Genomic DNA, 144,179 nt, shown 5'->3' with positions numbered 1-144,179 from the left:
AACTTACAATTCTAGATCTAAATATTCATAGAATTCTTCATTGGTTACAGTGAATGGCATTTCCTGGCTCTTTTGCTCACTTGCTCTCTAACACACACATGCAAGAATACTTTAAAAAAAATAAATCTAAAACTTCATTGATGAAACATACGTTATTATATGTCTAAAAGCATAAGTACTGCTTTTGATAATTTTTTCTTTTTTTTTTTTTCAGCTTCTTTTTGAGTGATTAATTTGGATGGCTTGAATGTGAAGATAGCTATAAAAATGGCACCCATAAGTCTTCTTAAAACTCCTAAAAATCTTTGAAGCTTTTTTCTTTGTCTGGTGTATCAAAACGCAGCATGACCTGAATCAGACTTTTAGTCTGATTACTCATGTGGGTTTCCAACACTAATGTTGCTAAAACCTTTAGACCTCATCATGTTACAGTGTAGTCTCCTTACACACTTTGTTCAGATCTAGATGTAAGAAAAAACCTTTCAAAGAATAAAACATCCCATCATTTGTAGCTGTGTCAAGCGGTCATGTTGTTAAAACTTTTTCTTTTCTCATCAAGCCATGACAAGTGTTGTGCCTTTGTTAAAAGGGAATTGAGACCCAGAATGAAGCCAGAACTGCCATCAGAGATCTGATGTTTTAAACTGAACCTGTCACGAATCGTAACTGTGGCTAAATGAAATCACTCTCATCCTTTCCTGCTTATGAAGCGCTCCACTTACCTAGCAAAATACTTAACCATGCTCAACAGGTTTTTTCAGCCATTTGTCTTTCCACTCAAAAGACACAGTCATCTTGTTATTGCAGTAAACTTTCTTCTGAAATCAACCAAAATTCTAAAAAGAAAGTAGTTTAATCTTAATAAATCCAGATAAAGCAGAGTATCCCCACTTCCAACCCAGCCTTAACTCAGCTTTTGGAAATTACCCTATGAATAATGGCATAGAAGTGCCCTGGAAAAAAGCAAGTAAAGTCAATAGATTTTTCAAGAAGAACTTTACCGTACTGTAAATTCCACTGAACTGAAAAAAAAATAGTAATAGCTATTGTGTCACACCAAACTTCTTAATCTAACTGTTATGTGTTTGACTAGCTCAGTAAGTTCATCTAATATTAGATTTACTGATATTCACTCTGCAACTAATAGTGCTCACACAACTCATTATTAGAAAAACTGAAATAATTATCATGTGAAATGATTGCATAAATATGTTCATGCTTTTCCAGCTTTTTAACATAAAAAGTGTATTTAAGTGCTGGATACACTGGCCATGCTCTGGAAAGACAATGAGGTTAGAGATCATGCATATATTTGTCAATAAATAATAAAGCAAGCTATTAACCTCTTTTGTAGGAGTCAGTTTTTCTGCTGTAATATCATCTGTGCATTTTTATTAGTGCAGTAATCATGTTATTGGCACTAGATTAAAAATGCTATATGCCTCATTCTACTAATTATTTTTAATTATAATTGACTAAATAAATATGAAGTTAAATGTAACAGTTTGTATAACCATAGCACTAAACATCTGGATTAAATAACTAACATTGCAAGTACGAAATTTTAAGCTTCTGATAAATAAGAAATAATTTACACATCTAATTAATACATAATGAGTATCACATACTACATGTGCTGTAGTACCTTCTAATTTTTTTGTATACACATAATTCACATTGTCCAATGTAAGTAGACTGTAGCTTGAAATAATTATGTTCAAGAGGCTGTAAGATTAGTCTTTTCATCACTGTGTTATTTTTGTCAAGAGCCCAGAAATTGAAAGTGAGCAGTAGTGAAATTGTTCAGAATGACTCATGACAGTGTGAAAGTAAATTATATTCTCTCCATCTATAGAAATGGGGGTAGTGATATTTACAGTGCCTGTTATTGTTTACAAAGTGTTTTGGAGACGAAAGGTGCTGTCTGTCTCACGCTGACTCCTTCTGCTATGCCATAAAAGTGTTTTACATTTTCTTTTTGTGGAGCAGTATGTCCCACACAGACAAAGCTTTGAGTGTCAAAGAAGTGCTCTGCCGATACAGCCCTTGATATTATTATTAGGTTAATAAATGTGTGATGCTGCTGTTACAAATGAGAACACAATCTCTGGCAACAATACCACCCTGAGTGTCACCACATACATATTTTTCCCTAGTATGAATATTACCTTCCTGTGTGATTTATTCTGTTGCTGTGCTTTTGTTTAAATTTTTAAGAAGCATCAAAATAAGGGTGCATAAAATCAGTCTCAAGAACATATAATGATTGTAAATCTGATGTCTTTCGGCTCCAGAAACAGAAGTCTCCAAAACTACTTTAAGTGAAAAACTTTCTGTAATTGTATGTAAAAGCTGTCTCTTACCCTGTCTGTGGAAAAGCCACCAGAAGGCTATGTAGCATTTCCAAGCACATATCCTTAATTGCAACACATTACACAGTGTAAGACACAGTTGCAGTACTGGCAGTAGCTGCACCATCCTCTCAGAAATTATGTAGGCTGCCTCTTTGTCCCAACAGATGGTATTTTTATGACCCACAGTTCCTATGTTCAGGAAGCCTAGATGAGAAAATAGAAACCAAGCAAAATTTGGAATATAATTCTCAATCGAAGGATTCCAAAAGACTGTAATCAAAGTTTTTCAATCTTAATATTAGCCTTAACATTAAGAATTACAGAACTATCTAACTGTCCTGGTTTTCAGAGATATCCTTTAATAGTAGTTGCCCTTAAAGTCCAGCTACATCTGGAAATCCTGCCAGTTTACGGAGATGTCTTAGTAAGTATTAGAGAACACAGGCAAACGAACTTGAAGGGAAAAAGCGTTGTGTGTTACTGCAAAACAAGAGCCTGTAGAAAAGCCTGAAAAAGTACATCACTTCCTGCTGCTCACTTTTTGTAAGGCTGGGTTCCAGCAAGTGTTTTCAGCATCCCACATCAATTCCATATAGTATGGTCATTTTAAGTGTATGAACAACAGATCATATCAGATTGTTTCACCTTCACAAGTATGGATTTAATCAATCAAGAATACCAAAATTTCCTGCCTGCCTTCATTTTTTACTTGTCCCAACCTATATGCTTAATCACATTTCATTTTTAACCAATGCTTTGAAAATGAGATACATGCTTCAAAATTATTCTTTTTTCTAATATTCAAAGATAAGCAACTGAGCTGAGCTGTGATAAACAGAAAAAGACTTAAAAGTAGCACGAGCTCCACATCTGTTAATTCATTCTCAGTGTATGAATATGCCGGTTCATGCTGTGCAACATTTGATAAATGCCTTCCCCTAGACATACAAATACAGATGCACGATCCTACCCTCAGTTCTGCTCTTTGTACTGCTGTAAATCTACCATAGCTCCTCAATCGGCAATGCCTTTGGGTTTGTATCAGTACAATTAAAGGACAAATATGGCCACCCTAACTGAATATTTGATATGGTCCTCCAAAACTTCACTCAGAAAACAAAACTGTGGACAGCTTCTATCCCTTGATCAGCTTGTGATAAATAGAACAAAGCGAACAAATAATTTCCCAAGTGCAAGGACTCCTAAAGAAACTGTCATTCTCATTAATCCCAAAGTACTTTTTGAGTAAACAAGTGTTTACATTTAAAAGCCACAGTGTGATTTCAAAGAATTCTTTCTATCCCACTCATTGCTCATGGTTAGAGGCAACTGGAAGCCACTTTCTCACTCTATTGATGATTAATGAGTGGCATTTTGGTCTTTTAAACATAACATTCTTTAGTCCAATGTAGAAAGGCAGTAGAAATTAGTGGCTTAATAACTTAGATTTTCAGAGCAGAGAATAATTAAAACAGCAAAAGGCAAAGGAGAAGGCACACAACAAGCCTTATTTAAACAAATCCCCCACTGAGAGCTAGGAGAGTTTGGGACCACAAGCAGTAAGTAAAATCAATTAATTTTGGTCTAACTTGAGTAAAGTTATTGATTTTATATAAGGATTTGATCCACCATGCTTGTTAGTTGCCAGTATGAAAAATGAATCTCATTTGACAGGAGAGCATTGAATGTGGAGATTGCAAGACTGAGTTGAAAAAGTAAGGGGTGAAAGACACTCTGTATTCATACATTCAGAATTGTTTGGGGAGGGGGTGTCTTTCATTCTTTCTTTTTTTAAAAAATATGAAACCATGAATAACCATACAAAGTTTAGCTTTCTTGCCCAGCACTGTACCTCCTTTCATGCTGTCAGCACAAAAATGATGACCTACCCATGTGTTTGAATAGATGTCTTCATAAGCTATTCAAAGAATAATGAATAATACCATTCAAATAGCTACTTCCATATACTACAACCAAACTGGAAAAAATGCTCAAAAGATGTGCCCAAGAAAAAGAGACAATTAAGAAAAATACAAGTTAAAACCAGCAAAATGTGAAGCGAACTATACACTAAGGTGGAGCTTCAGGGATGATATCACTTCTAGCTGGCTCTGGAAAATGACAGTCCTCTCTAACCTTTGATTTTGCAGTTATTGAAAGTAGATTTCAGATCAACACCTGGAATTTCAGTTCCCAAAGATCAAGAGAGCTTAGGAGCCATATCACACAGATCTAGGTTTGGATTTTCTGTACATCTCATACTTGTCCTTCAGTAGCTCTGGATGATGTAGATTTCAAAGCAACGTCAGCAACAATATGTTGCCTTACAGGAACAATCAGTGATGAAGACCTTTGCATTTCTGCTTCAGGATTCTGGAAAGGTATCCTCATTCTTTGCTGGCTTGCATTGTGGTCATCCGAATTTCACCTGTGCGGAGCATTTTGCAAGTGTCTGTATATGCAAAGCACTGATGGCACATACCACTTGTAACTAGGTATTAAAAACAAGTCAGGGAGTGGGAGGATGTCTTATAAAGTTTCAGACACTGTGTTATAGACTTTTCCACAGTAGTTCATTAGTTTTTATTTGATCCAAGTCAATTATTTGCTCTGTGCTGCTATTGTATTAATTTTCAAGTTTTTTTCAGGGCAGGCAAAGTCTTTCTGTCCTATCACCCAAAGTGTCGATGAATGATTGGATATTACCACCTTGCAAATATCAGTGATAGCTGATGGTCTCAGAGAAATTACTACAGGGCAGATATTCTTATCATAAACATGCTCCCACAGCAATTAAATTTCAGTGACAACTGAAAACAACAGAGACTAGTTTTTCCTCTCAACCCCAACAGCAATCTCTGCTTTCCAATGCCAAGACAGGGTAACAGGCCACCACCCAGGATCTCATGTACAAAGCAACTGTACTGTACCAATGTGAAGCAAAAATACCTCCCACTTCAAGAAAAAAATGCAGACCCAAGGCACAGGCAAAGCAGGCAGATGCCGTGGGCAGGACACTGCTGAGGAGGATGAGCTGGGTATGGCTCACTGCTCATGATAGCTATTTCAGAGCCCTGAAAAATCAGTTTGCTTTGCTGCTGCCACCCAGGAGAGGCTGAAAGGTGAACACCGATGCTTGGTGCTCCGACCCCCATAAAAACTTCAAACCCTGTGCTCTGCCATTGCCATCCCTCTTGTCGCAACTAAAACAGCAAGGTGGTTTCCCCAGGATTTCTCCCTTAGTTCCTCATTCATCTCTGTCCCCTTTCTTCTGTTCCTCCAGTTCCTCTGGCAGGAGTAACCTAGTGTCGGTCAAAACCTGAACTGCCTTTTTAGACCAGCATATTAAATTTTGTCACCACTGCTGAACATTGCTGTGCTACCTCTGAGAAAACATCAGCGCAGAGCCATGACTTACTCCTGTGCAACACAGCACTGAATCCTGCCCTGACCTTAAAGTATATTCTAAACCTCCTGTCTTCAAGCAGATTAGCTGGGTTTGAGCATACAGTTAATTGCTGTCTTGAAGTAGGCTAGATTAAACCTCTAGGTCTGTCAAAACAGAAATATTTTAAAGAGCACATGAAAAAATAATCCAAAAGAGGGACAGTCAGTGAAATTCCATCAGCCAGATTTTTTTTTTTCCTTCTGTGTGTAGAAAGTGAACTGGGTCATTCAGCATTCAGTTACTTTTTTTCTTACACGCTTTACCACACACAGCGATTACTACTCTAGATTTAGATCACAGTCACAGGAGGTTTAGTAATTTAATATTTTAAAATTAAAGTGGCACTTCAAATTAAGGGGGCACAAATACTATTTGAATATGGTAAATACTGATCATATAATTACATGGTAATTAATTTTCATGTGGTATCCGTGTGATTATGAGATGAATATATGACTTTTCTGTCTTCTAAACAGCACTGCAGCTTACTAGTTAATTACTTTTAGATCTGCTTAGTGTAATTACACTGTAATCCACAAAAGTCTGTACAGATTCTGTCATTACTTCATGTTTACTAATAACAGCACCAAACTGCTTTAGGTCAGATCTTGTCCTTTCCTCTTCAGCATCCTGACACCTTGGCAAAGGTGTATTTCTTTTATAGAGGAAAAGGAGTTCAGGAATTTATGAGGCTTTCTCAGGGGCTTCACATCTTATATACAATATACAATGTACTCCGCTTCTACTGGGATTTCTTGCTCTGCTATGTAATGAGATCTCTAAGCTCATTGTCAGAATTTGAATTTTCTAATTTTAGATGTAGGACAAAGAGAGGGGCTGAATAGTTTTGCATCCATCCAAATACATTTTTTGTCAGAGTTGCTTATATTTAAATAGAACAATACTTAACATCCTCTGTGCTTCCTCCAGGCTTCACATATCACCAGTTCATGAAACTATCTCAGTGACTCAGACAAGTTGAAGAAAAAGAATCCAAATCTCATCAGGCAACATCTCCATATCCAAGAGAAAGATCCTCCCTCCCCTGCAGCTGGAAAAGGAGTGAGGGAAGGGCAAGAATGTGCATTTGGTTGTTCTCTGTTCTCGCTGGCATTCAAAATTAGCAGGCTGCTGTTCCAGTATGAGACATGACAATGATGGGCATTATCCCACATATGATATAAATGGAGAAAAGACATAATAAAACTATAGTAGCTGTATATAACACTTGTGCCCTGTGGTTTGAATAGTTGCTTAGGGCTCAGTCTGTGTGTATTGTTCTTACTGTGCAAATGCAACTTTTTTCAGGGTGAGAGAAAATGCTGCAAGGCATTTACATTTGTATTTGTTTACTGGATGCTCTACTTCACACTCATGCTCAGATATGTAACATAAGCTCCTCTCCGTTACCTACATCTTATCTAGGTCATTATGTGTTACCATGTTTTGGTAATATTGCTTAAACATGATATGAAAAAAATGGGCTAAAAGAAAGCATAACTAACCCCTTTATGTCCAAATCAATGGGAAAAATATTTCTTTATAAAATCAAAGGGGTGGGATTTAGGAGGTTCTAGATCAAAATTTTGAGGTCTATGAGTTACCCTTCCTGACGAAAGCAAATGCCAAGGGAACCGACTTCCAACAAGCAATGTGAGAGAAATTATTTCCTCTAGAGTCACGATTCATAAATCATCTTCAAGGCAAATCATCATGACTTGTCTGTGATGGCAGTTTCAGCATCATAAACCATACATCATTCTAAAACAAATGGCAGCTTGCAATGTCCTTGTTAATGGCACACTAATACTAGATTTTTTCCTCAGATAATGAATTTTCAACATATCCAAACTTATGGCATCAGACTTCAGCAAATCCTTGTTATTATGTTTCACTCACTAAAGTCAACAGTGTTTTAAAAAGCCTTTTAAAATGTTAATTTATGCACTGGAAGTAAGACATGATTCACCATCTGTCACAGAAGGTCACTGGCTATATTTGGATCCATTAATAAATTCATAGGTTGCAAATGAGTAGAGGTGAGGCACCCCCTGCAGTAGAAGAAGCTGGCCCAAATCTTTGCCTTGTTTCTGGGCCAAACTCATAAAGTTCATTCTGACTCAGATAAATTACATAGGGATGAAAAAGATAAGTTAGTCACTCTGCCTGCAAAACAACCAACCCGGATGGATCACTGTCGGATTGCAGGTCTGGAAGAGATATGCCAAGTAAGCAGGACGACACCTGACCTTCACTTGTGAAGTTCAGCATGAACTTCAGGAGACCCACAGACTTTAAAAACCCTCTGAGGGCCATTGTGTGTGTCTCTTCACTTTTTAAGTTTGAAGTCTAAGCTAAAAGGTTCAAAGGTGGCAGCAGTTCCGAACTTTAGCAAGGAATAGACACCACTTGCATCTCTCCCTGCCGTTACCTAACTGCATCGTTGTTAAGTATTTCTGCTTCCTTCTGTGGTTTCTAATTGGCCTGCCTGTTGGAGATATTTACACCGAAGAGAACTGCTTTTCAGCCTAGCATTGTCTGGGCAGCAAAAGATGTCTCAGAGATTGCATTAGTATGATTTAAGCATCAGTTTTCTGGATGCTTTCCTATGGTATTTCTGAAGTTCGAATAATAGAGGTAATCTGGAGATAAGAGAAACTAGAGAATCTGCTCAAAGCCTTATCTGTTCTCCTCCATGAGGAAATTGCCAGAGATAAAACTCTGTTGGGAGAAAGCCGAAGAGGGATTTTGGGTGGTCTACTTTAGCATTTTAGTTTAGATCAGGAATGTATTTTTGAAGCAAATCTCCAGATTATCCCCACTTACCATACTCCGGTTCACAATGCAAAGCAGACTCAAAATACAGGAACAGAACTTCTTTCAGACGACATTAAACTGGGAGATGAGCTCCATAAGGTGCAGGGCGTGCTCTAGCCGCTAAAGCACGGTCAGTCCACACAACCAGACTACACCTAGTCTGCTGTGAAATCCCCTGATACATAAAGAGTTTGGACATTGGGTTCTGGGCACCGGCATTACAGATCTGATCCTAATAGGCTGCACAGTCTCCTAACACGAACCCAGGCCCTGTGTTGTAGGTAACTTGCTTCTGGGTTGGACCCCTCCGCTGTATGTTGTGTCACCAGTCCTGACTCTGGCCCCATCTCCTTCTGTTCCTGACGGGACTTCCTGGCCGGACCCTGGACCTGGTTCACTGCTTGCCATGTCGGGGGCTCTCGACGGACCCTGTTACCAGCGCCCAGCCCTCCCCCAGGGTGCTCGGACCCCGTGAGATGGAGCCCCATGGGTGAGGACGCTGCCTGGGCTGGTGTCACCCTCAGCTCCCTGTTCTTTACAGAGCAGCTGTCCCTCATTGCACCCTGACACTGACAAGACGAAACAGAAGTTTATGTTTGCATTCCTTCTTTTTATATAAACATTTACTTTGGGTTTATTCATTGTGTGTCAGAAACAGGGCCTTCTAAGTTTAAAGACACAAGCTGACATCAGTCTGAGATGGACTCAACACACTTAACAGAGCACAAAAGCACAAAAGAGGATTTAGATATATTTCAAATGATGTTTTTTTCCCCTCTTGGAAAAGAAAATTCACAATTTGCTGCAAGAAGGAATAGATCCTCAGCTTCATAGTAGTCCATTATTTTGGAGGAATTGTGCTCCAAAGCCAAGCAGCCTGAGAGCTGGAGTCCATCAGGTAAGTAAACTGGCAAGAACTCCATCAAATTTCCAGCTGAAGGCTATCTGTCAAGGGCTCATTAGATCTATCCCACAATTTCATTAGAACTTCAATAGAAAGAACTATTTTTCAGAAGCATTTAGATTTCACCAAACCAGCACATCATATCAAAAAATTTCCATCTGATCCTTAACTCAAATTGGCTCTTTTTTCAGCTGTTTGCCACAAGTACAAGAGGCCAAAATCACTAAACCCATAACCTGGCAATAAAGCATAGTTTCTGGGTCAGAATTGGAAAGAAGAGAGACTGAATTAAATGTCAGGGAGGTATGATCTTATTGTCCAAGGGAAAAAGAAAGAAAGAAAACAGACAGAGAGGGAGTGAGACAGTCTCCCAATAGTGCTCATGATTCCATATGAAGAACAATGTGTGCTAACCTTGTCTGGAAACTGTTAAGTGCATCTTTCTATTTTATATTAAACTATCACATTATGAAGCTTTAAAAATTTGACCTTTCTGTCCCTGGAGTTACACATAGGCATCCGTCTAAACATCTGGAAAGCTGTTTTCAAGAAAACTTAGACACAACTCAGAAGAAGGCATATAACTTGAGATGAATATACTAGGGATAAGGATTCATCTCACTGTTCTACTTCCTCTGATCATGAACGGCAAATCAAATTTGGTTCTTCAGTGCTAAATTCACATGGTTGGACATACCTCAAAAAATAAGGTTCTTTAGTTCATACCATGCTTGACACTATAGTGAGAATATCACTAGGATATCTTAATAAATATGTACCTGAAAACTGTACCAAACTTAGTGTTATTAGCAATGAAAAATTCAGTAGAAGGACAAACTGAAAATTTGCAAAACATCAAACACTTTAGCTTAAAAGAGAATGAGCCAACATATTCTTTGTTGCTGTTAATCATCATTTTGCCTCATCAATCTTTAATGGCAATCTGTCATTGGCAATATTTAGCATAAAAAAACATACCACACACTTGTATGTAAGTCTGACTGTGCACATGCATATATCAGCATGTGTGGGCAGGTATCTCTTACCCCCAAACACACACACAGACAGGCACAGGTAATCTGAAGTGGTTTGAGAAGACTGTAAATAGAGAAAGTGGCATTTTCCCTTTCTTCCCAGGAAAGAAAGAGTGGGAGAGATCCAGCCTCAGAAAAGTCTCTCTCACTATGCTTTGTCTTTCTGTGAAAGTATACCAAAGAATGAAGGAAATTATACTTTCATCCACTTCTCATTTGCCTTTTTCTCACAGCATGCTTTCCAACCTGGACTAGCCCATCCTCATATTTCTCCTTTTTAGGCAGGTACTATCAGTTCCTTCCTGTCAAAGCTCTCATTATAATCATCATGTTGCCGTTAGGATTATTCCAGTACTAATGATCAGTCTCTAAGAGCGGGTTTTTCCTTCGCGCCAAGATTCATCCATTTTCCAGCTTTATTTTCAGAGGAAAAGAGGCTTATGTGATCTTGCTTCTTTGTGCTGATCTATGTATCTATCCTTGAAAGTATTTGAACTCAGAGGACATTTTCAGCCAGAACTGACAAAGAGGGAAAAGCTCAAAGATACTCACTTCTGACATGCTTGGGGGTGGAGCTGAGGACAAGTCAAACAGAGGAGACATCTCCCATTTGTGTCTCCACTGCAGTGAAGTTCACCGCTTATTAGACGTCAAAACAAAGAAACAAATCCATAGGAAATCATGACTCTGTTCTCATGAGGGAAGCTTCTGTCACCAGCAAAAGAGAACTAATTTTCTTCACTGTGGAGCAGGGGCTGTGACAATTTAGCACTGAGTATATAACAAAAGAGGTATGAGAGATTATAGCCTTTCTCTTCATGGTAATAAAACCTTTGTTTATGTTTGCCACCCTCTGCAAGAGGAATCTCAGAGCATGAATTCTGCAAAAACCAAGGACCCTACAGTAAATTTTAAGTCCGGCCTGCTTTAGACTAGGCAGGATTTTGTTTTATGAAGATACAGAAGATACAAAATAAAGAAGGGGCTGGAAGATATGCATGTGAGTTCACCACTTATTCCTTTGAGAGCTAACATTTCCTGGCTAGTACTAATCAAACAATGCAAAAAAACCATATTTTTTTTGAATGCCCTGGTTTCGTCTGGGATAGAGTTGTCTTCCTAGTAGCTGGTACAGTGTCATGTTTTGGATTTAGTATCAGAAGAATGTTGATAACACACTGATGTTTTCAGTTGTTGCCAAGTAGTGTTTACACGAAGTCAAGGATTTTTCAGCTGCTCATGCCCAGCCAGCAAGAAGGCTGGAGGGGCACAAGAATTTGCGAAGGGACACAGCCAGGGCAGCTGACCCAAACTGGCCAAAGGGGTATTCCACACCATGGGACGTCATGCCCAGTATATAAACTGGGGGGAGTTGGCTGGGAGGGGCAGATCACTGCTCAGGAACTAACTGGGCATTGGTCAGCGAGTGGTGAGCAATTGCATTGTGCATCACTTGTTTTGTGTATTCCAATTCTTTTATTGTTACTATTGTCATTTTATTATTGTTATTATTACCATTATTAGTTTCTTCCTTTCTGTCCTATTAAACCGTTCTTATCTCAACTCACGAGTTTTACTTTTTTTTCAATTCTCTTCCCCATCCCACTGGGTGGGGGTGGAGTGAGCGAGCAGCTGCGTGGTGCTTAGCTGCTGGCTGGGGTTAAACCATGACAGTGGGTAATATATTTTTGAAAATAGCAATAAAATTGTATATTGCATTGCATTATAGTTCATTTTTATATATATGCAAGAAATGGCTTAGCTATGGAGTGTATAGGTCCTGCGAGAGAACTATGGGCTGGAAAAGCCTTGATAGAAAGGCAGGGAGAGGTCAGAGGCAGCTGAAGAAAAATGAGACTTGGTTCATTCCCCATACCAGCATGCAATGACAGTTTGTAAGAAGGGCTATGACTGGCTTTACACCATGTGTCAACTTCCCTGCCTGCTCAGTCGTTATTGGTGTCAAAATCTTATTGTTCAGACCGACAGACAACTGAACATGACTTTAAAGGGTTAGGGCGTTGTATTCAAGTGCAGTTCCAGCTGATTTAAATCAGGGAGTTGCAGCACCCCTGATTCCCCAACCTGTTGTCTCCCCTACACTTACACTGGCATTCATGAAACCAAGGAGACAGATCAGTGAGCTGATCCAACTCAGCCCATGTTTATATAGGTATATATTGGGGGCCAAACCAGCTGTACAGTCAGTTTTCCACACAGCTTCCCAAGCACCAGTAGCAGCAGAGGGGAGCATGGGAACTACATGACTGTGGGCAGAAGATGGGACCCTGGCATCCCTACTATGGCCAGTTTAAATTCTGGTGGAAGTACTTCCTGAGAGCATGTTCCAACACAGCTAAATGCAACAGAGGAAAAGAATATACAACATGCATGGGCAATATTAGGTACACAAGCAATTATGCTAAGGAGTGTTCCATCCACTGATCATGCTTAGAGAATAATTATTTTCCATCACAGATTTTTTTTCAAGGGTGTCTTATTCTTGTCCTGTCATTGACATAGTCATGCTCCTGGTTGTACAACTGAGGTCTTTCCCTAAGAAAACCCTGCTAATAGTTCCTTTGTGCTCTATCTGCATAGTCACAAGGTCTGGATAAAAGAGTGGTACTCTTTGATTGCCAGTCACACTCAGAGGTACAATAAAAAAGATTTTTCTTATATTTAAATGGAACCTCCTGTGTTTCAGTTTGTGCCCATTACCTCTGGTCCTGTCACTGAGCACCACTGAGAGGAGTCTGGCTTTACCTTCTGTCATGACCCAACCAGCACGCTACCCTGGGTAGTGCAAGTTGTGGAAAGCTCAAAATGCCCTCGGAGTAGATTAAGGCGAAACGGTGCCAAACGACCAATCAAATTGTTTATTGAACACAAACATAAACAAAACCGAAACAATTGTGCGATAACTCAAAAAATTGCTGTCTGCCAAGTGAGTCACAAAATTAAAGGGAAAGGGGAGGGGAGAAGTTTACCCAATTTTACCAAAATGATTCAACATGAAACTTAAACTCCATGGATGAAATATTCAGATGACTAACAACATCAAACAATGTACACAAATCGAGATAAATGCAGCGAGAAAGATAAAGAGCAAAATAAGGTGCTGGTCGCAAAAAGAAAAGGAAGAGCAAGGTAGGGGAAAGAGAGACAAAGACAGAGACAGAGGCAAAATGTATCACCACCCTAGTATCCAGTGATGTTCTGTTGGTCCTGTTGATTGCTGGTGTCCTGCTCTTCTCGGCTGGGTGGTGGGGGGTCTCCCTGCATGTTGACCTGGTGATGGAGGTCTCCCTACTTCTCTTCCCAGTGGTGCCCTTTTATGCAGTCCAAGTCCCCAAAATCTCTGTCCAGTTCTAACTTGAGTAGTCAAGGTAACGGAGACCCACGCGACAATCATGGGGTGTCTCCAGTCCAACACGCATGTCTCCGCGACTACCCGCTGAACCTTTGTTGCGCCTGTGCCGTTGAGATTGTGACAGACTGCACCAGGCTGTGGGTATTGTTGTTGGAGTACAGGTAGACTGCAGGGCTCTGCTCTGTCCTTGTGGTTTCCTTTACACCAAGAAATGTTTATACAGTCTCATGGTTTCCTCAGTACCAAGAAATGTTTAAGACAAATGTGTGACACCTGTCCCTTACACCTTCTTACACTGTCCCATCAGGTATTTATACACATTGATCAGATCCCCCAGAGCCTTCCCTTCCTCAGCCTGAACAACCTCAGCTCTTTCAGCCTGTCCCCATTGGAAAGATGCTTCAATCTCTTAATCATCTTCATGGCCCTTTGCTGGACACTCTCCTGTCTGTCCCTTTACTGGGGAGTCCACACCTGGACCCAGCACTCCAGATGTGTTTCACCAGGGCTGAGTAGAGGGGAAGGGCTGTCTCCCTCGAGCTGCTGGCAACGCAGGGGCTGTTGGCCCTCTTTGCTGCAAGGGCACATTGCAGTCTCATGTTCAAGCTGTTGTGCACCAGGACCCCAAGGTCCTCTGCAGAGCTGCTTTCCAGCTGGTCAGCCTCCAGCATGTACTGGGGCGTGGGGTTATTCCTCCCCAGGTGCAGGACTTCGTATTTCCTGTCAAAGCATTAGCATGTAAAAGAATATTAGAAATGAAAATCACTCATAAGGCTGCAATATGTATCTCAGAATATTAAGTACTTGAGAGGGCAGATGCTGTCTGACCATGTGCAGATAATTTTCATACTGTTAAATAAGTACAGAGTTAAGTCTCTTTATGTGTCAGGACTTCTCACCTCTTACAGAAAATGCCAAGAAGGAGAAGAAATCAGAACAAACTAGTAAAATATTGCCTGTCCAGTCTGAGCTCTATTGCTCCCTTAATGTAAACCTGAAGGGGGGGGGGAGAAAAAAAAAAGAGAAAGAAAAATAATACTGTGTGACAAAACCCCAGTTTACTTACACAGGTGAAAAATGTGAGAATAGATGCAAATTTAAAAAAAAAATCAGATTCTATTTTTAACAGAGCTAAATGAAAAGATTATTAAATAATTTTCTTGTTGCACTTTCCCAGAGTAAAAGGTAGAACAGAACCAAAGACATGATTCACTGAAATGGTGAGTGCTCTCAGCCCCCACTAAAATGAGCTTCTTACTAGATGGAGTCCCAACTGTTTTACATAAAATACCAGAGAGGGAAGCCTAACACACCTTGCTTTCCATATGGGAAGGCACAGACAGGAGACTGGAAGAACATGATATACAGGAATTCATGTGGTGGTTGTTTGTTGGGTGGTTTTTTGGTTTTTTGGTTGTTTTGTTTGGTTTTTTTTTTTTCCAAAATGAGTGTATGCACTCACACTCCTTATGGATATCTGCAGGCTGTTGTGGTTTTTTTGGAGGGGGGCTTTAATTTCAACTCTGTTTCCATCTGTGGTGCTTCATTTAGGAATGATATATCCACAGCTCGGTGTCATAGAGATGTGTAGTGTGCAAAGACAATACACAAGATAATATAGATGGGGTAAAACACCTTGAAGACTTTTCAATTTTATGTTGATGCTTTTATGATGAGCCTTAGGAACTCAACTCTCGGCACTTGAGACCGCAGCTGCTGAGCAACTGTCATCCTCTCGGGCAGCTGGTGTGAAAGGTCTCAGGTTTAATCAGCCTTTAAAATGACAGGCATGAGAAAGTTGTCCATAACCATGGGGACCCCTTGCAGTGTGGTGCTCTTGCTATGAAGACCCACTCCTCCTTCCCTCCCTCCTGCCCCCAGTAATACTCAGCCACTGACCAGGACATGCTGCAAAACGCTTCCTGCCTTGCTCCTCAGCCTTAACTAGGATAACTTTATACAGCAAATTTCTAAGTGCTGTCCCAGAAGCCCGAGCAAAACTTTTCCAGCTCCTTCCATGTCACGAGCAACCTGAAGCCAGAACAGGTAGGTCTGAGCATGGTGTTTTCCCGTGGCTCTATTCCCTGTCCTTGGATGAGCCAACATGTACTGAAAACGCGAATTTTGGTAAAAATTTTTCTTGCAGTTAATTCCTACCTCCTTCTCCCATGTAGATCCTTTGGTGTCTTTAATAAAGTTAATCTTTGGCTTCACCCTTCCCTTTAGTGGAGAACTACTCTGGTTCACTTTCTTCTTACCTTTCTATTTCATTATAATTATAGGAAACAAGTACCTTTCAGACCTTTATCTGTCTGTCAAATTTAGTTACAATTGGCCACAAAGGTTACAGGTTTTTTTCTGGGGGAGGCCAAGAGCAGCTGACAAGTAAGCATTTTCTGTACTGAATCTGGATAGAAACATCTAAAAGTACATAATACTCTCAGGAACTCTAAAGCTTTACATACGCTAGATGATGGAATTAACTAATTTATTTTTTTTAAATAACATTAGGAAAAAATCCAAATGCTCCGATTTCCATATGAAAATACAATTTCTTTTATTTGATGCCTGAAACTTCTGAGTGAAGCCACAATGGCAGGTTCATTTTAAAGGGTTGTCTTTCCCTTTCTTAACCCAAACCATAGAAAGCTACTGCTGTTAGAAACCTTTATCCTTTTAACTTAAGGCCTGATCCAGCAGTCAAAACTGCAAATTGCAGTCCAGTTACAAATACAGAACTGCAGACTGCACAAGTGTTGAGCTTTTTAATCTCTGCAGTGTCACATTCTAGTTCATGTTACTATTCATTAAACAGGAGCTGTTAATGTTATTTGTTGACAGCAAGAGTTATCACTATTTGACAGTCATTATCCTGCAGCAAGGCTCTTCAGACCTTTTTGGAACCTTTTTCTGTGATTATGCTGTACTAAATTTTTTCTGTTTGCAGTAGCTCATTTATCATTTCAGTTGGGAATTACCACAGAAGCCCAATTTCCCACTAAGAGTTACTGGTTAGGAAGCAAAAGGGAAGTAGTAGTTTTGAATTAAGTTTGGTCCGTCATATCTTTCAAACAGGAAAAAAAATTACATTCTCCATCTAGACTGGTAGTTTCCCTTAACAGTGTTGCAAATGTTGCTGTGTTACTTTCACTGACCAAAGATTTTTTTGTAAAGGGAAGAAGGAAAGGAAGAAAGGCATGACTCCTGATGCCTGCAAAATTCATCACTTAAGTAGTAGTAGGAAGACAATGAAAAAAAAAAAGATTTAGTGGGATGAGGGAGAAGGAGGGAATAAGATGATCTAAGGGAGTCTGTGAGTCAGGTTGCCCTTTCAGTAGGATTTTGTAGCCCTTGGAGTATCACATTATACTGCAAAAATAATATAAGCAAAAGTTTGAATTTCTAATCCTTTGGAAAAGCATCTTCTCATTCCAAATCAATGTCAAAATATTGAGTTCTTTTCTCATCAAAAAGTTCAGAAAAACTCTGATTCAGAAATAGCTAAATATTGTGTTATGAGTCAGTTTGACATTAAATTGGATTATCTGCCATCCCACATGGTCTCACAGGAGCTGTATCATCACCAGCTCATAATCTACTTCATAAGCAGTGCTCAGTGTCAGGACTTCATCTTTCACAATGCACTGACACTTAAGAATCTTCACATGTTTCAATCAAAAGGCTACTATATGGCATCATGCGAGTTATAATCCATCTGGGGAACATAGATTACCGACTGTCTAGAGGCAGGACTCTAAGCACCTAATCTACAGATGTTATGAAATTTCAGTGACAGGAGGAGATCCAGGTTAATGCTGAACTGAAGCTAACATTTCAGATTTTCTAAAAAGGAATGTTTAAGTATTCCTAATGGATTTTCTTTTTAATCACCAACATAAAAACATGGTTTTACAGAAAATTTATGCTGTGTAGAAGTTGGTCTCCTCTACCTAAAAGAAACAAAACAAAAATTTCCTGGCCATCTCTTGGTGTGATGCACATTGATGATTTTAGACTATGCAGGAAAATGGAGATAGTTATAAAGAATGAAAGAACTTGTTCCCTTTGATTCTGGCAGGGAATAATCACGCAGAGTCTCTACATGAGGCAGTGCCTCAGAAAGGCAGGGTGGGCATTAACAGCTGGACTGTTAAAGTCAGATGGTAGGATGTAAGGCAACATGTCTGGTGTATTCTGATGCTTGATAACTGTAACTGGAATGATCTATTTCAGGCTAGATTACTAACTGATTTAAAGTAGCTAATTCATCTGAGCAATCAATTTATCTGAGCTATACAGAATCACATCAGCAAAGAACTATTACATATCAAAGCATAATAAAATTGAAGGCATGTTGAGAACCAAGGTCACTGAGGTGTTGTATTATGCTTTATTCCCACTTAAAAAGGCAAAGAAAGATAATCTTCTAATCAGTCCAATATGAAAATTGGAGATGAGAGGTCTTTTTATTGTCTTTGATACATTTCCTATGCATTTGCTTTTTCAACACCAGAGTTCTTTCTCAAAAATGAGATGATTCCTGGAAAACTTTCAGCAATGTTCTAATTATAAAAAAAATATATTTTAGAGGATATTTTTCTTGCTTATGTTTTGGTTTTTTTTTTTGCTTTTGTTTTGGAAAATGTAGAGGAGAATGTGAAAGAGTCATGTCTCTCTCATTACACTGTGTTCTGTTCTTAGCAGTTCCATCCTCTATTGCATCATGTTTCCTATCTGATGTAATAAAGTAACTCATCATTTCCTAATCATGCCCCTTGCCTTTGCTGTTATGAAAAGGTTGGAACAAGATGCAGGTAAGAAAGAATTAAAGAATAAGAATACATTTAAAATCACTTGGCATGGCTAGAAGGAAAATAGGTCTTGTCAAACAAATAAGATTTCATTTGGCTGAGATTACAGGTTTGATTGATGAAGATAACTGCAGAGGTATAATTGAATAATTAAGTATTGATGTCTAAAATTCTGGTTGAAAAATTAGCTGTCTGTATGATCATTGAATTAAGAATCATGCAACTGACAAACCCCCAAAAGTCAGTAGAGATCATCACTTTGTGCTTCTACTGGAACAGACTAGAAAAGGCTTTCCCCTCTCTGATAACTGCGGTGTGAAAAGCAGTAGTATTTTGTGGTAGAAACTGTTACAAAATTAGATGCAACTTCTCACCAGAGAGGACTTTGTCCCTCTCACCCAGTGAATATTTAGCTATGTATATAAAGCAAAGAAGAGGTATTGAGATTCTTCTAAGAATGACTACAGTATGGTAAGAGATTTCATTTGGGATGTGGGCAATCTGAGTTGAAATCCAATCCTTAGCATGAATCAAGAAAAAGAGAAATCTGCACTTGGACTTTCCAAATTCCTAAGAAAGAGGTTAATTTCTCAATATTCTGGAAGGGAATTCTGTTATCTTTAGTTTTCATTACACATTCCTGAATCTGAAAAATCTCTCTGTAAAATTCACATCAAAACCAGCACAATCTATGAAGGACTATTAATTCCAACATATTGATATAATCCAGTGAAAAAGACCTTTAAAAATACTGGCCTTGGCCTATTTTCTATGAAAATTCTGCAGGGTCTGACAATATGCCTGACACTAATCGGTATATTCTCCAGTGGTAAGGAAATAACATAAACCCACTGCTGATAAAATCATATCAAATGATGCAAAGATAAGTAGAACACTAAATAATGATGAAGAAACACCATTGCACTTTGTAAAGTGCTCAGTAAACTGAGTCCATTCAGGCAGGATACGTTACACTAAAATATGTAGGAGGTGCAATACATATAGTACAGAAGGGAGGACTATTTTGTGGACACAGCAGCTGTGAATAGGGCTCAGGATTCCCACTGTCTGAGTCAACTCCTGCAGTAGAGGGTGGATGCAGACCCTGTTCAGATGGCAGGTGACTATTTCAGGCTGTATGTGTGTTTCTGAAGGATACTGATTACTGAAGATCTCTCAAATCTAACAGAAAAAGCCAGTCACATTCATATTGGAAAAAAGTCTTACATTTGTAACAATCTAAACACCAGGGAAATGGTGAATTCACCTTCCCTCACTCTCTTTGAGTGAAGACTTGATGTCTTCAAGAGAAATAATGTTCCAGTCCAACAATTTCCAAAGTTTTCTTAGGTACATTGCTTCTGTGTTCATGATCTCATCTTGGATTGCAATCCTGTAGCCTGATGTCATGTTTTAACACCAGCTGGTAACTAAGCACCACACAGCCACTCACTCACTCCCCCCCAGTGGGATGGGGGAGAGAATCGGGAAAAAAAAGTGAAACTCGTGGGTTGAGATAAAGACAGTTTAATAAAACAGAAAGGAAGAAACTAATAATGGTAATAAGAACAATAATAAAATGACAATAATAATAATAAAATAATTGGAATACTCAAAACAAGTGATGCACAATGCAATTGCTCACCACTCATCAACCAATGCCCAGTTAGTACCCGAGCAGCAATCCGCCTCCCAGGCCAACTCCCCCCAGTTTATATACTGGGCATGACATCACATGGTATGGAATACCCCTTTGGCCAGTTTGGGTCAGCTGCCCTGGCTGTGTCTCCTCCCAACTCCTTGTGCCCCTCCAGCCTTCTTGCTGGCTGGGCATCAGAAGTTGAAAAATCCTTGACTTCATATAAACACTACCTAGCAACAACTGAAAACATCAGTGTGTTATCAACATTGTTCTGATACTAAATCCAAAACATAGCACTGTACCAGCTACTAGAAAGAAAATTAACTCTACCCCAGCTGAAACCAGGACATCTGGGAACCACTGACATAGCTAAAAACAAGTTATTAGCCTTCAACATTTCCAGCAAAATGAAATGTATTAGTTTGTAAAATACAGAAGGTTTGATGAGGTTCAGTTCTTTGAAGTGTATCAGACATTTCAAGTACATCATGTGCTTCAGCAGTCACTTCAAATGACAAATGTAGCACCTCAAGCTGCTCCACAGGATACGTACTTTCCCATTACTGATATGTGTAATTCTGCCATACTCCATCATCGGTGTCAACTACATTATGGATCAGTCTTATGACAAAGCAAAAAATCACTCCAAACAACATGTAGTTCCACAGGCTCCAGCACTGAGGAAGCCTGGCTTCCCACAAACTTTTAACCTACACCATAGACTTTCATATGTTAAAAAAATGCTAATTTTCCAGCTGGAAATTCAATTTCCTTCCCACAGGGATTGTTCAGTGGCTCCACTGGGTGAGCTCCCAGAGGTGCTTTTGCCTAGGTATTACATATACAAAGTACTTTTCCTTCACTTATCCACCTGTTTTCATGAAACTGGAGAGCTAACCTGCAGTCTAGTCAAGCAAATTCAAGCCTGTCATTTGCACCTCAGTTTTAGGTACCTAGTGATGCTGTTTAAGTGCTTTAGCACAATAATCACTGAATGGAAAGAAGTAGGTGTTTCTGAAGGCTTTTAGAAGCACCTGTTGTCCAACTACCTTTCATGCCTAAACTATGGTAATCAGGATCTCTCCTCAGAGATCTCTAAAGGCACCTACTCCTCTGCCTTAACTCCACAGGGAATTTAGCCAGCTGCTTTAAGAGCACTTCTTTGCGAGGAGTGAAAGGATAAACATATTATCAGTTTTCAGTTGAGGAGACTTGACTCTGAATGTTAATCGTCATCAACTGTATAAAAAATTACTAGAGAAGAGCAGAACTCCAAAGGGCATATTAGCACACAAACATGCATGTATTGTATGATCCCAAGTCTTTTTTCCATAGAAAGCATATTGAACATAAAATGTTTGATTTTTAATTTCTCTTTTATTTTTCTCTCTAAAAATAAAGGTTCAGCATATTTTAAGGATGCTGACATGCAAATTTTCTGAACAAACTTCTATTGTAAGGAAATTTGAATAAAAAGGTTTCCCCACATCTAGCAACATTTTTTTTTTATTATATGAGATTCTTATTGATATCTTTATTTGTACAGAGAACAGTGCTTTATAAATATCAACACCACTTCATCACATTTTTCTAAGCTAACATTACCACTTACCATTATTGCTGAGATGATGTTACAGCTGGCTGAACTATCCAGCAAGAATCTAACTGATCACCGGACTGGTCTTAAATACGTCAGTAGAAATGCTGGCAGCAAAGTCTGTGCACTGAGAACATACAGATCTGCTAGATATGCACTTCTGTCCATTATAAAGCTTCACATTTTCAGTTGGTGTACATAGAGAATTTTTTATCCTTGGGCTACCTGCAGTTTAGGATTTGACTTGGATTTGTTACTTGTGTGATAGCCCAAAGGATACTCCTTTTTCTTCCTGAATTTTCTGTTGCTCTTTCCAGCATGATAGCCTATAAGGGTTGTTTTCTCCATTATTCTATCTTTGTCTTATTTCTTGTCTTCTTTTAGCTTCATACACTTGTTCCAAACTGATGGCTATTTTACTTCAGTGCTCTCCCTGAAATTCAGTAGGAGACATCTTTATAGAGATAAAGCTGCTCCTCTCATAAATCTCCCTAGTAAAGTGGATTCACACAATCCACAAAAGATTCAGCCTTTGATTAGGGATTCCTTTCTCTAAAAATCATATAGGAACGGAAAAATTCTTAACCGTGCAAAATTTTGGAATGTCTTTTGATCTGCAGTTTTTTTCTCAGAACTCACCAGATTTCTCTATCCTGTGTTCAGACACCATTTCTAACAATGCTGTCCCATTTATTTGCTTTCTTTTTTCTCTCATCAAAATATTTAAAAGGTATTATCTACATTTTTTAAAAGCCTTATCACAGGGAGCTCTGTATACAGACTTAGCTCTTGCATCCATTGCTTTTATGCATAGATATTTGGTGGTTCAGCCTGCAGCTGTTCGATTTTTTTCTCAGGACTCTAGTGTTCAGCTGTTAATCACAGTCTCTTCCTTAGCATGAATATCACAAAACTGAATATTGCTACTGTTTTTCTTGCATCACATGTTTAGTAATGTATAAGATTTTTTTTTCTGATGGCCCATTGTCTCTTTATTAACACCTAAAGAAATACTGCAACTGTAGCCAGCAATCTAGCCACACATTGGCTTCTCAGTCTCCCTTTCAACAGCTTGCTTCTGCAAGCTGGATGGTTTCTTTCTCTAAGAATTTTCCAGAATTTTTAATTAACACACAGTTTACTAGAGGGTAAACAAGCAAGCAGCAGTGTTGCCAATGTTCAGTAGCTTTGGTTCTCCTTATGGACCAATAATTTAGTAATCCCCTGCACATTACCAGTACGACTTCCCCTCTGTAGTAGCAGCTGAATAGCAGCTGATATAGGAAAATTTTCACTGAACCTTCCTGGAAATGCCACAAACTCATTTGGAACTGTGAATCTCCAAAATAAGACATCCATGAAATTTATGATGTTAGGGTCTACCACAAATCAGTCTCTCAATATCATTTAGTGGATCTACAATTTCTCTTGCTATCTCTGCACTTGGGACACAGATAATATGGACTGATTCATAAAACAACTCTAAATTGCAAAACTAGCAGAAGACATGAGAATACAATGATTTATGATTACAGCAAACACTTGTGAGTTTGTTATGTGTAAAGTAATTAATTATTGTATGCGTGTTTGAAACTGCCAACACTTTGAACCTTTACTATTTGTAGTGTTAATGAATAATTGCAAAGTACCTCAAGGCACTATAAATAAGTGCAAAGCGTCTTCCGTACTTTCTCAGTCCCTGTCTCAAACTGACAAAACAAAGCATATCTCAGATACCTGGAGAAAATAAACAGTAAGCACAAATGATTAGTAGTATAAACCCACAATAGTACCAGAGGTGAGTGGAAGAAGGTAAAATGCTAGGAATTGTCCAGGAACAGTGTTGTTTTTTTCAAAGGTAGGATCTAATTTGAGCTCATAAAATTGTACTCACGGTTAGGAGGAATGTGGAGCTCCCATCGGCAAAAGATGTTTCACTGAATGCAACAAGCAGTCATATGTGCAAATTGCTGCTTCAGCATATCAGTACCCTTTCTCAAGCTGATGCCACCCATTTGGGTGTACAGCTGTGAGACAGCAATACACATCTTTAAATTGTTCACCAAACTTTGAAAACAGTAATGCAGCAAGTCAGATCTTCACTGGGATAAGCCACTGATGGTCCTTCTCTGAGATCCTGATTTCAAACTAGTGGCTGGAAGCCCTGAAATTCTTTCATGTCCAGAAGTTAAAAAATATTGGGCTTCTTTTCCATACCTCAACTTTACACACTTCCCTGTATGAAGATGGGCAGAGAAGACAGAGTGGCAAGGCCTTGCCCTATCTCTTTTCTTTCTGTCTTTGTTCTCTTTAGGTTTGCTCAACAATGATATTTTTTGTTCTGTAAGTGAAACCACAACAATGACCTTTGTTCAACAAGGACCACCAAACTTATTAGCACTGGTGACAGAAACAGAGCCTGAGATAAAGGTTTTAGAAAAAAATCAAGATGTATTGTTTGTTCTGTTTCTCTTCACTCTATTTTTTATCATAAAATTGTCACATCATATGTCTTTCCTTAAAAATATTGCTTTTTGCCTCCAGCAACCCACAAATCACAAACATAGATTGCTAATGATGTTTCTGTCTTCCTTTCTTCCCCTCAGAAGTAAACTTTTTGTCTCATATTCTCTCTCCAAGAGAAATGGTCTTTTAACAAGTGTGGTATGTATTTATACTGAGATAGTCTTATCCTACCACACACCTCTCCCATGACTGATTTTCCACTTTGTTGACTTTGTTTTTTATGTCTTTTAGGACTTCTGAAAGCTTACGGTAGGTATTACGACTTTTGCATGAGCACAGATTCTGGTGGCATGAATTACATTCAAATCCTCCTGCCCAGCATTTTCTGTTCCCAGCTGGTAGGTCCTCAGAGATGAGTGGCTAATAGGAAGCACTGTACAATGAGACTGAAGTGGAATTCAGGTTGTCAGAACCTGCATCTTTATCCTTACAAACCTGAAGTCTCAAGGAGACTCTTTCTTCTGCCTGAACTGAGAGGGCTTTGTACTGAAATATAATAGGTAGCACCCTTCAGATCTAGAGTTAGCTTTCAATGTGTTAGTAACCTTTATTAAATTATATGCCTTTCCAGGTTTCTCAAGGCAGATTAGCAAGGAGTACTAGACAGTTGGCTGTCTTCTCTAATGTCAGTAATTCATCAAAGGCCAGTTCCATTACCACCACACACACCTGTGTGGAGCATGCTGAACCCTTACGATCAAGCAGATATTTTGCATGCATTCATTTAGGAATGTAAAGTATAAATGTGGTGCAAGCAAGGCAGGAGTATGAATTTTTATTTACTGGTCTTGTGCTCCTGATAAGAATTGCTCCAACTTATGCAAAGAAGATCAGGAATCCAGCCATATTTTTGGTTATCAAATTATCTGTAGTAGTCGGACAAGTAATTTTCTGTGAGGGCTCTCAGCAAACCAGCTTCTTTTACAACATACAGGTTTTAAAGGATATTTGACTGACTGCAGCTGTTAAAGTCATTGAATTGGATTGAATTTGCAGCTCAGGAAGCTTGCAGCACTACTGACTGAGAGAAGGCACGAAGAAGGAACAGTAGTAATTTTTTTCTTTAGTCATACACTACTGGATAGCAGAAACAGGACTCCAGCCATCTGGTCCTTTGTTTTGGCCACTATGTGCATTCTTACTGTGAGCTACCTCTATACTTGGGCATCCTTTCAGCTTCTTAAAGGTTTCAACATATGAACAGTGATAAAGCTATTCTGGTATGAACTGGTTTAGTATGGGTACTGACTACCACATGAATGTTCTGGGCAGGATTTACAAAGAAAAAGAAACAAGGGACAAATCTTCACAGAAGAGTGCCACTTCTATCAGCTGGACACAGTGGGTGGCTGAATACATTTTTAATAGAAAGCAGGTGACCTGTTGTTGGGATTTTACTTTTCACTCCTTGGCCGGTGAAACAGAAGAAAGTAAACAAAAGAGTTTCAATTAATGAGAGGACATAGCATAAACAAACACTTGTGGTAAAATTAATGAAATTAGTGGGATCTGCAAGACTTTTCACATATACTGGAAATTCCTAATTTCTTGCAAATATTTAACACACAAAGCCACACCTAACATTTTATTCTTTGAAGTATTTGTGACTTTCTTTTTAGAGGAGCAGAAGCCCTATACCATGTCCCATTAGAGGAATTTCAGCATGTACATTCATCATTTCTGGGTAGAAGTCTGTTGTAATTCTTCTGAAATCCAATCCTCACCACTACCACTCTAGCTTAACCACAGAATCACAGAATGTCTGAGGCTGGAAGGGACCTCCAGAGGTCATCTTGTCCAATCCCCCTGCTCAAGCAGGGCTGCCTAGAACAGGTTGCTCAGGATCATGTTCACACGGCTTCTGAATATCTCTAAGGATGAAGACTCCACAACCTCTCTGGGCAACCTGTGACAGTGCTTGGTCATCCTCACAGTGAAAAAGTGTTTCCTGATGTTCAGGGGGAACCTCCTGTGTTTCAGTTTGTGCCTGTTGCCTCTGGTCCTGTCACTGGGCACCACTGAAAAGAGCCTGGCTCTGTCCTCTATGCATCCTCTCTTCAGGTATTTCTACACATTGATAAGACGGTCCCTGAGCCTTCTCAGCTCCAGGTTGAACAGTCCCTGCTCTCTCAGGCTTTCGTCATATGAGAGATGCTCCAGTCCCATAATCATCTTTGTAGCCCGTCACTGGACTTTCTCCAGTATGTCCATGTCTTTCTTCTAATGGGAAGCCCAGAACTTGATGCAGTACTCCAGATGTGGCCCCACTAGTGCTGAGTAGAAAGGAAGGATGACCTTCCTCGACCTGCTGGCAATACTCTGCCTACTGCAGCACAGGATGTCATTAGCCTTCTTTCATGCCCATATTGAATAATACAAGGGAATAAAGTCCTTGTGTTTTCTCCATGGAATACAAAGTGTTAGGTACTTAAATCTTCTTATAAAAAAGGAAGCATTAAGGAAAAACAGCTCATCAGTGGTCGTTACAAGTGAATTAATCTTCTTTATTACCATCCATAAATATTGCTAATGCATTCGTGTTTCACACATTGAACTCAGAGATGAGAAAATATAAATCATTAATACATCCAGTATTTTCCAGCCACCTCATAACACAAAAGCTAGATGTATCTGTACAGTACCTTGTAAAAATTGTGAGACCCTCCATATCCTACAGAGCTGAGACCTATGTAAGGTCTCTCAACTTGCAGCAGGCAGCTGGTTGTAGGAGGACCTCTCAGTAAATTCAGTTCCCAAAGGACAGATTCTTCAGTGTTCATAAGCCTTCTGGCATCAAAAGCAGGCCAGTTTGCTCCTCCATATGTGGTATGAACCTGAGAAGTATTCCCAGGTATGGTACCACACAGGTGTGAAGAGTACAACTGTACTGTGTTTAAGGGGGACACAAGTCTCAATCCTCTAGCAATGCCATACAGCTATCCATTTTTTACTTTCATCTGACATCTCACTCTGCTTCTGCCTCTTTGATTTTCTTCCTATTCCCTTCCATACCTTTCCAAAACACATCCTAATGGAGAATTCCCCTCTCCCTGAGAATTGTCAGCTACTCCTTTTCAGTGCCCTTTTGTTGGCTTTGTGCAGCTGATGAATGAGACAGATGCAGCAATCAAAGATCTGGCTCTCCATTTTGGCTATAAGCAACATACCAAAGGTCTAGAATTTATAAGAAATGAAACTTAACTAGGAACTCCTGCATGTATTTCATATATATCCATAGTAACAGGGCTCACAGCAGACTTTTTCACTTGGTCAGCCACCCTGACAGTTGTTGCTATGGATGTTTTGATGGTTTCTTTCTGACTACTTGGCAATTAAAAGGTTTCTACAAAACTGATTTCTTTGACAGTATATAATTTCCCTGAGGTAAATTTCACATTTGACTACATGCTATTCTGGCATTCCTCTAAGTAACGCAGTAATTATTACAAATACACACATACACAAGCACAAACCAAATAGCAGAAGATGCTTATTTCAGTCAGGATGTTTCCAGCACATAGTTAATGAAAACATTCCACATGCAGATAATAACCAAAAGTGAATATGGGCAGTCTAGTTCAATGTAATTGTGACCCATCTTCACTGTCTTTATGGCAACAAGGCATCATACAGCCTTGCAGCAGGTCAGAAGCCAAACCATGCCTCTAAAGATGAAAAAAAAAAAAAAAAAGAAAGAAATTGCTTATAGCATCTGATATAATTTCCACATTATTATATACCATAATGGGACATTTTGCAGCTTTTCATTCCAGCACAGGAATTAAACTGGGGAATGCTAGTACTAAGTGATGTGTTGCAGATTTGGAGCCCTTAGAGATCAAAAACAGCTTATATGGCTTTTGGATAAAATGAGTAACTCCAAAGCTGCAGAATACTATCATGAAAGGGTTGGTACACTAACAGATTAATTCAAATTTGACTTTACAGGACAGATACCTTTTATTAGTTCAAATCTCACCTGATTTTATTCACCTCTTTCTATGTATCCAATTAAAATAATATGAGCAATTAATATTAATCAGATAAAAGATTTGAATTATTCAATCAAATAAATCTTCCACGTTTTTCCTCCTTCTAATAAGTTATTTATATTGTAGGTGTTCCAGCTGAAGAGCACAAGAATCATTTTGCATTCAACCTTTGTCTCACTTAAATGTCAGGAAAAAATGCATTTTTAATAATAAATAAAAAACGATTACCTTTCACAGATATACGAAAAACAACAATCAGTCATTCATGTTATTATGCAAATCAGATTATTTCCTCCCCATTTATATTTTAATCATCCAGGAATAACTACAAACATATAGCATAATGGATACTCTGGACACAGAAGACATTTTAGTACTGCAAAACCCAGCAATTCCATCATCACTTGCAGTCATAAACTAATAATGAAGATAATAAATTCATGATTGCTAACTTCCACTGTTGGTTTCCGTTATTGTACTCATCTTACTGTCTTCCAGATACACATTTGCAACCAGGTATGGAAGCAGGAGCACATGTAAAACTCTTGGTGATGAAACTGAAATGTACTCTATACTGTTCACAACCCATGTTGGAAGACTGACTTAGAGGTGTGCTGCTGATTTCAGCAGACGGATATGGAAAAGTTTCATTTATAATTGGAAATGAGAAAGAATATGGGGGAAAAAAAGTTAAACTGAAATTGCTTTGATGAGTCATTCAAATTGGGTAGCGTAAAAATGGTTATCGTGTGGCTTAACAGATCCTAAACATGAGTGAAAGGTAATGGCCTACTGACTGGCTTTGGAGATCAGTTAGTGCTGGTTTCAGTTAGGTCTTCAGGGATGATCAGATAGATAGAGTGAACAGGACGGTAATTTGAAAACAGTCTTGTTGAACGGAGCTGTGAAAAGCAATGAGTTAGCTGACATGACACAAAAAGACCTAGAGAGATTAGAAATCTGTGCCAAAACGAGCAAAATGAGTTTCCTCTTCAGAAAAAAAATGCAACCTAATATACTGGGGGAAATCCAATTAAAAACAGATACAAAAATACTCAGTCTGGGGGAGAGGTGTGGGTAAGATTAATGATACAGAAGTCCCAAGGGTGAAAGCTGAAAGTGAATGAGACGGGGTTAGCAATGTTATATGGCTGCAAAACAGATCTATACAATTTAGGATTGTATTCACAAATGCAGCACATTATGGAACAACAAGGCACGGGATTTTGATAGCACATGGTGTACTCCATGCTCACCTCCCAGGTCTTTCCTAAAAGTTGACAGAGTTCACAGAAAAGCAAAAGCATTTGAAATTAAATTAAAGATTTAGAGAGCATAAGGTATGTTGCTGTGGAAACAGAAAACTGTGAGGACCTTTGACGGGTGTGGGTTTAAAGGGCTGCGGTGGCCATTCTTTCATATTAAAGGAGAGGCAACTTAACCTAGGAGAATTATGTGCAGAACTTAACACCATTAGGAGACAGTGCTACCATGTGCTCATGCAAGGTCCTTTTTTAGGACAGTTCTCCAGAGAGTTTTAGTAACAGAAGTAATTCATGAACTCTTCCTGTGAAATAAATCAACAAGTAACAAAAAAGACATTATCGTTGCTCAAATGTATGTGTCACGTGTACATCATACAGACATACAGTACATACTTTCTGTTGACAAGAGATATGAATTAACACCAAAGACTTGCGACAAAAATTCTCTACACGCACTCTTTGCAAATATAGCCCTTGAAGGGGAAGTATATTTTTAATAGATACAGAGGTTTCATTGGACATCTATTATCTGAAACCATTTAAGATTTCGAGCCATCTTATGTGTGAACGGTAATTCTACAAATAAGACCTAATTAATATTTCAGGCCATGAGAAATGAATAGCACAGTATATATTACTATATGAACATAATTAGTGCAATAATAATTCTCCATATTATGCTAGAAATTAAGGATCTACATCAATTTTGATTACTAAGACTTTTGTATTAACAGAAGTTGCAGAATATAGGTAATTCAAATGTATAAAGTTATACTGATCTTTGGGAAAAGTTGAGGATCAAAATGGGATGTAGAGAAGGCTGAAATCCTCTTTTGCCATATTATTTAAAATTACTCACAATCTGTGTAAAAAGCAAGTTTTCCTGAGTGCAACCCTTGTTAATCAAAAGCAGCTTAAGATTTTATCTCCAGATACTGCATGAAATTCATCATGTAAATCTTTGATGTCAAGTGAATGAATGTGCCACAGTGATATGGAACTTTCATTAAAATCTTGAAACATTTTATAAGGGGAAACAATATACAGTTGTAGTTTGCTTCCCTGAACAATGATTCCATACACAGCAAGTTTTCATTGACATCTATTCTGTGATGAAATCACAACTAATATTAAAAGTATCACAGCAAAAGTTCTCTCGGTGAAAGCTTCAGATTGTCCTACTTGTTTCTCAAGTGCTTGATCCAGCTTATAAATAAAGGAAACCTTTGAGACAATAAAGGACACAGATATGTGTGTTTTCTGTTAAGTTAGATTTGATTTTCATTTAAGAATCCTTAAATAAGATGATTCGGAAATGTAACATGGAGGAAAGTTACATACCATTCCCAGTTTCCAATGACTAAAGTCCAGGCTTCTTTTGTACTCCTTGAACTAGCTTTCTTCAGATAAATATTAAAATATTTTTCTGTATTTTCATGTACCTGCTAGCAAGGAAAAATCAACTCTGTCTCATCATAGTTGAGAAACTGCACACAGTATATGGTATTTGCAAGGACCTACATAATTCAGAAGAACCACCTGCTTGCTCAAAATAATCACCCCTGCCAGGAAGCTAACACCACCTGGGAGGAATAACATGCATGAAAATATGCAGACATCTGAACAAGTTATGCAAGCTTAGGCATGGGTGAAATGACAACTAATTCACCATTTAGAAGTCACCTCACTGTTGCTGAAATGCTGACTTCCCTATGACTATGGCAGTTGACTACTGCACTTCCAGATAGGAATATTATATTTTGAGGGAATCTGAAGGGATAGGGAAGAGATGGGGAAGGGGGGCAGCAAAAGGGAAAATATTCTTTGTTTAATTAGCCATATTCTCTTAAAAGTTTTGAACAAAACTCCCGCTGGCACTACTGAAGACCCAAACACAGATAAAACCACCCTTCCTTCAGTAAACTTTTAACAGAATTTTATTCCTGCCACTGACTTTATCTAAGGGTTAAAAGGAAAGCTTCTTCAAATATGCCATCTAGCACTGCCAACAGCCACAGTCCAACCCATAACTCTCTTCTAAGCTTCAAAATAGTCAAGCCATTTAAACAAAATATGACATTCTAGTTAGCTGTGCAGCAAAAGAATAAAAATAAAATGCAAATACTATCAATGAGGTGCCTAACCAGAGAAAAGTGCTTTGTAGAACATTATTTCTATGCAATTCAGACAGAAAAAAAATATTTGTGAGGTTCTTTACTCCATCAAAAATTCATGCCCTCAAGTCAAATTGAAAATATCATAGATTCAAATTTATGGATACTTAATTTTGTTCTGTACTGACAGCCCTACAGGTCTGGACTTTCCTACAGATGTGAACGTGACTTGCTGGGAGTTAAATGAAAAGTGCTATTAACCAATAATTTAGCAATGGAAAACCACTCATAAGCAGAAAACAAAAGAAGCAAAAAGAAAAGGACAGGTTTTTTATTGTAAGAAAAAATATTTTGCATACTTCTCTACCTGTATATCAAGGCAGCAAGTTGTGTTAGTATTACCGAAAAACCAGCATCACTTTCCACATCTCTAAGCTGGTCCTCATAACTGAGCACTGCGGCATGCTGGCCTTACAGCTGACTGATTTAAGGACCTGGCTGGTGCTGTTGAGGGCTCCCAAAAATCCCACATGCATCATCATCTTTGTACAGAGTGCAGCCCATAGTGGAATTTAACAACAGTTTTTCCCTAGGGGCAAAGATGCCAAACAGAAATCTATGCTTCTCCCTCAAACATTTCTTTATAAGTTGGTTTTATTAATGGCATACAATGCTGTCATAGTGCAACAGAAGTAACATTTAAAATGGAAGCAACATGTTAAAATAATACCTAGAGATACAACTGTAGGATGATAGGGCTCGAGAAAGAAATTATGAACACATAGAATTCATACCTACGAAAACTGCACACTGGGACAGAGCATGCACACTGGGACAGAGCGCACACACTGGCTAGCTGGTAGGGTAGGTTAACAAATAGGTACACATAAAAGAAAAATACAAAATACAGAGCTCCAGTGCAAGGGGTCTGGAAAGGGCCTGACAAAGAAAAGTGTGATCTGCAAAAAGATGTCTGTACAAAGGTTAAATTTCCTTGCCACAAGCTCCCTCTATTCTTAGGGTTATGGTTGGAGTTGAGACAAAGAGAAAACTCAAGGCTACATTGGCAAGAAAAAGATCCTACAATGCGAAGTAAGAGCTGAGGCTGAATGGACAGAACGGTCCTCAGATGAATATAGGACCTGTGATGGGACTGGTGTCTCTGTGCATAAAAGTAAGGAAAGAGAGAAAGGGAAGCCCCAGAGGTACAGCTTTAAGGGCTCTAGAAAAGGTCCAGCAAACTAAAAAGGACAGGTTGATGCAAGAATTCTGGTATGGAAATAGCTGAGTCTTGGATGGGAGTGGAAATGGTGGCAAAAAGGTCAGAACATTGTAAGGGTAATACTTGTGAGAAAGCTGATACCACCTCGAAGTGCAATGGTTAGGGGTTAGGTCTAAGAAGAGACCTTATCACTCTCTACAGCTACCTGAAAGGAGGCTGTGGTGAGGTGGGTGGTCTTTTCTGTCAGGTGGCTGGTGATAGGACAAGAGGAAATGGCCTCAAGTTGTGGCAGGGGAGGTTTAGATTGGACCTTAGGAAAAATTTCTTTACTGAAAGGGTTGTCAGGCATTGGAACAGGCTTCCCAGGGAAGTGGTGGAGTCACCATCCCTGGAGGTATTCAGAAAGCGTGTAGACAAGGCACTTCAGGACACAGTTTAGTGGGCATGGTTGACGGTTGGACTTGATGATCTTAAAGGTCTCTTCTAACCTAAATGATCCTATAAGAAAGAGGGAAAACCTAGAGATCTGGTTGGAATAGGGCTACAAAATAAAGCCAAAATAAAGTTGGGGGGGAGTGGCAAAGGGTGAGTAAAAGAAGTTGTAAATTCCCTGAAAATTTTCTCAGCTCGGCCTTGTCTGGGAATATGGATATAAAGTACAGCATGTGCCTAGGTTAGGATTTGGATTAGGATTCCCTTAGGGTTAGGGGAAAGAGAAAGCCTAGAGCTCCAGTTGGACTGGGGCTGCAAACAGGCTGAAAAAAGTGAGGGGAAAGCTGTAAAAAGAATTGTCCACTAAGAACTCATTCATCTGGGCCAGGGCACTGGATCTTGGACAAAGGCTCAACTGAGGCCAGGACCAGTGTCAGGGTTTAGGGTATTGGTTAGGAAAGGAACAACACCTACAGCTGCGCTTAGAGAGAGGCTGCAGAGGGGTTGACAAAACAAGGCTGCCGAAAGACTTGTCCCCTCAGCACTTCCTCATCCCTGCTGTGGCACTGGGCATTGAGCTAGGGTTCAGCAAGGACTAGTCCTGTTATATTTTCTCTCCTCTGTCCAGCTGAGGAGGGGGAGTGATAGAATGGCTTTGGTGGGCACCTGGCATCCAGCCAGGGTCAGCCCACCACAGTCCTACAGGTGGAGCTGGAGTGGGGCTGCAAAGGGGCTGCCCAGGGATGCATAGGTTGCAGAAGGAATTCTCTCCTCACACCTTGTTGATGTGGGTCATGGGGCCAAGGCCTAGGGTTAGGGTTAAGGTTTGTGCTAGAAAAGAGACAAAGCCTTGAGCTGCACTTGCAGTGGGTCTGCAGGTGTATGCTGCATAAAAAATTCTCCCTAGAGAACTTGTTCATCTGGGTCATGGCACCGGGTCTTGACATAAGGTTCATCTTAACTTGGGTGGTTTAGTTTTACAGTTTGTCTCTTTCCTAGCCCTAATCCTAGTATCAGCTGAGCTTTTGCCGAAGATCCCCCAGTTGAAAATATTTTCTGGGACAACTCTTTTGCCAGCCCACACTTTCCTCTGGCAGCCCCTCTGCACCAGTCCAACTGCAGCACTAGGCTTTCTCTCTTTCCTAACCATAATCCTAAAGTTTAATCTTGACCTTGGCCTTGCCTGGATCCTATCCCAACACACCAAGCGAGGGTTCAGGTGAACAGATTCCCAGAGGACAATTCTGTTTGCAGCCTACACCTTCCTCGGGCAGCGCCTTTGCAGCTGCACACCAACTGCATCTCTCTCCCTTTCTGAACCCTTGGCCTTGGCCTTTGTCTTGGCTGAGCCCCACCCTGAGAACCAGCGCCATGGCCCAGCTGAAAAAGTTTTCCAGGGGACGAGTCTTTCTGCAGCCTACATCTTTCTTGTGGCAGTCCCTTTGCAGCTGCACTCCAACTAGATTTCTGTGGTTAATTTTTCTTGAACCCTAAGAATCCCAAGTGATAGGCTGACCACCCTGACCCTGGTTCCTGCTCCTATCAGAGGCTCTACATTCCTGAGAGGAAAATTCAAGTATCAGCTGTTCCTTTTCTTAGAGGATTTTCCAGACTCCTAAACACAGTTATCCCACAGTTTCTCTTTTTCTCTTAAATGTAATTTTATTCCTAAATACAATCCCAACTATAAAATAAGCCTAGACACTGCCCTCCTTCATCTTACCTAGAAAAGGGTTTACTTAAGGGGGAAATCTAGCCTACAGAATTTTTTTTCAGACAGCCCTTCTCTTGCACCACTCAAGCTGTAGCTCTAGGCTCTTTCAATCATTAGAGAGCTGTTAAAGGAACTGAGTGGTGCAAAAATAATTGTTTCCTTAGGAATTTTTCATTTTTACTGGCATGTTTTTTCTAAGGTTCATTTTAGGGTTTGGGTTAAGGTTATTTTTGACTGAAAGTCCACAGCAAAGTTTGACTGCATCTGGACAGCAGCTGACAAAGAAACCCATGGAACAAAGGGAACCCAGAGATGAAGTTGTAGTGGGGCCACAATGTATCCTCCACTGTTAAGTAAGAGCTGGTGCTACAACTGGAGAATTGCATCGTATTTATCTGTCGTGGTTTAACCCCAGACAGCAACTAAGCACCATGCAGCCGCTCACTCACTCCCCCCCACACCCAGTGGGATGGTGGAGAAAATCAGGAAAAGAGGTAAAACTTGTGGGTTGAGATAAGAACGGTTTAATAGAACAGAAAAGAAGAAACTAATAATGATAATGATAACACTAATAAAATGACAACAGTAATAATAAAAGGATTGGAATATACAAACGATGCACAGTGCAATTGCTCACCACCTGCCGATCGATGTCCAGTTAGTCCCCGAGCAGCGATCCCCTGCCCCCACTCCCCCCCAGTTTATACACTAGATGTGACGTCCCATGGTATGGAATACCCCGTTGGCCAGTTTGGGTCAGCTGCCCTGGCTGTGTCCCCTCCCAACTTCTTGTGCTCCTCCAGCCTTCGTGCTGGCTGGGCATGAGAAGCTGAAAAATCCTTGGCTTTAGACTAAACACTACTTAGCAACAACTGGAAACATCAGTGTGTTATCAACATTCTTCTCATACCTAGCTCAAAAACAGCACTATACCACCTACTAGGAAGACAATTAACTCTATCCCAGTTGAAACCAGGACATTATCTAAGCATATTCCTGAATGGAGACAGTTTCCTCTCCTATGGCCCAGGCTAGGCTTAGGGTACACAGTTAAGGTTAGGTTTGTTGAGGAAAAGAAGCCCAGAGCTTCAAGGGGATGAGGTCTGGAAAGGGACTGCCCAAGGGAACTGGGAGTTCCAAAAAAGAATTCTTTTGGCCGATTTTAAGTATGGATAAAGTCCATCTGGCCTTTTGTGACAGTCAGCTGAGGTGTAGGATTTGGTGTTAGGGCTTTGGTTACTGTTGTGAGAAAGAGAAATCCTAGAATGAAACTTTGCAGGCATCTTTTAAAGTTAACTAAAGACTAATGTGAAAATTCTTTCCTTAGGAATATTGATTCTTTTTGGTTGGAGTGTTAGCCCTGTCCTATAGATCAAACTAGAGTTATTGCCTAAGGCTAGGGCTGAGAGAAAGAAATTTCAGAATGGCACTTGCAGGGGAACTGGGAATGGACTGCCAAAAGAAACTGAAATTCTCCCGTGAGGAACTTTTTGTCATGACTGGGCTGGCATGCTTTTTTCTGAGGCTCACCTTGCATTAGGATTTGTGTTGAAAGAAACATAATAATTTGTTTGAACACGTAAGATGTTTCCATGCATACATTTTTACTAGCCTTAAATAACTTGCAGAGTAATGATGCATTCATGTGCTTGGATACTACCATCACTAAGGATTCCTTGTGCTAACCACAAACTCACAGAGTAGGCATATATTCACTTAGGCTAAGTGCAAAAAGTGTGGAAGAGAAAGTTAAAAGGTGCTTTGTGAAGGAATGGACATTTTTTTTCCATTTTCCAACACAGAGCAGCAAATACTTTCATCTTGTTAGTATTATTTTGAGAATGAAAAACCTACATGTTCTTGGGTTTTATGATACTGTTATCTTGATCCTCTGTTGCATTATATGCATGCTCACACACACACACAAGTCTCCTCCAGAATTTTCTGTTGAGATCTGTAACAATTAAAAGGCCTTAGAACCACCACTGGTGGTTAGAAGCAACTGAATGTGTTTTCAGTGACTTTCAAGGAAATAAAAAAATTCTATATAATTATTCTACGTAATTATTTAATTGTATAATTTCACTTATGCTCATCATCACAGTATCTATGTGTTTATGTGTGCTATATGCTACTGCAAAGCATCAAACCAACAGCTTTAGGACTGTAAATCTAGCACACACGACATAGCTTATATTTGAGAGAACATAAATATAACTTTTTTGTTGCTTCTGGCTGCATGGGTAATCTTCCATAAACAAATTGCGGATGACTGAGCAATGTTAGCCTGAGCGTGTCTATTTAGGAGGTCTTTTGTAATAAAAACCTCCTTTCTCAGGGAGAGGCTTACGCCTTAGGCTCTCCTCAGTAAGAACCAGAATCTAATTTTCATAACTTGAGGGAACTCAGATTCTGTTTTTTAGTTTAGTTCATTAAGAGCAACAGAGACCCACATCCAAATATGACCAAACAGGTTAGTGCATTCATACTAGGACTTGATTGAGACCCATCTCACCTTCTTGTCTAGGTATAAGCAAATCACTGTAAGCAAAATAAGGAACGTCTCCGAAAGGCTTTGACATAAATAAGGATGGTTATGGCAGTAATGGTTATGGGAATAATCCTAACAGTATTACACTGACAGGTCATATTTGGTTTGCTTCTTTGGACTAACCTCTTCCCATGAAGCTGACCCAGTTTATGCCTGTGTTGCTTACTGCTTCCTTGAGCGTAGCATCCATTTATCAAGTCAGAATTCAGACCGCTGTTTTGCATTCTGCATCAGGCACCACTTGAAACCCTCTTCCACCTTCTGCCTGACAATCTTTAAAGCTTGAAAGCAATATTTTGAGTAAAGTGTATGAGCTCATTTCTTCCCAAGAAATGACTGTTGTTAACCTCCCCATTTAACCTCTTTTCATTATTATTTAAGTATATATGTGTGTATACAAAATATTTAACATCCTTATATTCAATACTGTGTATATTCATATGAAAGCATAATGTATATGTGCTGTGCTCCATGTACAAAATAAATCCTATAAAATTGTACAGTATCACTGGGTATCACTAATGATTACAATGAAGATATTACAGAATAAGAAAACGTGATACTTCGGCATTCAGCTAGGTGATATTGAAAAGTTCCTCAGGTTGTTTGCTTATTGCCTAGAGCATAAGACTGAGGCAAATGTAGGTATGTGGTATATTTTGTTGTTCTTCCTGCATAGAAACCTGAGGATTCTAGTCTGTAAATCTATGCACACCCAGCCATGTGCTAATCACAGAAGCAAGAGTATCACAATGGAAAGTCTAAACAGATGTTAACAGCTGGAAAAAAGTATCCATGCCATTTTCAAATCCTTGCCTGTTTGGTGTTAATGAGAAGCAGAGATATCTCCTGAGACAAATGAAATTTTTAAGGACAAGTATGAATTTTAGCAGATGCTATATTTCATATTTTATAGGTTACAGAGAGTAACTTTCTATTTACATAGATGTGGAGGTAGGTGAGCATGAGTGTTGGCTGAGGGTAATCAAAGTTTAATAGATTTTGCTTACATATCAAGCTTACTCCCTTCTCAGTGCCCTTTCTGGAACATCAAGCAAATAAATTTAATCATCTATTTTATTTTATGTGGCTGTATGTGTGTGTGTACATGTGTGGATAAGGGTTCAGACTGGTGCCTATCTACACATTGTTTCCTTTTTTTTTCCCTGAGTGCTGGTAGTGCCATGTAGTATTGTAACATCGGATTGCTACAGAAAAAACTATTTTGGGGCTGTGCTCATTGCACCCAGGGATCCAATTGTCCAGGTCTAAGGCAGTATCTCTAGAAATGCTCTAAAGAAGTGATTTAATCACTATGCAGTATGACTGGAAACAGCTCAAAAGAGGTTTACCCAGGTAGCAAGAATGGTCATGTTTATACTGTATCAGGGTATGGGCTTGTCCTAATTAGAGCTGTAGTTGCTGGATTAAAAGAGATGCTGTTACACTCAACTCTTGTTATGGGCAAAAGGGAACATTCCATATAAATGAAGATAAGAATGTATTTTTATTCCAATTAAAGTTTTAGTAGTCTAACAGTCTGAATTAGATAATTAATTGTCATGGCCCTCAGTGCATCAACAGGTTTTAATTGCTTTGACCTCTACCCATGCCCATTGATCCAGGAACTGCAGTTAAGCTCCTTGCCTGAATTATGCTGTAGGTATGTTTGTGCTCAGTTCTGTTCCTGGCCTGTTTTGGCTTGTTGCTTTGTGTATCTCAGACCATCACTAGACTGAAAATGGGTCTTCTAATTGTCACCATCCCTACACTTCTCAGGTCTATGCCTCTGTCAGACTAGATGCTGCCCCTCTTTGCACTGTTGTTCCTGGCTTGTTTTCTCTTGTGGAGCAGCCCCACTTTTGTTATTTCCTGACTGTACTACATCAATCTTTTTCATAATAGACCTATAATTATTTTAGACAAAACAAATTTCTAGTATCTAACCCTTGTCTCTGCTGTTATGCTTACCCTTCCAGTGTTACCCCAGATCCTAGAGGAGAGGACTGAGTGAGTGACTGGATTAGTGCTCAGCTGCTGGCTGAGGTTGACCCACCACAGGCAGAAAGGGAAGGTCACATACCCCAAGCACAATACATTGCTACTGTTCTAGTTTCACCATGTGTCTTTAAAAATCTTTCTGGCATTGTTTGTAAGCTGCTGATACCTGAGTACACTTTTCACTAGTCAGACCTGGTTCTACATCAGATTAGCTAGACACTTGGTGAGAGCTAAGAAGAAATGGAGACTTTCTTCCCATCCCAGAAAAACCTTTGCATACTGGGAGGAAAGAATGAGCATGGAATGAGATCCCTGTTTCTGTAGTGCTGATCAGCTTAATCCTTTACATATTCCCTAAAGCTCTTTCTTCAAGGTGATCAATATCCACCTGCCCAATCTGACATCAGGACATGCCTGTGGCTTATATCATGCAAAAATAGTCCACAGACATTCTTTAACCCTCCTTCACTTCCAGTACACTTAAACAGGGACAGCTAGAAAAGCCACTGAGTATTAGTTTTTGTGGTGGAAAAGACTTGTATAGATATGCCTCCAGCCTTTTATAACCCTGACAATGCATCGTCTGTTACAGCATAAGCAGCTGCTGAAGAGCCCAGGCACAGAGATGCACCTTACCTTCTATGACAGCAGTAAAAATGAACATTTTCTACCCAAGCGTTGTCTGTTCTGTTTCAGACTAAGATGGCTGAGCGCCCTGTGGTACTCTAGCTCATCTGTGCCTCAAGCTACAGTAAAAAACAGGAGTCTGCTCTGAACCATCATGAAAGCTCTGTTAACATGCCGATATGAACTCTTTCAACACTAGTACATTAAGTACATTACTAGGTTTTATAGGATGAAAATAAAGAGTAAGAAGAGAAAAAAATAAGTGTTTTTAAGGAAGACTAGTCTCCAATGGTTATCGACTGAGACATGTTTGAAATCAGTAGTTTAGCACAAACATCTAATATTCACTCACAGATGCTGCCACCTAGAGTCCAACTTTATGACACTATGAAAACAAGGATACTAGAATAATTTTCAAGCAAAATTATTGTAATTGTGTGGTTATTTTAAGAAGTAGAGGAAGATGGAGGTGTTGGTATTTTGGTTGGTGGCAGGAAAAGGTGAAAGAGCAGACAAGCAAGCAGCAGGTAATCTTAAAGTTGAATTTTGGAAGTGTCTTCCTTACAAAATCTGTAATGGACAAACTCAGATCTTACACTGAAATGTGGAACGGTGGAACTTAGCATGGGAAAGCAAGTCAGAGCTGCTATTCCGTACATTTATCAGGATACTTAAAAACCATATTTATTTCCAGTTCGACTTCCAGGTCTGCAAAACAATGGTCAGCAGACTAAGAGATGTTCTAGTTGAGCAGCCTTGCCTTCAATTTTGATGAAAAAGCCTGTCAGTTTTCAAGAAAGTCTTACAGAAAGTATATTTAAGCTTCTCTCTCTCCACGAGTAGAATATTGCAGAAGACAAAATATCCCCATGAGGCAGCCTAACTGGAAATCCAAGGCAGCCTGGAAAAAGAGCTATCCTGCTATGCTTTAGACATTGCAAACAGCAGCAACCCAGTTTCTCAGCTAACCTGAAGGAGCTGGTGGCATTAGCTACAAGATGCCTAATTCAGTGCCTGGACTCTCACATTGTGTGTAATTTGTTTAGAAATGAGCTATGAACTTGGATCTCAATTCGCACAACAGGATATAGTTTGATTAAATGTGTCTGGATGCATTTGTAATGGGATTATAGATTTCAACTAGGAGTAAGCAACAATCATTACAAGGTAATACCTTTTCATGCATGTTTTAACGAGCTGAATTGGGGCAAGAAACAGGAATATGATGGAAAAGTATCCCATTTCTTTCTCCCCTCCACAACATTGTTACTGCTTCTTCACACTCAAATATTGTTTTTTTCCAACTTAACATTACCGTTCTTTCCTTTCTCTTTGCTGGTCTGTTGTCAAAGTGGCAGCTTCCAGTTCCACTGAGCTCTGAATGTGGCCATGCTCCCAGTAACAGGCTGATCTGTAACTCTTCTGCCTGCTAGTGAATGACGGTAAATAGATCTTTACTATATTCAATTGATGAGCCAGAAGGGTTAAGTCAATTGTCTCCATGCTGTTGGTAGGGATACTGCTTGACTGAACTAGCCACCACTCCCTTACTTTGGCTTGTGTCTATGCTGCATCATGGAGAACAGGCTTGAGAAGACAGTGTCTGCTCACTGAGCCCCACAATCCTCACAGCTAGTGGTAGCCAAAGAAGAGCCAGCTCCCAGTATTTCCTGCTCAATAGGTGATTAAGGCTCACTTACACCTACTCTGTCAGACTGTACCTAAAAGACTTATTTTGCAGAACCATGCACACTAGGATTCTCTGTTCTCCAGGCAGATCTAGATCTTGGACTGGTTTGGCCCCCTAGTGTAAAATTGAGGGTTTACAGCATCGGTTGTTGTCAACTCTCTTCTAACCTCTGTTGCCTGCAGTAGAGAGAGACTCTTGTCGCAGAGACATGTGTCAAAGTACAACTTGCAACCATGCAGCTAAATTTTCTTTCCACCAAACAGGATGGCTTCATGTCCAGGAAGTCTGAGAAGCTGTTACCTGACATGAGCAAAAATCATGCTAGAAAGAGTGTTAACAGTGCTGGACTTTGCTTGGATCTGTGCCCTGGTCTTCAGCAGTTTTGTGTCCTCAGAGAGCAGGACCATAAGACAGTGGTGAAAGTAGGTATGCAACTGTTTCCGAATAGGATGGTGGTCCATATGTTAACTGTGGTTTAAGTGCCCTGATTCCTCCTGTGAAAAAATAGGAATCCTGAATGAAGAAGATGAGAACAAGACAAAGCAGCTTATTCTGCCTGTTTCCTTCTATGGGCTTTGTAAATAACCATTACTGATAAAAATAATAATCACTTGTGACAGGTAAGAGAGTAAGTTTCTAACATATGTTTTACAGGCATGCTGTCAGGAAATCGACTCGGTCCCATACAATATCCTCCAGGAGTTGCAAGGAATGGGACAAGGAGGGCAGGTGTTTATGTTAATAAACTGTCACCAATTTACCTGATACTTTCCTTGTGGAAACTGGGTGAAGATGGGATGTCAGAGATAGCCGCTTTTCCTTTACCTTTCTCCATTCCTCCTAATCTTTTGAAAAAGTAAGCTCCTTAAGAGCACTAAATGTAATAAATCATACAGGCTGATATATAAAATGTATATATATACTTATGCTCCTGACAAAACTGATATTGTCACTGCCATTTCAGACAGTCACATCCCACTTTGAGGAGTATGTGAACCCTGAAGTGCAACAGATGTGTCCACTCAGTTATGTCACTTACCTGAAGCACTCTTCTCCTCACTACCTGTTGGTGAACAGCTAACTGTATAATGTGCTTCCTTACAAAGTGTATAAATACCGACAAGGAACTTTAAAGGACATGGCAAAGAGTCCTACTTTAGCAGACTCTTCATTCTAAATAATAGGCACCCCAGAGAATAGAAAGGAGACAAACTGAATAAAAAGAAGTTTGACTGGGCAATGATTAATGCACGTATCTGGGTAGAGTTATCTTTTTCTTCATCTATCATTGTGGTAGTTGGTGATGTTTATTATTATATAGACATCTGGCCTGTTCATGGCATAATCAGTCAATGGATTGCACATGCTCAGACTCTTATTCCAACCTACAGAACCAGTCTGCATCAGTTTGCGCTGTACTGGAAAACTCTGTTTGCATACTCTGCCAATACACTGGCACAAACAGTATGGAAATGACTCACAAGCAATGCACTAGTTATATTTTTGCCAAATGGGGCAATGGCTTGGCAATTTTGTTGCATCTGCCGTAATATTCAGGCCAGCTCTCTCTTCTGCAAAGGAAAGCAAACAGTCTTCCAGACCAGACGAATTGAAAAGGAAATATGACAAATTCTGCCCATTCATTCCATTCACATATTTCTGTTCACCAGTTACAGTATATTCATCACTATTTTATTTATATCCTGTAGAGTAAGGGAAGATCTAGTGCTTCTTTGCACCAGTGTTCTGCATAACTATTACCAACCCATGTAATTGAGCAGACTACCAAGATCAAACCCCTTTTCTACAAGAACAGCATAAAAATATGCAGTTGCTTAGCCTGGACTGATCACCTAGTCTCTTGATAATCCTTTATTTGATGGAGTTCTAGCCTGAGTGTACATTTCATTCTTTGAAATGTACAGAAAAACATTGGGAAAAAAGTTGGAGTTTAGACTATGGATAGAGAAATGGAAAAGCCAGCTGAGGAAAGAAGGACAAGAGAAAGTGAGACACACAGGTAATATTTCCAAAGCCTCACAGCAGATTCAAGTAAGGAATTACCATTAACTGTGGCAGGAAGGAACTAACTATACCCAGAGACATCTCTGATTACTTCAGCAAATGAGAGAATGTGAGCAAAAAGGGCTGATGAGTTGCAGTGACAATAGATTATCTTATCCTGAAAATCAGTCCATAGAGGAAATACATTTTAAAAGATACGCTTCTGAAAAGCACCCACTTGTATGCCGTTTTCCAGGATCACAAAGCACATGATGTTAGAGGTAATTTAGACATGATTATCAGAAGCCATATGCAAAACAAGTTTTAGTTAAATATAGGATTATTAGAGCAGACAATATCACTGAAGGTACTTCCTTCAGAAGGTATTTCCCTTATGTCTGAAACTGAAACCTGACCTGCAGATCCTCCATTGTGTCCAACTTCCTAACCTCCCTCTAGCCCTCTCTGCGTCCTGCTGACCACTTATGGAAACCCTCCAGGAGAAGGATGTCAAAGACTCATAGATCAGAAGCAAGCCTGAGTGTCTGATATGTAGTGTGGCCAATAATTTGAGAGCAACTCAAGCAACCAGCAGACTGATAAAGAATGCCTTAAATGGCCTATGTGATGCTTCCATTCAATTTAAGCTAAGCTGTCTGATTTAGCACTGACACACCATCAGGGAAAGATGCGAGGCAGTAGAGCCAATGGAACAGTTTAGAAAGGGACCACTCTTACACTCCCCTTCCTCTTCATCCTCTCATCAGCACCCAAATTCATCTTTCCTAAGAATTTAATTTATATTGCAACACTGTTTATAACAGATGCTCTTGCATACTGTTTATAACAGATGCTCCATATTCAAACCTTTTCTCCAGAGTTAAAACTAAGAAACAGGAAAGCATAAATATTATGGGATTCACACAGTGATAGGATTAACATGTAAAATCCAAAGGTAGCTTCCTGGGAGAATTAAATGCCAGCAGTCATGAACAGTGGCAAATTCTTTTCACAACATGCAGACAAGCTTTAATGCTTTAAATTGGAGTACATTCAAGTTTTAGGTGAGAGGTTTGGGGGGGTTGTTTTGTTTGTTTGTTTGGATAAAATATAAAGTATTTGTAAGATTGTGTACTGGAAGGAATATTCATTTCCCCTCATCTGACAGGATCAGAGAAGAGAGTATCAGGTCTGTGTTCCCAGTAACTCTTGTCAGCTTCCACTGAGCGATGCCAGTGCTGCTGTATTCCATGTGGCAGTATAATTAAGTTCTTTAGAAACTCAGATGGCCCATATTTATTTCAACGCATCATTTTTTAGCGCTGTTCTAGATAACGGTTTTGATCTATAATTCCCTGTGTGGTTAAAAGCCATTGCTGTTCTCATATTTTTCACCAGCAGTTGAAACCTGCTAAACCAACAGCCACTGTGGTGTGTTTGCCTGGATGCATGGCTGGGGTTTTTCAGCAGTTAGCCTTTGGAACTTACCCTTGATTCAATGAAGCTGAAAGACGTCTGACTTTCAGTAATAGAGTAAGGCAAAGAGCATTTTTCATAGGATTGCAGGCATACAAAACAAAACATCGCTGTATTTTCTTTGAAAAGATAATTAATACATCATGTGAGTGAGGACATTTCACGGACATACAGTCCTTCTGCACCCTACCCTCAAGGAAAGGGCCTCACTGCCTACATAGCTAGAAAAGCTGAAGAAAATCCTACTCTGGGTTTACAGAGCCCTTAGCTGCCCAGTAAGTCTACACCTGTAAGACTGTGCTTAATGTGAGCATGCATGTGCATATTTAAAGTAACTACAAAAAGGGCTGTTTTCTAAACATGTCCTTATTAAAGCATTTTAATCGCTCTTTACCTCACATGCCAGTTACTTGCAAAGGGTACAATATTTTAGCACACTTATTCTTTCTTCATATTCACCTTTGTTTTGATTCTTTATTCAACAGAGAACTGGAGAACAGTAGAACAATGTTAGCGCCTTTTGGGATTGCCATAAGGGCAACTGAGGTGATCAGTATAATATTCCTGCTAAGCACTCTGTCAAGAACTGAAATATATAAAAAAGGATGACCAGCTTTCTGCTCTAGGCCAGCTGTGCCTGTTCAACACTCACAGCTTTACCACTGCAACAATGCAGTACTAACAGGAAACAAACAGCACTTATATGTGGAGCATCTCTTATAGATCTTTGGTAACTGTAGACTGCATGATCCAGATCAATTCACTCACACTGGGAAGCATGGAAAAAATAAATACACTGTTGCAGGAATTACAAATTCTGACTTTTGATCCACAGGAACTTCCATGACAGATCTCGCATTTTAAAAGAATTAAGAAAATTTTCATCTGTTCTTTGGGGATGTAAATCTTCCCATCATATTAATGTATGATTTTGCCCAATGACTGTGTTCTCAGATTTCCCTTTTTATTCCTCCTCTACGATGTCAGTCCATTTGATTTGACAGCTATACTATTCACCTCTGAAGTCATTCTACTAAGGCAGCTCGTTAGCCATGGAAAACATAAGAAAAAGAAAAACAGCAAACAAAGACCTGGAAGGGAATATGTTTGCTACCTCAGGGATCTTTCATTTTATATAAATAAGCAATGCAATTTAGATTCATTGAATGTGAGAATCCATGCTTTGGCTCCAATTTGCAGACGTTACTTCATGCAGAAAAGCAAACGTGTTTAAGTGGATAACTCTTTTGATTTCAGAATTAACTTATACGTTTATAAATGGTGTCAATTTTCCTCTATTTTTAAACAGTCTTCTCTATTGTGAATTTATTTTCTATAATACAGATGTTTGAGTTTCTGAAAGGTTTGGGGATAAAAAGCTGTACTATCAGTGTTGAGCTGCAGCTACTCAAATTCCTTGGCATTTAAGATACAGCTTTCTTCTGCACAAAATCCAGGAGTAAAATGGTGGAACTCATTTATAAATCATCCAACCTGCTACCAGTTGGATGGTTATAAACCATTCCTTTGATTTCTGGGCACTATGCTTTCCAGTCTTTTAAAAGATTATTGCCTCAGCTATCTGCAAGCTGCATTCTTGTCATGTAACCTACACATCTCATAGCCCATTGCAGAATAATCAGAGTTTTATAGAAGCATATTTAATCCATTGGCACACATATTTTGCTTCATTAGGTATTTTATACTTCATGCCATGAGGTTGTTTTACTATATGGAGCTAGAGTGCCTGCCTTAAAAAATGTCTAGGTCCCTGAATTCATTAAATAAACTTTGTTACAAGGAGAGGAAAAAAGTTTAAAGAGGTCACAACTGATTTCTGAAATTTCAAAGCAGCAGCAAACAGATCTGGGTTTGTTATAGGGCACTTGAATTGAAATATCAGATTTTGCCTCTACAATTAGGCTTCTGTGAAATCCACTTCACTTCTTTCTCCATTTTTTTGGATTCCATTCCCTAAGAGTTCCACCACAAGTTGGTTTTTGCCTCCACATATATTTCCTTTTCCTACAGGAAAAGTGGCTACCAACACTACTGGAAATCTTGTGTCTTGACAAGCTTTTCCTATTACTACATGGTGAGGCAGCTGAGGATAAAGAATAAAATAGAAAAAAGGAACAGTGAGAACCTTGTTCTCTCTCTTCCCCCAAGATGGCCTATTCCAGATTTGACTTGTGTAAGACAACTGTAAAATGTCACAAATGCCCCTCCTTGTCTTCAAGAAGGGCAAGAAGGAACACCTGAGGATTTACGGGCTAGTCAGCCTCACCTCAGTTCCTGGGTGGGTGGTGGAATAGCTAATCTTGGAAAACAGTTCCAAACACACGAAGGACATGAAGGTGATCAGGAGTCGTCAGCACAGATTTACAAAGGTGAAATCATGCTTAACCAACCTGGTAACCTTCTACAATGAAGTGACTGGCTTGGTGGACAAGGGGAGAGCAGTGGATCTTGTTAATCATGACTTTAGTCTCACATAACATCCTTATAGACAAACTGATAAAATACAGATTAGATAAGTGAACAGTGAGTTGGATTGAAAACTGGCTGAACATCTGGACCCAGAGGGTTGTGATCTGAGCACAAACTGCAGTTGCAGGCAAATCACTAGTGGTATACCCCAGGGGTTGATACTGGGGCCAATACTGTTCAACACCTTCATTAATGACCTGGAGGATGGGACAGAGTGCATTGCAGCAAGTTTGCAAATGACACAAAACTGGGAGCGGCTGCTACATCAAAGGGGTGTGCTGCCATGCAGAGGAACCTCGGACAGGCTGGAAAACGGGGATGAGAGGAGTATCATGAAGCTTAACAAGGGGAAATGCAAAGTCTTGCCTCTGGGGAGGAATAATCCTAGGCACCAGTACACATTGGAGGCTGAATGGCTGGAAAACATCTCTGCAGAGAAGGATTTTGGGGTCCTGGTGGGCAACAAATTGTCCATGAGCCAGCAATGTTCCTTCATGGCAAAAAAGGCCAAGAGCATCCTGGGCTGCATTAGGAAGAGTGCTGCCAGCAGGCTGATGGAGGTCCCCTCTACTCAACCTTGGTGAGGCCATGCCTGAAATACTGGGTCCATTTCTGGGCTCCCCAGTATAAAAGATATGGACCTACTGGAGTGAGTCAAGTGAAGGGCCATGAAGATGATAAAGGGACTGGAGCATCTGACACATGAGGAGACGCTGAGAGAGCTGGGGTTGTTCAGCCTGGAGAAGGCTCAGAGAGGATCTAATCGGTGTACATAAATACCTGAAGGGAGGGAATGAAGAAGAGGGAGCCAGGCTTCTTCTCAGTGGTGCCCACTGACAGGATAAACTGGAATACAAGGGATACAATTTAAACAGAAGAAAAGTCTTTTTACTCTGAGAGTGGTCAAACTAGATGATCTCAAGAGGTCTTTTCCAACCTCAACGATTCTGTGATTCTGTGAAGACACCTGCCACTGAGATGGAGGAAGCTGTCTTTAAAAAGCAGTCTTTAAAAAGCAGTCTGGAGTTCCTCTCCTGCTTCTGGTTTTAGAGTCCAGAACCATGAATTCCATGAAATCTGGCATCTTACTTAGACCTTAATTGCATGAGTAAAAATTTTTATTCTTGGAAAAATATCAACATCCATAGGTCCAACCTCCATAGCTTCTGAGAAAACATAAGGAGCGAACCAAAAAGACTGTAAACCAAGAAGGAAAATAAAGAAGTCAAAAAATATTCCTTTAATAAAAAAGAGACAAATGTAGATAGAAAGATAAAACTCATACTTTTGGGGCTAAGCTTGGGTTTTGCTGAACATTAGGGACCACTATTGCTCGCCCAGTCACCAAGAAAGTCAACTGCTGAGTCTCTGTGGCTCCTGTTTGCAGCACTCCAGGTCACCACACTCCTGAAATGCCAGTTAAAGAGCAAACAGAAGCCAGGCACAGGCATCTCCCACTCTTGTGCAAGACCTTTCCTCAGCAGGTTGCTTCTTGTAAATCTAAACGTGCCCCCCACATGCCTCCTGGCTGCAGCTCTCTCAGCTCATGAACACCATTACCACCACATGCTCCTTCTGCCCATGCTGACCTCATAGCAAACTCAAGTAAAATAAGGAATTGCAAAGGAACAGAGATATCGGTTACAAATTAAATGGACACTTCTCAATTTTAGCTGGTGTGATAGTCTCAGTGAGTGAATAATCAAACACAATATATATTTTCTTTCTCCAGAATGCATTTAGGGTGTTATAAGCAGCTTTCTTATGGATTCTTATGGCTAAGTAATGGATTAACTTGAATAATTTCCTGTGATACTGCTTTGGAGGCAATACCAAAAGACCAGTAGAAACATCTACCATCTGTAAGCAAAATCTGAGTGTTCAGTGTCAGTGCAGCTTTGATGAAAAGCCCAAGAGCTTGTTAGCACATTCTCAGCTGTGCACATTCCAATTACAAAGGAAGGGAAGATTAATATCATCAACTTCAGTCACCTGAAAGTTAGTTGACTACTTCAAAACAAGTAACCTTAAGCCCTATATGTATCACGGGAATGAATGAGGCACCTCCAGAGGGTAATTCATCTCATCCTAAATCTGGTGGTTTAGACAAGATGAATCTCTCCCTGCAGTCACTTGATTCATTTCACTGACTACAAAACTCAGAGTTTAAACTTAGACAACTTCCAAGATTATAAGTCAGGTAGGATAAAGGTTGCATAAAACATCTATTATCTGAACTCTGTTATCAGACATCTACATAGGCATTTTCATTGGGCATACATGTCCAGAAACATCTAGAAAAGCATGTTCCATAATGACATGCAGGTTCTGGGTGCAAATTTTTCAGAATCCAGCACAGTTATTATATAGCCAGTAGTTACTAGGATCTGAAGATATTATATAGTGCTATATAATGCATATGATCCTTCATTAAAAAAGCACAATTCTGCAGAATTCTGCTAATGGACTTTTCAAATATCCTGTCTCAAACAATGCAAAATGAGCAAACATAAATTTCCAAGGAGAGGAGCTGTTGACAAGGCTGCAGTAGTTAGAAAAACTAAACAAAGCATCAACTCTAAATTTAAAGAGCCCAATTTATTTCTGGTTTTAAACTTTAAAATGTATTATTCATTTTAGTATCATTATGCTTGGAATTCTGCACATACAAGATAAGACAAGGTAATTCTCCAGTTTTCTTATACAGCAAATGCCAAAAGTACTGATACCACAAGTATGTGTCGTGAGAGAGGGAATAAGCACGTAACAAAACAAAAGAGCACAGACGTGTTATGGAAATAGTTAGGGAGTTGGCTCATGAATACCTCAGACTGAAGTTGTTAACTTCTCATGTTAAATTAACCTGTGTTACCCTTTCTGCTAAAAGGTCAACCATCCCCCCCCAGTCTTTTTGTCACTGCACACTGACAGGAGTTGGAAATTTGACTTCTGATCACAACATTTTGGGGCCATCTTAGGAAAGATTTTTCTTCTTGTCTGTGCGTATAAAATGGAGATAATGGCTGGGATTCAGCTTGAGGTTAAGAAAGCTGGACAGTAATTCAGTTATGCCTTCAGCTATTCAAAACATCTGCATAGGGCTGGTAAATATGACACAATGCTTAAAGAAGACATATGCTTCTACAGTGGCAGCAAGAGAACAGAGGAAATATCCCACAGAGCCTAAATGATACAAGGGATTTACATATATGCAACTGAATCATTCCAAAAGGTTGGTGCCTACAACCATGCTGCTTCCTTAAGCTCTCGTTACAACCAATAAAGATCTAATCAGCATAATCAAAGGAGCCTAGCAAGCATCATCTCACTGAGTAGATATTGACAGCTTGATTTAGTTGCCCATCTGTAGACACCGAGTATTATTTCAGATGTCATAAAATATTTAAGACTCATGGCTGCCAAACATGATACAGGACTTGAGGAAAACCAGTGTCCTTCTGGACTGGTGGCTGGAGGCCAGCAGGGTAGCTCTTCAGTATCTCAGCACTAATATCTGTGCAACCACCCCTCCTAGCTGGTCACCTGAAGCTTGCTCTGGGCTCCACTGACTGTATTGCCTAGATGCTCATTTTAGTTGCCTAAGCATAAGAACCTAATACCATTTGAGATGTCTAAAGGCCTTCCATGTGACTTCCAGAAATGCTAAGGCCTTTTGTCATACTTACCAGATCCATGCAGATATTCTGGATACTTTATAGCATCTCAAATGGCTCTTCTTCCCCTAATTTAGGTAACTGAATCAAGCCCTAGTTCTCCATTGACTATAGAGGTACCTTAGACATCTAGTATACCTACAGGTACCCACACACAGATGACAAATTTAGGTACGTTAATCTCAGACTGAATCCCATGCAAGGTTCCTTATCTAATACTTAAAATTAACTAACTTAAAGGTTGTTAGAAGAGAAAAAAAGAGCATGAAGTGCTGAGGGACTTTCAGTTGAGGGCATTATTCAAGAACGCTATGCTGTTACTAGTAAGAAGAGTAAAATTTGTACTTGTGTTATGGGAGCCAATGTTATGCACAGAGCTTCAGTTGCACATCAATGTAATTGTTGGCTCTTCCTTAGACAACAGCGTATTCCTCCATTTCTAAAAACTGAGTAACATTGTTTTGGTACTTTGCACTGTCACAGCTATTAGGTACTCTTTTCCCAAACTGAGCCTCCATTTTATTATGTGATATATGTAGCCAAAAAAAGGACAAACCTCTGTTCTAGGAACTTGCAACCTAATAATAAGACAGGAGATAGCAGATGGAGACTGGTTGGCACATAGAGGAAGCACAGTGAAACCACAACACAGCTTTATGATATCAAGTGCTCTCTGCATGCCAGCAATCTAACTGTTAAGTTCTCTAAGAAAACATAATTTCTATGAGAAGTTCTTAGTTCCTAAACTGATCTAAAAGCTTTTTCCTTATTTTGAAGTAAATTTATAAAACACCAGACACAAAGAAACAAACGGATTTTTTTTTTTTAATTGTAGATTGTATCTAGATGTACCAGAAAACCCACTACTCTTGACATGATTTCCCACTCCAGAATAAAGGGATAGGTAAGATGAATTAATGAATTCTAAGATTTATTTTCCCTTTTTTTTTTGGCTTTTAATCCTATCACCCTCCAGCAGCAGTTTCCTCTGTGCTCTTTCATTAGACTGACACTATATTAAAAGAGGATGACTTCTGTAAGGAAAGAGTTAATCATGTAATATCCAGAATACTGAAGGATGTGACATGTGGAGAAAACAGAAGAGGAAAATCTCTACAAATTAATTTTCTGAGATTTAAAGTTTACATCAGTCCTGAAAAAAAGCAGTGCGATAATAAATATATCATGCAGAAGACCAAAATCTAAGGGATATTTTTCCTACCTAAATATCTGACTCTAGCTTCAGTGGTTATCATTTGAGCACTTAGGAAGAATTTTTTCTCAAATCTAATATCTGCAGGTGCAAATTTAGCAGAAGAATGTTTGGATTTATTTTTATTTCTTGTTTTGCTGTGTTTGTTTCTAATAGAAGGATGAATTTGCTTCTCAGCATGCACTGGCATTTCATAAAGATCCATCTGAAAGATACTGGAGTTTTTTTATCCTAGCACATCTGTGCTATTTGCAGTGTGTGCAACATGAAGGCACCCTCTAACAAAATGACACAGAATGGAATGGATTAATATGTTGAGCTAAAATAGAACACAGTTGTTCTGCTTGAGCACGGCTATAATTTCAGAGGCTTGGTGCAGGACTGAGCTGAAACAAAAAAAAACCTATATAAAATTCACATTAACGCTTTGAATGCTTTCTCCACAAACACTTTTACTTCGAGTCCATTTAATTAGTCTTCTAGAAAAATGTTAAAACTAACTTTTTCAAAGAATTTTATTGTTCAGTTCATAAAAGAAAAGCCAAAGTGTAGGATTGTTTATTTAAGTTACAAATGTAAATAAATTTTGGTAAGAACAGTGGGGAAATGGATTAGCAAATAGTATGCCAGAACACAATCAGAAGCGTTTGGGCTACTGCAATTCAGCAAGTTACCACACATTAGCTGAGATGTGATGATTGACCACTGCAAGCTCCTAGCCCATCCCAGTTGCAACATAAAATACAGGTGTTCCAATCCTGAGTTTACTTTCTTTCAATTGGAGAGGATCAGAGCACATTCGTCCATGGATATTATCATGCTTTTTGACTGAATCTCTACTCACAGAACCTGATTTAAATATAGCATGAAGCTGTGTAACTTATTAATATCATTAGATTGATTTACGAGGGAATTCAGAGTCACAATACATTTCAAATAATCATATTAGATCAGATCTTGAAATGTGTTGATCACTTTCAATTTCCTTTACTCACATTTACAAAATGATCAGATCTCTGAATCACATGAGCTCTGAATCATTTGTGATTCTTTTTTCCTACAAAAACACTTAACCACACATAAGACCACAAAGAAGAGAGAGATCTACAGTGATCAGACCCTGGATATTTTAGACAACCGAGTCTCGTAATTCTCCCTTAGAAAACTCCAATTGAAAACCAGTTCAGTTGTTTGCCTCATAACACATCTTGAGGTAGTTCCAGAACCTCATTGTTCTGCGGTTTTGCACCAATTTTGTCTCTAACTTAATTATAGCTTTTCCCTATATATCAGTTGTTTACATTCTGATTAAATGCTCAACCACATTTCAGCCTTTTTAAATCAGACAAGACAGATCCTTCTTGTAAAACAGACCCTCCATTCCCCTGTCCTCATAAATTGTACCTACAGATCTTACAGGGTTTTTTTTCTTTTTAACTTGGACATTAGAATTGTATAGGATTCTGAAAACCAGTGTCTTTCACTGTGGCATTAACACTCCCATCTTCACCAGAAATATCTTACTCCAAGCACCCTCACATCATACTGATCCTTTTCACAAATATTACACATTTTTAGGCCACACTGATTCTGTGATTGACTAATTCAACTAAAGCACTATGGTGTCACAGACACTAATACTCATGAATTAATTCAGTCTGGAAATAAGATGATTTCTAATCATCTAGATAGACTGACTCCAAAACAGCTTTCCAGATGGAAGAGAGCATGAGGGAACAACCCAATTACTATTTGTACTTTGAAATGAGAAACATAATGTGGTCACCTGTGAAGTGATATGAGAGAAGGCAAACTGGTGATCCAAAGTCCCTGTTCTCATTCAGGGCTGAAAGCAGCCCAAGGACAATGGGAGAGAAAGAGAAACTGCAGTCAAAAGCCTGCTCCCTTGTAAAGTGATGGAAACCACATGATTCAAAGGGGCAATTTCAGAGGTCAAGAGGTGACAGAGAGGCAGGCAGGCTTGAAACCTGGCTCCTTCCTTCCCATTAAAATTCCCCCCCACTATGTAGAATACAAAGTGCTATACTTGTATGAAGAACTCTTCCATTTCATGGCAATGGACTTCCAGCACCTTTAATACTTGAACCTACACTGTGCTCTGAGCTGGCACGTCTGCTGATATTTCAGTACCTGTCAAGAATATGTAAAACCTCAGTTCACTGCTGCTTTAGGATGGGATCGATGACACCCGAACTGCAACATAAGCCTAATGTAGAGGAAGCATCACAAAAAGCTATTTGAAAATATATCACTGTGAAAAAAGTATTCTGGGCATAAAAATATCTGCTTTTCTTTTTATTTGCATGTTTGTTAATATTGCATTTTGAAATTATATTGAAAATAAAACTGTACTTCCCTTCTATCTTTAGGTGCTTTTATTTTATTTCTCTGGTCTTAATTGCTACTCAAGTCCTTGCTTGGCATTGGATTTTGAGATTTTCTGTTGACAGACCCCTTAAAAGTTTCTCTGTTGCCTTTGATAGTATAAATGCTTGTTTATTTATGCAACAGCATATATTTTATATCGTTTGCAATATTTTACAAGTGATTCTGGTTTACTATGAATAAAAATTTTATGTACTACTTCAATGCTCTGTTCCATGACGGCTCAGTATATCAGAGTAAGATATACTTGATGTTTGCAGTATCTCACTATGACATGCTATGGTATTACTGACAAATTGGTCTTCTATTTAGAATTAATCAAAATATTCAGTTGAAAGGCAAAATATGGGTATTTGCAGTGGCTTTTGTTCTTTTCAATTTGTTCTACAAATACAGCAGTACATTTGATTTTTAACTGGGTATGTGGCTGAAAACCTGCAGAAATGTCTCTCTTCCCCTAAATATTCTGTATTATGTTTGAAGATCAGGTGAAACAAACAATTACTCTAAATTCTGTATATTATGTTTAACCATTCCTCAAAAAAAGATGAAAGGGGGGGTTGTCTAACACAATGTGGGAATTTGCTCATTTAAAAACTTCAGTACATTTAGTCTTCTAATCTGAATAAACAACCTTGCCAAACAAGGATATAAACTGGACTTAATATTTAGAAGCTGACAAAATTTCATTAGCTCTATACCTATACTAACAAAAACAAAAGAGTTACTTAAAACAGTAAAAAAAAAAAGGTATCTATATGAATATAATTTTCTGAATGCATGTCTGAACCACATGCATTAAAAGCATGAACAAGGCAGCTGCTGATGCCTTTAGTATTCAGTTTTACTTGTGAGATTTTCCACATGCATGTGCTGTTTCATGCCCTGTACGTCTATAAATATTTTACTCAGGGAAGGCTGTATTATTGATACAAACATTCACTGCAAAGGAAGAACCAAATGAATACCAAACTTCTCCTATCTACAGTTAGGTAGGTAATCACACTAATTAATTGAAGGTATGGTGCTTCATAACTAAACCAATTATGTAGAAAAGGCTGCCTGAGGTTGAACTAAGCACCCTCCCATTAGAATAGAGCACAGCCACTGTGCAACAGGACAAGAAAAGAGAAAACAGTATGGTGAAAAGCAAAACATTATGTTATTTATAACTGTGCATTAAAGAGGGACCGTGAAAATGAAAAAAGCCAAAGCTACCCATGGCGCACACAGCCAGGGTAAAAACCCTGTCTTTCTAACATACATCCAATATCCAGTTATCATTTTTAAAAAGCTTGTGCTTTATCTTGCCAGCTCTCTCTGATAAAGGAAGAGCTTGTTAGGCACCTGTTCCTACATCAGAATAATCCCTCTGAATCACCACATCAAAACTGTTACTTAAATTTTGTATATCAGCACAATGAAAACCAAATGAGACATGAGGTAACCTTTTCAATTGCTAAAATCAAAGTAAGCACATTAATGAGCAAAAACTGATAGCAAAACCTTTTAAATTCACAAACTCAGCTGTTTGGTAGGAAAAGATGACCAGCAAGTGATGAAGATAATAACATGACATATGCAGAATGAAAGAACCATTTAACAAAATTCTAATTTATACTCCATTTCATCTAGTTTACAGACTGGTTTTAGACATCCTGTTGGACAAGAATTTACTCATTTCCACTTGCATAATTTCTACTTTTTCATCATTACAGTGGTTACACTGTTACACCCTGTCTTTGAAGGTATCTTAACAAAATACCACATATCAAAAACATACAGTTTGCACATAGTCCAGTCTACCAAATAATCACATCTTTATTCTTTATTCCCCTGTTAATATCAGATTGATTCTATTCCCAGATGAACAAGGTGTGGTACTGCTCTTTCTGAGTGAAAGGAAAATATGCATACCACAATTCCTCTAAGTCATTTTTTACACCAAGTAAAAAGTTTCCTGATAAACCACACTTCTTAGGAACTTTGTTCTTCTCTATTGTGCATTACTTGCTCTTTCTATGCATTTTCTACATACTGCTAAAAATACTTTATGTGGTCAAAACCCCCCACCTACTATATTGTCAGTTTAATTTGTTTATACATTATATTTATCATATCCTTTGCACGGTAATTTAACATTGTAGTATTGTCCTCTTATCCTGTGGATTTTCCTTTTTAAATAGATGCATTTCCTCATCTATTTTGAGATGAACAGGAGCTACATTGATTGACACAAAAGTCATTTAACATATTATCCCTAGCTATTTCAATGGCATTAATAACAATACTTTTTCGTGATAGGTTTACTATGGGAGGCCTGACTACAGCTTTATATTCTCTTCTTTCCTAAATAAACACTAACAATTTCAGACAGGATCATCTAAGTTCGAAGAGTCTGCTCTGCAGTAAAGGAGGATGCACCAGGGGCATTTTTTGCTGGATCACGAATTACTTCAAAACAGGCATTGTATCAATGTTGTCTTTCAATTTTTTTTTAATTAATTAATCTCTTTTCAGAGATTGCTATGAAGCAACAGACAGATACCATAAAATATGCAACCAAAGTTTGTGTGTACACAGAGATCACAATGGAAAATAGAAACCCACAGTTTTTTCAGAGCTCTTGCCTTCTTCCAGGAAAGCTTCTAGAGTTGAAAGGAGAGTTCTCAAAAAATTAAAGGACACCCCTATTTGGCCTAAGGAGCCAGTGCTTCAGAGTATGGAAATACATGTGCCTGGACTCTTTTGACACAGTTGTGAAGCAGAACTAGGTGTTTCTACACAAGTAATAACATAAGTTTGTATACTTGAGTCTCATGTTTATCTCCTGCTCTAAATGTTGCAATGACTGTATGAACCTTTACCGGTCTTTTAGCTGGAAGAGAGTATCTTCAGCTGACTGGAATGGGGAAACATTAGATATAACTTTCTGTAGTACTTGGCAGACAGCAGTGAGTCAGTCCATTTCTTCAAGTTTTGCTCCTTTGGTGGTTAATGCATTGCATCAGCAAGTAGGAGCAACCACAGAATTGAAAATCCGTTCCTTTAACTCATGCTCCCTCAGTGGACTGGTAGAAATTCCAAGTTCCCCAGGGAGAGTTCAGAATAGCGCGTATGAACATACATGAATATTACAATATGCACTTTTATAACATACTTTATGTCAAACAGAGAGCTTTGATTCATTATGACAGGATTAATAACCTCACTATTTTCTTTTATTGTCCCCAATTAAGACAGGATAATTGATACTCCCAGAGTGAATCAATGCAATATTGTACATGGCCTTCATAAGAAATTATTTGCTTTGTTTTGTGTCAACGAAATGTGGCCATTAATCCATATTATAATCCTTATGTAAAGGTTTAGTTAAACCTTTGCTATCATTAAAGCTATATAAACCTTCACACTTATTTTATATACCTGCAACAATGAAACAAAACTATTTCTGTTACCATGGTGGCTCTGGAATCAGTAAACTTTGGAGTACTGTAGTAAAATAAATTGTATCAACCTTATTTTTAAGCAACATACTTATTGCATAAAATAGATGCTAATAACAGAGTTCAGTTAACTGCAAGAGGTTTGTGCATGTATAGTAAAATGAATCAGTTACTATGTTTTTAACAGATTTAACTGCATTTATAAACTGTCTAAAGAAAACACTGATTTCTACAGCAAAAAAAATCTGAATTGTTACTTGAATAACAATTAGGTATAGAAAGTATTAATGCATATGTTGTGCACGTGTACATACCTCTCGAAAGAAAAGGGTCCTTATAAAATCTCTTTGATTGCAGACTCAAAACAGAACCTGCAATTTAGAAATATCAATATGCTTATAACTGTTGTGTGTTTACATGATTCATCTGCCCCTTCTTTGCATGCTGGTAAAACATAACTCTAAACTTTAAAAAAAAAAAAAAAAACAACCCAGCTCTATTTACAGATGACTACTTCCACAGATCTTGCAACTGTGGCTTGAACTCAAGTCATAGACAAACAAGTGAAGGTCAAAACCATTATACTTCACTTTTGGATCTTAACTACAACACCCAATTTAGCCAGCCCAAGGAAAGATTCAGATTTTAGGTGGGATTCTCCATAGCCTGTAGACTATACTCATAATTAAAGCACTTCAGATACATTTAAGGTCAGGTAGGAGGAATCCAGTTCTAAGTTCCCAGTTCTTTTTCCTGATGTTCCCTATGATAGCCTGTTTCTATGTAATCTTCATAAAAGTTGCCCCCACAATTGCCATCACATTTTTTCCATACCCTTCCAATACACTATTCATTCCACCTAAACACTGATGTCTTAATGAAGGATCTGGCTAAGGAATCTTCCTTGCTGTCTTCTTTGGCAATGGAGAAAACCAGGCACCTCCAGTGAGTAGTTAGTTAACTTGTCTTAGATGTATGTTTTAGGAAGAGCTGAACAACAATTTGAGGAGCCTGTCTCACTGTCTGTGAAGGGCTCCAGTACTAGACCTCAACAGCTAACTTCAGATGTCTAACCTAAATGAATCCTGCCCCTAGTTTCTCATCACAAAGAAAATGACAAGTAAAACCGAACCCACACACTCATCCCACTGTAACAGTGTTGTTATAATTTAGTATGCCAGTATTTTGCTAAGCATTTGTTCACACTATTTAAACCGCACCCAGCGTGACACGAACTATGCCACAACTTTTGGAAGGCGGAGAAAACAGTGTCAGTGCAAACAGTGGCTATGCGGGATCCGTATCCGCAGGCAGAATTTTACCAGCAAGAAGTACGGGAGGGCAACGGCACAGCCTCACCTTCCCCGCGCTGGGCAGCTCGCCGTCCCCTGCTCCTGTCCCGCGCTGACTGACGCTTCCTCCTCCATCACTACCACAGACAAGTCAATCTCACCTAACAGCCAGAAAGGCCTTCGAAACTGTGTGGCCAACCTCTCACCCCACAGCTAAGCAAGTTCGGCTCACCCCTCACTGCGTAATAGCGGCGCCATTAAATGGCGGCACCGTGCACCTCATACCCCACTCCTGCTCTGACCAGGTTTCAATATTTAGTAACGTCATCTTCTAACGTTGCTCATATTTCCACAAACACGCTGAAAGCTCGGCTTACATTTTAGACCAAGCTTTAGCCCTCGCCCCGGCAGAGACGTCGCCCTCGTGCCGGCAGCGAGCGAAGCACGCTGCCCAGGCCTGAGCTCGGGACAACCTCCCTGCCGACACCACGGTTTCCCCTGCTCTCGCGGCTACGTCCGCTGGGCTCCAGCTGCTGGAGTCAGGCCCGCGTGGGGAAACCGCTTTTTTTCTTTTTCCTTGGATTTTTCTCTGACGACCGCGGCCGCGGCGAGGCCCGGCAGCGCAGGGGCGGCTCCCGCCCGACAGGCGGCGCTGCGGACGGCGGGCTCAGCGAGGAGGTTTGTCCCCGCTCGCTGCCCGTAGCCCGCCCGGCGGGGCTGACGTGTAGCGGCGAGGCGGCGATGGCGGCCGCCTGGGAGGAGATTCGGCGCCTGGCGGCCGATTTCCAGCGGGCGCAGTTTGCCGAGGTGGCCCACAGGTGAGCGGGGCGGCGCCGGTACCCGCTGCGGCCTCCGGAGCCGGCCGCCCGTCGCTGCGGACCGCCCGCCGGTGCCCCCTCCCCGCGCCGGCGGCCTTCCCTCCCTTCGCCCACTCCGCCCCCCACGGCCCCGGGGAGCGGTGTGCCACGGACCCCGGCCCTGTGGGGTCCCGGGGGGTGGGGGGCTTCAACCAGGCGCTGCCCCGCCGCGGTCCCCCTTTGACCGGCGCTGACCTGTGTGTCAGCGCCTGTGAGCCCCGAAGGGGCGTTAGGGCCCCCAGGGAGTACGTGCGGGTCCGGGGGTCTGTCATCGCCCTTAAGTTCAAGCTGCTAAACGTCGTCGCGGCTCCCCTGCTCTGTGTCTTCCGTGTGTGCTGTTGAGGTTGTTGCCCGGAACTTGTTTCTACTGAAGAGGAAAAAAAAAAAAATCCCAAACAAGCAGAAAAAAACTAAAATAAAAAAGTACAGAAGGATCAAAGACTCAAAGTCTGTAAGTACAACCATGCCTAAATTCACGGGCAGGTGCATTCTTACAGCAAAAAGGGCCGACAGCTGTTCAGGAGGAGATTAAAAGTTGTTCTAGAGAGGTGACCGGCATAAGTGAGGACAGATGGGTGATTTGGGGGGAGATAAGTAGGATCCTGAAATTAGTTTTGTGTCTCAAAAAGTATTCACACAGAACAGCAAGTAATCGCAGTCGTATTTCCTGTGTTAAGTATTTTTGAAACATCAATTTAAAGATAATTTTAGCAAGTACTTTCTTGGAATAACTGATTATTCTTTATGCTGTTGATAGATTGTCAGAGCGGAACTGTATAGAAATTGTCACAAAACTGATTGCAGAAAAGCAGTTGGAAGTAGTGCACACACTTGATGGAAAAGAATATGTCACTCCAGCACAGATTAGTAGGGAGATCCGGGATGAGCTTCACGTTTGTGGTGGTAAGTGTGGCATTTGCTTTCTTCCTCTGGATTTGGAAGTTAATTTTGAAGACTACGGAAAGATTTTGAAAGTTTTCTTCAGTACCCTTAATCTTGCATAAAAAGTGAGCTTGCTTGCTATTGCTTTACCTACATATTAATTCACCTACTATTATTTTCTTTTCAATTCAGATCTGTGTTAAGCTTTTACGTAAGCATATCAAGATATGTTACTTGGTTCATTTTCACCGATGCAGAATTTCTGAGGTAGAAGTGGTCTAAGAACTGTTCTGAAGGAAATTTGGCATTTTAGTATGGTTAAGTATCTGGCCCAGACGTTTGGCCTTGACTTGGAATTTGAAAATCATTCTCCTTTCATGTCATCAGTAATAACATTTTTAAACTGTCATTGACAGGTCTTTCATTTTACCAGTATGAAGAGCCATCTGCTTTGTAAGATCTGACTTAGATATATAAGGAAGCAAATAAGCTTCCAGCTGCTTTTTGTCAATGGTTTTAATGAGAAGACAGTGTGTTGTACTTTTAGTTGTATTTAAGGGTGAATGTCATGGCATCTTATGTTTGGAAAGTTAACTTCCTTATTATGTTCATACAGATTAGTCATTTTCTTACAATCACCACAAGTATGCCTCAGATTGTGTTATGCCACAGTATCATATCAGTATGATAGCGTGAATTGAATTTAAAGTTGCTGAGCTTTTTTAGTAGCATCATGCAAAGGTAGAAAGTTTTGACAATCTCAGTTTTGATACTCATGGACTAGTGGTCAAATCCAGGTCAGCATCGAGGCAAAAACTAATTGGGAGGGGATTTGAACAGTGATTTTTACTTCTGGAATTTCTGTATTGGATTGTCAGCAAGGCCATAGGGTAGAACAATGTGGCTATCTTGCACTGACCACCTGTGGTTTCTGTGATTTGACAATATATAAAGCTGAAGTTGGTTTAATTGGTCTACAAAAAAGTAATGAAGAAATATTTTGTACATGATGGACTATGCTGTATTCTAAATCTGTTCAAACGTTTTATATACTAAAATATATTTGGGTTTTTTTTTTGAAGGTCGAGTAAACATTGTTGACTTGCAACAGGTAACTTTTTAGTAGTAAAAACCTATATACTTCTTTCTTTTCTTCACCATGTGTATTGTAAATATTGAGTTCATCAGTTATACCCCAGCTAAGTTATTTTTTTAAAAGAGAACAAAGTTTATGAAGAGCTGGTAGCTCATGTCAGAGTACTGCATATTACTTAATCCATCCATTTACTGCTTTGTTGAAAGCTCCTCTCTGCTTGAAGGTAATCTAGGACCTCTGAAATCACCACTAAAATATACAGATTTCTTTATGAACTCTTTCTTTGTAAACTAAGGGGGGCAAACAGAACAGCAATATGTTCCAACTTAAAGCTGCAGGAGCATGCATAATTAACTTTGCATGCCTCTTTGGATCTTCCCTCTTCCTTCACTAATCTTTTTCCTCCAGTAGTTGTCTTCTGTGACTAATTTTCCCTTCTGGCTTGAGTAAAATTACTTGGAATCAGACAACCTTTCTGAAAGACAATTTAGTATTTTCTGTTCCTAGCTTTCTGGAATTTTTTATTATATACGTTTCTTTTAACCTTGTCACAGTTGCAAACAGAGCTTTTTTCCCTGTAAAGCATTGCTGCTTTATTCCAAATCGCAGATTAACTGTGTATATATGCAATACTAGAAAAAAATAAAAGCAGCTTTCCTCAAGACGTAGGAATGTGTAAGTATAATATGTCAATGTTTGAGAATCAATTTCAGTTTAAAGTTCTGATAAGAGGTTTTGTTGGGGGGTTTTGTAGGTAATAAATGTGGACCTTCTGCACATTGAAAACAGAGCTAACGACATCGTTAAATCTGAAAAAACTATCCAGCTTGTACTGGGACAGCTTATAAATGAGTGAGTACTTTTCAGGAGCAGTATGTATAATTCACAGCTCTTTTATTTTTTAAAATGCAAGCTAAAAGTGGTGGCCAGCTTTTGTTACTTCTGAAGTGAAATACATTTTTCTTAACTGCTACTAGGGCTGCTTGGTGGTGATCAGTGCTTCTTCTCCAAATGTTGAGTGAGGTCTGTCTCAGCAGAGCATCCAGGGAATCCATGGAGCAGAGACCTTACTGAATGTCTCTGCCCAGTATTCTGCACTTAAAAGCGTTCATTTCTTACCCAGTGTTTCTGTGTACAGCAGCCAGATCTCATTTGCTCTGTGGCTTTGCTATCTGCCTCAGCTATTGACAAACCCTCACTTTTTTTCCCACTGTTGCTTTACCTCACAAGCCTAAGATGTATGAGCAAGTTATTTCATGGCATTCAGCACACTAACAACCACTGAAGTAATACTCTTATGGGGTTGTCTCTGTTATTGATTGCACTGCAGGATTTATTCTTGGCAAAGAATGTGAAGTTCCTGGCTCTTTTGAAATAATTAAGACCTATCTTGCTCACTGAAGCCCTTTTCTATTTCTCATTGACATATGATGTTTTCCTGTTCCTGCTTTTTGACAGTTTCATACAAGCAGATGAATGACCGATTTTAATACTAGCTACCTGGTTAGCAGGCTTTTAAAAACCCCCCACATTTTCACTGACATTGTTCTTGTTTATTCATTTAAAGTGACTTCCAGTTTATTGTTGCAAAGATGCAACATAGAGACGTATAGTGCCAGGTCAATTAATAATTCAGCATGTGGCTAACAGGTTGATCTTTAATTTTACACTTAATGTGTTGGGGTTTTTTTCTTGTTTTTAAATAAGGAGTTACCTGGATCAATTAGCAGAAGAAATAAATGATAAACTACAGGAAACTGGCCAGGTGACAATATCGGAACTCTGCAAGGCCTACGACCTCCCGGGAGACTTCCTGATACAGGTAATGCAAACCACCAACCTAGCAAATGTAGAATTGATTGCGTTCACCTTCTTTTGTGATCTTTGCTATATCCGTGGCTTTAACTGTGATGAGCTGCTTGTCAGACTAAGCAGAAAAGTATTCAATACATAAAGGTTGCAGTGTAACAGCTATTCACGATTGAGGTTGATGTTTGCCTTTTCATTTTGGCCAAAATTTCTTCAGAATCTTTATGACTGTTAGGAACAGATTAGGATTAGGAATGCTAGGAGCAGGTGAGATTAGTGAAAGACCTGAAAATGTCTTTGTTTGAAGTATTGGAGAGAAGATGTAAGCTTAATTTCATCAGTCTCATTAGCTACCCAGGAAGCAGAAATACAATGGTAGAGACCCTTCAGTTTATTCAGAAAAGGTAAAATAAACGTTCATTTCTAGAAGCTGAAGCCAGACATTCAGAGTAGAAACAAAAAACTATTTACCTTTGTTAGTGAGTATTATAGTGTGTAAAAGGATTAGGGAGAATTCTCTTACCATTGTTGACTTTCAGTCAAGGTTGGACTTTGTTTGGAGGATATTTTTATCAAAGGGTGGTCCTGTGGCATGTGTTAGGTGAACAGCCATACTGGGTACCACAGACAACCTTGCTGACTCTCAGTTTATGAGCAGATTTCCTGTAGTAATTGTCGCATGATCAGCTTCTACAAAAGCATTTGTAACATACAAAAATTATTATATGGTTTCTCTTTGTTTCCTGGGCAATATTTCCTAGGTTTAGTTCACTTTGCAAGGATGCACATTTATAAACTGTTTGCACCTCTTTCTTTTGTGTTTATTGTTTCTAATTTTTATCTTGACTGTTTGAAAAAGTGGATAGTGAATTCGTCTGCCACAGGTTCGTACAAAATTAATACAAAGGTTAAATCTTAGTTTTCATTGTGCATCTCCAAACCATACTTATTTCTTTTGCAAAGTTTTCTTTCATCATTAGATACACATATATTTTTTAAAAGAGGGCATTGTTAGGAAGTTTGGAGTGTGGGCCATAATGGCATCAATTTACATGTAGTAAGACACAGTCTCAATAGACCTAAATAATAATTTCCACTTGTAGTCCTCATTTCTGAATATTTTGTCTGTCTTAGCAAAACTAATTTGCTGATCTGTTAATACAAATTTTTTTATTAATTTTTGTTTAACATCATTAATATACACTTTTAGCAGTCATCCCAGCTTCTATTTACAGGCTTTATCCAGGCGTTTGGGTAGAATTATTCATGGACAGCTAGACCAGGAAAACCGTGGGGTGATTTTTACAGAAGCCTTTGTGTCCCGGCATCGAGCACGCATTCGTGGTCTCTTCACTGCGATTACTCGGTAAATTGCAACACTTGCAACCAAATATTGAAATATTTTTACCATAGGTCTTCATGGACCAAATTCACTTGCGATTGAAAAAGAAAAGAAAACAAAGACCTATGGATAGATTTCTTTAAGTGTAGTTCAGTTCCTGGGCTGAAATATTTAGTTATATTAGACTCACTGTTTTGAAATAGAGACCTCCTTTTGAAAGGAGAACAAGGGAAGTTTAATAATATACTGCATACTTAAGTTTTTTGGCTGAAGAAAATGTTAATCAGTAGTTCTTTCATTTGTTTGGAGAGTATCTATCCTCACTGTCATTCCACTGCTCCCCAGTCAGTTACTTACTGATGTCTACCCACTACATGTGATTATAGATATTTTTTTCTTACTAGATCAATAACTTTCTGTGTCAATTTGTATGAAGAGAAAAACTTGAGACAGCAGAAGTTTCCTTACAGTAATTATTGTAGCTTTGTTATAAGATACAACTTCATAGTAATTCAAAATTAAAAACATGTAAGCTGTGTTAAACATCAGTGTAGCACCCTGGGGCTAAGATATTATGTAGTTTTGTCCATCTGGAGTAACATCTCATTTCTAGATTATCCACATCAATTTCGGGTCATTAACTTATATTGTTTTGTTTTTCTTTTTTCAAGGCCTACACCTGTAAGTAACTTGATCACTCGGTATGGATTTCAAGAACATTTACTTTACTGTGAGTTTCGTTCAAACTGTTTTGTATTTTTGTTTGTTAATTCATAGATTCTTCATTACTAGAAGTGTGCTTTCAAAGAAGCATTTTAGTATATAGCCTTAATTCTGGAGTAAAGAACAATGCGTTTCTCTTTAGCATAAAAAGTGTTAAACCTTTTGTGCTATCCATAACTGAAGAGATGTTCTCTGTATCTAAAGCAATGAAAGCATGCGTTGATGAAATGCCTCTGGGGGCAGAATGATGCAAGAAGTACAGTACTCACTTTGTCATCTGTTTTGTTATTTGCCCTTAGCTACTGGCAGTTTTATCAGTGAAGCACACAAAAGGGGACAGATTTTATGTAGCCAAATGGCATTAACTGCTCTGGATTTTATTTACTGACTTCTCTGTGATAGCAGAGGCAGAGCTTTTGTTATGCTCTTAGTTAAATGTCTTTATATGCTGAGAGATAAAGCATACCCTTAAACTGTTTGCTTTTATTTTCCGCAGTTCCTTTTTTAAATAGAAATGCATAAAGATTTCTTCTCCAACCGCTGAAACTTTTATGCAGTACTTAATTGTTTCTCACTTCTAATGTTGCAGCTTTTCTTTGACAACCCCCTCCCGTCTGTCCAAAATGCTGCTTCAGGCATCATTAGTCTTGTGTGCTGGCTGACCAAGTGCTGCTGGTCTTCGGAATCCTTTAATGGTTTTCTATCTCTTCTCATGAAAGTTAATATTTCTCTTTTGTTTGATTGGGTCTTTTTGCCTTCAGGGCATTGCACACTTTAGCTCCACCATAATGTCTCTCTGCTGACCTTCTTGTTCTTTGCGACAAGCTTATTCATTAAAAATTAAAATCTTAGCATTTAAATAAAATCATATAAACACTCTACTTTCATGTAATGAATTTAAGGTTTCCTTTTTTTTTTTTTTTTTTTTGGAATGTGCCATCCAGGTATTCATAGATTAAAAGGAAAATCTGTTAAACTTCATTATAGTTATGTTGCAGTACCCAACAAATTTCAGTATGTGGTTGCAGTCTTTTTCAAACAGGTCCTGCAAGTACCTCATCATGTTTTGCTCATGTACAGTGTTGATGTGAATTGAAGTTCTAGTGTTTTCCTATCACCAGTAATCATCACAATGGCTACGTGTATTTCTAGTACTTTCTTTTTCTTTGATTTTCTTTTTAATAAGTTTGTTCATCTTTTTCTTCAGTTTTTCCTACTGTATTCCATTTCCTCTGCAGTGTCTTAAGTTTCAAAGACCTTTTTACTCACTATCAGAGCACATTTGATTTTATTCTATCCATTTGCTGAGATACCGTTTCAATTTCACAAATGCTGGAAACTTGAATAATATCTTACAATGATGTTACTTATACTCTTTGCTTTTTATGTTTGTTATTATTAGCAGTGTGTTTTAAAGTGGTCTTTGTCAGTTTTGTGTCTGTTCCAGAAAAAAAAAAATGTAAGTTCAGCGTACTGTTTGTATAATTTACAAACAGCTAATTATTTAATCAACACTTAGTGTCAGACAAGATAAACAATATTCTTTGGTTCTATCACATAGCTGTACTGCTATTAATGTTCAGCTGGCATAAAGTTATAGAAAATAATTTTAGAAATGAGAAACTGTTTAAGTTAAAACACTAATTACAAAGCATAGTGAAAGCACTTTATTTCTAAATATTGTGTTGCTGATGTAGGACAGGCATGGAGGGATGCTTTTCATCTCTGCCAGACTTTGACAGAGACTTAATAGGACACTACAAATTACTCAATCACCTTTAAAAATAAGTGTGAGATTACAGTAGTTCTGCAAAGGTCCTGTTGTTTTGTTCTAAAACAAGATCGTCTAGGTGTAATTGTAGTAGGGGCTGTGAAATCTCCTATGAAAGCACCTTCTCTGCCCTGGAGTTTTAGAACTGGCACTTGAAATAATACAAAAATTAATTGGCATCTTCATTTCTCCCCCTTTCTCTAAAAACTCCGGTTCATTGCTAGTGCTCCACAAAATAGTTTGAAAATCTATTAAAGTTTTACTCTTTTACCCAAAAACTTTGAATAAAACCAAGTTGAGATTGCAAACAGAGAACCAAACTGTATTGTCTGACAATTGCTTAAGTAGAATAGGCACGTTGACTCTTTTCTAGGGTAACTAAACTATTAGTAAGTACAAAAATCTATTTTTATTTTCAGAATCAGTCTTACAAGCCCCATTTTATACAAGGTAGCTGAACCAAAGCAGAACATGATTTCTAGCTCTCATCTTAGATTAAAGCTATATCTTGTTTAAATCTGTTTCTCTTTTTTCTACATTTTTTCAGTGTAAGTACTGTTCAGCTTTGTTAGTGGAAGTTGTATTCAATAGCTGCTAGCTTATAGAGGCCTGTCTACACTGTAGACATATCTGACAAAAAAAATCATGATTTAATATGCAGTATTTCTTCTGGAACCAGGTTTTCAGGTAAATTTTCCCGTGTAGGTGAGCTAAACCTCCATGTGCTGTACTAAGCATGTTGTAATGTTGACTGCTACTCATATTTAATGAGGAAGAAGCTGTACCATGTGATGCCATTTAATGTTCTGTTCCAGGGTAAAATCTGTCTTTTAATGAAATAGAAATCAACACAAACTGAGGATAAAAAAGCCATCTAGCAAAGCTCTGGAAATCAGCAGAGCTTGGCAGTTGATGTCACTGGGTTTTTTTAATATATCTGGTGACTTACAAAAAGGCAAAAGCAGAACATAGGAGGCAAATCAGATATTCCTGTGCACCTTTAATGGATTAAAAATACCTTATTTAGCATCAAGAAAGGCTTAGTACTTTGGTACTGTCAGTTACCAATACGTTCTTTGTCAGCAATATTTGTGCATTATCAGGAGGTTATTATTGTGAACATTGTAAACCGTGAAGATGGTCACCAGTAGGAGGTGCTCACATTTATGCAGGTTAGGTAGCAATTTTTCTTGTCATTTTAGTGTGTTTAGATCTCTCTCTCTTCCATCTTGGTTAACATGCAAGCAGTGAATTCGAAGAGAATGTTATTAATAAAATGGTCATATATTTTATTGTCTGGCCAGTGAAAGATTCTTTTATGACTACATTTTCTAAATTAAAAGCTCAAACTGTCCAGGTATATGTTCAATAAAAAGTGTTTTGATCCTACCATTGTGGCTCACTCTTTTGAAATGTATGATTTCCAGACCTTTTATCAAGACATTCTCATTCTCATAAGTGTTAAAAATAATTGATAGAACTTGGAAATGTTTCACTAGAACAAGCACAAACAACTACTGGGTGGGAAGAAAGAAGAGACAAAACAGGGAAAATAATTGCTATGTTTTGATTAATGGATATATTGAAGTGGAAAATGTCGCTTCATTTATTTTCTTCTTGTAGCTGTGCTAGAAGAACTTGTTAACACTGGTCGTCTAAAAGGCACTGTGGTTGGTGGGAGACAGGATAAGGCTGTGTTTGTTCCAGACATCTATGCCAGAACGCAGAGCAACTGGGTGGATTCGTTTTTCAAGCAGAATGGTTACTTAGGTAATTAATCTATATCCTCATAGATAAAATATCTTTCTAAAACTAGTTTAGGTAGTTGGTCTTACCCTAATATAGCTAGCATCTAGAGTGAAGCCTCACAAGAATAAGTGGAAATCAATACAGTAGCTGATACTCCTTTGTTAAAAGACCATCTTGCTTATAATGATGTGTGTTACTTTATCACAAAGAACCGTATTTCAGCAGAGAGAACCATACTGGTAAACAGTAACTTTATTTCTCACAGAGTTACAAATGCTACTTTTATTACTGTTCTGAAAACACTTCTTAGACTGCTCATTGTAGACTTTTCAGATGATCATGTTTGACCCACATGGTTGTAGTTTCAGTCCAGCTGTCCAGATTATGACCAAACTTTGGCTGTTAATAGTCCAGATAGCCAAGCGTGCAGTGCACAGGAAGAACCTTTTCCAAAATAAGATTTGTAGAACTGGAGTGGGTAGACTAGTGTCCTGATTTGAATCCAAACGAGTCTGTCTAACTTATAGCTGAGTGATGCTGGATGATGGTGTTTTAAAACAGGAGCTATGGGAAAATGTGGACCTGAATAAACAGAGGAATGTACCCTTATGGTCCCAAAGGGCCAGTCCCTAAATAACAGTTAGTCTTGCAGTTTGAAAAGGTTCGGCATAATTTAGTGTAGTAGTATTAAGTGTTTCTGTAATATTGCTTGACTGATAGAGTATCTGTCAAAGTCTTTGAATGTTTTCAGAACATCTAAGTATAAACTGCCAAATAGTTGAAATGCTTTGCTTGTGATGCATTGCGTGATTCTACGGGGATATTAGAGTAATTTTTGAAAACAAAACATTTTGACATTGTATATATTGTAAATGCTGCTCATGTTACATTAGAATACTTGGTAAAGATATAATCGTAAAGATAAACTTAATGGTATAAGAATCTGAAAAAAAAAAAATTTTTTTCTAAAACTCAGACTAAAGTCATGTCCATGATTTAACCTTCATATTTTTATTAACTATGTTTAGGTGTAGCTTGTACTAAACTAAGTTTTACGTCAGCATCAGCTTGAGGCTGCATTTACTTGTATAAAAACTATATGCAATTCTTTGTTTCCTGCTTTCAAAAAAAATTACCACATAAGATCCTGTATGTATATGAAGGTACTTAAATGTAACAGACATTTAACTATTTTATAGAATTTGATGCATTGTACAGACTTGGCATCCCTGACCCAGCAGGCTACATTAAAAAAAGATACAAGTCCACACAGCTCTTATTTCTGAGAGCAGCTTGTGTTGGTCAAGAAATTGTGGATCAAGTTGAAGCCTCTGTAGAGGAAGCTATCAGCTCTGGAAACTGGATAGATGTAGCAGTAAGTTGTTGTTGAATTTATTTATTTTGTCTTATTTTTGTGTCAAGTGATACTTTACTGAAAATACACATATGTATAATGAAAGTTCCATGTTGTCAAAGAAGAACGTTCAGTTTAAGTAAAATAACAAGTAGAAAGGCATTATTTGCCTTTAAGTTAGTGTGAACAAAACCAGGGAAAGGATGTATCAGTATTCAGTTGATAGATATCTAAGACTAACTTTCATTTCAAAATTAGTGCTAATGTATTCTGCTAGAGAACAATATATTTCTGTGGGGGTTTTTTTGGAAAAAACTTTAAACTGAACTTGTATGACAGTTTCAGTAAGCAGAGGGATATTAGCCATTTTGTCCTGGCTAAATCCTAATTTTAGGCCTTACAGCACTACTTTGTCACTTGTAAGGAAGCCTGCTGCTGTTTTGTGTTTGGTGTTACTCTGTATCTGTTGAGCTGCATTTTGAAGAAGTTGCTGTCTGTTTTCCCAGAGGTAGCACATATTCTAGAGCAATGTTGATTTGGGATGTTAGAAGATTTAAAATAGTGTTTTAAATTACTCTTAAATTACTAGTTTAATTTTAGAAGTGCAATATATTCTAAATAGTTAACAGATGTCAAATGGGGTGTCCGTGGATTAATTTTATCCACATACAAGTATGTCTGTCCATTCTAGAACAGATTATTGTATGTAAATGATTTTGATTTTCTTTACCCTAGACTCTTCTGCCCAGTTCTTTGTCAGTAGAAGATGTTGGGATTTTGCTTCAGCAAGTGATGAGATCTTTAAACAAAAATTCTTCAGGCTTAGTCTTCAGTGACACGATTGTGGTCAGTGAGAAATTTCTAAGCAGCTGTGCTGATCTATTTTCTGATATGATGCAACAGAAAGCTGAAAAGGTACAGGTTTTTTTGATCAAGATGCAATATACATTAGATTAGTATATTTAAAAATGGCCAAATGGCTTAAAATTTTCCATATGTATCTTTTGTTGCTGTGTCTATCTTTTTGCTGGTAAGTGCATGTTCTTCATTTTAGGAAATGAAAAATAGCCCTGTTACTTTAATCACTGAAGAAGATTTAAAACAGGCTTCTGGTTTAGAGAATTCCTTTGCTAATAAAAAAGACAAAAAGGATGAAAGAAGAAAGAAAGCAACAGGTAAGGCATCAATATTTAGCGTAAGCCAAAAAAAAAAAAAAGAGGCTTGTTTAGCCTTGGAAACATTCAAATATAAAGTTACTATATTTCGTAGTCCATTAGTTGCCTCCAGTCCGTTGCTGAAGATACTTAAGAAATAATCCAACTACTTCTCATCATTATACTATAGGTGTAGATATATCTGAGCTATGTCCATGATAACTAATTTCGGATTTAGAAGTGCAGAGGAAGTACCATAAAGATATCTTGAGTTAGTCCAACACAAGTCAGCTGGCTTTAGAAGCAAGGAATCCATGTTCGTTTATTAGTGTATACAGTATGGTCACATAAGATTAAGTTGCGCAGAGGACTGACCAAACCAGTATTAGCTCGCGGATGTCTACCATTTTTTATTACACACAGTGTAGATACACTCTTACTCCACTTTTCAGGGGTCCGGGAAACTTAAAATATTTCTTAATAGTCTTGAGAATTTACTTCCAAAATCATTCCGTATAAATTGAGAAATGAAGTAGTAAGATGGGGTTTTTTTGGAGAATATTGTACATCTTTTCTGAGAATCCCATGCCAGACAGTTTTCTGTTGTTTGCACACATAACAGTTATTTGGAGATTCACACAGTTTACTTTAACGTATGTTCTGGGTTAAATTAATCCCAAGCCTTACTCCATTTATATGGTGGCTGTTTGGAATAGATCCACGTGTCTAGACGTGTTCATATCCACAGGTAACATATGCTGCACCATCAGCAAGCACTACCCTGAAGTGGTTTTTTTATCGACTGTTAAGTGTATTACCTTAAAACAGTCAACATTAGATGTTGTTGTTGTGTAATGGCAGAATGTGGCCAATGTCACATTGCCTATCTTAAGGTCCATGCATAACTGTATCAGTACCTGCTGTTTAAGCATAACCTGACATGTAATGTTAATGCGATTCATACAAATATGGATTCTGTCATGTATTGGGTTAATGAAAATTTTCAAGATAAATTCTCTATGGCCCATTTATAATACCATTTGCAACAGTCTGTTACAAACAAGTATCTGTAGGGGCATGTACTCTTGTAATCCTTTCTGTAGGTTACAGTCCATGTATCCTATTGTCATAAAATATGGCTTTTCTGGCCGTAGTGTCTCCTGCTTCATCTCTTTGTGGATAAGATCTTGACTGCAGGTTGCAGCTTTTTCTGTATGGCTATTAAAGTGGAATATAGAATGAAGGGACCTTGTTTCCAAAATAACGTATATTGCACAGCTGACAAACAGCTTGTATCTGTTCAGTTAAATGCGGTCACATTTCAAATAAGCTTGTGAAAAACACCAACTCTTTTTTTTGGAGAGGTCAAAAACTTAGAAGGTCTCACAAGTACACCGTCCACTGCTAGCTGCAAGCAAACTAGTTTGCTGTTCTTGCAAAGGAATGCTTTAAAAATCCATCTATAGCATGTATCAGATGCAGTTAGCTTTGTGAGCAGTAGCATCTTGTCTTTGTTGTTTCCTTTTCTTAAATGACAGTACTGCTACATAATGAAGTTACGTGAAATCTTGGACCTTATATTTAAATGGAGAAATAATTACTTTCTCAAGACTTAGTGCATGTATAGAACCAATTACACCGGAGTTTGAATTTCTTTCAAGTGAAAAAAAGAAGGGAACAAGCTGTGAAAAAGGGAACAAACAGCAGAACAGCTTACCTTGTGGAAAGGGACTGTATTGCAAATTGAGCTCCTGTCTGCATCTGAATACATGGATTACAGGACCTATGAACAAAGTAATTTGTTACGTTTGTCAGAACTAGAATGTCGCATTGCTTTATAGTCATCTAGGAATAGTCGAAAAAGAGTTAGTTTTCTAGTTAATTGAATGCACACTTAAAATAATATTTTGGATAAATGCGTGCTGCGTAGGATTCTTTCTCTGAAAGTTAACAGTTACATTATCAGGGGTATTTTTTAGTAGCTCAGTTATTTAGCATGTATGAATAAAAATGCTAAATGCTTACCAAGATGCTATTTTCAGCCAACAGAAATTCTCCCATTACATTACTCATCTGTTTTCAATTGGAAAAAGATATTGCTTTTTTTTTTTTTTTTTTTTTTTTAATGATATGCACATTTGATATGGTTAGTGTTTGTGTTTGTTAGTATTGTGTAATGACACTAGCTTAAATAAAGCTTTAACTCAGTTGCTTTTTTTTCTTAAGAATGAAAATTTACAGCCCTAAGATTCTGGAATATGTATTGTATGTTATGTTTATAATCAGGTTGTGGTTTTTTAATTCAGCATTAACAAGTAATGCAGATAAATTACCATAGTATTGTAAACTTTTTTTTAAGTGCTAGAACTTTACTGTGTACTAAGCAAATAATTCTCCACCAGAGGGCAGTGGAAGCACAAGAGGAGGAGGAGGTGGTAATGCGAGAGAGATCAAGATTAAGAAGACCAAGAAGAAAGGAAGAAAGGATGCTGACAGCGATGAAGAGTCGCAAGCAACTAGCACAGGTTTGTCATTTTATTTTTAGCACTATCTACTCATACTGACATGTTTTTATCACTTGCTTTTCCACATCTCTGTTTTTCCCCACGGTATTGGTAAGGTCAAGTAAAATATCACAGAATTTGAGGACACTATTCCATTAGAATTGTATCAATGGATATGATATAGCTATCTTAATGAAATGGGCATACCCTATTCACTGAATAGTATAACTTAGTCTTTAAAAAAGAAATTTAAGTAAAGGAAATGAGAGCAGATGGCTTGTTTTTGTTGGTTTTTTTAAATTTTTTTAAATTTTTTAAATTTGATTTTATGTAGGAAATGCCTTACATTTCAGGATTAATATTATACTTGGTTTCTTAACACCTGCTAAGTAGCGTATGATAAATGGAGAAGTTCTCATCCAGTTCCAAAACATTCTTATATATAAAAACTAAGTTCTGCAGCATGCAGACAAACTTCATATTTTGTCCAAAACCAAAATACAGTTGCACTAATTGTGTGCTTTTACAAGCAGCATGTAACTTGATTTTATTACTGGAACTTCTTGTCTGGTTTAGTATTCTTGCTTTATTGTGTCTCAAATTTTGTGCTGTAATGTCACGTTTAGGATGCTCTGTTAGATGATTGTGTACCTTACTAAATGGGGTTTAAAAAACCCACCAAGAACCATGTGAAATCCTTCAAATAGGAACGTTCTATTCAGTTTTGGCATTTTAAAAAACTATTTGGTCTTGGTGATGTCAGCTTTTCTAAACTAATGGGTCGGCCAGGTAGTTTGAAATGTCTCACCAAAAATGCATGTCCTCATACACTACTTAAGTTGTCTATTACAGAAAATAACTTCTAAATGATCAAAAGATAAATTTTCTCAGTTTTTCAGATGTGTAAAATTTAACTGTCACGTGTAGTCTTCTCTTTTTTTGCATTGTTGGTGATCTGTCTTCTGTGGAGCTTCGGAGTTTGAGGCATTTCAGTGTCTCATGCCACAGAGTAACTGCAGCAAAACTAAATATAATGCTTTCTCAATGAATGTTGCTTATGGCCACTACAGGTAGGAATAAGCAGCCGGAGTTCCCTTTCATGTCACAAGAGGAAATTCAGGATGTTTTAAAGACCCGCATGCAGGATTGCCCCGAAGAGCTTATTACAGAACTTGCTGAACATCTAATAAGGTACTTTCAGTAATTCAACTGGAGTTAGAAAGTCTGTGATTCATTTCAGGTGAATCTTCTCTTTAGTCTGTTTCCTTGCTTAGAAAAAAATGTTTTGCTGATGGAAATGAACCACAGTATTCTTTTTCTGTACAGCTCCATGTTACATACTTGCGTATGTATTAGAAAGCCGTGCTGGCACAGTAATGAGAAATAATGCTTAAGCTTAGCAGTAGGCGGTTCTGCGTCCTTTGTCAGCAAGCATACTTTCAGGTTCATGGGTGTATTTCCACCCCCTTACACTGATCCATGTTGGGGTTTCACCAGTCCCATCTTCTGTACAGCCCTTGGTATATGTTCATGTTTCCTGTCTTTTGTCGCTCCACTGGTACCTGTGTGAACTGGGTAGTAAGCTAGGTCAGCAAACTGATCTAAGCGAAGGTGAGTAACTTCTTTCAAAAGACGTTCCATACAAGAGAGAGGGTGTGAATATGTGTGTTTGGGGCAAAAAGGACATGACAGGACTATAACAGCCCAAGCTTGAATAAACTTGGGAGTACAATGGTAACTGCATCTTTATAAGGGCCTGTGCTATTTTAATGCAACTTAAGTCTTCACCTCTTACAGCTCTTATTGATTTGCCCACAAATCCCTGAAAGAGTTGAACAGCATTGCTTCTAGAAAATCTTTTCTATCTTTCATCTTCTTCCCATTTAGGTGTTGTTATGAGTTAAAACCTTGGCAAGCACTTACATACCATGCATACTGTAACCAATAGTACTTCTGCAATTATAAAAGTACGTTTTAATTTCCTAGTGCTTTTTTTCTGATTTCCATTATTTGCTTTTTATTTGTCTCACCGTTCTGTGGCATTCATGTCCCATTCATTTACTGTGTAATGAGGTAGATTTCTCTATTGCTGATATATTTGGAAAAACCTTATACAGTTTTACACTTTGCTTAATGTTCCCTTTTTCTCCTTTCTTCTTCCCTCTTCTAAGACCTTTAACAAAAACTTACCAGGAAGTTGTGCGTTCTGTTTTTACGTCTTCAACGTCTTCCTCTGGAGCTAGCAGAAGACAGACTATGAAGGACTTGCAGGAGGAATTCTCAAACTTGTACAACAACATTCGGTTATTTGAAAAGGGAGCAAAGCATTTCACAGGTACAATAAATATATACTTTAAAAAATGAATATGCTTCTTCAAGGATGTTGAATTTATTCCAGAATCTACATTCAAGGTCAAAGAAGAGCAACAGTTTAAACAGGAAAAACTTAGAGATACGTTTACACTGCCTAACACTGACCTTATGCTGGAGTACATTGCTTTGCACACTTACTGAAATATGTTCTTTTTATTTCATATCCACAGTCCATTATATCTTCTGTCAAGATAATTGTGGGTTCTTGTCCTTCCTTCCAAAGTGTTTGCATCTCTTCCCAGTTTTTATTGTCTGGGAAAAAAAAAAAGGAAAAATAAAATAAATTAAAAAAAAAACCCTAAAAAATTAATAAGCTTACTTCATTCTGTCACTTGTGCCACTAATGAAGGCATTGATTACTACCTGATTCTAAGAAGCCCCTGTTAAAACCTCTTTGAGGTTTGATACTGAACGTAGCTGCTCCTTGAGGGTAGTTTTTCAAAAAGGTATAGATTCATTTTGCAGTGGATTACTTTAGCTACCTGTATTTTGTGACAGAAAAGTACCATTAGGAAAATATTTTAGACATTTCCAAGATTCTCTGCTGTATTCAGCTTTCTTCTAGAACTTTCCCTGCAAAAAACTTATAACAAAAGGAAACACTAGCAAAAACCCCTATACTTCTATGTTTAGGAATAAATGGAATTCTTTCCAATTAGCCTCTGTTCTTGTACATGTGTTCTGTAGCCTCTTTTTTCTAAAATTCTACTGTTTCAGTCTTAAAGTCATCTGCCTCCTCTTCTGTTTAACTGCTTGTCCTGTAGACTTTTCCTTCACATACTTTATACTTGTTGATGGATAGCAGTGGTTGTTCATTAGTGGTTCGGGAGGATTGTACAGGGACTAGTTTACTGCTCATACAGATACACCTTTGAAAGACTAACAATGCATTAAAATGCACTTAGACCTGAAAGCTCACATTTTTCACTGAAGAATGTTCCATAAGCAACTGCAAATGAGCGATGTTAGCTTCACGTATCCAGATAACTTTTTCATACTACTCATGGTTGATAGAGTCTACATTTTAGGAAGTGCTGTGATAACTGTCACAGGAATCAGATAACTATAAGAAGTTACTTTTAATCACTTATTTCTTTTAACAGATGAGACTCAGACTAACCTTGCCAAACACCTGTTGAAGACTGTCTGCACAGACATTACAAATCTTATTTTCAACTTCCTAGCATCTGATTCAATGATGACAACCGAAAATTATTCTACAATCACAAGTGAGGTACACAGATAACAGTTCCTTTTTAACAGTCTCAAGCAGATCAGTGATGTTTATTTAATACTTAATTATATTCTGTTTAAATATGCCTACAGCTAATTAATATTAGAGATTATTTCCATTCTTGTCTCATACAGGTCCGGACCAAGATTTTAGGTAAATTGCCAGAAGACACCAAAGGTCCTTTAGCTAAACTTCACGCTTCCCTGAATGGCAAGGTAAAGTGATCCAGAATCTTTGAGTTCAGATTTTCCGTTCTGATGATACAATGCTAATAAACAACTGACATACATAGCATAGTACGTAACTGCTGCTGCTGCTGTGAAGGACGAAGGCAAAATAATATTTTGAATTTGTGTAAGTCAGTGAGAATAAGTTCGTTTTCATATCTGTGAATTTTAAGAGGTGAAAACGTGATCTTACATTTTGATACTGATAGTCACCTAGCTCTTTGCTTCCAGATGGAATCCAGTGTATCTTTTATGTGCAGGTGAGAAAAGTAAAATCTGAGAGAGAATTTGCAGTTTAAAGTGGTTGATATTTCTTGTATTTTGTTCCTGGAGTTCCTGATTGTTCTCCCATGTATTTCTTAACTAGTAAAATCCTGAATATTTTTAAAAAAACCTTTAGATTATGGCAGTGTAAGTACAAAGGAAAGTAATTTATTAATTCTTTTATGCAAAAGGCCATACTGATATGTTTCTTAAGAAAAAATATATCTGTAAATAATTGTAGAACATGTGTTCCTTTTTTAATTCCATTTTTAAGACTAATGGATTGTAGTTTATTTTAGTATTTAAGTATATGAACTATTGGAAGATGAATAAAGTTAATTTCTACAAAATACTTTTTACTTTCTCTTCCATAGTTTATTCCAAATGTTTTCAGTCATCTGTTTGTGTGATTAATTGTGAACAGTAGTTAACCTTTTTTATAATCTGCTAACACAGATTAAATATTTATATCGTTTTTTAATAGAGTGTAGAAGATTTTCTTTCATGCCTTGATTCTGCAGTGGATATTTGTGGTATTATGGTGAAAAAAGGAGACAAAAAGAAGGAAAGGTACCTTAATTTTATTTATTCTATGCACAGTATGCGAAATGTAGCTCTGTTGCTGCACAAATGTTAGATGGTTAGTTTGTAGCAATCACACAGAATGTGTAAGAGGCAGTCTTTCTTTCCAAACTGTTTAACTGAAAAATACAAAGTCAAGCAGCCCTAATTCCATGGGAGAAGGAGGAGGGGAGAGTTCCTATTTAGCTAATTTGCTTGACTCACTGCTTACTACAACATAGTTTATAAATTCTCCAGGGGACTTTCAAAATCTAAGCTACACCGGTGCTAGCTTTTTTTTTTTTAATGTGGAATTTCACATAAAGAAATGGTCAGTCAGATGAGAAAATTAAAATTAATTGAAGTTAGATATGTTTTAGAGTCTATTATCAACTACTATAAGACAGAATGAGAAACATATTCTTATATAACATATTTCTGTTCCTTAGGCAAGTCCTGTTTCAGCATAGACAAGCTCTGATTGAACAGCTAAAAGTCACTGAAGATCCAGCTCTTGTTCTGCACCTGACATCAGTACTGTTATTTCAGTTTTCAACCCACTGTATGCTTCATGCGCCAGGAAGATCAGTACCACAGATCATTAATTTCCTAAGTGGCAAGATCCCAGAGGTATTCCTTTCTAGCTTGTTAAGGGGAAAGTGCCTTTTTTCTATGACAGAACATAAAAGTTGTGTCTTATACTATTTCTGCTGCATAAGACTGGCATCTTTGTGTTTCATGTCTAATCATTACTTTATGTACAGAATATACAATTTCTCTGATCTGTGTTGTATTTCAAATCTATTATTTCAGGGATCTGTCTTCACTATTTTTTTAATAAAACTAAAAATCAATCTCTTATTAGTACTGTAGCTTTTGCCTTTATCTATAGAGACAGCTGTGTATTGGGGGATGTTATAATTCTTATAACTGAAAATTTATACATGCTCTTTCCTCCCAGCTAGAGCATGGTTGCTTTTTAAACTTTTGTAATTCAGTTTTAAAGAAAGGTATACTCCTCAAAAGTAAAAATATTGAAATTCTATATTTTAAACTGCCAAAACTGGTGATGTTTACTAACTGCATTGCTTTCCTGCTTCAGTGGTTTATTGTCCTGTTCTTGCAGCATGGATGCACTTTCATTTTTCTGCCTCTTCGAATGTCTCTTAGAATTTAGGTTGCAAATACCTTGATGGAAGTATATTTATGTATCACTAACCCTCTTTAGGCAAGAATTGGAGAATGCTTTTTTAAAAATTTAATCTTTAATTAAAGGTCTGTGTACCTTCTCCTTAACATTGACATTCCTTTGTTTTGTTCTGTTTTTTCCCCTCAGGATCAGCATTCTCTGTTAGTCAAATACCAAGGATTAGTAGTGAAACAATTGATCAGCCAGACTAAGAAAACTGAACATGGAGACAGTGACACAACAGATAAACTGGAAGAGGAGGAAGGAGCAGATACCATTCGAAAAGAGCTCCAGGAAATCACTAACTCTATCAAAGATCTTGTTCTCAGACCTAGGAAATCTTCTGTAACAGAGGAATAAAATTATTATTCAGTGCGTCCACATCCATGATACAGTCAGATTTTTTTTTTTTTTTTTATCCTGAAGGGAAGCATAGCAGAAAATGCTTGACAAACTTTAAAATTTGGCTTCTAACAATTGCAAGTCACAGCCAGGGAACGCAGTTGTTGGTTGATGGTGGCAAACAGAGTTTTGTTATGTACTACTGCAGTGTATGTGTAACACAGTAAATGTAGATGTGACAGCACAGTTTTGGACACTTTGGGTATGAAGTTAGTGGTTTTTAATTGGCATCTTCATGTGAGGCCTCAAGAAATGGTTATTCTTCCAATAACAGTGTATTCTGTTCCATACACACACAGGTTTATAGTTTTACTTCTCTGATTTGGATTTATAGTGATCTAAGGATTGCATATAAGTGTATATAAGCCTGTATATCTTAATTTCAAATACTAGTTTTGAAACATATACTGATACCTAATAGAATAGCAATGAAAGGCCATGTTTACTTTTTGATATCATTAGTGGATGTTTTCAGCTTCTGTTCACTGGACCACAACAGTAAAAACATTGAATACAAGTGGATATTGCTAAACTTAAGAGAAGTGACCCAGTACTAATGTGAGTTTCTAAATGTACTGAAAGCTTATGAAAATCAGCACACTCATGCTATTAATGTATTCTGTTAATGTCCGTAATAGCTGTTCATTTAAAGCTTGTAATTCGGACAGAGGAGGTGATACCCTTTTGCATTGGTATTTTGGGAGTGGATAAATACTTTTACGCCTGCCATATTTTACATGCTATATGTTCATTCAGTGGACTCGTGGAGTTCTTAGTCCATTTCCCATAGCAGTTAGAAGCACTTGCTTGCATTTTGTCAGCTCATTGAAAGAACTTGTGGTATTCTGTTTATTCTGAGCTTCTTGAAAAGACTTTAGTTGATGATCTTTCTACATAAACTTTATAGACTGAAGTATTGGCTAAAGTGTTTCCCTCAAGTTTTTTACCAGCCTTATTTTTATGTGAGCGGTACTTTATGTCTTCAGGAAAGTGGAAGAATGTGTAAAATGGAGTTCTGCCACTATTAATGACATAATTCTTGTATGTCAAATATAATTCTAACTTCTTTTTAAGAGAAGATAATTTTCAAACTGGAAATACTTTAGTTGTATTACTTCAGTAATGCCCATTGTTTTCATGTGTGTAATTTCAGGTTTTTGCATAAAATCAAGTTTGAGTAGTAAGACAAGGAAGAGTTCTTTTCACTAAACCTGTCATTCGCCCATTCTTGCCAAAATTCTTTCATGCTGAAAGCAAGCAAATTCTGTGCAAGCCCTACTCTGTTCAAGTATATCTGGTTTCAAACAGTTCACGTATTCTGTAAGCTTAATCATAAATATACCCAAGCCTGAAATGGCAACAAATGACGGTTGAAGAGACCAAGTACAGAAGCTCAGTAACAGATTAACCAAGGTTAATTTTGATAAAGTAAAAAGTTTAATTTTATACATATATAAAAGGCAGTAATGTTTAACAGTGTTCACATCAGTGCTGATCTGTTACCAACTGTAAGGCAAAATAGTTTGCTAGTTGTAACGCAGAAGCAAAGGTAGTTGTTTTTCTTTCCTTGGCTGGAGGCTATCGGAGCTCATAATAAAGGACAATGAGAAGTAAGAAATTAAAAATATTCAGGCTGTTTAACTTTGTTTAAGAAATAGAGTTTGCATACAGGAAATAGGTTTGATTTCTTGTTATTTAGCCAGAATAATTATTAAGTTTCTATACTGAAGGTAAACAATTTTATATGACATTGAGCTATTTTGTAAATAATATGCCATATGACATTCTGTACGCAAATTTGAAATTATTTTAATAACATTAAATGATGAAGTATTTAAAATGCATTCTGCTGATTTAACCAATGGTTGATCATCTTGCAACTTGCAGCTTTCAAACAGCAATTGGTAATATGCACCATTTGATTTAACATGCCATTCTGAGTGTCCCTGTAATTTTGTTTGATACTGTTTCATGCTGGAATAGTAATGAACTTATTATAAAATTTACTATATCATGTGTTAGACTTGCTATATTGTAGCCAATGTTATAAGAATGATAAAAAAATATATTCTTTGAAGTAGATACAAGGGAAGCACTGAAATTCAGAGATATCTTCTGGTTACTGACAGAATTCAAGGAGACGTAGGTTGGAAAATGTTCCCAGGTATTTTTGTTGTCTCTTAGATGTGGAAAATCAGTCTTCAGTTTACGATACAGAAGTATTTTGAAAGAGAAGGAAAAGGAATATTCACAATTCCCTGAATATTTTGCTAATTCATGGGTTTTTTCGTCTCCTGAGGAGGAATATATGCAGGAGGAAGAGTAATCTTGTCTTAGAGGTACAGTTCACAAAACAAAACTGCCCTTTGGATTATCTAGGAAAATGAAGGGCAATACAAAGTATACAAGTTAACACTTTTACTTTGGTTTTAAGTATTTAGTGTCAGCCTCTCATGCCTTTCACCTATGGTATGTGAACACCACCATTATATTTTTATAGACTTAGAAACCTGACATGTATATATGCATGTATGTATATATACACAGCTATTTATAAATATGCATCTTGTAGCGTCATTTGCTGCTACTCTCAGCAAATGGGAATGGGCACATTAGCCATAGGTAGAATAATACCTTTCTCAGCAACAGCCTTTCCCTGTTTTTAAGTGGCAAAATGTGACTTGTAGCTGATTATTTGCAGTTCTGCTGGAAGTAAGCAAACTGCTGCTCTGTTAGAACTTGCAGCCTTCTTTCCAATTCTCTTGTTTTGCAGTTTCTTAAAAAAAAAAAAAAAAAAAAATTGGCACATTTCCAAGTAATAGCACTGGGATTTGTTGTCTGTGTGAATCCATCTTACAGCTTATTCAGATAAAACTACTGTACTTCTGTTCTCTGTGTAGGCTCATGAGTAGGCTACTCATGCAGTGGTTGCTTCTTCAATTTTTTTTCTAATAAGTAACAGTTACATTTTCCTTAGGCCAGGAAAATGGAATTTTCTAGAAAACTAGGTAGATTTGGCGGGGTAGGGGGTTAATAGCAAGTTTAGTACTCTTGCAGAAGACACAAGAGTGACTGTACTGGGTCAGATCGAAGGTCTGTGTAGCCCAGTATTGTGTCTCTGGCAGGGGCCAAAAGTGAATGCCTAGGGAGGAATACAAGGACAAGGCATGTAGTGGTTGTTCCCTTGAGTGCCTTTTGAGCCGCCAAATATGTGCTACTCAAACTTCTTGAACGATGATTGTACTTTAAACATAGAAAATTGTAATTATCCGAAGCTTTTGGATAAACAGGATACTTGTGAGAGCAGGATTCCTTTCTCTGCTGACCCAAATAACAGAACATATTCAGTAAATTCCAAAGATCTTTTCTCAGGAAAACACCAAGTTATTTATTTATCTTTTTTTTTTTAGGAATTGTGAAGGAATTACTTTTTTTAAATTAACAAAAATAATAATCTGAATTAGGAAGAGCAACTTCAGTAGTTTAAAGAGAAACACCATTTGGTTGATTAATTTCCCAAATCCTCAATATGAAGGGGAAGCTAGGCCAAGACAGGTCATCTCTGGGGACAGATGAAATAATAAGCTGCTTTCTATTTCAGGAAGTTCAGGAAGAGATGTGACAGCTGTGGGAGACATCATCTACCTGATACTCTGAAGAAGCAGCAGAATTTTTGTTAACCTCTTCAATTTGCACCTCTTGGAAAAAACTGATTCTGTTCTAAATGCTTCTTTGGGTATGTCTTTTATTAACACAGTTATGATCTCTGTCTACAGTTGGACAAATTGGAGGGTAGCCTTTGAAGCTTAAGGAAGTGGTATGCTATAGGAGGTATCTGTACTTCTCTTCCTTTCTGGAAAGAATGTATTGTGTTAGAAGTATTTCTAAGTGTCATTAGCTCTTTTGACAGATCTGGTTGGGTAATACTTTTGCCTTTCTCTGATTTGTGAACTTCAAAAATTACTTGGTCAAGAATTGTACTTTCAGTTTTCTCTTTCTGGAAGTAAAGGCAAGAGGAAGCTATTCATGATTCTCATTCTGGACTAAAATTCACACCTAACTTGTCCTCTCTCTTCTCAATCTGCAAAAATCACAAGCTTGAAAAGTGCTTGGTATAAATAAAGCTTATAGTTCATATAAAATCAGGAGAAAAGAGTTCACTCTAGTTTAAGTATATGACAAAGTAAGTGTCTGCAGAGGTTTAATAAACCAGTCAGCCATAAATAGATGGTCAGTTCTTAGCAATAGTAATCAGAAGATCAGTCTTACTTGCAAGATACTACCTAGACACAGATAACCTCCAGAACATATCCAGATTTGGCAATTTTACCAAAGTCTTCAGATAACATAATACATCTTTAAACCATTTAAACATTTCCTTCTTTCTTCTATCTGTGATATAAAACAGCTCCTACCACTTGACATTATAGACTAAATGATTCAGATCTATTGGCTCTCAGTTGTGGAAAAAATCTGCCTGGAGGTCAGTCATGGTTCATACCACAAGCAGCCATCCTTTTTTTCACTCTGCTTAACTTCAGCCTGCATTTTTAAATGGACACAATATCCCTACTTTCAGCTGTGACTGATTAAAGGTCTGCATCGGGTCTGATGCAAAGTACAAGCACTTCTGTATGCTCCGTGCATGTGGTAGACTGTGATAGTTAGCTGGCCCCTGTTCCGTCCAAGCAAAAAGTAAAAGGGATGACTGCAATTCAAACAAGGCCAGAACCGAGAAATACTGAGAGAGAACCTAGAGGAGGCCATTGCTGCCACTCCGACGGTAATGCCATACGAACACCTTCCTGCCTGCTGGAAGAGCGGCACATTGTTCCAGGCCAGAAACTGCTACAGTAGTGTCAGAGCAGTTCTGCTGGGTCCCCAAAAGTCTCTCCTGAAATTGCAGGACTGTTTCTTCCTCCCCCTATTTCCTGTACACAACAATCAGACTTCAGTAATCATGACTTTTCTATTTCTTTTCTGATTTACAAGCCCACATGAGGTCTTTCAGATTCATTATGCACGCACCAAAGCGTATCTGGGGATGAATGATGATCCATCTTTTTTTACTTTTTTTCCTTGTACCAAACAGTTTGGGGCTTGGGTGTTTTGATTCCTTAGTATTTTTAACAGAAATGCTTTTTTCGTTTTGACAACTGTCTGAAATATGTTCCTTTAAGAACCTCCTACATGGTATGTATTTGCAATTTGTAAACACAATATGTCAAAGAATGATTTGATTCAGTGGTGAGGCAGCCAGCTATTTGCATGTCATGAGGTCTAAGGGAAACAAACTGACCCTGAGCCTTCCTCCATCCAGCCAAATTCTGATGGGACCCTCAAATAGCTCTGGCAAAGTGTTCTGTTTCTTTTGGACTTGATGAATGCTTGTTTCTGTGAAGACGTGTAATTATTTCTTCCTTTATTTTGCTGCACAAGTTACCAAGAGAAGCAGCTTAAAACCAAATGTGAGTATTGAGGTTCTTTTCCATTATTCCTTTTTCTGATAATGTTTAAATGTGGTAGTGTACAAGGTACCTAATTTAACATTATGTGCAAGTAAGCAGGAACTTTTTTCTTCAGACAAAAAACTGCTAATGAAAATAGATGAAGAATTCTATACACATCAAAAGTTTTTTTATATTCTGTACTAAAAGAGATGCCACACCTTTTTTGGATGCAATTGTTTTCATGTTATTAATTGGCTCACTCATTAATTTACAGGAAGATAGTTTGGGGTTTCCTTTGTAATGAAATGAGGATTAATTTTGTTTACTCCAAAGAACAAGCCAACAAAAAAAAACATTTGCTGTTTGCTGTGACATTTGAATCACTATTTTTATGTCTTAGCAAGCTTTCATAGCTATTTGCTATTGCAAGAAAACTTTCTACATAGTAGCTTTTCTGGTAAGGTAAGTCACTTGTTTCTAGCATAACTAATTTTAACGCCTAACATGGACTGTTCTTGCTTTTTTTTTTTTTTTGAAGTAAAACCAGTTTCCAAGCTGGTGTTTATAGCAATATTTTGACTTGTTATAAAAATCAAGTATCACCTTCAGATTCTCTCTCTGTAAGACACTTTGTTTTATCTTTTAGCTATCACATTTTTAGGATCATAATTTTGGTTTGGAATTTGAAGGGGAAGAGTAGTATTGAAAGGGTATACCACTGTTTATTGAAATGGTGCTGGAAATGTGTGCCTATGTTGCAGAATTAAAAAATAAGTATGGGTAACCATGGAAATATTCCTTAAATTAAAGACTATGTATATTAATTGTACTGCTACCTGATTTCATAATGGCATTCTTTTAGATAATGAGATTACAATTAAATTTGGACAAAACTGTCAAATATCATTTCCATTTCAATAATATGAATGTTTTAAAATATATTTCTTTAACCATCCCTATTTTCAAAAGATCTGGTTTTATATCTGGAGCTCAGCACATTTAGAAGACACATTTCAGATTCCTTTTTTTTGTTTGTGGTTGATATTTTCACCCATATTTTTCTTCCGTTTGTGTGACAAGTTGACATTTCTAGAGTATTTTAGCAGAACAGGCTGTAACAGATTTAATATATTAATGTTATAACAGATTGCTGATGGTCTTGCCATGTAATTTCATTGCAGTTTCACAAAAGTCACTTTGATTCAAAGTTGTGTAATTGGTAGAAACTTAAGATGGCATACTAACCTTCTTGTAAGATTAGAGCAAAATGAAATCAAAAGCTGCTTGAAAGAGATTCTGATCAGTTCTGACCTATGGTATCTCCAGGTTATTTGCAGGCAGTCATATTTTATGAAATGTCTATTTTTGGTTGACTTGGTAAGACATATGTTCTGTGGGCTATATAGCAATAAGCCCAGCTTTCTTCTTTTCTTTCCATATCTGAGTTTCATTTCTCAAAAAAAGTTTAAAACTTTTAGTGTTACCTAACCACGTACAGCCAGAAAGAAATGTGAAAATTTTAACCAGCATGCTTCCAAATGTCAAGCCCAAAATCAGAGGGTGAAATTCTGTCCCTGTTCAAATGAGCAGCACTCCTGTTGACTAAACAAGCTCTAGATGTTGTTCAGGCTTTTAGATCACCTGGGGAATAAAACTGACCTGAGTTTTTCTGTACACTTCCCTACCAGTTAAGAGTAAGATGATGTCTTATGGCTAATTCTAGGATGCTCATAAAACTAATGATTTCCAGTTCAGCTATTCTATTAAAATCTCTAGAGCCCCAAGTTTGGAAGTTGGCATGGCAAAATGCTGCTGATGCTCCACTTGCGCTCTTGCAGCGGAATTCATTCTTCTGGGAAGAGAGCACGCAGCTCTACTGAGAAAGGAGGCTGTGAAGTCCTTGTTTCATATATTTGTATTTTCCTGTAAAATGGAAATGGGATGAAATAAGGATGGTTTTGTAGAAATATGCCAACATTACTTCAAAAACACAGAACTGATGTATTAAAAATAAGTTAATAAAATTCTATAGCAGAGATGCAGTGAGGGATAAGAATGTTACAAAGGCTAAGTAATGTCCCTTGGCTGCCACTATAATGATGGCTAATTTAAGTTTCTGCTGGGAATCACCCTGCAGAGGAATTCATCTGTCTCTTTTAACTATAAAAAGTGCCTTGTTCATTAGCCTCAGTAGGCTTAGGTTAGCTTTTGTGAATATCCCCATTCTTCTCTGATATTGTACAGTACACATCAGCTATCATCTCTTCGTGTTTTCCTTTCTTAGACTGAGTTTTCTTTGATTCTACTTCATTCATGTTAGTAGGTTACTTTTCTTCTCAGCCATGGTTGCCTTTGAGTTTGAATTTTTCTAGGTCCGCATATAAGGACTAGTAAATTCTTGCACATCTCAGCATATTATGGATAATGGATCTGAATAGGCTGCCCTAGTTCGATGCTGGCCTCACGCTTAGATGCTTTATAACTCAGAAAAATATTCATTTTCTTGTGACATGTCTTTGTGCGTAGATACCAGAATTGATAGAAAGAATGACCTAGTGACAGAGCGTGGCATAGTTGTTGACAGAGCACACATACAGGAGACCAGAATTTAGTCCAGAGTGACCTGCAGCAAGTTGTTCTGTGCCTCAGTACCCCATCTGTAAACTGGGTTCGTTACACTGGGGAGAAAAAAATGAGTTAAAACAATGTTATCCAAAACTGTCTGGAAACAACCCAAATTCACTGGAAAATCCTTCATAATTAGGAACTCTCTCAACCACTGTAGTCCTAAGAGGTTTGACACAAAACTGGAAAAATTCCACCCAGAACATTTTGCGTAAGAATATTAATCATAACCTCAGAGTCATTAAGGACAATTGCAAAGTTCACAACTGGAACATTTTGTTGCTCCGGCTAATTTTGGAAGTGCTTTCTACCTCTAGCACTCCAAGTTGACCACCCGGCAACCTTCGTACGGTGTTTTTAACTACCCCAGGCCAGTGCCACGGACACAGCCTGATGAGCAGACCCATCTAATGGCAAAGGCGTAGTGACTGCCGCCTTTTCTTCCTACTCCTCCAGGTTTGCTCTCTGACCTTGAGCAAGTCAATTACTTTGCTTTGACAAGTATTAACCTTTCCTGTAGACAAGTATCTCACAACTGTGTTTTAGGATTATTGTTGTTAGAAAAGCATTCTGAAACCTTTAAAAGGAAGGCTGTAAAATGCTTCAGAGTATTAGGTTATAATTCTATTTGTCAGAAGCCCAGAACAGTATTAGGCTGTAAATCTATTTATCAGGAGCCCAGTCTTCCTCAAGTGAGCTCTTCAAGTTTCAAATTCAGCCACATCATGATTCATTTATGTATTATAACATGCAAAATTGTGGCATAATTAGAGTTCTGTGAGTCTGGGATTCTATTTGCATGAAAAAAAAAAAAGGAAAAGATTAGAGGAAAAACTGTTTCATGCTGATCTTCTAATTGTCAATCTTTGTTTAGTTTGGTACTTGAAAATTGAAGAGCATTGAGAAACATTTCAAATTAAAAGCTCAAAACATTTGGGTTTTTTTATTTTTACATACAGTAGCAGAATTCTTAATTTGTTTAATCACTTGCTTAGACTTTTTACTGAAAACATTTACCAAATTTAACATAAATTAGTAAAAAGGACTTGAATTGTATTTGTTCCTTAAAGCAGTTTCTGCTACTGCTTACCATTCTCCTCCTCAGACTGACTTTATCCCCTACAGCTGGTCAGAGTTATGGCCTCTGAGCATCATCCCATACTGAAACCAGTCAATTCCATTCTAGGTTTGCAAAGATCGTTGCTACATGTCAGGCGTCACATCATCACTTGAATAGACTTTACCGGTTTCAGTGGATTCATTGTTCCACAATATCCTTGAGTTAGCATGTTCTTAAAATGTTCCTAAATGTTAGAAAGGAATTTCTTCATTCTTACCTAATTTCTTCCAGAATTCTAAGACTTTACTGATGGATTTTATTTGTCTGAGTCAAATGTCGACTGTCTTGGGTGTTCAGATAAACTTTAGCCTTAATTTTCCTTCAATCAGAATAGGGCAATCCTACACTGGAACCAGCTTTTAGATAGCATATATCTATAATCATAGAAAGAAATCCACTCTGAAAGTCATAGTGCCAAAAAAAAAAAAGAAGGACCTTTTCACATGCCAGGACATTACAAAAATCCCAGCAGGGCAGTAACTGAAGGGTCAGTAACCTCTCATCATAATAAAGAAAGACAAAATACCATGGTATACTCATTGCAGGGTCTAATTTTAAATCATAGCCACTTTTAGGAAGATAGACTATGTTAAAATAGAAAGAAATATGTTTAATGTCTGGCACAAAGATTTTAAGGCTTAAGGGAAATGTTAGGATACCCAGTCACATTATTGTTCAGCAGACCTTATCTCCTAAGTAGGCAGAACAGGTAACGTAAGAGGCACAAAGATTTCAAGTATGTGGCAAAGGTCACTGGCAGGACATGAACAGAACCTGGGGCTGAGTCTCTCTAAGGGCTGGTCAATATTGCTGCTCACGGGACATGAGGATTGAAGATAAAACAGAGTTGATGCCATGAGATACTCTATCTTGTTTGACAGGACATTACCTACTCAACTACTCAGGACTCAAGAGGTCTTCAATTCGCATTTTTTTTCTGGGTAAGGGATGATGCACAAAGCCATGTATTTAAAGAAAAGAAAGAAAAACAACAAAACCCACCCATTGTATTCTATACTCATCCTAGTAACACTCCGCTATTTTTCCTCCCTGGTAGAGGACAAAGAAGAAGCTGAAGACCTCCGCTTCCTGCCCTTTCTCCCATCAGCCCCACTCCTAAGGGGTTCACTGCTTTCAAAAGTCCTGTTGTCAGCTGTCTTCTAGAATTGAGCTTTTACATTGGGAGTCATATATCCTTTTGCTGTGTTGGAATGAAATGTGGTGGTTTATTATCAACAGAGAATATAGGACATGTCATAAAAGAATGTGTATATCTGAATATTTTACCTTTTTGTTTTCCCCCAGCCCAAAGACCAGCAGCCTGCCCTTGATGCACCTGCATAGTTAAACTAACAAGGTTTTCTAGCTCTACAGTATGTTTAAAACAATTACCAGGCAGAGAATAAAAGGAAAAGGTCTCCCTGCTATAATTCTACATCTTTGGTGAAATGCATACACAGCCGAATTGTACCAGTTTGTTACTGCAACCTTGGTGCAGATGGTGAGACTTTGTAAGCGAACTGTGCCTAGCGCTCCCCAACAGATATCAGGACACCAATCCTAACATCAGAGTTAAAAACCTAATCCGGAAAATATTAAATCACCTAATTTGACATCTGTGAGTTGAGTGAAAGTATTCAGCTATGTTAATTTACATACATATGCAAGTGTTCCTGGGGTCCTATTCTAAGAGACGACAAAGCAAGCGTTCATGTAACACTTAGGGGGAAGCAGAAGGAAGTTAAATAAGTCTGCTTAAGAACACCCACGGTGTGTTTTCATGTTGGTTGGTTGTTGTGCCCTTTCCTGGAAATCTTTCTTGCCCTCTGTCTCATTTGTATTGTATAACCAATTAATTACTGTAAAAGCAGTAGAATACAAAGAGTGCCACATCTTTCAGGTTTTCTTCACCAGATTAGACCTTTCATGGTCTGTCCACCTAGCAGAGGCAATATATGCATGTTTTTAATATGGCTGTGTTATCTGTACTCCAAAGACAGTGCAATTTCAGAGGATCATTACTGCTAGGTTATAACAGCAATACCTACTGTGTTAATTGTCAGTAAAAATCCAGAGTACATAGGTAGTCCTTGCTTTGAGATCTAGCTCTACTCAATGTTTCTGCCCATGCCTTCTCTCCTTGATCCTGCCCCTTGGGACTGCCCATCTTGAAGCACGTTTTCCCTTGGGAAGGTCCATGGAGGCACGTCATGGAGTTCCTCTGCACGAAGAAGAGACTGCCACAGCAATGGTCACCCTAAACAGCTCACGTAATGTGAAGGGAGGGTATATATGCTACATTTGCTGTTGCCAGCATTTCTTAGACTGTATACAGCAGCGGCTTCGCAAACAGTGATTCCTGTGGGCGCAATAAGCAGTCCAGGGCTTGTCTGCAGAACCATATCATCTCTGTTGTCAGTGGAAAGTCTGGTAAGGAGGTGGCAGCCAAGACTGGTGGAACTCTGCAAGCAACAAAACAAATCTATATACCTGGGAACAATGATAATGGAAGTAGGGATCTTACATACCGATGCCCCTTACAGTAGCCTTTGTGTTTTTCCAAGTCTCATGGTTTAAGCCCAGCCAGCAACAAAGCACCACACAGCCACTCAGCCACTCCCCTCCCCTGGTGGGATGGGGAGAATTGGAAGAAAAAGGTAAAACCTCGTGGGTTGAGATAAGGACAGTTTAATAGGACAACACAAGGAGAAAAGAAGTAATAATAACAATAATACTAATAAAAGAATGTATAAAGCAAGTGATGCATAATGCAATTGCTGACCACCTGGAACCCAACGGTCAGCCCATTCCTGAGCTGTGGTCCCCTCTCCGCCCTCCCCAGCCAGCTCCCCCAGTTATATATATGGTGTCAAATATCCCCTTGGCTAGTTCGGGTCAGCCGTCCTGGCTGTGCCCCCTCCCAGCTTCTTGTGAAAATTGACCTGCCAAAGCCAGGACACTAAGCTGTAATGCCACCTAGCTCATGACAGTCTATTAACAGGGCTGAGATCAGAAATCTTTAGATTTGGTTCATTGTGATAAGGTGACATATTTTTATTACAAAAGTGCTGCAGCTTGGTTTATTTTTTTCCTCAGAAAACTAGGTCAGGTTGGCACAGTGCGGTTGCAAGAGAAAAGGAAAAGGCTGTGCCGCTGCAGCAGACGCTTTATTACCACTTGGGGGTTTTATATGTGGTTTTGGGGGAAGGAGGCCTTTTTTTTTTAAAATAGGGTAATGAAAATCCTTTCCAATTTTAGCTTGCTGCTAACATTGCTGCTACTGCTCATCTTTTTCTTATTGCTCATTTTATTTCTTAATGCAGTTCTAAAGTAGGTCACCGGCTTTTAAAGAACCCAGCTAGAAAAAGTTGTACTGCATAGTCAGTTGTAGGTTTGTTTTTTTTTTAAAAGGATTTTAATTCATGTGATGTACCCGTTCTCACAAGGCACAGTACTCTTCATCCGCCATTCCGGTTGTGAAATAAAATGTAAGGGTGAGGGAAATCCAGTCTCTGCGGTTGATGCATCTGCAAAGACAAGAAATAGCCTATTTTTTATTAAGATCTTAAAGATTGCAGTCAGCATCAGCGTTGCCTATTGAAGCTCTGATACTTCTTGTTAGTGGCAAGGCTGTTCCGTTTCATGGTCTGTGAGCACTTTACTCCCCGCCGTATCACAGGCATCATTTCCTATCGCTATTGTTTTCCCTAGGAAAACTTTCAGTCCCAAAGGCAGGCTCGTGTCATTTTCAGGTAGACGGTGTTCCTGCCCGGCGGTGTTAGTGTGTTGCTAAACTGCTGCTGTTTCCTTGGTGGACTTCTGCTCAGCTGTGCAGGCACTGTGGCTTTAGTGCATTGCGTAGAGGGGAATCGGGAGGCAGATGTCTGATGTGCAGATGCTGCTCTAGCAGAGATCGCTCGGGAGTGCTGCTCTGATTTGCGCACTGGGGGTGAACTCACTGGTAAAAGTCTCAGATCAGGACTTCAGCACATATCTTCATTTGTGACTTTCATTTTTCTTCTTCTTTAAGCACTTTTTGAAGTATTTTCCATGATTAGGGGATGGTAGGTGAGGGTGGAAGCAGGAAAGGGGACTGGAAAAACCAGGCAGAAAGGGTAGTGGGGAAGACTTTGTATTCATTACCGGAGATCAGCTGTGACCTCAGTGATCAGCTCTCATCTTGACCAGTTCCAGCCCCAAATATTTAACGTTTCTTTTTCTCTTTCAAAGACATTTAGTGCTTGCTGGGTTTTAGGTTGATAGATGGAAAATACATTAATATTTCCATGCAAGTACAATATGTTAATCTCTACATTCCCACCATTTTAATTGAAGAAACTGTAACCCAGCATAAATGTCCTTTTGCTACCAAATTTCTTCTCTCAAAATGAGATCACTCTAACTCAGATTCATATCTTTTTTCCTAGAACAAAAGTTAGCTATAAAATTGCTCCTTCAAATGAAATTTTTAACTTTATATCAAAAATGAAATTTCAATTTTTACTAGAAATTTTTCTGTTGAGAATTTAAGATCTATTTTTACACCAATATTTTTCAGTCAAATTTCACTTTTTTTAATCCTACTTTTCTAAAACAAACTGACATTTTCCATGAAGTGTTTTTTTTTTAATTCACAAATATTTTCTATTAAAGTACATCAAAATTTTAAAAATAAAAGTGTTAGAGCATTTTGGATAAAGCTTAGTGGAAAACTCCTTTTCCTTCCAAAAATACACTGATGCAATAACTTTTCTTTTAATTTATATTACTTTTGGAAGCTTATAAATGCTGAAGTTTCAGAGCATGAATTTAATCCTCTAAAAGGGATTAGGAAACTTTCCTCATGAGCAGGTTGTTACCTAGCCATCTCTTGTAGGGTTTCTTGCATCTTCCTTAGGATGGTTTTGCCTGCTGAACTGAAAAAAAAATATGTACAGTTATAGCCATTTTCCTTCACATAGTCTTTAAGTCATTGCAAAAGAATTTTTAGATCTACTTTCCCTGCTGAGTCCTGGTAAGGAGTATATTTAGTGTAGATGTCAGTGCCCCAACTCTCCTTTATTCCTTGTTGTTCTGTACAGGGCAGTGGCTGAGCGGAGCACTGCCTACGTTTCCTTCTGAGCCAAGTCATCGAAATAGCCAAGGTTACTGAAGACATCCAGACCTTTACATCTCTTCTGTAGTCTGGTCTGTAACAATTAACACCAGCGTAAAATTTAAAATGATCAGTGAGGAAAAGGAGTTTAGACTTGCATCAGCGTGCAACTACAAAAGAAACAAAATCTTCTTTACTGTGGTAAACCAGATACCACAGACAAGCCGGTAACTCCTTTCCATCAAAACGGGCCCAGCTTTTGGGCAGTACTCATATCTAAGTATCGGAGTGGTTGACTAAGGACATATTGATCATGTTTCACACACTGTGACAACACAGAAAATAATATCTGTCTCTCTTGGTTTCACACATGGCTGAGACTTGAGAATGCTGGAAGTGATTTTTCCCTGTGGAAATGCTGAATCTACTGAAACTGGGTTTTTCGTTGACAGAAATTACCTAGAATCACTAGTTTCCTTTGCTCTTTCCTCTGTAACCAAATTCGTGCAATTGCACTGAATGTATTTCAGTTTAAAAGGATTTAGAGACTATGTTCACCAGATTTGAAATACCAGGAAACGTTGCAATTAATTGTAATGAAGAACCTAATTGCTTATATGCTTTTTTAAATGCCACTTTTTTATTATCTTTGAAAATATCTTTCAAAGTCTGTGCTCCAAGGATATAGGCAGCAAAACTCTAAAGCATGCATTCAGCTTCAAGCATGTAAATATTACAGCTGAAAGCAATAACATTTCTCATGTGTTTAGACTACGTGCATGTCTAGCTTAGTCAGGGACTCGCAACAAGTCATTTACAGGAGATCTGTTTTGTTGTTGTGGGAATGACCCCACTCCTGCTCAAATGCCCAAAAGGGAATACTGAGGTTTTGTGGATTCTTTCACCCTCCCTCTTTTATCATTCAGCAGTGATAAACCTTTCTGTGGTCCATCACAGAATGGTTGAGGTGGCATGGGACCTGCAGAGACCACCTAGTCCAACCCCCTGCTTAAGCAGGATCACCTAAAGCAGATCTCCCAGGACCATGTCCAGTCAGGTTTTGAGTATCTCCAAGGATGGAGACTACACAGCCTCTCTGGGCAACCTGTGCCAGTGCTTGGTCACCCTCACAGTGAAAGGATTTTTTTCTTCTGTTGAAATGGAATCCCTTGTATTTCAGTTTGTGCCTGTTGCAGTGGGTACCACTGAGAAGAGCTTGGCTCCCTCTTCTTCACTCCCTCCCTTCAGGTTTTTGTACACATTGGTGAGAACCTCTCTGAGCCTTCTCTCCTCCAGACTGAACAGTCCCAGTTCTCTCCGCCTTTCCTCATAGGAGAGATGCTCCAGTCCCTTCGTCACCTTTGTGGCCCTGTACTGAACTCTCTCCAGTAGCTCCATGTCTCTCTTGTACTGGCGAGCCCAGAACTGGACCCAGCACGCCAGATGTGTCTCACCAGTGCTGAGTAGAGAGGAAGGATCACCTGCTGGCAATGCCCTTCCTAAAGCCCCGCAGGATACTGTTGGCCGCCTTACCCGCAAGGGCACGTTGTTGGTTCATGTTCAACACGGTGTCCACCAGGACCCGCAGGTCCTTCTCGGCAAAGCTGCTTTCCATCTGGTTGGCCCCCAGCATGCGCTGGTACCTGCAGTTATTCCTCCCCCAGAGGCAGGACTTTGCAACTCCCCTTGCTGAACTTCATGAGAGCCCTCTCACCCAACTTCTCTAGCCTGGCGAGGTCCCTCTGGATGGCAGCACAACCGTCTGGTGTATCAGCTACTCCTCCCAGTTTTGTGTCATCTGCCAATTTGCTGTGTGTATACTCTGTCCCATCTCCAGATCATTAATGAAGTTGTTGAACAGGGTTGGTCCCAGTGACAACCCCTGGGGTACACCTCTAATGACATTACTTTAAATTGTCTCCTTTAACATTGTGTCTAGGAGTCACTAATGATTTCTCATCCACATTTAGGCTCATGGCTGCTTTGCTTTTGGAACTTGGGCAGCTGAAACTAATCAGTTTAAACCTGTCTAAATGTCTTCTAGGTATATAACTCAGCAGCTAATTTGGGTATATTTTTTCACACAGTCCTTTTGTACCAGATGCAATCCTCAAACCTGTTTTATGGTTGAATATAAAGAGTGTGACTGAGAATACTGCCAGGGTTTTACATGAAAAGGTACACCAATGCACAGCTGAAATATTTCATGTCTTCATTTGATTCTATAAATCTGACAGTAGTCAGAAAGGAATGAGCTCCATAATGAACACAGGAGAAAATTCTGGCTCTACCAGACTATGTGAAAACTTGTAAAAAATGTGGGTAAGAATGGTTTCAGAAAAATAAAAGAAATTATCTAGGCCATAGCATTAACCCTACTCTTTTTCATGTACTGCTGCTGGTGAAGATATTGACACCACCCAGGAATCTGAGCAGATGAAAAGGTTTTGTGTTCCTAGGTAATAGCTTGGGAGAGACTTGAATCGATACCGAGCACTCCAAAGACAGTTTGTCTCTACTTAAACATGGAGCTGCATTACTGACCAGCAATACTGCTGATCAGCTGAGCTTGTTGTGTTCAGAATAACAGGGCTAGTTATTCTGGATTGGAATCTCTGGCCACCAGTGTAGTACTTGTATTAAATGATGAATTGCACTCCCTGACTCTCACGTGTTGATTCATTTAAAAAAAAAAAAAAAAAAATCTAGCAAATAATCTAGGTTTAATTCTGTAGCCAGTTAGCAACTTTTCTGTCCCCTTCTTCCACAAAAACCAGCTTTCAGCTACTACATTAGACATGCTTATTTCTGACCTCTAATTTCTCTGTACAGTGGGTTTGCTATAATGGTAATTCTTGAGCTTCACTAGCAAGGCTCGCAATAGAGGAAGAATATCCATTAGGAGAGATGCATACAGAGCCATTAATTTGAATTTTGCCAACTAAATCACTCAGGCTGATCTCGGTAGCAAGTACAAGTTGTATTGGACAAGCTGGATGCTGCTGATGAAAGTTCTGTGGATGAATCCATGATGAGTGGTGTCCCTCAGGGGTCCATATTGGGACCAGTACTGTTTAATGTCCTCATCAATGACATAGACAGTGGGATCGAGTGCACCCTCAGCAAGGTTGCAGATGATACCACGGTGAGTGGTGCCATTGACATGCCTAAGGGACAGGATGCCATCCAGACCTGGACAAGCTCGAGAAGTGGGCCCATGTGAACCTCGTGAGGTTCAACAAGGCCAAGTGCAAGGTCCTGTACCTGGGTCAGAGCAACCCCTGGTATCAATACAGGCTGGAAGATGAAAGGATTGAGAGCAGCCCTGTGGAGAAGGACTTGGGGGTACTGGTGGATGAAAAGCTGGACATAAGCCAACAATGTGTGTTTGCATCCCAGAAAGCCAACTATATCCTGGGCTGCATCAAAAGAAGTGTGACCAGCAGGTCGAAGGAGGTGATTCTCCCCCTCTGTTCCACTCCAGTGCGACCTGACCTGGAGTACTGCATCTGGCTCTGGAGACATGGACCTGTTGAGCAGATCCAGAGGAGGGCCACAAAAATGATCAAAGGGATGGAACACCTCTCCTATGAGGAAAGGCTGAGAGAGTTGGGGTTGTTCAGCCTGGAGAAGAGAAGGCTCCAAGACCTTACTGTGGCCTTTCAATACTTGAAGGGGGCTTATAAGAAAGATGGGGACAGACTTTTCAGTAGGGCCTCTTGCGACAGGACCAGGGCTAATGGTTTTAAACTAAAAGAGGGTAGATTCAGACTAGCTATAAGGAAGAAATTTTTTTACGATGATGGTGGCGAAACATGGGAACAGGTTGCCCAGAGAGATGGTAGATGCCCCATCCCTGGAAACATTCAAGGTCAGGTTGGATGGGGCTCTGAGCCACCTGATCTAGTTGAAAATGTCCCTGCTCATTGCAGGGGAGTTGGACTAGATGACCTTTAAAGGTCCCTTCTAACCCAAACTATTCTATGTTTCTATGATTCTATGAATTAAAGCAAATACCTAGCTTGCTGTAGAGGCAAAGGGGCTAAGCTATTCCAACCTACTCTGTAGCTAGTAAAGAGAATTTGAGGGACATAGGCTAGTCAAGTCTTTTCTGCAACAGCATTTCTGTATGTCTGCACCACTGCGATCACTTAGTTGGGTTACTTTCACTGCTCTAATTTGTCCTAGTTTAAAGTTTAGGTAAGTAGTAAGTTAAGCTGTACTGGAATAAAGGAAGAATTTAGATGACTACAACAACATTTGAGTTTGCATGGTGTAGAAAAAGCAGAAAGCAATACCAATTAAGGTGAAAATTACAGAATTCCTGAGATGCTCGATCCCCTAGTTAACCCAGAGTTCTTGTTCTTTTTGCTTGTAGCCATAGGATGTGTAAACATGGTACAATGCAGTACAGTGTGGTTACCAGATCAACCTCTAAATGAGCTGCTTTGCCTAGACGGTCCACCAAAACTGTATCACTTGTGGACCTTGAAGCAGTACAGTCGTGTTGTTACAGCACCATCCTGGTTGGCATCCATCCTGCATCAGTAAGAGCTCTGCACCCACTCAGATGCTTTCAGGACCTGACTTTGTATTATTGTGCTGTGCCACAGAGATAAAACAGCTTGTTCAAAGTTAGCACCCATATCTCTGCTTTCCTGTAGGTACTTGTTTTGACTTGATCTGTAATATATGCCCCTGGTTCCTATTGCTTCTCTAGCCATTTTTAGTAGAGTAAAAATTCTAGTATCCTTAAACACTCAAGTATAACTTAAAGGTATCACTGGGAAACTTGCAGTTACTCTAAGGGAGGGAAGAGACAAAGCAAGGGTATTGCCAGTGTTTTGAAAATACATCATACATTTAACTTGTGGGTTGGGGTTTTTTTGAGGGGTCAGGACTTTTATTAGGTCTAGTCACAATAAAATAACAGATTTTTGGGGTGTAGCAGGAATCCAGAGAAATCAAGAACCTGTGATCTCTGAAATAAGGAAAAATTTCCTTGCAGAACATTGTTAGAAACTTTTATTTATAAAATAATGATATTGTTAGAAACTTTTCCTTACAATTATATTGTTAGCTTTGTAATACAGTTGTAACTTTGAGTCACTAATGTATTTTGCAAATGTATGTATGTGATTAATTGTTCAGCAGTTCTCACAAAAAAAAAAAGGGGCGGGGGGGGAATAAAGTCAGCAAATTCATACAAATAAGTAAAAACATGTTCCAAGATGAAAACATGTACTTATCTGAAAATAAGTAAATACCTGGGATTGCCTTGCAGGGGTGTCCCCCTTGTAGTAGATCAATTTGTTTTTCTTATCCTTCAGTGTTGTTGCAATGATTTATTTTGCCACCATTTTTCTTTCTTTATGCTTCTCTAATAGACAGCCTTATTCCAATCATTGTATGTTCTTAAAGGAAAAGATGATGCAGTTCAAGGGCAGGCTTATTTAGATCAGGAAATAGTCCATTAGAATTGCCATAAAGCAAAAGATATCATATTTTTACATGTATGTATATACCTACATGCATATGTATGTTAATTCCCATCTAAGTAGTATTAACATTTCTGGGCTTTTTATACTTAAATAACATAAGGGGGATTAACATACATTTATAGAAAATGTAAAGATAGTTTTTTAAGAGATATATTAACATTGTGGCTGTGCTTTTTAGTGTCAGTGAGAAAACAAGAATTCCTTTCCTGATGGTTCCACATTTAGGAGGTTTCACAACTTCACAACCATTTTCTTACAGTTTTCTTCACTGGAAGTCTTCTGGTGTTCTGCATTTTATAGGAAACCATTTGACTCTACAGAAAGTCCCTCTTCTAATTTGTTGTAGCTAAATTCTATCTTAATCTGCTGGAACAGCAGGCAGACTAGCCAGCTCTGTTGTTTTATTTTCATCTGCTTTATAATTCATACTATGAGACTGCTGCATTCTTGAATCTGACCCCAGGGACTCACAGTTGCAATATCCTCACATCCTTGGCAACATCTCTCTGCACCCCCTTGGAATATTCTAACACAATAAATGATATCACGTATCCGTGCCTACTAGATACATAAAAATCAATGGTATTTAGCTTTGTTCCAATTTATATAGCAAAATCCTCTTTTCCCAAGGAATGAAGACATCACAGTCTTTCCCTGTGCCTAGGACACGAGTTAGCAGCTGGAATGCTGGAGTCAGCGTTTCATTCCATGAGAGTGAACAGTATCAGACCTCCAGAGAGTTCTTAACTGACCTTCAAAACACAAAGTCTAGCTTCCAGCAAACTTAAAGTAAACATATTTCTCTAGAGATTAGGATCAAAGCACAAGAAAAACATTCTACTTAACTACGTGGTGCTCATACCATTACTTACTTATTGGAGCAAGGGTAAATGGTGCTGGGGGAGACGAGATCCACTTTTTTGTTGCCTTGTCTAATGGTAAAAGTAGTTCACAAAGGTTACCCAGACCTTTGCCAAGAGATTTGCAAAAGTCATGATTCTTTTTAATACCATTGCTTCTTCATTCCCAAACATGATCTTATATCATCACGGTCAAACTCTGAAGACTTTCTCTGAAGCAAAACTTTGGACACCCCCAGGCTTTGACTCTGGTCTTGGGGATACTCTTTAAATGTTCTCAAGCAACCACTATCATCTGTAAAACAGGAGTGGTAGCACTCCCATATGCTCCGATATCCATACAGGTTTTTAGGAGGATAGCTACATTACAAATAAGGAAGTTCTGAGGTATTACAATAGTGAGTCTTCTTTGTGCACATAACCTGGGCTTCCTGGAACAAATTGGTTTCCTGGGGAAAAACAAAAACAATAATCGAGAACCACTTTTTAAAGAAAATTTTTGGGTATGCAGAGTTTTTGATAACTTAAAAGCCTATCGCCATTCATTAGAATGAAAGAACAGAGATATATCTGCAGATATCTTAAGCTATTTGTTGGTGAGCTTTGTGCAACAAAAAGCACTATAAGTAACATAAGTTCTTCATGCATGCCCCATTAGGATTTCACTGTTGCCACTTTCAGGCTGAGATGAAACTGTGTTACGAAGCTGGGGTACTGATTCAGCAGGGAGGAGATCGGAAAGGTGGTTCACTCAGGGTATCCTCAGATGCAGTTCATAACTCTAATTGCCACAAAAAAGGAATGAAAATTCCTCTGAAACCCAGTTTTGAGGCTATCCTATGACCTTGAATATGGAGCCCAGTTAACCACAAACATTCCTTGATTGTCTTCCTAGCCACCAATTTATACTGCTTCCCCAATATAGAAGAAAATGAGCAAAACTTAACCTTGGTTTTGGTGATGACTATGTAGTGATTGTGCACTAAATGCACTGCGCTGTGTCTGGTTTTTATATGTCATGTTGTGTAAATGTACAAGCTGATGGATGTCATTTTCTTATATACATGGGTTCATTCAATTCACATTCAACTCTCTCTTTGATCTTAAGGAAATGGAAGTCAGCTTCAAGCCCTGTTATACTATTATTCCAAGGATATCACATAAAACACATCTGTAATATTTTTTAAGCAAGCATGTTTCCCACTGATCTGAGTTACAGATTATTTGATTTCCTCACTACACCCTATCTTGGCTAGCACAAAGTTTTAGGGCAGTCGGAAATACAGTAAATCAATTCAACTCAGAAGATTTTCAATTTACAGGAACAAGTTTTCCATAGCTTGTGCCAAATGATCAAGTTATTACTTTGGGTCTGAAAAAAGCGTTATAGTCTCTCTCCCTGCCCCCTTTCCACTGTCTTACTCTATCCCTTCAGGAATAGATTAATAAATGCCTGACCTTATGCATTTGTGCCAGTGGAGACCTGCAGTAATTGTTCTTTCTCATAGTTCAAACAATCATTTTGGATTACATCTCACAAAGCAGAAACCCAGAAAAAGATGAAATGCCTTTTTAAAACTGAACCATGGGTATAAGACAGGCAGTGAGTATATAAAAACAAGTATGAGGGAGTAACTCTAAATGGACTAGATGTAAGCTCTGTGATGGTTAAGCACTCCCTCAAATCTTGTTCTTCATATGCTGCTCTTCCTTACTCTCAGGCTTTTTATCTGTTTAAGATGAAGTAATTTGCACTGTTACTCAAAGTGCAAAGATTTCAGCTGCCCAAAGTCACTGATAATTAAATATTTTAGGAGACCTTTCCTGGTTGTTCTCAAGTCCTCTAAAATTTATGATTGCTGGTGCTGGCTGCAGCTACACTCAGCAGGTTTAATGAAGAGTGCAAGCCAATGAGTCCAGCAGATGTTTCTGGGTTTGCTTCACTGGGAACTTTCTGGATTCTTCTTCCTTCATTCCCAGGAATCAAGACCCAATTTTAGCAAAGTGCTGATGATCCAACCAGCAACAAGACCGAAATAAGTCTTGATCTCCACAATCCTTAAAATGTTCAGCATTGCAGATCTATAAGCAGCTGAGGTTTGGATGCTTATTCAAGCCTCTTTAGCCTGGAAAACTGAAGGATGGGAAACTCGTACAATTGGCTCTCAATAGGTTTGTGGTATTTCCTGCACTTGTCTGGCACAGAAATATAATCTATCTCACGGTATTTTGGCACTGCCAACATGGAACATGGCAATAAAGAAATATGTAAGAAAATTCCAATAACAACAAGGGAAACTTTCTTTGAGTTATGATTTAGTTTATTTCTCTTTATATTTTGTTCTTTTGCTATCCAGGGTTATTTGTGTCATCTTACATTGCCACCAAATGTTAGCAGCACAGCTGGAATATGCAGAAAACAGCCATATAGCTTGGGGGTCCCTTGTCTTCCTTCTGTTCAGTCAGGTAGATGTGGGGGTATTTTGAAAAGGAAAGAATAAGCAGAAAGACAGGAATAGCAAGAGAAAGCCAGGAACACACTACAAAGTGCTTGCCTCTTCTCTTTGGGCTTTTAATTCCTCAGTTGGTTTAATTTTTGAACTATTGCTTCTATCTCCATTCCCTGATTTCTGGATAAACCATGCCTCACAATCCAGTACGTAATGCTCATAATGCCAGTAGTTTTACATATAGAACGTGAAGACGACTTCATTTTCAGGTATCTGACCTATCGGTGTAAGTACCACTAGATTAAGCTGAAGCAACCTTCTTGCTCCCCATTATGTTGGTAACACAATACACAGTATATGTTGGTAAAGACTACCATTTCACTATAGAACAGCCCAGCATTAGGAATCCAGGGCACTGCAAATGACCAAGGAACACCTGTCCTAGCTTTCATAGGTAAAGCACCATTACTTATCATTTGAGCAAGCAAACAGTCATCCACTGAATTGCATGATTTTTCCATCTTTCCAGATCACGTGGAGAACCCCACCAGAATGACCAGCAATCACACAGACTGTCATTACTGCCTGCAGTCTCTTCGTGGAAGAAAGTATGCATTAAGAGAAGAAAACGCTTATTGTGTTACATGTTATGACAGCTTGTTTGCCAACCCCTGTGAAGAATGCAAGCAACCTATTGAGTGTGATTCCAAGGTAAAAATTTAGCTTTCACTTCCTCTTCTTTGCTAAATTATACACAAATCCCATTTCTTTAATGGCAGAGTCTATACCCAACCGCCTGCATATCCCTGTACCGGTGAAGAGGCCTAAGCATAGCCGTTGTACATACACGCACAGCAGAGAGAAACATTGCTGTTTTCCCAGAATAGGAAAGGTCCAGATTAGGAAATGTGCACATACATATACCTCAAACATATGGCAAGGCTGTGTTGTATGTGTGGACCACAACTAGATTCCCTCCTTCACCTCCAAACACTTGCTGGCTGCAGAGACTGCACAGTGTTTGAGGGATGGTAGGGTGCAGGTATAATTCAGTGGACCAGATTGAATGAAACTTTGGAATTTCTTTGGCATTTCCATTGAAAAAAATATTTTCAGTATTGGATAAATTACTTTTACTGTAGGTGTTGACATGCAGATGCCAAGCTGAAAAGAAACCATGTTTATAATTTGCATATTATTCTCTCTGTCTTTTGGAAATGAAGTATATTTTCATTTTAACTTAGTTCCATCCTTACCTTGCTCATCTCACAGATGGCATGTTAGGGGCAGCGTTTCTGAGCTTGGTTTTCCTTTCACCTCTCCACTTTTTTAGAATAACAATTAATAATACGAGTTCCTCTGTGGTCTTTGACAGGGTTTCCAGTACCCCATACTTCAATTTAAAGCCTGTACACTTGACTTCTTTGAATTTTAAGTTCAGATGAAACCTATCAAAATGCCTTTGTTTTGCCAAGTTCAGTATGTAGTGCTCACCTTCTCCCCATGCTCACTTTGCCCACATTCTTTTGAAATAAAAGGTCAGAAAGTTATTAAAATAAGCCTCTCGGGAGGCCTTCCTGGCCAAAGCACTTCATGGTTTTCAAAGCACATTGTCTGAGTACAGCTCAGTACTGTAAAGGAATCATCCAACGAAAATGCTGATTTGGATGAAGACACTTCTCAAACTCTCATCATCATTTTTCAACAGCAAACTTGTACACATAGCACGAATCAAAGTACACTACCAATGTCAAAGATCATTAACAAAAAGTCATGCCTTTGGACTGAGTGGAAGGAAAAACTGGGAGAAAAAAGCAGGAGTAACAAGAAAGGAGTGCAACAGGCTAGAGTCGGCTAGAAAAGTGGCCCATGGAGATCTACAGCTGGTTGTCCCACCTCTGCCAAGGTGCTAGAGCTTGGCTCTCTTCCTCTCCTTCTTACCCAGTCTTTGCCTCAGGCTGCTCTGGGGTGGTAGTCTAGGTTCAGAGTGCTAACTAAAGCAGATGAGAGTGGTTAGCACTCAGCACCTCCTGAACTGAAGCATGGTATTTATTTTATTTTTAGTACTTAAAAGGGTGGAGATCTGACAAAGGAGAAAAATGAGATTGGATTTGTGCCCTTTTGTGCTTCTTACTTATAAAGGAGACCGGGAAGGGTCTGGTTTATTTTTTTAAGGTGGGGGATTTTTTTGGAGGTGCATTTTTCACTTGTTTTTTTAACCTTGGAAAAATAAAATCTGCTGTTTGCTCTTTTTTTGAATTCTTGGTTGAGGTCTCATACATATACTGTTAGCTTTTTCATCCCCCTAAGCCTGCTGAGTCTTAAACAAACATTTTTCTGCAAGTTTTTAGGAGGAGTTATATTAGGTATAAACAAAAGCAATGATTTTTTAATAATCTTCCTAAGAACCATTTTATTCTCAATGAGATTTTAATTGCTTGTTCCGCAATAATATGATCTTTCTTTAGTGTTGGTTGTGTCAGTGGAAGAAAAAGTAGTAACGTTAAAAAATACATGAGGTTCATTTCAAAGTCTGTAGAGAATGCACTTCTTGTCAGGTGGCCTGCACATGTTAAAAACGTTGATCACTTATTTCCCCTTAAAAGCCAACTGTAAAACATAAAACGATTCTTCCAATGAAAACATATCTCTAATGTTCCATTAGGACAATTGCCTGTGCCTAAGCAGTTCCTAAAGGCCTCTGCAAGAGATCTACAAAATATACCAACACAGTGACATTGAGTACTTATATCGCCTCTGAGCACACCTCCCGCCGGACGCACGCGTCACCCCTTCAAGTCGCCATTGCAATGCTCTCCTTTTTTCACTTTATTTCTGGGAGGAGCTGAGGGATAAAAACACTGTAAAGCAATGTCTTCATTAACACGGACTTACTTTCTCAAAGGATCTGGCCTACAAAGGCCGCCACTGGCATGAGGGGTGCTTCAAGTGTGCCAAATGCAGTCGCTCGCTGGTGGAGAAACCATTTGCTGCCAAGGACGAGGTCTTGCTGTGTACGGAATGCTACTCTGATGAGTATTCATCTAAGTGTTTCCACTGCCGGAAGACCATTATGCCTGGTAAGACAACAGGGACCCTTTGGTGAAAAATGGAACTGCATTTTTAGTTATAACCACAGCCTTGAATAACCAAGCTACAAGTCCTTGACTTTCAGAAGAGCTTTCAGGAGACGACTACTACTTCGTGTGTAGTACCCTCCCGGCAGTGAAAAGAGGGCAGGCAGATACCTCTGGTCTAGCACTGGCAGGGCTTATGGATCCTTATAAAGAATATCAGAGTTCAAGATAAGGTAAAATGTGGTCATGTTGAGCCCTTGATTCTGCTGTAGTTCTTAGGAAGCATATCCTGCTGTGAGTGTAGGTAGACAAACAGAGCTATCGTTAGCAGGAGTGCCAGATTAGACAAGACATCTGCATTTTCTGTCTGTCACTTTGACCAGACCTTGAGTTCATGTTCTTTATACCATTTCTTTCACTCAGAAATATTTTTTGTTTAAATTGTTAAAACATGGCATTCTGCGTTCAAATCATTTTCAGCATTTTTACTAAAAAGAATACAAGTACATTTGTGTTTACGATAGGTTTATTTCCTGCCATTACCAACCTTGAAAATTCTGCACTTTCCACTAAAGTGCTTCTCAGCTTTTGGTCGTGTCTGTTTAGGACATCCTCTAGGCCTTCCATTGCTACCACACCAGTAAAGCTCATACAGCAGAGAGATTGCCTAAAAGCTGCCTCTCCAGAGGCATCTAAGAGAAGCCACAGCGCCGTATGTGGCAAAATGAAGCAGCTTGCTTAGTAAAGTGGGTCCCTAACTTTTGAAACAGTGAACTACCCTCAATGCTTGAACTTTTTTACAGATCACATGTGTAACTCCAAATACCAGCTGCAAACTATCTGCCATGGCCTCATGACTACTAGTTTGGGAACCTTTGGCCAAGGACATCAATAAATTTAGCAGTGACATAAGAATTTTCTTTTTCAGTAAATCTTAATGCCAAACAATAAGGTCTGGGCTGTGCAGAATTATTGTCTTAGTATAAATATTAGGTTACTGATGTTGTGGTTCAACCTGTAACATTGATTTGTTTTTTTACAGTTTATTTCCTTTTCATCACAGATAAAAGCTGTATTAGTGGAAATAACTGTAGCAATATAGTTGTGTTCAGTTTAAGGATGATACACTGCTTAAGTTTTATATAGTTTTAAGAAGTGTTGTCTAATAGGCACATCTTACTAGATGTGATGAGAATAGTACCAGAATGTACTTGGGTTTGCATTATTATCCTCTGGTGTATATCCACCTTGCAGATTTTGCCTCAGAGTCTAGGAGACTAAATCCTTGCAGCAAGTGTTGAGGGTAGGAGTAACAGTGCAAATAGAGAACTGGCGTGGCATGGGAATGCCAACCAGTTTCTAAATCATTAACTTCTTTGTCATCAGCTTGCTAGCTCTGTGTTGAAAAGACCCAGTAGGCAAAGACAGTGAAGTCAGCCTTCTGATCACTGGGAGGAAGCTGCAAACCTTTAATGTTTAAATTCAACCAGTAGTTTCTCTCTCCACTAGCCCCACAGTCCAGGAAACAGGAATTGCGGGATTAATCAGTTATGTCAGCAATTCTCTTCTTCGTGTGGAAAGGACGGTAAAGCACCTGGCACCTCTCTTTGCAGTCTGATGCTACCAGCAGGGGAGGAAGTTGTGGCAGACAGTCACTGGAAAAATTGTTCTCAGATGCATGTGCGTATCTTAGACTTACCCATCGACATTAAGATGTACAGGGCACCTGTACACAGAGCTAAGAGCTCTGAAACTCCTCTGGCAGACATTTAACTGAGCAACTTTCAGTCCTTGTGCTGTATCAAAAGCACCTAGTTAAACATGATAAAAAGAACTGTTGATCTAGGACTGAAATGATGAGCTATAAGAAGAGGCAGTGTAGTGTGCTTTATCACAGAAAAGATATTTACTTTTAAAAACTTGCCAGCTTAAGCTGAATAAGATAAATAATGCATTTACAGGTGAAGGAGCCTTAGTTTAAGGAAGACAAAAGGCAGGACATTAATAGATGTACTTAACAGCCAACAAATTAATCTTTAATTTATAAAAGTGCTGTGTACCTGAACATTATCACTGAGTTGGCTGGCCTGAGAGAAACTCTGAGCAACTGAAGCATATCACGGAGAAGTAACCCTAAAAGATTCGTATAAGGAGGTACTCTAAAAATCACAGCTTAAGCAAGTTAGCACGTCTTTTGCCAGGTGATCATATGGCACTGAATGCGTTCTTGAAATTTCAAGTACATACTTAGAAACTCTATTCAATTGAGGATAAGTGCTTTCTTGGGTAATCCAATACTGAGATACAAGATTAAAAACAAGAGTATTCCTGACATTTAAAACTTAACATTACAAGACTATATCTGGGTGGATTTTTCATTTTGGGTTTTTGCAGGTTCCCGTAAAATGGAATTTAAGGGAAGTTCCTGGCATGAATCCTGTTTTGTTTGTCAGTATTGCCGGCAACCATTGGGAACAAAACCATTGATCACCAAAGACAATGAGAATTACTGCGTGCCCTGTTTTGAGAAGCAATTTGCTCACCATTGCTACTCTTGCAAAAAGGTAATGAAACATACAATGAAAAAATTTCCCTAATGAGGCAATATTGCTCCTGGGGGAAGTGGCTGGATCATGTAAAATGTCTGGTGAACTAAGAGTAAGAGCAGAGTCTTCCTTTTGGCATCTGACACTGAAAGCCAACTGCGACAGTGTCTGTTGTCCCCTCTAGTTAATATTAATCTAAGCCTGATTATATTTGAAATAAACTTATTGACCAAAACAAATACTTTGGGGTTCTTTTGTTGTTGATCGTGATTTTTAACAAAGGTTGAATTTTTCACTGAAAGTTATGTAAAAGCCTTCTTTCCTGATAATCTCGGATTTTGCCTTGATAAACATGCATCCCTTTCCAACATTTTGCAGATATATTCATATGCATAATAAGCCACCTAAGCTGAGCAAAGCATTCACAGTCTTGCCTGTTTTTTTCTTGAAATGTATCAGGCAATAATCAGACTAAGTAATATTCAATTATGATAATACAAGTCAAGAGTCCCACTGTTTTAATACATGATGCTTCCCCTGTGGGTACCAGAAAGCTTGATTTCAAATTATTTTTTATTTTTTCCCACAAATACAAATAAATCAATTCATCCCTCCCTCAATTTCTCGTGTTTTAGAATTGTCTCTGGTTGATGAAAACACTCAAAGTATCACGCTATTCTAGTGTGATACTGTTCTCTAGGGAAATGTTTTAATCTGCTTTTTATGGTAGAATTTAACTTATTTTTTAGTACCTTTATCACTCCGGAAGCAAGCATGATTTTTTTTTTTCACTTCATCAAATAAGTTATAATTTCTGTAGTTATTTAACGTTTATCTGTAAACTTCTACCTCTAACAAAAGCTTTTAATTTAAGAAAAATCTGCTGCCTTTTTTTCTTCAGTAGTTAAACTTTAGAAAGTACTTTTATATATTCCCATGTCTCTACATCTAGCCTCTAATTTGCATTAAGTGATCACATGGCAGATATAGTATTTCTGCTCTATGTTTATTAGAGGCATTGAGGTTAGCAACACTTATGTGAAATAAACAGGATTTGCTTCTTAAAAATTCTAGGGATGCAAAGAGGGCCCCTACATAGTAGCTAAAACAATTTTACTACTTAAACGTGCATCAGTTCCCATAAATAAGAATTGAGACCAAAGAGATTAAATTGCCAAACTGGAGTCTTGAATTTTGTGCCAGAGATTTTGAGATTTTAATGGAAAAGCAAATGAGAGTTAGTAGTAGCCCAATACTGGAATGCTAAGGGGATCAGGAACTACTTAATTTTTTTTATTGCCTGACATCACCCAGTATTATTTTTTATTTCCCTGAAACTGTATTCCCCAGGGAAATTTGATGGTGCCACTATTTTTACTTAATAAGTTTCTCCAACTTTTTCTCCTCCTTTTCCAACTGTATTCATCCATTCGTTCACTGTCGTGCATGTGACTTGACTGTAGAAACACTATCTTACAGTTCATCTTTATCTCTGCAGAAGTTTCTCTGTACAGTCTCTCACAGCTTCTGTGAAACCAGCTCTTTACCACACAAATGGAAGCCATAGAGCAACTGGACATTTCTCTCTTCAGAAATAACCAGTAGAGAGCTATGAGTTGCAGGGAATGAGAAGTTTGATGACACTGATAAACACCATTTTTAATTCTGACAGTGTAGATCTCCTTTCTCTCTCACTTCTGCTTCTTTAATGTCTTTCTTCCTACTTAAAATACTGTTTCAGTGGTGAGACAGCAAAATGCCAGTTCCAGTTGGACATTAGCCATAATTTCAGCATGGATTTTCTCATCCACTGTCAGTCACTGAGAATTTGTCTTCTGAGAGCATGCCTGATGTTAAGCCTTTTTCCACATGTATAGTAGAAAAAATTTCATAAGAAACTAACCTGTTTATTACAAACCATGAGGTTATCCTGTGAGAGAAAATTGAGAGTAACAAACCAGTGGCATGTTCAGCTCAACTGCAGTTAGTCGGTTTGATATTCCAGATGAAAAACAGTTGATGTGACCACACTCTCTTCCCTTGTGCATATGGGAAGAGAGGGAACAAGTGGAAGGACTTATGAAGGATTAGATAATCCTTCACGATTCACACCTTTGTTTCATTGCTCTGTCCTTGTTTGTCAATGCACTAGGTAATAACTTCTGGGGGAGTGACCTACGATGACCAGCCTTGGCATAAAGAATGCTTTGTGTGTGCTGGGTGTAAAACCCAGCTGTCTGGACAAAGGTTTATTTCCAAAGACGAGTATCCATAATGTGTAGACTGTTTCAGCAAATTGTATGCCAAGAAGTGTGCTGCTTGCAAGAAACCTATTACAGGTGAGTCTCATCTTATAAAGGGGACTAGAGACTGATGAGTCATCAGTCTCCTCCCAAAGCAGACCTTTACTTTAGAAAACAGCATTAAAAATAGTCCCATCATAATGAAAGACTGAAGGAGTTTACTAGAGAGACACTCTTTCCATCACATGTAACATATCTTGTTAGGACATACTGATCACATGTGTTCCCTAACTGCTGAGGAGTTGTTTTTATGTGCCAAAAGGAGTTCCTCCATTGTTTGATTTAGTACTTTCTGCACTATAATTCATCCTTAAGAATAAATGAAAAGGCACTTTTTGGCTCTTCCCACGACAGTACGTACAAGTCCCTTGTGTCTGTAATTTCTTCAGCTTTGTTTTTAAATGCAAATGTGATCAAACTGGACACGAATTAACTGCCTGCTGGTAAGGCACACCTGTCCAATTAGAAAGCTTGCCAAATGCAACAAAGCTCTATCGCATGCATCCTTGTGTACTTAGATGATTTATAATTAGACATATATGTCATTAGTCTATGATAGCTGAAGTTTTCTGAGAGCATTGGCTGGTGTTCTGCATTGTAATTCTATTATGTGTGGACTCAGCTGTTGAAAAGTACTGCCTGATTGTTACAGGTGCATGCTGCATGTGTAAGTGGACAAAGAAAATTATGAATACCCAATCAAATGGGCATGGTTTTACCAAAAAAAAAACCAAAACAAATCAAAAAACTCCAAACCAAACAAAAGAACCCAATACTTTATTTCAAATACTCATGCTAGGAACTCCATGATCTGGTAATTTTCAAAAGACTCCATCTTGAAGAAACTTAGGTGGAAACAATTAAGTTTCACTCGGCGTTCTATAGAAACTATATGTATCAACACATTGCGAACAATTTTCATGAGAGTTTGTTGGGAAGATCAGCAAACCTGCATGGGCATTCTGATAAACCCATTCTGTTCAGAGTTCATAACGGGATATGAAAACAAGCAAGTGACTTGTGGCTTTGCTTATAATATTTCTCACTGTATTTAATGATAAATTTTTTTTCAATTCAGCCAACAAAAGATATTTCAGACTATGGATTTCTATTCATTTGGGTTTTTGCTATATGAATGACAACCTGATCACACATCAGAAGACAATCTGTAGTGTTTCGGAACCATGTCCAGAAATATTGGATTCACACCTTCTTTCTCATAATCTCTTTCAGCTCTCGGAGGTGCCAAATTTATCTCATTTGAAGAGCGCCAGTGGCATGGGGAGTGCTTTAAATGCGCAAAATGCTCTGTCTCGCTGGTGGGCCAGGGATTCCTCACTCGGCAGGATGATGTCCTTTGTCATGAATGTGGCTCTGCTTTATAGTTCTGTGGGGAGCTGTACAGCTGCATTATTCTCGCTCTGTAACGATGTACTTCATTACTCTGCAGTAAGAAAACCATATAAAAGGTATAACAGTTATTTAGTCATTCAAGTAACTTTCCAACAGCAGTTTAATTCTATCATAGCTCTCAACTGCTTATAAAAGAAATTTAAACAGCCCCATACTGGTTAAGAAAATAATGCAGAAAAGATTTGTATATATTTTAAATCTAACTGCAGTGTGTTTCTCCTTGTAACACAGTGCACTCTGCTGTTAGAAGCTTAAAAATTTACATTTCGTCTCCCATGAACCAAGGCAGATGATTGTGAAAAGTCTATATGGCATATGACTAATGATGAGGCATCAGCACTGTTTCACAGATGCAGACGTTGGTGTGGAAAGCTGGGCATGTGCATTTTTCTATTGGAGCATAATATTGATGAGGACAACTTGTAAATATCAACTCCCTCCATACTTTGGGCAAAAAAAGCTGCTGACAAAACAGGCAGAAAGTGGGAGGAGGGGATACTTTTACACAGAGGGCCACCGAGTCAGAGAGGCCCATTCCAGGACCAGATAAAAGGAAAAAGGGTAATTTTCCTCTCCTTACTGAGATTGCTCCTCAGAAACAGTCTTTAGTCACCCAAAAAACTTAGTGACAGGTCCTTTCCCCAAATTGGTTAATTTTACTTAATTTTTCAGGCATAACCACTTTAGAACATAAATAAACCCATATTTTGAACTACTGTAAGAGGTAAGGATTGCCCAAGATTGGATAGTGCTGATGTACACTTTCCCATAGCTAATATGCCTTAAGACTCTTGTCTCCTTTGTCTTCACTAGACCTTCAAATACACACATAATATATATATTTTTATTAGTAGACACAAGAGCCAACTCATACTTGTTCCTTTAACCTTGTACTTTTCCTCCCCTCAAAACCTGTTTGCCAGCAATCAAAGCACTGTTAGTGGTCTTAGCATTTACACCCTGCTAGGTCTTTTATTCACAGTCTATCCCTTTTCATGTAAATACCTGCTTGTCTATAGCAGGCTATAAGCTCTTCAGAACCAATATCCAAATCATTTTGCCATGTGCCACATGCATTTGCCAATATTATGTCAAGAATTGGTAATATTGCAAGCTAGTCAGTCCTCGCTTTTAGCACAAGGTGTTAGTTTCTAGGTTGCTGGCTTTGAGAAGGTTATAGCTGCTTGCTGAGCTTCAGCACTCAAGTGTCTATTACTAAAGGTCATCTAGAGCTGAGTTACAAGCACTTCTCTTCTTCCTTCTTCCATACTGTAAGTTACAGTGGCCTGATTCACGTTTCAGTGTCTGTACTGGGCCATTGTGAATGGTGCAGTGATATTAAGAATGTCAGATCCTGCACTGCTCAGCACTATGTAGTCTTCATCTCGCAGGTCTTTAAGTAAGTCATACATTCTCCTTTAGACTCTGACCTTAAGTGCATAGAGTTATTTGGTTGACTTCAGTGGGCTTTATTCATACTGAAGACAGCCATTACTTGTGGTAGAAAAGTGGAAAAAAAAAAAAAAAAAAAGAAAAAAAAAAAAAGAATATGTGTGCATAGCTAAGCCAGAGCTGAACTGCAGTGGCATAAAATCAATATGGATAATGACTGACCAACAAGTACATAGCGGTCTGTTTTCCAGTCAATAAAATATTGATCTTTTGCTCTACATGGTGTTCGTTTTTGGTTTTCAGTTTCTTCTTTCATGGCAGCTTTTATTGCAGTCTAGAGTTTGATTACTTTATGCCTTTTCATTTTATCCCAGCTGCTTCCTATTCTATTTTCACATTTCACATAGCTGATACAGGTTTTTTGTAAGACTTGGATTCCAATAAATAGAAATATGTTTCATTGCCTTAAATATATGTATACACACACATATAGCGGTTCACAGTTATGTATGATGCTCTAAAAATGAGTTATCAGAAATTAGCGCATTAGTCAATGTTAATTGTCTTAAATTTTTAAATGAAAATTATGAATCACCAGATGCAGGCTTGTCTGTGGGGTGTACCTTTTGTTTGTGTTATGTGAAATAACATTCAGCAAATTGCAAGAATGTGGTTTGGGCCCTTTATTCAGTCTTGTCTGAGCAATCTTCCAGCTTAATTACAAACTGACGCAAGAATTACGAGGCAGTCCTAAGACATGACAGAGTCACAGGTCAGACACACTGATGATGATAATCCCAATCTTCCAGCCTTAACATTTGGGAAAATGAAATTCTTCTCTGACTCATCAACTAATTATATTTTTAGAAATACCAACTGAATTATTTATTTCTCCTGCAGTAAATACACTACAGTCAAATCTGAAACTGAGCATTTTCACTTCAGAGTAATAATAAGAAATAAATGTGATTGCTATAAACAGTTTGAATAAAAGTTATATTAAATATCAGATTGATATTTCCTAGACTCTATCACCAGCTACCAATGCCTAAACATAAATACAGTAATACTCTTGTGGTGGGTTGACCCTGGCTGGACACCAGGTGCCCACCAAAGCTGCTCTATCACTCCTGTCGTCAGCTGGACAGGGGAGAGAACATATAACGAGAGGCTCCTGGGTCGAGATAAGGACAGGGAGAGATCACTCACCAATTACCGTCATAGGCAAAACAGACTTGACTTGTGGAAAAATTAGTTTAATTTATTACCAATCAAATCAGAGTAGGGTAATGAGAAATAAAACCAAATCTTAAAAAACACCTCCCGCCCACCACCCCCCACTCCTCTCCTTCTTCCCAGGCTTAACTTCACTCCCGATTTTCTACCTCCTCCCGCCCAGCAGTGCAGGGGGACAAGGAGTGGGGATTGGGGTCAGTTCATCACACGTTGTCTCTGCTGCTCCGTCCTCCTTAGGGATAGGACTCCTCACTCTTCCCCTGCTCCAGCGTGGGGTCCCTCCCATGGGAGACAGTCCTCCATGAACTGCTCCAGCGTGGGTCCCTCCCACGGGCTGCAGTCCTTCAGGCCCAGACTGCTCCAGCGTGGGTCCCCCGCGGGGTCACAAGTCCTGCCAGCAAACCTGCTCCAGCGTGGGCTCCTCTCTCCACGGGGCCACAGGTCCTGCCAGGAGCCTGCTCCAGCGCGGCCTTCCCATGGGGTCACAGCCTCCTTTGGGCATCCCCCTGCTCCGGCGTGGGGTCCTCCCCGGGCTGCAGGTGGAGATCTGCTCCCCCGTGGACCTCCCTGGGCTGCAGGGGGACAGCCTGCCTCACCATGGTCTTCCCCACGGGCTGCAGGGGAATCTCTGCTCCGGCGCCTGGAGCACCTCCTCCCCTCCTTCTGCACTGACCTGGGGGTCTGCGGGGTTGCTGCTCCCACAGATTCTCACTCCCCCCACCCCGGCCACAGCTGCAGGTTTTTTTCCCCTTCTTAAATCTGTTCTCCCAGAGGCACTACCACCATCACTGATGGGCTCAGCCTTGGCCAGTGGTGGGTCCATCTTGGAGCCGGCTGGCATTGGCTCCATTGGACATGGGGGAAGCTTCTAGCAGCTTCTCACAGAAGCCACCCCTGTAGCCCCCCCAGCTACCAGAACTTTGCCATGCAAACCCAATACAACTCTGCACAGTTTGGGTCACCTATGCTTATGTAGATGAAATCCAACTTCAATAGGTGCAGAGAAGGGCTGCAAGAAGGAACAGTGTGTCTCTGTGGAGGACTGGAGATCATGAAGGGGATTAGATGTCTACTGTAAGCCAAGAGCCTACATTTAGTTCAAGAACAAAGGCAAGTAAACTCCTCAGGACTGGAAATCGGAAATTAGAAGGCTGCTGCTGCTGTTCCTGAGCAGTGATGCTCCAGGAGAGCCTCTTTCCAGAACCACGAGGGGAACAGCTATGCGGTCAGTTTTAAAGTGATGCTTGATCGGTGTGTTAAATGGTGTATATAACGTGATTGCCTGGGATAGCAAGGTATTGGGCAAAATGAACCAGATGGTCAGCTTCAGTCTTTGTTGCTAACATTTGATTTACTGCAGGATGATCAGGGTATAGACTCCAGTGCAATTCAATTTTCTTTAATAAACTTCAGAGGATGGAGGTTTGAGAGATTTATTTTTAAGTCAATTTTTTTTAACATCATGTGCTTTTCTTTAACATTGTACTGTTTTATTTTAAAATATATCTAGTTCTTTCCTGTGGCTTAGCTGCCTAGCTCTGAGGTAATCACCTTCTTTTGTTATGGTCAAGCTCAATTATTCTAAGGTGCAGTGATGTCTCTAATGCCCTAATCACCTCTCCGCTGTACTCAGAGTTATCCCAGCAGACTGGGAGGGAGACTGCCATTTGGGACTAACTTCTGAAGAGTGAAGTAGTCGCACTCCCTCAGTGCTTAAGGCTAAACTTTAAGTTCTTCGACCACCACCTAATTGCCAGAGGACTCCCAGAGATAACATTCTTAGAATACGAAGACAAGCCCTGCAGTACTGTTACCAAGTGACCCTTCTCTACCCATATTTCTGAATGTCACATTTTTCACTCTGAGACAAGTTCATATAGTGAGAGCAAGATATCAGCCTTTTCCTGGACTACTACTTTTAAAATCCAGGCATGTTTTCAGTTGATGTTGTAGCAGGCAACACAGAGCAGCGGTAACACTGGAACTCAGGATCACTTCCCTGCATTTCACAGGTGGAGGCACCTGCTCTAGACTCATGACTTATGTCTAGGATGAAACCTAGAAACATCCTCCATTCTCGCTCCTTGTCCCCTAGTTTTCTGGAAAGAAAATCTGTGAGTCTAGGCTGAGGAAGAGCTAGAACATAGCCTGGCCATATCAGTGAAGTGGGTGTCACGTCACAGTGTAGTTTTTCTGCAGTATCTCAGCACATGCAAGTTCAACTGGTTCTTGTACTCTACAAGTGGATATCGTCCCAGGCTTTCCTCATGGTAAGAGTAGCCCAGTGTAATCACAGGAGCATTAGGAGGGGAGTGGTAAGGTTTTACAAGGCCTTCTGGACCTGTGGTTTCAAACACTTCACAGGCCCCATCACAAGAGGGGAGGTACCTGTTTATAACCCACTGACTTCACCAGTAATTTCAGCACCTGGTCAAAGTTTTTATGAATCTCGTTTGTTTTAATAGAATGGATGTAGAGCAGTGTATTGTATTTTAGGAAGCCAAGTGAAAACACAGTGACATTTATACAATGACAGATACCAATAGCTGAAGGAAAATAATGTGAAATGACTGCCTAAGTGGAAGCTGGGAGATCATTTCTGTAAACAAAAAAGTTGGATGGAATTCAAGCCTATAGCCAGAACAAACTTGTTTACCAATCAAGCAGGAATGCTGCAATAAATCCTCTACATTCTTGTTAATAATACCTCAAAGAAAATGTGTGTGTGAACATGCACGCTTGTTCACCCTCAAATTGCCAAAACTTGAATGGACTGAGTCACAGGAAACCTGGCAACTTAAACCAAAATACAAAGCATCTAGCATGGTTATAGACTACTATTTCCAAACAGAAGTTTCAGTTCATCATATTCAAAAGTACAAGGTGCAAGTACTTTGATACAAAAAGAGGACAGTTAAGACCTTTGGAAGACAGATATGGCTGCACACAGGGTTGTAACACAGGGGTAGTAACCAACTGGCAATACACGGCTGCAGTGGAGGATCTAGAGATACCAGCTTTGGCCTGGATCATTAAGCTTTTATTAGCTTGTTAGGGAGAACTTTTGTCCAATAGTGTATATTTAAACATTTCTGTAGACTTTCATCCTGCATTTTTCACCCAAGTCCTTACTGGGGCTCCTTGAAGATGAGGCCAGACAGGAGAATCTCTACAGCACAGTCACAAAGACATGCACAATGGCTAGCGAATATAGCGCATAAGAACCTGGATTTTCTCAGTGAAAACCAATTCAGTGTCAGAAGAACAACCATTGTACAGCATTACATCCAAGCTAATAAACCTTGCCTCTGTCTTCAATACAATTCGATATCTGGTTTTATCAACTTGTGCCTCTAGTGTACATTTTTTACTGTCCTCTTGAGTAAGATATTCAAGACTGTAGGTGCTCACCTGATTCACTGCAGATTTTTGTTAGCACTGACTGAATTACTAAGTTACTGCATACAAGAAGCTACACTACCACCACATCTCTGAAAAATGGGAGCCACGAGTCCCTTTCATGCATAGTCTGTGTAAGGCTTTGAGAACGAATCTCATTAAAACAACAAAGAAACACTTAGCTCCTGCCTGTAGCTTGGGCACAGATAGGAAGGTGACCGCCAAAATACTCAGACAAGATCACTTACAGAGCAAGCAAAGGAGCATGGCCTCAGAGGTTTGAGGAACTGAGTCAAGCAGAAACATACCTAGCAAAATCAAGAAACAATTGAGTAAGTTTTTGGGGTTTCAGATGTTTCATTCTGGTATCTCAGAGCTCTCCCAAGTTACTTGTTAGCTCTTGCCCAACACCTCACGTCCTAATCGTCCTCAGGTGCATTCCCCTAATTTCCACTTGTGACCAGGAAAGCAGTTCTCTGCAAAAGGACCTCGGTCTGGCACAATGGCCAAGCCTCAGGAATCTCCTGGGTGACATTAAATAGAGGATTGGACCAGATGAAGGTAATGAAATCCAAACAGCCTCAGATAGTTGCTCACATTTGAACCCCAGTGCTCAGCTTGGAGTACTTTTATAGCGAAGACATACCTCAGGTAGCCATATCCACATTGTTCCTGGATGAAGATCCTCATTGGACCATCTCTGTCTTCACCTTAGACTTTGGATTAGCTTTTGCTAGACTAATTATCAAATAAATAAAATCTTCCATCTGAGCACAGCTTTCCTGGATTTAAAAAAAAAAAAAAAAAAAAAAAACCCCACAGTGCAAAATAATGTAAACAGTTTATCCAGTTCTGCTGAATTACATCTTTTGTTGTTCTTGTTTCCCAAAGGAAAATAAAAAATGGACTACTTATTTCTTGAGAACAAGCTCCTTACTTATAAAAAAAGCAAATCAAGCCCTTAGTCAAACATTTTCATTGGAAGGACAGCAATCTGAGTAGAAATTTCTGGCTATGAAAGCAGATGGCCATAAAAGGCTGCTAATATGAGGAATAGGACTTACCTCAAATAATAGAAAAATTGATAACAAGTCTGTAACAGAAATGGTAGCCTAGCATGTACTTTGTGAGCCTGTGACTGAGAACCAAGCCTGGGACACCAGTCTCCTGTTGGGGGCCAGTCTGTTCTCATATGGCCTTGGAGAAGTGACAAGTTGGGTGACCCTAACGTCACATTCCAATGTTTTGAAACATTTGGATTTCTTTAACCTTTAACTCTGGAATTTCCTGGCTTTCTCACAATAGCCATCTTATTCCTTGTTAGTGTGATTCTTTTTTAATTGCTACAAAATCCTTATTGTAATCTTAACTCTTAACTTATTGGAAAGTAAATCCACCCTGACTGATTGGGGGGGGGGGGGGGGGGGGGGGGGGGAGGAATATCTGTTATTGGTTACCGAGATCTTCTATTTAAATGCTTTGAGCTGAGCTCTGTGCCAAACTTTCTCAGGCCAGCTCCTGCTTTCCTCTTCCCCTTTTTCCTTTTCATCCCCAGAAGATTTCAGTCAAAACCATCTTACATTTCACAAAACAAAACACAGGAAAAAATAAAATGTTTGCCCTATACTAAAGAACCCTGAACCTTTTCTTTGAGGAGTTTAGGTGCTTCACGTGATTGGGCCTAGGAACCTAATTGACAACAAAAAGGAAAACTTTCTCTCATGGAGATGTCTCCTGTCATCCCCACAAAAATCCACTTGTCCCAATTACATCTCTTCTGCATTAAAGAACTGCAGACACATTTCCCACAGGGCAAATGTGTGGTCCAGATACTGCGTGCTCAGTGACAACCACTTGTAAGCATTTTAGGTTGGGTACATGTTTCAGTTCCTCAGCTGTAAAACAGAGATAACTCCACATCTTGGAGGAATCAAGTTAGATAATTGTGAAAATTGATCCATCTAAAGCACTGCCATAGCAGACTGCTGGTGACCAACCTGATGAGGCCAACCTCTGAGTAAAGCTCCCAATTCTGCTTCAGAATACCTTTCAGCATGGAGCCGCATAGCGAGCAGTGCTGAGAGTCCCAAATGTGGGGCAGTGCTCGCTGTGAGAGCATGATCCACGCTGCACAAACGATGGGGAAGGGGTTCCCTGGGAAAATAATCATTATGGGCTGTTTTGCTTAAAGTCCGTGCTACGCAGGAGAGGTAAGGGTGCCGCAGAGGCAGCTCTAATTCCAGTGTTTCCTCACCGGGATCAGAGACAAGCTCTGAAAAGTCTAACCCAAATTAGCCAGGATTAGTCACTTTTATTTTCGCTTAATATTTTTGGTAACCCGCCAAAGCCCACAAGGCTTTTCAAGAGAGGGCTTTAGCAGGATTTCTGCCCTCTGCCCATGCCAAGGAGGGAGCAGAGGGCTGGCCATGGTGCCCGAGCAGCCCTTCCTGCCAGCCCCCATTACACGGCACGGCACGGCACGGCACGGCACGGCATGGCATGGCACGGCACGGCACGGCACGGCATGGCAGCCTCCTGGCGTGCGGCCACCTCGGTGCAAACCTGATACCAACTACAAAACTTCATAAAACCTTACAGTTACATGAATCCAATCAAGTTTCCCTGACTTCTGAGGCAGGGATGTGCCCCGTGGACTCAGGCTCGCTATACATTTAGAGTGCACTGCCTCGGAAATGCAGTGATACTTATTTCTGGATTTATTAACACTCGTCTGCTCCTTCTGTCGACGTGCCGCTGTCAGGCACAGAGGTGGGAGGTGCACTGGACTCAGCTGCCCTTCCCCCTAAGCGACCCCCACTGATTTCCACAGAGCTGTTTCTGGAAGACAGATATTTCCCATCAGAAAGCAACCGCAGGGCTGTTGACTACAGAGAAAAGACTCAGTCAGAACATAAGGCTGTGATACCACTCTTTATGGGCACCTAATTGGTTCTCATTACTGAAATTAAAGTCATTCTGTGACGAAAAGCAATGGCGAAGGGTGGAAATTCAGCTGCAACTACAGTCTAATAGTTAAACAAGAGTAACTTAGACCTGCCACAACTATTAAAGAGGAATTTAGGCTTAACAGGAGTCCTGCCTGGCTTCCCTTTTGCCTGGAGGCTTAGGCAGTCTGCTGCATTCCTGGTACAGAAATAATTGCTGTTGTTTCATGGTAGGAAGGAAGCAAAGTCACATCCCTGTTCTGCCCTTCACACTTACTGGCTTACAGTGGGAGCATTCAGCAAGCTGGAGTTTGCGCTCTGTACCAAACAGAACTCGCACCAAGGGAAGGTAGCTGGTAGGCACCTTACTGTCTTACACCTCTTTTTTACTGCCTAAAGCAAGAATATACCATCCAGCAGAACAGCACATGCTTTTCTTTCAAGCATGATATCCAACAGACAGTTGGTGCAATGGTAAAAACTGCTAAATAGTCTGCCATCTGCAATGGATGTGATGAAAAACCATACCCCAGACACCAATGTTTGTTTCTAGCCACCTTATCTAGGTTTACAAAGTCTGTGTTGCACTACCTAAATTGTTGCACTACCTAAATTGCAAGGACCTCACTGTCCCAAGGAATCACAATAGGCTTCCTTTCAGGAGGCACAGAGAGGCTGCATGATGAAAAATCAGGATTCACAGCAGCCATTGGACTGAGTGGCAGAGTGTTTCAATTATCCAAAATTAAATACAGCTGGAAGGTTGCTGGAAGGTTATAGGCTAAGTCACACCATTCACTTCCAATTTATTAATGGCAAGAAAGGAACATGTCTTTCTCTGGGATTCAAAGCTGTGAAAGCTCTATCAAGATACTTAAGCACTCTACCAACTACTTCAAGCAAATACAGTCTTGACAGAAAGACATTTGTGCATTACCACACTTCCAGACGTGAGAGCTCAGCAGTGAGCGTGGTCACCAGGAATGTGAAAAACCTGGTGTCAACTCTCTTTATCCAATTTGGATTAAGGATTTAAACTTCCTCAAGAAAGTGTCCTATCCTGAGCACTGGTTATTTGTCCCTTCTGGAATCAAGTGCCACATTTCTTGCTGAAGAAATTTTCATATTACATAGTATATTTAAAAATTCATTGGTTCAAACATGTGAGAAGACCTCTATCATACATAGTCATGTTGCTCAGCTGGGAAATCTGGAGGATCCACTTCCAGCTGCAGCAGATAACAACAGTCACTGTGTGACTATATCAACCAGACCCAAGAGAGGATTTGTTGGGATGCAACTTTTCCAGAGGAAAGGCTGCTTCTGCAGACATTCGTACAATAGGGGAAGGGCATTGTTAGCTTCTCTCCTCTCAAGACTGCACTATGGACATCATGGTACAGATTCAGCTGAGAGATCCCCTCCAAAAACAATGTAGAACCAGTTTCAGCATGGTGGTACACAGTCAAAGTTATTAATCAGTAATATTGGCTGTAATATTCTGAGCAATTCACATTATTTTCTCAGAACAGTAAACATGGGAAGCAAGAAATTTAGCTTATTCATAGATATTATAATAACATTATAATTTCAAACACTGGCCCTGATGGGAACCGTCTCTCTCCTGAGGAGCAATAGAGAAGTGGGTTTGCAGAGATGCTGCTGGACACCCAGAGGCTGGGACAATGACAAGCCAAGGGGCGGTGGGTCCCTTGATAGGGGTGGAAGTTTGTTGTGGTCTACCTCTGATCAAACGACCTGAGATCTCCTTTTGCACCATGTTCCCACAGGCACTCTGGAGGTGACAATTCATACATTTTATCAGGCAAGGGGGAAACCTTTCAAACATACCTACTTTCTGCTTCTCGTTCTATATGGCCAGATGGGAATTTTAAAATTACATAGAATGGAAACTGTCAAGAATAACTCTCAATCCATCTGTTCCGGGAGGAGCTGCTGGGTTAAGAAGGATTACTCTTACTGTGTTGTATGATTGGATAAAATAGAAATAGACTGTCCTTAACAATACCCCTGGTGGGTACTAAGGTACATATAACTAGCAACAGCTGTATGAAAACTTCCCAAATACAAGGGTATGGTGTAAGCAACGAAAGAAGGGTGTATTAACGGAAAAATAAACCCATAATAACTAACAGAATGAGTCAGAAAATAAATAGGTCTGTTGTAGCTAGCTCCAGCTTCATTTATCAGAATAATCCTTGTAAGTACCAAACCAAAAGCATACATGTAATTCCTCTGAATATCAAATATTAAACATGCAGACCATGTTCTAAGAGTGACAAGCATAGTAACAGAAAAGTGAACGGGAGCAAATGAAATATAGGAAAATAACAGTAATGCATCAATCAGTATTAACAGCAAAACTTCCTTATATTAAAATGATGTAGCACTTTAGTCATGGAAAGTTGATGTTAAATCTAAAGACTTGCCACATGAATCAGTCAGGTATTAAAAGGACTAATCTTTGGCCAGGAAAAAATGAAATAAATATCTAAAAAGCAAAGTCCTTTATCCTATATAAATATCCTATATTTCATTTTATTGTCTATTGTATTGTCACAACAGTCCCTGGGTGACAAGTTAACGCAATAAAGTGCTGTACCAATTTTAAATGCATTTTTCCCTATAAATCACTGATATATTTTCAGCATACTTAATATTTGCATCACTTAGGCCACATATAGTAGAGTTTGTGTAGATGCCTATCATTATAATCCAGCCTAGCTAAGATTATTTTCACTTGATGAAAACATTTTGTGTTACCACACAGATTTCCTTATCTTGTTAACTGGAGAGATAGGTAACTGTGTGTGCGCATTTATTTCTCACACGTCCCATAGCCTTCATAAACAAAGAAGGGAGTTTTCTTTGTTCCAGTGGATCTACGGAAAGCAAGTCCTTCAGGTTTTTTTAGTCCTGTGCCCAGCAGAAATGGGACAAAATTTTAAAGAGGGGTTGGCTACCCTACCTTGTGGCCACACTCACAGTTACAAACTCAGTCCTCAGTGATGTGGAAAAAGTCAGGAGAGTTGGTTTTGAACCCGCACAATTTAGAACTGGCTTCTTCGTTCACATACAGAAGATCTCAGCCAGACAGCAATAAGCCTGTCTTACCTCACTACATGCAAGTATGGCTCGTCAGGATGCAAGCAGTTTGCACGGCATCTCTGCAGTTACACAGCACACAGAGAAGCGTGAAAGTTAGCGGGACAGCTAAGCAAGCAAGACTAATTTCAACCCACCAGGTCGCAATCCATCCTCTATTGTGTTCAAATGAGTCTATGATAAATTATCTACCACCGAAGTTGCAGGTGCAGCCTGCCACACAGCGTGCGTCAGCCGCATGAGATGGCTCAGAGACAAGCACACCCACCTCGACCTGGTCATACAAAGCTCGCACAGCAGCCCGCCGCTGTCCTGCACAGCAAGCTGGTGCTGAACAAGCCTTCCAGAGTGCATTCTCCAGTGAACTCAAAACCCTGTTTTGTCAGGTCACGAAAGAGAGGTGGCAGCTCCGACAGGTTTAATGGAAAACAGAGCAAGTGGCTTTTACGCTCTTCGCATCAGCCCTCAGGAATGACCAGAAACTCACCTTTCAGCATGAAGAAGCAGAAATGCAGGTCATTTGCCATTATCCTTTACAAAGTCAAAACTCACTAAAGAAAGCTGTTGAAAGGATGACCTATTAGAGTTTGTTAAACATCACCTACAGTGCAGCAGTTTTCTCTCCTACCACAGGAATCTGGTGTTCACGTGTCAGTCAGGTCAGCTATGGTACCTCTCACAAAGGGCTCTTCGTAGAGCCCATCATTTAAATCCAGACAACTGCAGCTAACTCTCATTAAGTTCATCAATAAGTTCATCAGAAAACACGTGCCACTTCTTGGAAACAAGAAGTATTCAATGTGACACACTTTCGCCATTTCTACATTTCTGGGGTTGAAAGTCATCTCTCTTGAAACAGAGCTGCTTAGTGTTGCTACATGTTACTTGATGGACAGCCTGTCAGAGAAAGTCTATCACCCCAAGACCATCTATAATCTCAGGACATTGCTAGTTACCTGAAGGTTTTCTGCATGACATCATTGTGTGAAGAAGAAAAACGACAATATTTTTCTCATTTCCCTACCAATTGTCATGCAAGCCAATAATTCATCATAGATACCAATATTACTTGGCAAGTAACATTCACTATCTTTAGTGCCAAAATCAAATATAAAACCATCCTGAGCCAGGCACTCCTGCTTTGCATGGAGGTAAGCTCCTGCTAATATTGACTAGGAGTACATCTCCTCTTTGAGACTGAGCCCTTACTGACAGTCTGTCAGCACACCTAAGCTCTGCTTGTGTGTTCTGCTTGGGCAGGAAAAAATACAGTTTGAGGCTGTCCTCACAAGCTGCAGACTTGTGGCCACGTCATGACAACTACTCAAGGTCAAGGGAAGTCTACATTAGGCTTGTCAGTACTGTCTAGCTAGCCTGGGCTTGTTTTTGAAGATCATCAGGAGCAAATGCTCATGAATCAGTTTAACATCTGGGATGGGAGAGAGAATGCTCTATTAGGACCATCACAAGAGAGATGGAGGCTTTTCTGACAAAGATGCATTTAGAATTGGAGTTATGTTCATAAACAAAATTCTTTAACTGGGCTTTTCCTTTTTTTCATATCTGAGACATTAGGTTTTTATTTTTAAATTCCAGAAGCACAAATCTTTATTTAATATTTGGCAGTTTTTCAGTACAGCACTTCACAGGGCTTTGGAAACATCAACCACATTTTAAAGGTACAGGATAGCAGCTAAATAAATTGATTGACATATTCATAGTCATGGGCAGTTGGGAAGAGGAGGAAAATGGGCATGTAGCTGCAATTCTTTACTCTATGGTCAAACAGAAGGCGTACCTTCATAAAAACCTCAGCAAGCAACATAAACAAAAACAAAACCTTTAGAAGCACAGTAGGAATAAGACAAAACAGAAAAATACAGTTCTCTTAACCATGTAGACACATTTTGAGACACTTACTAGAACTGGTATTGCTTAACTTTGCTAATGACCTAGGTAACAGGAGAGAACGTACCCCCAGTGAGCTGTGGACCATACCAAATCGTAGGGAGTAGTAGCTCATATGCCAGAGGGCTGAGTTGCCATTCAGAGAGCCTATATGGGCTGGAGAAATGGGCCAACAGCAACTTCATGAAATTTAGCAATGGGAAATGCAGAATAGGCCAGAACAACCCCAGGCACCACTACAGGTTGGAGTCCAGACTGTGGCTTTGTAGAAAAAGACCTGGGGGTCCTGGTGGACAACAAGCTGGACATGAGCCAGGGAAGGAGGCCAAGCACATCTTGGCCTGCATTAGGAAGACTATTACTAGCAGGTCAAGGATGTGATGTTTTCTCTCTCTTCAGCACTGGTGATACTGCATCCAGAGTACTGTGTCCAGTTTTGGACTTCCCAGTACAGGAGAGACCTTGCTAACCTGGAGCGAGTTCAGCAGGCAGAGGGCCAGCAAGTCAGGAGCTGGAGCGCTTGTACTGAGGAGAGGCTGGGGGAGCTGGGCTGGTTCAGCCTGGCAAAGGGACAGCCAGGAGACCTCACTGCTGCCCACGACCACCTAAAGGGAGGGTGTACAGGAGACTGAGCCGGACTCAGAGTGCACAGTGACAGGATCAGAGGCAGCGAGCGTGTTGCAATGAGAGAAACTCAGGGTCCGTATAGGAATTTTGTTAGTTTGTTTGTTTACCATGAGGGTGGTCAAACCCCAGCACAGGCTTCCCCCGAGAGGCTGTGGAGTCTCCATCCCTGCAGGTGCTCAGAGCCCAACTGGACATGGCCCTGAGCAACCTAATCTACCTGGCCCCACTCTGAGCAGGGTGTTGGACTGGACAACTTCTGGAGAGCCCTTCCAACCAGCACAGCCTCTGCGTCTGTTAACAATCATGTGATCCCCACAGCACCCCTTTGAGGGAAAGGGGGGTGTATGTCATACCACAGGGGCTGAGGGAAACCACATGAAACACAATGGTGATGTATTCGTTACCGACAATTTCATGGTTGTTCTGAAGCAGTCACAAACGTGCAATTAATTAATTAATTCTAAGTGCAGAAAAGTGTACAACATTATAGGAGTAGCAACTGCAAAGGAGTTCAAGTTCTCCTACTAAAAACCTCACGTGAACTTTAATCATGCCTCCAAGAGGATAAAAAAGAAAAAAAGACACGCAACATGGTAACAGGACATGCACCCCAACTCAAATGACTGGTAAGTTTAAAATTTCTTCCACCCAATGATAACGCTGTTATATTCTCCTAGATAATATTCATGACACTACTGTAATTAGCCCTTATACCTAACCTCTCGACTCCAGTCATTTCGAAAGTTTTAAATTACAACCAGTTATGAAACTTCCCAGATTAGATACAGTTATGTTACATTATTTTCTAAAAAGCCTGTACTTCCTGACAACCTGCTAAGGTGTAGTCAGCAAGCTGCACTAAGACAAAGAGAACTCCAGTGGAAGACTTCCCTATTCACCACATACTGGGAGCATAAATTACTTCGTATAAGCTCTCCTTGCCTGGCTAAGAAGAGTACAAAAGGTGAAATCTCATTTAATATAAAACTGTTGGATAGAGGTTACAATGCTGTATAAAACTTGTAAGGATTTGGGGGAGGTTATTGTTTTACTTTTGGGTCTTACACCACTGTGCAGCACAACTATTTAGCCAATAATCTAGAAGTGCCAGCAGAATTTGCAACGATATATTTGTCCATATGTAACTGTAAATCATGCCCACAGCAAAACCAATACACTTCATAAAAATTATTTCTTTTCCTTTGAAATTATGATATTGCTAACACATTCCAACCTGTTGCAAGAGCTTTTTTTTTCTAACCCTGCTCCTCAGAGGAATGTATCCTAAAAGGTGTTGCGGGGGGAAGTATTTATCTTTTCTAAACAGAGTTTTTAAGCAAGTCGAGGGGCAGGGGGAAGATTTTCGTGGCTGACTTACTGCATTGAACGCACTTAACAACTCTGAAATAAACAAAAACAAGAGTCATCCTGCGATTCATCAGCTATGAAGTAACTCAGTAGTGCACAGAGACAGCAGTCTGTGACCCTGACCAACCTCTACCCACACTTGCTATGGCATTGAGGAGATCTTTGCACAGTGAGATAGCACTCCTACATCTGTGTGGTGGAGCGAGAGATTCCTGCTGCTCTGGAGAGCTGTGCCTTGCTTCGTTTGGCTGAGCGGAGGAGGAAGCCCAAGGTCTGGAAGAGGCCTACGTTGGAGCATGAGTGTAGTCACTAGAAAGGAAGATGCTCGAAACAGCATGGAAAAACTTCAACCCCTTCCCTCTACACAAAGAGAAAAATGGTAGTATCACATAATGGAATGAATAGGCTAAGGGAGAAAGGATGGAAGAAAGTGTTTCAGAAGTAACAATGGGATAGAGACCTGCAACCCAAGCCCAAAATATTGATTGGAAAAGACATTTCCTAGGTACAAAACAAATAATGATTGCATGTAATTATCTCATTCTTTCAAAAAGAAAAGGAAAAAAATCCACAAAACTCATCCCTGCTTCCTACCAACGTTCCCTCAAATCCATCTAAAAGAAGAAAATACATTAAGCTCTCCCTACAGCAGAGTTTGCCATGGAGAGGAGAGCAGAGCAGAGCAGAGCTCACTCCCAACAGAAGTGGTCAGGGACACTCAGCTACACCTGCATCCGCAGATGGCAGGGGATGCTGCTGCACCAACAGCTATTTCAAGACCAATGAAATTGTAGCTCCTTTCTTTTCCTTCTCCTTCTCCTCCTACTAGACAAGTTTCCTTTTTCTTTCTCTTTTCTGAAAAGTGGCAATAGCCATGTAAGTAGTAACACAGTTCAAGTACAAAGGACTTTACATGCTCAGAATTGGCAGCACAAAGTGGTCAGAGCTTAGATTGCTTCATCTCAGAGTTTGTATAATCTTAAAAGCTACTGAGACTCAGAAAAAAACCCAACCTGTTAGATTAGATGTCCAGTTAAGCTCTTCTCTTCTCCCCCATTTGTTGATTTAGGATTTACCAGAATAGTAGGTGAAAGGGAAGGGAAGAATTACTTCACCTCTTTTGGTCAGCCAGACCAAGACAAACATGCTGTCACAGTACTGATGGTGGCAGTACACCATTAATCTAATCCTTAAGAAGTTTCAAAACTTTTTAGTAAATCTTTACTTATAAATATACAAGGGTTACTGTATATGTTCCTAAAAAGAAAGTACAAGACCTAGGATTATTTTCTGTAGAGTATTCATCCAAACATCAACAAGAATTCATCATATTAATTGTAATATCCTGGTAATATTTATTTTCATTTTAAAATAGGGGGAAAATGTTTAGTTTGCCTTTCATTTGTCCCAGACTACAACAGATGTTTTTTACACAGAAGTTCTGTGTGAAAGCATTGACAGATGAGGTTTTGGGTTTGAAGCTATTATTGCCCCTGCACTTGAATGTCCCTCTTTCTGCTTGTGGTTACCACAGCTAAGCTGAAAGCATCCTGGACAGAGTAGAGAGATTTGTTCTAAGAGACCATGCTGTGATCTGGGAGCATCAGTGGTTTTTGCTGGAAGAAGCACCAACACTGACCGTAGCCACCTTCCACCCAGACTGCAATGTTCTCCAGAACCTTCTTGTTATGTCCCCTACTGTGCCCCAAACTCACGTTACTGTAGGAAAGCTTTGACAAATTAATGCATGTTACATAACATTCTGCTTACAGACAGGATTAATCATTTCCTCCAGTAGCTCATTCCAGATACATCGCAGAGGCAGCCCACCATAGACATTTAATTTGGTCAGCTTGGGGCTGATTCTTTCATGAGAATCCATTGAGAAAGGCAGGAGTACATGACCCTCAACAAGCTGTGCACAACGCCCAGGTTTTGAGAAATGGCTTCTGTGTGGTCACCCCACCCCAACTGTGTGCTCAGTTTGCCAGACAGCCTGACTCTGACCCAGATTAATCATTGTACATATGCTTTTGGTCATACACAAGAAGTGTGAATGTGCTAGCAGCTGTCTTATGACCCTCTTTTATAGATGGTATTAGACCCTGCAGGCTGATGCATTACTTTCCCATTTTTTTTTAAATCTTTTTCTCCTATATATGTTTGTGAAGCTTGTCAGGTGCCGTTCAGTTCAAACATACATTTAAACTCACAGGGTTAAAAATGCTAGTCTACCTCTCACCCCTAAACCAGACCATGAAAACTGCTTCCGTGCTGAACTTAATCTACAGTCTCTTGTCTCCAAAATACTTGCATGCATACATATATACGCATGCGCAATGTAGAGTTACTGCGTTTTCAAGAGCTGCTGCTGCAAAGCGAACACACTTAACATCATCTAAAACCATACTTGCACCCTTTAATAATAAAAATTTCCTTAACACCATTGATAAAGCTGAAGCTATGCTATTTGGTGCCCATTAATATGGACATTTCTTTCCTCATAGAAAGGACATTTCCTTATGGACACGTTTAAACTTTTCTCGTTTATTTCTACTGATGTATAAGGGTTAGCCTTGTCTTTTATCTGTACAGTGAAAATCTTACCCTGAATGGGACCTCAAGCTTGTATTCCAATGTATTTAGAATAACCTTTCAGACAGTGATTCAGCAAGGCAATGTAACTTTCTGGATTTATTTGATCTGTATCTTTGAAGCAAACAGTTAAGCTGCCTGTCTCAGAAAGAAAATAAAGCACTTGAACTCTTGCCTTGGTCCTAATTTAGAGTTCTGTTTGCATGTTTGTTTTAGCATCTTCTGGGAACATTCTGTCTCCTCAAGAGCTATTCTACCAACATAGAAACACAGTATGATTGAGGTTTTGTTCACAGGCTTTGTCAACTTAATTTTCTCTTAAATATGCAAAATGCAAGGATATAAATTATGCTTGGCATTATAAATGCATATGGCCATAAATAGAAAATCTCAGCAACTGTTATGCTGCCACTATATGTGAATACAGTATTTGGCTGCTAAGTGGGATGTCAGCTAGATATTTTTTCAGTAAAGCTGAAAGAAGTCCAGTTTCCACCTCCCTAATCATTTTCTCCAAACCACATAAATACCCGTGAGACATAATAACTAAGTGCAAGATCACATTTTTATGGACTTCTCCCTTCTGTATGTTTGAGCGTTAATCACACCTCATTGAACTTAATGATATTTTACTTTCTTAAATTACTGCTACAGAAAGGCAAAGGGAGCAGTTCTTTGAGTTTTGATAATCTGATCAGTAGGCAGAGAGTCAACTTAAAGCAAGTTCAGTGAGCTGTAGCATTATAGTCATATCGGAGTACTTTATAGCATGCAAGAATTTGTCCTTATTGGCATTATGGACAGAGCAAATGTCTGCCAGGACTGGAAGCATTGTTCTGCATACATTAACATATTTGTCACATTGCAGAGTCACATAAAACCTCACTGTAGGATGAGTCAGTTGCACAAACACATGGGAGAAAACAATTCATTACCAAAGGCTTAAACATCAGTCGAGAGGCTGCTTGTGACAACCAAAATGGGATGGAAATACAGTAGGATTGACTGAAGAATGGGGCAAGCTGTAAAGTAAATCCATTTTGGACCACTGTAGCATGTTTGCATTGAATGTTGTCAGATGTCATCCTCAGGGCAATCTCAGTGACAGCCAGTCTGTCAATAGGCGACGTTTGCTTTGCAGCTATGCCAGCCTCAGAGGCTGATCTTCTACACTAGCCCAGTGTGTCAATACTGTATTTACACCACTGCACCAGAGCTGACGTAGTTTTAACCACTTGTTTTCTCATTACTGAACAGCACTTACTGGTGTCTTGAATTTAATGCTCATTCTGGAGTAATTTAAAAAAAAAAAAAAAGGAGAAAGCAGTTTAGCTATTTTCTTTCTACTGTGCTGGAAGAACTGGCTGAAACAATCTCAGCACACAACCTAATTCCTTTAGGTGGCAAATAAAGAATACTCATGTGCAAGATAATGGTAAATTGGGATGGGACAGAAAGTTGGAGTATTTCACATGTGACAAATTGCCTTTGCGACAAAGCACAGTTGGCTCTCAGCCGGTGATGCTCCGGCTTATACACAACATCACAGACCTGATCAGGTACCACATACCAAGAACCAAATGACAGCTTTCCATGCAGGGGATGGCAGCAACAATGTGTACCCATGGAAAAAGCAAGTCAAAGTAGCAGCTGCCATTGTGAGTGTTGGGGGAGGAGAGGAAGGGGAGGTTTGCAACACAAACAGCTCTTTCAAACAAAGTCAGCAAGATCTAAATATAGTAAAAATATGTAAAATAGAAGGATCAAGACTTGGGCACCCCAGAATACAATGTATTTTAGGAGTGCATGAGCAACAACAACAACGACCAGAAAACCCCATAAAAACCTATTTAGTAAATATATTTGTGTTAAGAATTTTTTCTTTTTTAAATTAAATGTCCTTGACATAGGAGAAATTCTGTGGTCAGAAATCTGTTGATATAACAAAATTGCAAAGAATTTAGACCCAGCACATGAGTTTCAAGTTGACTTACCACCAAATAAGCTTGTCTTCCCTCCTGTCTCATTAGATAAGATAACCTGCGTGAAAGATCCATGCTTGTTCACCTATTCACTCTCTTGGTGGAAATAAGCCAGTCACCCTTCTCTTACCTTTGTAGGTCTGAGGACTGCAACAGCTGACAGAACCAGCTGCTATCCCTTCCCCTCTTCTCATAGTTTTTTCCTGGCAGAGCATCTAATTAAGTTTTGCTTGGATGCAGTTTATGTGGTACTGAGTAAACAAATGCATGTATTTACTAAAGCAAAAGAAAAATCCCATTGTCTGGTTGGATCACATTTCTTAAATCACAGCTTGGAGCCATCACTATATCCCATGTAAAACTGCAGAGAAATAAACACCTGAGGCCTGGTAAACAATGGAACTAACACTAAGAAGTACATAAACTTAGCCAAAATAAAGCAATATATTGAAAAAGTGGATGAGAAAAATGGATTCTCAGTGGCTGTGAGTATTCTCTAAAGGAAAGGCTAAACTACATCATCACTAAAATAAATTTTAAAGTCTCCTGTGGTTAATCCTGTGATTAATCCTGTGATTACTAGGACAGTAAGTCCAGTGTCTCTCTCATTAAGCCAATAGCCCAGATGCCTGGGAAGAAAAGCAGAAAAGATCTAAAGCAGGCAATGGAGCACGCTCTAACTGAAGTCTGCCAGTTTATTGCTAATACAGTGGAAAAGACCTTTTCTAGAGCCAACAGGACCAACTCACAATTTGTCATCTAGAGACCTGACATTCTAATTAAGGGGAAAAGAAGAAAGATTAAGAGAAGAAACAAACTGTTGGCAGTGCAGTAGTATATTTATCATAAAATCTGAGGTCCATGTTTTTCCCCTTCAGAGTCTGATATAATTAAAGCTTTTCTGGCATGTGGGGAAACAACACAAAACAAAACAGAAAAACAGGTAATGGTAACAATAGGAAAATAACAACAATTGAAAAATGGCAACTATTGCCTGAAAATTAAAAAAAAAAGTTTAATATACTCAAGGAGAAAATGTGTAAGACAAGGATAACCAAGCTTCAGGCAAGACTTACAGAGGCAACTGATGTTCAGTTCACATTACAATTAATGAAAACCCATTTCAAGCCACTTACTTATTCAGAGAGCTGTACCTTTTAACCTACAATGACATTTCTCCTACTTTAAGTACAGGGGTTCTACTATAAAGCTCCTAATTAAAGGTGCAACAAAATGCAATAATAAAAATGTATTTCAAATACATCTGAACTAAAATGAAAAATAATTCTTCATGTCCTTTTGTATATGAGAACATTTGTTCCTGCCAGTAAGTGTTTACCCAGTTTCTTAACTGGATTCTAATTCTGGCATAATATCATTCCTGCACATTTCCACCCTATCCAAACACTATTAGTCTGGGTAACAAAATGAGGCTTTTGCTGTCACCACCTTTCTAGGGAAAGGCCTAAGTGGAACATAAAACCTCATTTCAGTCAAATAACCCATTTTGTACCTTATTCAGCTCTACTGAACAAATGCACACCCTTCCAGATTATATGGGCTTCCTAAAAAGTTCAGACAAATTGAAGAATAATCCAGTTCAGTTATACCAAATGCAGCAGACTATACTAAATACTTTCAGCTAAATTTGTTCAACCTAAAGCCTTGACAGCTCTGAGTATCCGTAATAGTTCTCTGTCCCTCCTCCTACATCTTCCTCCAGCCTCAGCTTAATTGCTCCCACCTGTTCTTAAGCTTCCTATAACTTTCCATAACTGACCATCCCTCATTTCTCCTGCATCTTCTTGCAATGCTCTCCAAGCCATACACAACCCATCTTCCAAAGAGGTGTTAAGAAAATTCATAGCTAGCTGATTTTAGTGCATGTGAAGCATTCAGTTGCCAAACTGGGTTTCTGTTTTAAACAGTTTGTTTAATAGTTTAAATAGTTTGTAAAAGGTACATTGGCTTTAGAGTTCAGTGTTGTGAATGATTGGATGCTTAGTAGCTGTGTCTGATTATGGAGTTCTACCTCCCCACACTTCAGGGTTTTTTTTGGTCTTGGGAACAAACATACATTAGAACAGATCTAAAATTTACATTAATTTACAGCAAGTTCTTGTTGGCAATCTAAGGTTGCAATCACCAGTATTATTTGTAGGTCCCTGGCTGGCCTCTGGAGAACTTCAAGAGGTCTCCTTCATCAATAACTTGTGGATCTTATGCATGTGCCCTAGGAGGACTGCACCACTAGGCACCTGAAATGAAACAAGTTGGGCACCAAATTTAGGCAGATGATATCCCTCCCTTAATTCCCTCCCTCCTCCTTTGCAATCATTTCTGTTGAGATGGCTCTGCTTAGCACAGTCACCAAACCACCCAGTGGACCTGAGCAGTTCTACCTAAATGAGCGGATTCAGGCAGCACCCTAAACTTCTCAGTTTGAGTGAACCCTCTAGGCATGGCCGTACCCAGCCCCATGTCAGGACGACATCCAGCCACGTGCATCATCTTTCTTCCCACCCTCCCCTTCCCCTTTCTTCTTGCACTTCCATCTCTGCCAGAAGGGCATCCAGGTACTCAAGTCAGATATCTCACACTCATCACTCAGCTTGGGCGCAGGCAGAGGCACCTGACCTGTACCACGTTAGGCCTTTTCCTGAAACACAGGACACACTGGTGTTGCTTAGTCAAGACATGACATGGCTTTTTAGATGTCTCTAACCACAGTGCTCTTCCGTAGCAGGTCTTTCACTTCTTGAATGTGTACCAAACCCTCTTCTTTTTTCCTCCCCTTCAGATTATGAGATATAGCTACAGTTAACAGAGCTGCACAGAGTACAGCCTTTTTTACACCATTTGTGGGTAAAAACAAATTACGAGTACTATAATAAATAGCTTTTGTTACAAACTGGTTGCTACATACAGACAGACGGTGCCAAAGGCAGTGTTTAAAGAGTGTGAAGGGCAGTTTTATGAGTTGTTTATGTTGCCTTCTCCCCTTCCCATTTGGGCCTTTTGTTCTCACTGTCTCCTCGCTCCTGACAGTAAAGTAATGCAGTTCTGCAGTAAAGACACATCAACTGACTGATTTTTAAAAAGAAGTTTATTTCCAGCCAGATCAGCAAGATGATGTGACTCTCTCCATCATAATACCAGCACAAGGAAGGCAGTTAAGCAGGAAATCTTCATTAATGAAATCAGTAAACTATTAACAAAAATATTTTCTGAACAGCATTCCAAGTGCATCTTAGTTACAGTCTTAGCATTTATTGCACATTTTCTGGAGAGTAAATGAGGTTTCTTCACAGGCAAGTGTTCTACCTTGGGCTACATTGGACTCTGTTGATTGCCGGGATGAAAGCAGGCTCTGGTAATAGGCAGTATGGGGACGCAGATGTGCAGGTAATTGGCAAGTGTTTTTAAAGAAGGAAAAAAGACAACATCTGTTCAACTTTTGCAACTTCAGAAAGCAAATGCTGAAAGGAAAAGCTTTCTAATATAACCAGGTTAAAGATAAAAAGGAGTCCAAAACTGTAAACAGTGCCAGTTTTAAACACAGGTACTTGTTCAGGTGAAAACATGAAAAGCATGGGGAGCAGAGGGGAGAGGTGCAAATGTGTCTGAGTTTTAGATATTGGATGTTTATCTCTGCCCTTGTTCACCCTGTGCTGCTTACCCTCTGAGACTGCTCTCAGTCCGCATAAAGCACATCAGAGGATCCTGACTGGAGCACTGAGCACTCTGTAATTTGGATACCTACACAGCATATTTGATTTGATATTTGTAAAATTGTTAGACATCTAATATTTGCAAAAGCACAATTCTTCTTCTTCCAGTTTGGTACGAGTTTTCAGGCTTAAATGTCTTCTGGCAAGGATTTTTAACCTAAAATTTGCAAACTAACTGACAAGGCCCACCAAATTGATGGAAGTTCACCCAGTTTTCTAGAACACCATAAGCCCATATCCACCTCAGCAAGATGCTTTGGTCTGAATTGATTTACCACCCCTTTCTGCAGGAGTATGCCCTCATCAAAACAAATGGATACTCACTTCGCAAGGGGCATCCAAAACCTATACCATACAAAATAAAGCTGTTCAGCTTGAACATGTCAGCTTCTTCACTACTTTGAAGCATTCAGTGGGACTTGATCAACTTCTTCCGAGACACTACTTCCTTTCAGTCGGTCAAGAAACCTTTTCCACCTCAATTTGTAAGTATTGCCTAGGAAGGCAGGAGGTGTTTCTAGCAACTCCCAGGTTAAGAAATGATGATTGGGAGCAGTCAGGACTATAGTCCACTCCCCAGTGCTTTATCTGATAAAACATTTCTCTAACTCCCTCTGCTCCCTTACATAGCTAATAAGATACAATTCATTCTACAACTCTTTATATAACTAATTTCCCATGCAATGTCTTGATCATCCTCATCAAGTGAAGAAAGCTTCTTCTATGTGACCTCTTAGTTTCCTTCCTAATAGTCCCTATTCATCAATCATTTTCCTTTATGGTGTCCTGTGTAACTTGACTTTAAAGTCTGTGCTGCCCCACCAGAAGGGCCAACCCCACATTCCTGTCTTTTTTCCTTTTACCAGTACTAACACCCTTTTGTTCATCGGACAGCTATATCATGGAGCATATCATTGCAAGAGAAAAAAAACCCAAACAACCAAAATCATTTAAATTAGACTTCATAAGTTCTTACTTGAATTAATCCCCTGACTGACTACCCCTTATGAGCAAATGTGCATGAGAAAAAGGCCAGCACAACATAAAACAGATCCAAAATAGAGAGATCCAAGTGGACCGGTCCAAGTTGAAGTCAGTTTTGCATTTCTGAAATCTTAGGGGTTGTCATGGTTCCTGACAAAGTTTATAATCGTCAGCTCACTGCTAATGTACATTCTTAAAAGCAGTTCCCTATGCACACAGTTACCATTAACCACACTTGAGAAGGAATGTAAACCCTACCTGAAATCTCTGGTTTCAGTTCAACTGCTCCCTAAGCCTTTGGTTTGGCCCTTCATGGAGAAACCCAAAGCAATCAAAGTTTTACCAAACTTGTAACTTTCCTACTCATTGAGCACATGCTTCTCAAGAAGAAAAAATCTATTTGCAAATTGTCATTTGTGATTCACAGATTCTCACCTTTTCACATGTGCAGTGTTAATTAATTCAGAGTTATAGTGCAATTATTATAAATACAGCACTCTCAAGAGATTTACTAGGACTCCAGGCTGGTCTATGTACACACATAAAAAATATTAAAAGGGAGTGACATTTTTTGGTGGAAGGAGTGAAGTGCAGCCGACTCTGACAGCAGAGGTTTCAAAATCCCTTTTCCCTCCCTGATCTTCCTGTCAACTTGCCAGGAAACTTTAAAAAATATAAAATTAGGGAGTATGGCCAATGGCAAAGAGTCCAAAATTGTAAGACCTCAGTCATGAGATTAAAAAAAATTAAAAACAACAGCAAGAACTGAAAAGATCTTTTTTGTTACTACTGTAGCTTTTGTTAGTATCCAGCTTTCAAAGTCTCCAGCAGTTTGATTCAAGTTGGGGACATGTTTCTCTACAGCACAGAGAAACTGGAACATGCCTTATCTTTTGTAAAATACCTGATATTCTCACTGAATCAGCCAAAGATTTGGTTATTAAGAAAAAAATCTACACCACAAGCCGGGCAGGAAAATGGAGAACAATGACAGTGCTGCATGCCACTTCTTTCTCATCCCTCCCAGAACAGCAGAGAAACACTGACAATTTAGTTGACAGTGAAAAGACAAAAGGAAAGGACCAACACCTGCAAAGAGCTGCTCCCATTTAAGTCCTCTGGAAGTTGCACTTCTCAGAGCAAAAATGGTTCAAAGACTTAATTTGGTAGCAAAAAGAAACCTTTGGTACTTACGTTTTTTTGTGGTCCTCTGAATAGCAATGCAACTCCCCCAAAGCTGTCGAAGCCTTTGAGCTGGCTTAGTCTAGTCTTAAACACGAACAGCTGTTATTAGGATGGCAGTTTCCGTGGGGTCACCCACCAGCCTTACACCCGGCTCTCTTTGGAGTCGGATCTTTGAAGAGCAACCCAATATCCAGGCTGGGTAGCCTCATTAAAAGCATCCTGGGATGCCTCTCCACGCTGGTATGCTGATTACCCGTGTCTGTGCTAGGTATTGTGTCTAATCCTCAAAACTAATGAGGTCTATCTCCAGATCCAAGGCAGGCTCATTGTTCTCAGTCTTCCTGAACTGACAAATCTCCCAGGGACGTAGTGTAAGAGAGCTTGCTGGAATAACTAACAAAGGTGCCAAACATTACTATAGCAACTGGGGAAAAACAGAGGCTCAGTATATACCCCAGCTATATTTTCCATTTCTTTTATCATTCATACTCAATCTTTATGCAACTATACTGCAGTCCTTTGGCATCATCAGCCTTTATATTTATCACAAATAAAGTAAAACAATGTTACTCAACATAATTGCATTTCCTTCCCTGGAGATTCGCCTTGCACATTCATTGACAGGCTAGCTCCCTTTCTGTGTCAACAGAGAAAATTAAACCTTTCTGGCCTAAAGAGAACTCAAGAAGAGTAGGAAGCAGCATGACAGAATGTATAATGAAAACATTCTTTGAACGTAAATCATATAACTTCTTATGTTTTTAAAGAGGGGTTTCATAGCTTTTTACTGTAACTCTCACAGCATTGTAAGGGGCATGAGGGAGACCTGAACGCTGAATTTTTCTGGTTTTCCAGCTTTAACATTTCCCTGGTAGGTATCTGAAGGAGCACAGGATATAGAGTGCTACTTCAATCGGATAACGATTTTTACATGTTAAATTCCCAATAACAACAACTTCTTTCATTCTTTTTATACACCTAAATGTACTGTTTAATTAAGAGAATTTAGTCTGTCAAAGAGTGTGCTAAGGGGTATTCCAATATCTGGGACTCCAAAACTGCCTGGCACTAGGGACCAGACCCAAGATTCCCCTTTTATGTGAGAGTAAGTGAAGAAATTGCACTATCAGAAGAAAAACATCTTGGTTTTCTCCATTATTGCTGTAGTATTATTTCAGCACTGAATTCCACTTGCTGTTCTGGAAATTCCCTCTAGCTTCATAATAGTCTGGTGAACCATGCCATAAAAACGAGAAATGAAGTCCAACCGCTTTCCAGCAATATGAGATAGGTGCTTGGGGTTTTGTGTTGGACTCCACATACCAGCAGGAGAAGATGGTGATGTAAGCTCCACATGGGTCCTGTACTATGACTCCTTCTAGTGTAAAAAAAGCCTTTTAAGGTTATTAACACTTTTTATAGAGAATGTTTTGTGGAGGTGGCTGTATTTATCTCAGATGACCTTTGATGAAATAAATCCCATTTTTTATCATACATTTTATCTGAGTTTGGGATAGTTTTCAGACAGCTCAGGCTGGGTGGATATTTTAAAGGGATTTTGAAAATTTATCTTTAAAAATAGTAATCCTGTAATCTCATGTTTCAAGTCATCAGCATTTGCTCCACTGTGCAGAATTTTTTTTTTTTTCACTTTTGTTTAAGGTGATTCTTTTAATATTAATCCTAATAATGTGCTACCCCACTTCATAATTCTCATATTTGAGCAAATGATTTGTTAAGCAGAGTCAAAGCGATGAGGACTTTGCTTTTCATAATTTTTGATTCTTTTATAATTAATAACTGGCAAGGTATGACATTTAATAAATATAATGTTATAATTTATATTCATTTGACTAAAGTACAAATCTGTAAGAAGACATAATGGATTCAGGATAATTTTGAAAAATATAATCTCAGCAACTGGAAATGGGTCATAAAAACCAAGATAGCTTGACTATCTCTGAAAAACTTCAGAAGTTTTCTCTTTTATAGGCACGAGTGGTATATGTCGTGCCAAAGATAATTCAAATAGCACTAAGAATAACTGTGCTATTACCTAGAAAAACTCTAAGCCTGCCTTCACAGTCAAGTGGCTCCTGTGTGATCTGCATTTCTGAGAGTAGACTTACATTTTAAATCATGGAAAATATCCACTGTTTATAAGTAAATACAGTATAATCAGCAAGAGAGAAAATTTATGAGAAAAACATGCGAGTAATTAGCTGAAGCAATAACAAAATAAAATGCTCCATGAACAGAGAAAGAGAAGAGGCCTTGAAACATTATATTGTGTCCTTACCCCTGTCCTGCTTCTCACCCCAGCTTGTCCACATGTGCTTGTAATACACCCAGAAAAAGAAATCAGTGACTATGACTCATCTGGAGCTGGGTCCATGTGGATAGGCCAACCTATGTGCATGCCTTCTTAGCCAGGAGGTTGCTATGAAAGAGGATTACAATGACTGAGCTGTGCCTTCCTCAGAGGAGTCATACATTTCTCCTTTACCCTGATATTTATTTCCATTAGACTAGTAGGAAAACATCTTTGAGTACCCTACCCTTTTTCAAAACGAGTTAAGATTAGCCAGCATCAAAACTAATGAGGGATAGGGACTTGGCAAAGGGATCAATGTGAAAATTATATAACAATCATTTTTTTTTTTTTAGGAATTCAGGTCTAAATGGATTGTAAGTTGAAGCATCCATGCTCCTTTTTAATATTAAATGCTTTTTTACCCATCCCAAACTCAGAAAAATGAAATGTTCAGTAATTTCCAAAGTGAACAAATTTCTCACAGCTCATAACTCAAGCCCTGATCTTGCAGTGAGCACTGAGTCTGCTGCAAGACCCATGGGATTCAGTCAGGCTGAAATGTCCTGGATAGAGATGTGGAGCTGCCTACCTAGGTCTTTTTAATGACAATATTTACTCAGCCAATATTTCCTTGGTAGTTTGGCACCTCATAAACTGCAAGTTATTTATTTTCATCTCTGTGAAGTACGGAGGCCCCTAGTTTATACATAAGGTACCTCCTAAAGTTACCTCCACCGAGGGAGATGACTAAAAAAGCATTTAGCACTGTTGCAGTAAATTTTCAGATGCCAGGCTCCTAAGCAGAATGCATGATTCTTCGTCAGGTCCTTTATTTCCTTTATTGTGCAAAGAAGAGCAATTTAGGTGCCCAAACAAAGGCAGACAGTGCGTATTAAATGCCTTAGGGTATCCCACCTTGCCTCCAGATGCCACTCCAGAAAGGCACACATCTCCAAACGTACTGTGTCGTATCTGTCTGCTCCACATTGATGACTTGGTAACCAAGAGCATCTCCAGTGGCACTAGGCACCTATGTTTATGTATCTAAGTCCCACCGTAGATGGGGAATTCACAACAACCAGCACTCTCTGCATGGATGAGATTGAAACATCTTTAAGAAAAAAGAACAAGTCCAGAATAGGCAGGAGCATTAGACAAAATACTGAAGGACCCCAGATTTGTGAAATCTTTTAGGGTTTGGGCATGAAGTGACTGTGTTCCACCCAGCATTCACCAGGAAGATAATGCCCGCACTGAGAGTTGTTGACATGAAGAATTTTGTAAGACTGTACAATCACTGCCAGGCTAAGAAACATCTGACCTTCAGGATCTAGATTTTGA

At 39.1% G+C, this 144,179-nt stretch overlaps 2 protein-coding genes and 1 long non-coding RNA gene across 3 annotated transcripts; 2 read left to right on the top strand and 1 right to left on the bottom strand.

The window, feature by feature from the left end:
• Window positions 1–60,820: 60,820 nt before the first annotated feature.
• On the top strand, window positions 60,821–83,612 carry UFL1 (UFM1 specific ligase 1). The gene is made up of 19 exons (XM_030029515.2): window positions 60,821–60,933; window positions 61,730–61,875; window positions 62,937–62,965; window positions 63,705–63,802; window positions 64,658–64,772; window positions 65,995–66,125; window positions 66,773–66,831; window positions 70,219–70,365; window positions 71,544–71,719; window positions 72,434–72,613; window positions 72,753–72,873; window positions 75,255–75,377; window positions 76,427–76,547; window positions 77,528–77,691; window positions 78,833–78,963; window positions 79,098–79,178; window positions 79,939–80,024; window positions 80,465–80,645; window positions 81,352–83,612. The coding sequence occupies exons 1-19, from the start codon at window positions 60,857–60,859 to the stop codon at window positions 81,562–81,564; spliced, it is 2,379 nt and encodes a 792-aa protein (XP_029885375.1). The 5' UTR covers window positions 60,821–60,856; the 3' UTR covers window positions 81,565–83,612.
• Window positions 83,613–83,828: 216 nt separating this feature from the next.
• FHL5 (four and a half LIM domains 5) lies at window positions 83,829–115,987 on the top strand. The gene is given in 6 exon segments (XM_030029575.2): window positions 83,829–87,074; window positions 105,237–105,418; window positions 107,613–107,787; window positions 110,179–110,348; window positions 112,483–112,669; window positions 113,867–115,987. Coding segments are annotated over 5 exon segments (843 nt in total). The 5' UTR covers window positions 83,829–87,074; window positions 105,237–105,259; the 3' UTR covers window positions 114,019–115,987.
• Window positions 113,396–140,942, bottom strand: LOC115347895. Its single transcript, XR_003925684.2, has 2 exons — window positions 140,534–140,942; window positions 113,396–114,077 (listed from the first exon to the last, which is right to left on the bottom strand). It is a non-coding gene; the product is annotated as an uncharacterized LOC115347895 (long non-coding RNA).
• Between the last annotated feature and the right edge of the window lie 3,237 nt (window positions 140,943–144,179).

This window comes from Aquila chrysaetos, chromosome 2, assembly GCF_900496995.4.
Source record: "Aquila chrysaetos chrysaetos chromosome 2, bAquChr1.4, whole genome shotgun sequence".
Lineage (NCBI taxonomy): Eukaryota > Metazoa > Chordata > Aves > Accipitriformes > Accipitridae > Aquila > Aquila chrysaetos.
Note: the sequence above shows the minus strand (reverse complement) of the source record. Positions and strands in the feature narration are given on the sequence as shown.

Coding starts and splice junctions, on each gene's coding strand:
- UFL1 (XM_030029515.2), top strand. CDS start 60,857: ATGGCGGCCGCCTGGGAGGAGATTCGGCGCCTGGCGGCCGATTTCCAG. Junction 72,874..75,254: donor AAGAAGAAAGAAAGCAACAG/GTAAGGCATCAA, acceptor ATTCTCCACCAG/AGGGCAGTGGAAGCACAAGA. Junction 77,692..78,832: donor GGGAGCAAAGCATTTCACAG/GTACAATAAATA, acceptor TTCTTTTAACAG/ATGAGACTCAGACTAACCTT.